General features: G+C 37.4%; 2 protein-coding genes and 1 long non-coding RNA gene across 6 annotated transcripts; 2 read left to right on the top strand and 1 right to left on the bottom strand.

Moving 5' to 3' along the window:
- Positions 1-15,460: 15,460 nt before the first annotated feature.
- On the bottom strand, positions 15,461-40,499 carry LOC139315435 (translocating chain-associated membrane protein 1-like 1). Of its 3 annotated transcripts, XM_070941717.1 has the most exons (11): positions 40,261-40,499; positions 36,084-36,144; positions 35,536-35,654; positions 30,724-30,840; positions 30,572-30,630; positions 24,548-24,632; positions 24,134-24,204; positions 23,430-23,534; positions 21,665-21,808; positions 20,577-20,734; positions 15,461-19,234 (listed from the first exon to the last, which is right to left on the bottom strand). In XM_070941717.1, exons 1-11 carry the CDS (start codon positions 40,378-40,380, stop codon positions 19,161-19,163), a joined length of 1,113 nt encoding a protein of 370 aa, XP_070797818.1. In that variant the 5' UTR covers positions 40,381-40,499; the 3' UTR covers positions 15,461-19,160. The 3 variants fall into 3 exon arrangements, with proteins under 3 accessions (XP_070797818.1, XP_070797820.1, XP_070797819.1); XM_070941719.1 differs by lacking the exon at positions 36,084-36,144 and having other exon boundaries at positions 40,261-40,303; XM_070941718.1 differs by lacking the exon at positions 20,577-20,734 and having other exon boundaries at positions 19,185-19,234.
- A 305-nt stretch (positions 40,500-40,804) lies between these two features.
- LOC139314412 (uncharacterized) lies at positions 40,805-50,213 on the top strand. Its single transcript, XR_011600183.1, has 3 exons — positions 40,805-40,887; positions 44,730-44,802; positions 50,187-50,213. It is a non-coding gene; the product is annotated as an uncharacterized lncRNA (long non-coding RNA).
- A 10,934-nt stretch (positions 50,214-61,147) lies between these two features.
- Positions 61,148-139,927, top strand: ZMYND8 (zinc finger MYND-type containing 8). Of its 2 annotated transcripts, XM_070941715.1 has the most exons (22): positions 61,148-61,212; positions 78,635-78,705; positions 86,140-86,288; positions 97,679-97,897; positions 99,269-99,382; positions 102,893-102,985; positions 104,066-104,153; positions 105,539-105,594; positions 106,554-106,631; positions 108,473-108,588; positions 109,796-110,277; positions 114,048-114,188; positions 114,702-114,854; positions 115,388-115,885; positions 123,032-123,424; positions 124,801-124,991; positions 127,268-127,348; positions 129,479-129,557; positions 130,210-130,449; positions 130,549-130,706; positions 132,166-132,255; positions 138,595-139,927. In XM_070941715.1, the coding sequence occupies exons 1-22, from the start codon at positions 61,199-61,201 to the stop codon at positions 138,694-138,696; spliced, it is 3,606 nt and encodes a 1,201-aa protein (XP_070797816.1). In that variant the 5' UTR covers positions 61,148-61,198; the 3' UTR covers positions 138,697-139,927. The 2 variants fall into 2 exon arrangements, with proteins under 2 accessions (XP_070797816.1, XP_070797817.1); XM_070941716.1 differs by lacking the exon at positions 132,166-132,255.
- The last annotated feature ends 1,311 nt before the right edge of the window (positions 139,928-141,238 follow it).

The following is a 141,238-nucleotide window of genomic DNA, read 5'->3' as shown; positions in this document are numbered from 1 at the left end:
TCAGCCATTCTCACGACATGCCCCAGCCAGCTTAGATGTCGCTGTTTCAATAGTGTATACATGCTAGAAATTCCAGCACGTTCCAAGACTGCGCTATTTGGAACTTTTCCTGCCAGGTGATGCAATTTGTCGGAGACAGCACATATGAAAGGTGTTCAACTTTCTCTCCTGCCGTGCGTAGAGGGTCCAAGACTCACTGCAGTACAAGAGTGTGCTCATGACGCAGGTTCTATAGACCTGGATCTTTGCACATAGATTACAGTTTCAAATATTCCCAGCCAGAAGGCATCAGGTTGGAAAAGTATGAAAGCCCATCAGCAGATTTCATCATTGGCCATGGATTTCATAATTTTTTAGAAACCCTCTGAACTGTTACTCTTCAAATCCAGGAGTTCAGCTAAGAATTACCAGTCATCACAGCCAAAAGTGTAGGAACTATGGATGGACAAAAATTTGAGGAGAATCATGATGCAGATCCCAACTTCTTGTACTTTTCCCCTCACAGTCAAGTTTATTTTCTGCTGAAATAATGACAGGTCCTTGTTCTCTCTAAAGAGATTGATTAGATTCTTCAAATTCTTATATTGATACATTCTATATTCACCATCCTAAATATACTTACTAACCAATTGCATGCAATAAACATCAATACAAATTGATAAGAAACAAATGTATGCTAAAACCCATTCCCCATTTGTATTTCAGCATACTAGCTTTGAAAAAAAATAAAAAGACTTTACCTGGGGTGCGATGAATTAAGGCTCCTTAATGTTACTGTCTTAATACACATGTTAAGTGAGTCACACCTGATTTTATGACCTTTTTACCACTGTTAAGCAAATCACTGCAGCTGTTAAGTGAATCTGGCTTCCCCCCTTGACTTTGTCAGAAACCAGTTGGGAAAGTTGCAACTGGCATTCACATAACCCTGGGATGCTGCAGCTATTGTACATATATGTTGGTTGCCTGAATTTTGATCACATGACTGTGGTGATGCTTTGATAGTCGTAAGTGCAGGAACTGGTTGTAAGTAACATTTTTCAATGCCATTGTAATTTTGAATTGTTGCTTAAACGAATGGTTGTTAAATCAAGGACTATCTGTATCAAGAAAAACAATTGGGGAGGGGGCATTCAACTAAAGTATCCTGGAGAGAGTGCTGGTTAACAAAAAAATAAAAGGTAATTTAAGGGAACATGACCGAAATTTATAAATATGTAAATGGAGAGAAGAATTGCATTCTAATCAAATATGATATTGCAATCTGAGATAACAGATAAGATTGCACCCATCCAGGTCCACTTACATAAGCAAAATGGACTAACAGATTTATTTTACTTCTAATGCTGAAGGTAGCACAGTAGTCTTGACTGCACCTAAAAATAGAAGGTTAGTTTAGGGGATGTAAGACAAACCATGTGGCATGTTTCAGACTGGAAAGCAGTCTCAGGGTAAACCTCTCCAGGAGCTGCTTTTACTGACAGTATTTATTGACTGAGGCAGTTACTTCTCTCCACTTAATGGCTGATGTCCAGGAAGCATCTCCTGATCTTTAAAAACCAAAAAGATATAGATTCAGATTTGGTAACACTAAAAATAAACACACTGTAACTAAGAGGAATTAATTAGTCATGACTCATTTGATTTCAACCAGCTTACCCAGGATATGCCTGCATTTGGATCAAACCGTTTGGCCTTAACAAAAGGAACAAGGAAGAAAATGTTGCAGAGAGAAAAGCTACAACAGTTCCTGGGTTTTATAAGTCATGTTAAGCCCCCATACATTTACAAACCACAACTGGGAAAATTTGCACAATGTATTAAGCGAAAACTAGAAAAACCAATTTTGTCCTTAGAATACATAGGAATCTAGTCTATTTACAAGAGATAAATCAGGAGGAATTGGGGATATGGCTTTGCTGCCACAAGCACCAAAGGATATGCTGTTTGGTCAATCACAGTTGTTCTGTATCAATATATCAGTCAAGGAAAAAGCTCTAAGACGCCTCCAGTTTTGCATTGCCACAATATACAAAAAGATGTTGAGACTCTAGAAAGAGTCAGAGAAGAGCAACAAAGATGATTGGGGGCTGCAGGCGAAAACATATGAAGACTGGTTGCAGGAAATGGGTATGTCTAGTTTAATGAAAAGAAGGACTAGGGGTGACATGACAGCAGCGTTCCAATATTTGAAAGGCTTCCACAAAGGAGGAATCAACCTATTTTCCAAAGCACCTGAAGGCAGGACATGAAGCAATGGATGGAAACCAATGGTGGGTTGCTCCCGGTTCAGACCAGTTCTATAGAACCGATAGTAAAACCGGCGAGAGGCTCTGCCCACCAACCCCAACGTCATCAGAGAGCTTCTGATGTCACCAGAACCGCACACGCGCACGTGAGCAAAGCCAGTGTGCGCACGGGGCCTTGTTGCAAACTGGTAGTAAAGGTAGGTAGAACCCACCCCTGATGGAAACTAATAAAGGAGAGAACAACCTAGAACTAAGGACATATTTCCTGACAGAACAATTAATCAGTGGAATGGGTTGCCTTCAGAAGTTGCGGGTGCTCCAACACTGAAGATGTTTAAGAAGAGATTGGACAACCAATCTCTGGAATGGTATATGGTCTGCTGCTTGAGCAGGGGGTTAGACTAGAAGACCTCCAAGGTTCCTTCCAACTCTGTTATTCTGTTAATATAGTCCTCCAGTTTACCTTCTAGCAAATGTTGGAGTACTGCAAAGGATAAGGAGCTATTATCCATTGGTGGAGTCCTCTTCAAGAGATTTGGAGATATGAAAAACGTTTTCAGGAAATATTTTGTAGTATATATCAGTATCCCCAGCACATGTTCTGAAGAAGATATATTACATTTTAAAGCCCTTGGCACAGAATCATAGAGTTGGAGGTTGTGGGAGTGAGCCCTTGAGGGCCCAGAGTCCAACTCTCTGCTCAGTGCAGAAAACCGAATCAAGATATTCCACACCAATAGCTATCCACTTTTTGCTTCAACACTTCCAGGAAAGGGGAGTCCACTGTCACCCTGAGTAATTAGTTCCACTTTAATTGGTTTTCTTTCCCCTAACTTCTAATCAGAAGTTTCCTATGGTACCTGTAATTTACATTTTTTTATCCATCAAACAAAAATTACACATTCAAACAAATAAAATAAGAAAATCAAAATGTGACAGGGATGATAGGCGTGCCAGTGCACTTACGCATGCCCCTTTATGGATCTCTTAAATATGGAGTGAGGTCCACAGAAGTGAAGTTAGCATTAAAACTCTGAAAGTTAATGGCTGAGACAATTGTTCATCATTCCATGTGCTAGATTGTGGTATGAGAGACAATATTTCCTGAATTTCATCTGTGTAACATCCAATTAGGTACATAAAAAAATAACTATCATCTCCAGCTTGTTGTCTTTTCTCAAGACTAACCATACTTCATTGTTTCTTCATAGGGATGTTTCCAATGCCCTGATTATTTTTCTTGCCCTCTGAACCTGTTCCAATTTGTCTGAATGCTTAATGTGTGAAACTAATAACTAAACACAATACTTGAGATGATGTCTCACCAGAGCATAACAGAGTGAAATGATTGTTTTTCATGATTTGGAAATTACGATTAGGTTGAAACTGCATTTGCCTTTTTTGCAATCACATCACTCACTGTATCAAACAGTAGTTTTCAGATTATTTCCCTGCACTTATATCTGTGCATTTGATTTTTGTTTCTTAAATTAAGAACTTTGCATTTGACACTGTTAAATATAATTCTGCTATTTGTAACCCCTTTACTGAGCTTTATTTCTGACTGCAACCGTATTAGCTAATTTCTCCAGCTCTTCATCCAAATGAATGAAAATACTGAAGAGCAGAGGCCCAAGAAATAATTATTTGATGTGCTATTTGATACCTCTCTCCAATTTGGTGAGGAAAAATTACTGAGCATTCCCTTAGTGTAAATTTTGAACTAGTGATATTTCTACCTAATTGCCAAGTTATGTAGCCACTTCTTAACTAGCTTGCTAATGAGCCTATCAGTGAATACTGTTTCAACTGTTTGAACTCAAGATATATATATATATATATACTATAATTGCAGCATCCCCCAATTCTGCTAAGAAACTTACCCAGGCAAAATATATTAATCTGAAAAGATTTGTTCTTGACCAACCCTATGCTGATTTCACATTGTTTTCAAATACTTACAGACTGATCTATTTATGACCTTCTCTAGAATCTTCCCAGGTACTAATGTCAGATGGACAATTCCTTCTTCCTCTTTTGGAAGGTACGGATAACATTTGCTTTCTTCAGCCATGTAAAACTTAATCAGATCTCCAGGATTTAAAAAACAATGCCTAAGGGTTTGGTCATTAGAAAGCTCCTTTGCTAAAACGTTAGAATCTTAGAGATTTAAACTAATTCATAATGAAGAGATATTCTCCATCTGTGCTGCTATCATTGTCAAGCTTAAGTCCTGCACTTTCAACTTGCTCTTCATAGTTTCCTGGTGGATCCCAGTGCTTTATGCTGGAGGAGCTGAACCAAAATAAGAGATGAATAGCTCTATCATTTCATTAATTAATTATGCTGCCCATCTTACTATTCAGAGTGACTCTGAGCAGCTTGCAATGTTATAGAAGCGTAAACATAAAATCATTTATAGCATTAACATTTGCAACAATTAAATAAAGGATAAAAAGAGTTTACTTCAGAATTACCTTGAGGTAAGATGGGTGGCCTATAAATTTTTATAAATAAATAATAACCAACAACATGGATGGTTCAGGGGTAGGCTTTGGTCTCTCACTCAATCAACCACTTCCAACGTAGTGTGTCTCCATCAGAACCCTAAGTCAACTGTCAGAGCCATATTTTAAGGCCCTTCCAGAAGACCAGAAGGGTGGAGGCAAATCTCATCTCTGATGACAAGATGTTCCAGAGGGTAGAGGTCATAGCAGAAAAAGCTCTTCTCCTTGACCTCCACTTGTTGACATTCCTTTGAAAATGAGGTCCATAGAAGGCCCTTTCTGCTGGTATGATATGAGTGGAGCAGACCAATCCCATTGGAGCTATTTCTTTTTGTTATTATTGTCTTTTGGCATTTAGTCTACTAAATAGTGTTTTCAATTTAAACACTACCAAAAGAAAAACTTTTATTATTCCTAGCATCCTTTCATAATCTAAGTTCATTATCAACATTTATTTTCCTGACATTAACCCCACAATTCTGGGCTGCTTGTATTTTTTTTCTTTGTGACTTGTTCTTCTTCCCATTGCCTCTATATGTGTCCTTTTTTGTTTCAGATCTTCATTAATATTTTTTTTGTAGCTACACTGGTTTCTTTTGTTCCTCATTGCAATCATTTGCATTTGTGCTTTTAATACCTCTTTCCTTAGGAACTGTCACTCTTCTTTAACTTTTCACATTAGCTTCTTTTACAATAAGATCCTATGTCTAATTTTTCTGAGTTTATTAAAAATCCACTTTCCTATAGTCCAAGATAAATGCTTGACTATACACAGTTTTAATTTTTTCTTAAAATCTAAACATCCAGTATCAGATGGATAGTTTCTTTCATTGTTTCTGCTACTTCCACTTCCTTAAATAAATATTCACTATTTATCAGGAAAGGCACCTGGTTCCCTAAACAAAGCACCAGCTTCCACCATTAGCTCTACTTCCAGTATGCTTTTCACTGCTTACTGATAATTGCAGGTGTATTTAACCATTATAAAAACGTTAAAATCAATAGAATTAGATAACTATAGTCACAATGTTCCCACAATCACATGATCACATTACGACATTGCAGTGTCCTATGGACACATCAAGCAAAGTCAGCAGAAAAACCAGCAGTAGGTTGCAAATAGTGATGTGATATTGCACTTAACAATGGTATGCGATTCACTCAACAATGGCAACTGAAAGAAAAATGTGGAATTTCTGTTGCTAAATGGAGTGGTGACATGACATCTCATTCAACAACTATATCATTTACTGTTGGAAACTACATTCCCAATTACTGTCATTAAGTGAGAATTATCTTGTATAGCCTTTTTAAAGTATTATGAAACATTGTATTCCAACTTAATATTGGGAGCTGCAGTTTTAGTGTCCTTTCAGTTATCACCTTTTAAATCACCATACATGTGGAGGTGATATTTTCATAGATGCTCTCAGAAGACACAAGCTGGGAGCATCATATGGTTGTCTTGATTTTCTTTTGTTCCTTATTGCAATCATTTGCATTTGTGCTTTTAATACCTCTTTGGTATTTGGTAATACAAACCAAATACAAACTCTTTGGTAATACAAAACCTTGGTCAGTTTTCAACTCATTGTTCAGCAACTGATCAGAAACACGAAGCAAGGATTTTCTACCCCACCTATTAAGGTCCACTGGAGATATCCTTCTGAAGATCTTCACTGTTCTTTTTTTTCCATCCTGAACATTATAAGTTCTAGACAAACCTCAGTAATTCACTGCTCCCCTCTTATCTAATAAAGTGTCATTCCTGTCCACCATGAAGGCTAATTCACAAACATTATAGTCATACAATCCCATTCTCATAGATTACAGTACAGTATAGCATCTTCGGATTTTTTAGGTTGGTGCCTTAACCACAATACCAAACTGGCTCTCTTATAACTCCTCATATACAAAAACACTTCACTCCAGCTTCCCACGGCAGATTCTCTACTCTTATAGACATTGTAGGAAGAGAGCCGGCGTTCATTTATACTAGGAAAACATCAAAAGGAATCGGATAGTACCTTTTCCCTCCAACACATTTTATTCAAAGGCATCCATTCCCCCCCCCCAAAAAAACCTTCATAAAATCTTTAGCCTTTGAATAAAATGTGCCAGTAGGAAAAAGAGCTACCACTGTCCTGGTTTTTCTTCTTCGTCTATCCTTGTGCATCTCTGTTATTACGAATTGAATTTAAGAGTGAAAACTATTAGCCCAGGATTGTTGATGGAGCTCTCAATACCTATTTCTTATCTCTCTGCAACCGTCCCAATAGGAGAGAAGAAAGAGGTGTGTGTGTGTGTGTGTGTGTGTGTCCTTTTCTCTTCCCGTTTACAGAATTCAGGATGATTAGCAAGAAGAAGGAAGAATAATAATATAACACTCTGCCCTAGTCCTAATACCAACGCTTTCTGACAGGAAACGAAGGGTGGAGCGGATTCCGTTTTATCTTTAAGCCTTGCTCCGCCTCTCTCCCCTCGGTTACCATGGCAATCCCCAAAGTGGAAAGGGAGGCGGAGAGTTGCGATCGCGGTTCTCCTTCTCGAGGCTCCATCGCGGTCGTTTGGAACCCAGCTCCTTTCGGGTAGAGCGCGGTCCCTGCCTTCCCCCAAGGTCGGGTCCGTAATGACCACCTGCAGCTGGAAAGGGAGCTGCTTGGGTTTGTGTGCGGGGAAAGAATAAGTCAGTTAAACGCAGTAGAGTATAGCCTTTATTATTGTCATTGTACATCATATATGTACAATCTGAGGACCCAGATTGTTGGGGGTAATATGCTGACTCTGTAAACCGCTTGAGAGGGCTGGAAAACACTGTGAAGCGGTATATAAGTGCTATTGCTAAATATATACAACGAAACTGGTTACCAGTACCTGGGCCGGGGAGACCCATAGTAGGAATAGTGGATTAATGGAATAAGCCATGGTTTGAATAATCATGATTAAGCATGTAGTCTCTTCTGAACCTGTTCCAATTCCAGTGTGCATTCCTTTAAGTTCATGGTCCTGAAATTCTAATTAAAGTCAGACTTGTGGGATAAATGGAATAAGGGCTCCATTAAAGCAGAATGAAACCACTTTTGTTTGCACTCACCTTCATTGATTTTAATATCTCATCTATGTGCCTTGGATCAAAAAGGCAAATGCTATAACATTTCTTCTACAAAAACTCTGTAAGATCACTTAGGGAAAAAGATAGTGACCATCCCCAGGGCACTAAGTGAGTTTCCATGACTGGGTTATGTGATCAATTTTTGCAACCTTCTGACAAGCAAAGTCAATGGGGAAGCCAGGTTCACTTAATAACCATGTTACTAACTTAATAACTGCAGTGATTCACTTAACCAATATGGCAAGAAAGGTCGTAAAATGAGGCAGAACTCACTTAACAACTTCTCATTTAGCAACATACATTTTAGGCTCAGTTGTCATAATTCAAGAATTACCCGTATTGCAGGTCATAGTTTGCAGATCATAGTTTGATTTGGTGTGTTGTATGAACATAACTTTAGTCAAACAGGGAATCTAGAGCTCATGGGAAATTGCTCTTTAAGACTTTTAGCTATATGTAATAATTGAACTACCTTTCCATTCTATTTTAAAACTAAATTATAGGCCATGAGTTCCTTGTAATGGCTTCATTTTTCTCTCATTACCAAAATTAGTTGTGTGTGAGTCAATGTCTTTGGCTATTTCCAGTTCTGAAACCAGTTCCAACCAATTCTAGATTGTGCAGTTTACTAATGTTTAAATTCTTTTTATAGTTCTGTCTTTTTCCTGAAATAATCTTTTTCTGTTTTTGATCAGCTTTGTTTCAGCACTTCACTATGACCTTAGTTTTCAGCCCAGTCATGGGTTCTATACAATATTTTTTAATTTCTGTTCTTTGGTGATACCCTTGCTTCTATGTTCAACTTTTAAATCTTTAAAAGCTATGTTTATTCAAAATGCTTTGTGACCTTTTTTAGGGCAGAAATAGGCAATATTTTTGGTTTTCAGGCTTATTTGGAAGTTTGAGAGTAAGTTACGATGTCTTATGGCTGCTGGGGATTCTTTTTTTCATAAACAATGAAAAGGGCAGTTACAAAACAACAGTTTGCTAGATGTTGTTTCCTGGTTTCTTTTTGTTTTTTTGATATTTTTTACATTTCCCACCCTCCCATTGGCAGTCAGGTTGGCACAATTTCAAACAAAGCAATAAACTGAAACTATTGATAGTTTTATTTCCTAAAACTACTTGTGGGACTTCTGTAAGAGTCAGAGGCATTGTTGTATAAATACTGTAAGGTTTGCTTTGCAGCATGCCAGCTTCTCATTTAGGAAATAATCGTATACAATAACTAAAGTAATGAACAGCAGCTTGATGGGATAATAGAAATGTCACAGGTATTACATTGATCACTTGCATAAAGGTAACAACCATTTTTTTCCTCTGCAAGAGGAAGAAATGTATAATCTGTACTGTTTCTAAATATGTGAAATAAATTTATCTGCTTTTTGAGCCTGAGTTTTTGCATGAGCAAGTTATTGTTAGTTATTTATGAGTCTAAATAATTATTCTCTATTTTGCTGAAAAACTATGTATGTATGTATGTATGTATGTATGTCTCTTTAGCCAGGTTCTACCTACGTAAACCAAGATATTATGCAGCCCTAGTTCAGTGAAATCACAATTCACTAGTTTCTGGGCTTTTTTTCTTTTTCTGGCAGCCGGCAGACCCTTTGCTGCCCATTGGGAGACTAAGATAGATCTATTTCGGCCTTATAAGGCCTCATCAGTTAGCCACACCCTCATATCATGTATAGATCTATCTGTGGCTAACTGATGAGGCCTTATAAGGCCGAAATAGATCTATCTTAGTCTCCCAATGGGCAGCAAAGGGTCTGCTGGCTGCCAGAAAAAGAAGAAAAGCCCAGAAACTAGTGAATTGTGATTTCACTGAACTAGGGCTGCATAATATCTTGGTTTACATAGGTAGAACCTGGCTAAAGAGACATACACATAAAACCTTCGAAAAAGAAACACACACACGCACACGCACACACACACACACACACACATACACACACATATATATGAAAGACCATGAGTTCAGATCCATCCTTAGCTAAAAAAGTCAGCTGGGTGACTTTGGGCCAATCATACTCTTTCAGCCCAACCCATCTCACAGGGTTATGGGGAAAATAGGAGGAGGAGATATTAGATATGTCCACCACCTTGAGTTATTTGAAAAAATGATAAAGTTGGGATACAAATAAGTAACAAAGAAAGAAATATGTAAATAAAATTAGCTAATCACTTCCCAAGTTAGCATTGTAGTAGCTATTTCTCAAATCAGTTGAACAATTCATAAATTGAGCTATATTTATGAAAAGCATCCCTTGTTCCATTAGCTGTCCTTACAGATATATACATTTGTATATATAGGGAATATTCACTAGCAACTTGTATCAGTAGAGCCTTGATAGTACAGTGGTCTAAGCACCCTGTTATTAACACAGCTGCCTGCAATTTACTGCTGGTTCGAATCTCTCCAAGGCTCAAGGTTGACTCAGCCTTCCATCCTTTCTAAGGTAGGTGAAATGAGGACCCAGTTTGTGGGGGCAATAAGCTGACTTTGTATAAATATACAAAAGTATGAAGGCTATTGCTTAACGCATTGTAAGCCGCCCTGAGTCTCCGGAGAAGGGCGGCATATAAATCAAATTTAAAAAAAAATCAGTATTGATTTCCCCCTAAGATTAAAATATAGCTTGAGAGGTGAAATTTGAATCTGAACAGAATTGTGCAGTATAAACTCTCCCTAGCATGAAAGCTACAGACCAAATTGAGCCCTTTCTCATTTCAAAAACCTGCATTGCTTGTTAAAAAAAAAAAAATCCACAAGGACTTTGGATATGCTTAAAATTTCCATCTATAAACCAGTATCCTTGTGGCTCCATATAAGTATATATTTTATCACTATATAAGTAGGATGACAAATTGAATCCTATGGGCTATATCTCTACTTTTTTTAATATTTTCCATAGCTTTTCTTTATGTAATGATCATAACTTTTACATTTTTAAAAGCCAGAATTTAATCATCTAAAAAGTACACCATTAAGAGTTATCACTAGTTTCTTGGAAGTACCACAACAACAGACTTACCAGTTTGCTTGAATCTAAGAATTTAGACTCAAGGCTTTGAGACATGCATACGGATTAAACTGTTAAAACACTTTTAAGGAGAAAGAAAGAATGAAAGCTGACTGTGATTATATAAACATATTTTTCTTCATAAGCAAGGAAAGTTAACCTTTCCACACTTTCAAAAATTATTTACATATTTTTTAATAACCCAAATGCTCATTAGTGTTGTCGGTTGTTGGTTGAGATGATGAGATCTGTCTTTTTAAGAGTAATTATATGCCAGAATTTTGAGGCCAAATGAAATAATTATAGCTGTTCATTGCTTTTGAGATAAGAGGTCAAAAACAAAGTCAGCAATAAAAAAAACGGGTGGGATGTTTGTTACTATCTATTGCAGGCATCATTTATAACTTAATTTGGAAAAACAGTGAGCCAGGTGAACATTAATGACAGCTATTGAGTTACTAAGCTGCATAAATACTGTTAGATATTGAAATATATTTCTATTAGCACCTAGAAATAAATGACTATTGATCCAGATTCCAGGTTGAAAATAACTGTCTGAATTGTGCTACTCAACATCTTCTGGGTTTTGTTAAGAGTTAAAGCAAGATATAGGGCCCTGAGAGGGGCACACTCATAAGAGGTAAGAATATCTCATCTGTCACATCTGTCTCTTGGCTCCTGTAGGCCTGGTTTTTAGCACAGTTTTAGTAATATTTTAATCCTGGTTCATTTTAACCTTTTAATTATTTTTTACTTGTTTCTATAATTTGTAAGCTGCCAGAATCACTTTGTAGGGGCGATAGGTGGCATAAAAATTTAATAAATAAGTAAAATTAAAAATATGGCACTTCTAAAACAGCCTCTAATGTCTACACTGTAATCCAGTGTTTTACAACTTTGGTAATTCTTAAGATACATGGACTTCCAACTGCTAGCTGGGGAATTCTGGGAGTTGAGGTCCATGTATTTTAAAGTTGCCAAGTTGAGAAACACTGATCTAATCAAAAATTTGAAAAAAATCTGCCATGTTTTGATAATTAGTACTACATTACAAACACTAGACTTCAATTTTCTGTTTGGAAAGGCCAATGTTACTTTTAATATTTCTTGGATGAAGTTCCCAGATATTAATATAGTATCAATATGAACCAAATTGTGGAATCTTCTGAAAATTCTACAAAAAATATTTTAGTATTTGATGCCATAACCCCTTATTTATTTGGCATTAAATAAACAGAACTAATAGTTTATTACCTAAAAAGCCTTTCTTATGTAATACCCATCACCTTGGTTCACTTGTGGTTGGTTGCCTTCCAGGACCTCTGCAGGTTAGCACAACTAATTTGTATGGTCTTGTATGATCTTTAATTCCAGTACATGGGAAAAGCTTCAAAAAACAAATATTGACAAATATTTTTGTTCCCTAATTTAGAAAAGGCATTTGGATACTTTAAAGCAGGGGTGTCAGACTCATGTCATGGTGGCATTATATGATGTATCGGGGTTCTAAAAATTTTTACTACCTGTTCTGTGGGCGTGGCTTATTTTGTGGGCGTGGTTTGATGGTCATGTGGCAATTCTTTAGGATTTAGCAGAGGTACTGTTGTACCAGGCTTTTAACTGCTTGCAGAGCTGTACCGGTCTACCCATTTGTTCTTGGAGTGTTCCAGTCTACTCATTTGTTTTTGGAGGTACCGGTCTACCCATTTGTTTTTGGAGGCACCGGTCTACCCATTTGTTTTTTGAGCGGACTGGTCTACCACCACACTGCCTTTTAATACTGATCAGCTGTAGGGCGGCCCTTTGAAGCCTCGCAGCAAGAGTTTAAACAGTTTTTTTCCTTCTAGCCGATCAGCTGGGACTCAGGAGGCAGCAAATAGATTGGGGGCGGGGCCAAATAAAAGGTAAGAATAACGCAGGGGGAGGGCTGGAGGGCCCAGCTCCCGAACAAAGAGAACCAGTTAGGTGATGTCATATCGTCACTGCTACCGGCTCGGCCAAACCGGGAGGAACCCATCACTGATCGGGACTTTTTTCCTCTTTGCTAAACCGGCCGTGGCCGTGGCAGCACGTGACACACAATAATTTTTATATTATCTTCATGTTGTTTCCTTAAATCATACTGATTTTTATGTTTGTAAAATTTCTGACACAGAATCCCTCTTTTTCTCTATGTGGACAATGCAGCAGGCATCTTCCATACTCCCATTGGACTTAGAAGGGACATAAAGGAAAAGAAATAAGCTGACTCTAATTTACCAAAAATCTAAAATTTTTGTATTCATAAGAAAGCCAAAGCAATACAGATAGATAATAAATGAAATAAAAATGAACAGGTGTGTACTGTTAAATATTTGGGAGAGTACATTTTCATATACAGATTTGAAAAGGCTCCCAGGAATACATATCCCTAACAGATTCAAAATTATCAGTGTTTTTAAGAGATTCCTTTACATCAAAGTAAGAGAATTAATATTTCAGCATTAAAATTGTTTGAAGCTAAAACACTTGCTCAGAGTCTATTCAGAGCCCAGGTAAGGTCTACTGGCTGAAGATTGCATCCTCATGATATTAGAAATAGAGGATTTTGTTTGAGGCTGTCTTTTATTTACCTTTCAAGTTCTGTAAAAAGGAAGCAATAATGCTAAAAAAAAAAAAGCTAGATTGGACATATATTTAGTGCAGATCTAAGAACCCCCTTGTAGACAATTCAGCATCTGTCAGGGGGTTCAGTCTTGGTAAGCATGTTTTATGGGGTAACTCTTGGAACCAGTGAAGTTTGAAATGCTATGCATTCTACTTCTTAATCCTTGGTGTGTCATGAAAATAACAAGACACATCTCCAAGCCTGTTTAAACCCTCTTCACAAATTCAGTTCATAAATTCACCTAAAATGATACCGTAATTTACTTTTCTAAATGCAGTTCATTTTGTGAATTTATATGATTCAAAGCATAGGAATTTGTGATTTAAATGTTACCAAAATAAAGCAACGTGAACGTAATATTCGAACAAACAATTATGGAACACAAAACATTTTGTTCCACAGGGAAAGGTCATCTTCTGGGCACATTACCAAGCAAATGACAGCTTTATCATTTCACACTAGTTGCAACGCTTTACAATTAAATAACTTCACTCTCTAAAAATGCATCAAGAAAATATGCTAAAACAATATGGCTTTTTCCCCCCTGGAAGTTTTATAAAAATTCAATATGCATTTAAGCAGAAACTGATGCCATAAGTATAGGCAGCTCTACCCATGAATTATAAGAGATTATAAAAAGTAACACACCATTAACATTTCTAACAATACTCTTAATTATTGTATGGTCAGTAATTACAATGGTTAAAGGAGGATAACTGTACTATTAACAAGAGAGCTTATTTATATTGAGAATGAATCTTATTTCTCCATGGCTCAGGGAGGGTAGATGGCCATTCAAGCAAGACATGAACATCACAAATGCCTATGAGGTTGGATTGGAATGGCTAGTATATTTTGTTCTTAAGTTATATCTGTTTTTAAAATATACACTGCTCTGAAAGTTAGTTTGATTGAAGAGATAATTAGCCTGGATGAATGAAAAATACTTAGGCAGTTGACCATATATTCAATGTTGGTTGTAGATTGTTTTTTTCTCTAAGTAAGAGAAAAATAGAGCTTGATTTCTCAGTAATCACATTAAGGATCACATTGGTAAATATATCTACAAATATGAAATCAGAGGAAAAAAATAAATTTGCTAGATTTTAGTATGAAACTCTTAAATACATTTATTGTAGAAATTGACTTCTCAATGTGAGTTCAATATTCTAGGCATCATTTCATTTGGTGCACAGCAAGTTCCAGACTTCAACTAATATTTTTAGATTCAATTTAAAGAGGCTTCTATATAAATGCTAACATATACCGGTTTATAACCTTATTAATAGCAACAGTACTTAGACTTGTATATAGCTCCATAGTGCTTTACATCACTCTCTTGAGCGGTGTAAGCATATTGCTCCTGACAATCTGGGTCCTTCTTTTAGCAACTTCAGATGGATGGAAGGGTGAGTCAACCTTGAGCTGTCAGGATCAAACTCCTGGCTGTGGGCAGAGTTAGCCTGCAATACTGCATTCTAACCACTGTGCTACAATCAGAACTCCAATCTTGAGTGCAATTTCAATATACTTTTCTTCCATATAATCCAAGCAGTGTGTTGAGTTTAGACTAATTTTGTTACAACTTGAGATCACATCTGAGATTTTGGAATGCTCTAATGAATAGCAGACTTATAATAGAAAAAATGTAGAGAACAGCATTAGATCTTGGCTACAAATGCTTGTAGTAAAGGCACAAAGGTTACTGTGACATGGAAATGTAGACAATATCTGGTACTGTTTAAACTTCAAGTCTTGGTTCTTAAGAGTTTCAGCTCCTAAATATATATAGACACACAACTAATTAACTCATATATATTATCATATCAATTGATTTTAAATTATTATCTTGTCTGTTAGAAATAGCAAATTTTCTATTTTTTTATACTCCAGTATTTGGAAAAATTATTTAGAACATATTAAAACAATCTTAAGGCACAGGCCCATCTTTTATTTAATATTTGATAGTACATAAAACATCCATCTGTGCAATCAGTGCAATGACACAGGACAATATGATACTCCATTTATATTCCTCCCATGCTGCTAAAGAAATTCTTCTATCCAATTCAAAGAAACAAGGTGTAACACACATACACGCACACACAAACCCATATACAAAATGTTTGCATTTCAAGGATATTTTAGATAACATACATTTTAAAATACTTGAGCTTAATTTTCTAGAATTTAAAAAAGGGAATCAAATTTCTAAAGTGTACAGGGATAGAAGAGATTGTAGGCTAAGTTAAACATTTAATTTTCATGGCAATACAGTTGTTGAACTATGATCTATAAGGATGTAGTTCCAGCCACAGAACAAATTGACTCCATGTATTAAAAGGCCACATATATTTCCTAAAATAACTGATAAATCTTATAGTATTCTGCTTTGAGAGGGAAAGGAGTTTTCCATTTTTTTAAATTTGAAATTAGTAACATAAAACACTTTACATGAACACAAGTGTTCATGATTACAATGAAGATATAACCAGTGTCCTATTCGGAACAAGTCCAGAAGCACATAGATGGTGACTAGAGAAAGCAACATCTTACAAGAAGTACAGTGAAAATTAATCAGAAGGCTTTCTCTTTTTTTCGCAGAACAGCTCAGAAGATTAAGGTTCTATCAAATGAAGTGAATATATAAATAAATTTCCATCAAAATCATTAAAAATACTCATTTCTACAGCAAAATGGGTATTATGAGGTCAGCAGATAAAATCTTAAAACAAATTCGCACACAGAAGAGGACAAATGAAGAAAAAGGAATCAAATCTGGAATAGCATTTTGCATGAAAATTTTTAAGTGATATAAAAAAATATCCTCCCATTTCACAAAATAAAAGAACAATTTCATCTCATATAGTAATATCTAAATACATGTGACTGAATTGATTGAATGGTACTGAGAAATTTTAAAAAATGTAAGCCACTTGTTTCTCACAGGAACTTGGTCAGGAGGCAAGGCGAGGTAATTTTACAATGGACTGTGAGGCAACTATCTTGACTTCCAAATCAATTATAAACATTTTTGTCAGAACCAGAGAACCACTTTTAATTCATTAGTACTTTAAGTGTCAAATATTATTAACAAGTATGTCAAATCTTAAAAAACAATAGCGTTATAATTAAGATATTATTTAGAATGGGGAATGTAACAGACATTCAGTCTGTGTCCATATAAAACACATCTTTGGCACCTCTGCTATTTGTGCTCCCAGTGAGGAATCTATTAATATTACATTGTTAAATGTTTATGGTACATATAGTTATCTAAAAAACCAAAAAACCAAATCTCATGCCTAGAATACCCCGATTGCAATGTTAAGGCAATTCATTTTCTCTATGGCAATGTAACCGTGCTGGCTTTAGTTAGCAATCCAAAAATCTGAAAGTGCTAGGAAAGAGAAAACCACTCTACATATAGCATGAGCTGGAAATATGCAAGTCGTCATATTTTTGAATTGCAGCCCCCAAAATCTTTCCCTTCCCTTCCTATCCCTAATTTAACTGAGTAGAATTTACTTACATTACAGCAATGCCTGCCAAAATGAATATCAGATTAATACGATATATAACGAATATTTCAGTAGTACATAGACTGAACTGCTACATCAGCCTTCTCTGATCTGATGACCTACAAATATTTAAGACTATATTCTCTCACATCCCCAGTTGATAGGGATGCTGAGAGTACTCCCAAAGATTCTAGTCTGTTGGTGAAGATTTCTCTATGATCTTTACAGCAGCCTTTCCACAAAAGGCATCTGTCAGGTATTTTGGAACTATAACGCTCAAGATATCCCAGCTACCATAATAATAATAAATAAATAAAGTTGGTAGAAATTCTGGAAACCAGTCTTAGCTCATAGGGATAATGCCAGGTTAATAATAGCCACTTGTAGAATTCATTTAGGTTTAAGCAACTATCAGAGTTTTAAGAAATTCAAACAAGGATAGAAAAATAATCTACATGGCCTTTATTCTTTGATTGAGGGCTGGTGCTACAAGATTTACAAACAGACAAGGTTCTAATTGTTTAATTGTGAATTATAAAATAGCCATGGAGTTTGAACTCTAGTTTCAGAATTGCAGACTAATCCACATTAACTAAATAAAGACTACTACTCCAGTTTTGAACAGATAATCTGAGAAAGCAGAAGAAAAAATCCTTAAATAGACATTTGAAAAAGTATGACTTTTAGATCTAGAAGTCTATATTCATAATACAAAAAATCGTGAACTCAATTCTATGAATCCAGTAGAACTTCAAACATTATTTTCTAACAGTAGGTCCAGTAAATCATGTGACATGACATATAGGTATTTAAAAAATCCACTCTGAATGGTTTCCATATCAGATTGCAAAGTCTACAGGAATAATAAAAGACATTTCAAAAAACCTGTATAGTTTTGAATTCCAACCAATTGTTTATCTCAAGTACAAATCATTTTTCCAAAAGAAGGAAGAAAACCTGGTTTGCTTCAGATGTTCTGGACTTTAACTACTGTCACCCTCAACTAGCATGGTTAGTTCTGGAAGGCACCAGTTGGCCTACCCTTTTGAAAGAATTATAACAGGAGATTTTGGCACAGTCAAAAATGTCCTGTTACTTAGTAAGTATGTACACTTAAACTATTACAATAAGCATTCAAGGAAAGCTATTATTCGGTAATAAAAGCTTTTGGTATGATGCAGGATCAGACCAAATGGCAAAATTATATTGCAGGGCCTGGTCTTTTTAACATTGTTTTCTGACAAAAATGCAGGATTCATGAATGTCTTTTTAGTATCTAATGCTACAACCTGACATCATTTCACACTAGGAAAATAATTTCAAAATGTTTTTCTGTTCAGCATATTAAAGATTAATTATATAACAGTTTCATGGATCTCTAAATAAACCAGCACTTTTTAGCACCATATTGAAGAAGCATGTAGTTTCAAATCTTTTTTTACAAATACTTCAGAATCCACTAATATAAAACCAGCTTTTGGAATTAAAAAGGGTTCCATTCTTCACAATTAAGCATTTAAATTACTACATGATGGGAATTGTTTGAAAGCACATCATTGGATAGGTTAAACTGACAATTTTTCAAATTACAGTATTAACTGATGTTCTAATGACAATTCAAACATTACCTTTAACCAAGTGGAGGGGTAATAAAAAAATAATTTGCCTTCTAACCTAAAAAGGAATTGCAAGCACTTTAATAAGGTGTATAGGAAATTTAGAAAAAAAATTGCAAAATAAATCTAACTTTAATTCTAAAACTACATTTTATAAAATGAAAAAAGTTCCAAATAAAAGACAACTCTGGTTTATTAGATTCCCCCATGCTGCTCTATTAATATTGCAGCATTGTAATTAGAGGTCAGACTATAATAAAATATTCTATTTTCAAGATGATTGTATTAAATAAATGATTTTAAAATAATATTTTCATCATAAGTTTGTTTTGATGAACATATACTTAAAAATATATTATTTTAATCAATGTCCTTTAGCCCAAATAGCCAAATAGAGTTGTTCTATGGTCAGTGTAATGCAGAATTTCTATTTAAGGTGAGAAAGTCTTCAATTAAATCAGTGTCCTTTTTATCTGTGCTTTTCACAAAAATTTTGATCTTCTTTTCCGAGGTGATACGCCCTCTTCAGACTTTATTGTTCCATTTATGAAGTTAGCTATAATATGAAAAAAAAGAGATAAACAGTACATTAGGATTTGGGATGGGTGACATTAATAGTTATACATGTAATAAACAATTTTTAATTTCAGAAGTATTTAGCAAAGTGAACATATTTAACACATACAACATATTTAAGTTAGGAATGCTAATACATTTTGTGAATTATATCAATGTTTTTTGTAGAGAGAATTGCTTCTACTTCATCTTGCTTCTATAACCTACTGTACACAAGGAGTAGAGTGAAGTCAGTCTTTTTATGTAATATTGGATAAGGTGTGGGCAATAATTAACAGGATGCGGGCTACACATTTCTCTTACCTGAGGTAACAGAAAACATAACTAATGGAAATGGAGATCATTTGCAGAACTGGGTTGTTTTGCAATGACAAAATAAGACCTTATAGTGGGAAAAGTTGTGTGGGGTTGGAGAGGCTCAATGATAGTCTTAGACGAGGGGTTAGGCAAGATTAGTAAATTAGTTTGTATTTTAAAAAGTTTATCTTTTTAAAACTGTGTGTTATGTGTTGAACTTAATTTCATTTTAGCACCTTTAGTAACATTTTTTTAAAAATTCTGGAGTTAACCAATTTTTAAATTTTATTTTATTTATTTATTAAATTTATTCAATGTCAATCTTGCTATCATGCAGTTCTGATGAGATGAGATCTTCTAGTTAATCCAGTAATCCCCTCCAGGATGACCAATGGTCTTTTAGCACCTATTTCCACTTGGCTGAAATACTGACTCCCGAAGTTTTTGTTTGGCTTCACTTTCTGTATTTAGCTCGTAGTGAGATGAGGACTTCCTCTTCCATTCTCTAATGGTTTCCCAAAGGGCTAGTGCAGATTTGAGTGCTTGGCAGCTGGTGGGTGCTCATAAGTGTTGCAGCATTCCATGCAGCATGATCATCATTTGTGTGCTTTACAATCATCTTGTGACTAGCAGAGTCAATTGAGAAGGCAGCAGTAAAGTTGCAAGTCACAATTAGATCTTGCTTAATGACTGCGGATGAGTAGCTTGACAAATGTGGTGAAAGTGAGGTCATAAACCTGTTGCAGCCATATGATATCTTACTATTACATTACTTAGTAGCAGACCTGTCAGTCCCAAATGTGGTTGTTAAACAATGACTATCTGTAAATAAATGTTTTATTTTGTATTATATAAAAATCATGTCAGCTTTTGGTCATTTAGAGGTAACAGTAACATTCTATGCCATAAGTCTCCATCCAATGTTAAACAAGAAAATCAAGTGGTGTTATTTAACTAGCAACTGTCACTCTAGTAATGTACATTTGTGGTTTTGATACTGGTATAAATGTGAGGGCTATACTTACATCTGCAGGACTCTTTTTTTGTAGACTTAATTTTTGTGTTTGTTTTTTTCTTAGGAATTTGATTCTGTGCATGTTCTCTCCATTTCTTTAACTGGAAATTGATGAATTTCCACATCATCCAAGCCTGAGTCAAACAAATTGCAGCCAGACAGCTAATTCTAATTAGTTTAACATAAAACAGAGTTTTATAGTTAGAATAATAGTGTTATGATGATTTTTGAGATCCTCTCTAAAGATGGACCATTCAAAAAATAAAAGTTACACATACAATCCAAATGCTTTCTTATCAGTAGGCTAGCACATACCATATGTCTTTAAATAGTAGACATTCCTAAATAATATAGGTTTAACATCATGACTATTAGATATAATAGTTGAAAACTGAATTTCTGCATCAATATTGTTCCAATTTGCATGTGCTGTATCCAGTAGCTGAAAATTTCTTTTCCAATAAGCATTTTGACAATTAGATTATTTTATTTATAAAACTCTGTTGAACAGCTGGCATATGAATATATGTATTTGAATGCATTTGAAAAACAATTTGGTCTAGAGATTAAAGTACCAGGTTAAAAACCAAGGAGGCTTTGAATTTTAATTCTGACTTAGGCACAAAGCCAGTTAGATGATTTTGAATCAGCCACTCTCTATCAGCCTTAGGAGGAAGGCAATGGCAAGCTACTTCTGAAAATGTTGCCAAGAAAACCGTAGAAACTGCAGTTAGACTGCTCTCAGGAATCAACACTGATTGGAAGGCATCCTTCCTGCCCTCAAAAATGGTATGTATTGGAAAAATAGAAGCTAGCTATTAACTTTACAGAGGTACCTTGCTTGTTATTAGGGCAGACAAAGGGCTGATGTTTCATATGTTACAAAGAATACAGTAATTTGTTTAATATGACCAACATTATAAGGATAGATTGCAGAAAAGTTTCTGAGTTAGGTTTACATGTTATCTACCAAAATAAATGGTAGTTTAAATAGTAATAAGAATAAAGAAAGACTATTTTTCCTAGCCACAATTTTCTATTTTTGGATCTATGGACGTAAAGAATATTCTAAAATAGCGATTCCAGAAAAACATATACCTAATTGTGAGTATATTGAAGTTTCCTTCTGCTACAGAAAAGCCAGGATTTTCTGCTTTTGTGAGGCCAAATCCAAAGGTGAGAACTGACAAAGTCAGGGTCAAAAGACGAGCCATTACAAATAAAAGTGCCCAAAGGGTAAATCTGAAAAGAAAAATGATAATTATTTCACTATCAGTTGCTTTATGTCACTAAATATGAGCACAGCTGTCTCATGGGCTATGATCAATAAAAAAAAACTTAAGACTTTTGCTAGATATTGTATGAGCATATCCATGACATCCTAGATCGGGATTCCTTGTGCACAGTCACTCATGCCCTCGTCACCTCTTGCCTGGACTATGGCAATGCTCTCTACATGAGGCTCCCCTTGAGCACCCGGAGACTTCAGCTGGTCCAGAATGCGGCCGCGCGGGTAGTTACGGGAGCTGCATGGCGCTCCCACATAACACCTCTCCTGTGTGAGCTGCACTGGCTCCCAGTGGTCTTCCGGGTGCGCTTCAAGGTGTTGGTTATCACCTTTAAAGCGCTCCATGGCATAGGACCTGGATACCTTCGAGACCATCTGCTGCCACCAACGACCTCCCACCGACCAGTGCGCTCCCCCAGAGAGGGCGTCCTCAGGGTGCCATCGGCCAAGCAATGTAGACTGGTGGCCCCCAGGGGGAGGGCCTTCTCTGTGAGGGCACCTGCCCTCTAGAATCAACTGCCCCCAGAGATATGAAGAATTCAAGACCTCGGTGCCTTCCGCCGTGCCCTGAAGACCTTACTTTTTCAGCAAGCCGGGCTGGCTTAATGCTTTTTAAATGTTTTTGATATGTTTTGTTATTGTTTTTTTAACTTGGGGCCAAACTTATATATATCTTTTTGAATTGTTTTTAATGTTTGTATTTATGTTTTTTACTCTGGCTATACACCGCCCTGAGTCCTCTGGGAGAAGGGCGGTCTATAAATTTTATAATAAATAAATAAATAAAATCAGGCATTATAACGGAAAACATTACTTTTGAAAATAGTAACTATCTCATAGAATAAAAATCAAAGAGGAAAGAAAATCACTTTAAAGGCATAAGACAAATAGTGATTCAAATCTTAATTTTAATTGAACAAAAGCACTCTTAATAATCAAACATGTTTTTAGCTAATGAGAAATCTAGGTCGGTGAAGAATTTCTGCAAAATCAGTATGCTTGTATGAAGTTTTCAGGAAGGCCAAGCGCTTTTTAAACAAAATTTTAAAAATCAAAAGGAAAAGGAAAATCTCTTCATTTTTGTTATTCTATGTTTTGAATTTTGGGATTGCGTATTATACTGGAAACTACAACTACTTTTTTTTAAAAAAATCCCACTGGCATAGGAATATGCGCACTGAAAAGGTCTTACATTAGCAAAACAATGCTTATTAGTGAAATAATAAAAATGATTAAGTAGTTAATACATAATTGTTCAACAGGGAATTAAGCTAAGTTTGGAGAAAAAAACTAGAAATTCCACTGAAAGGGAAGTGTGGATGATAGGTAGAGATCAGTTTTATTATTTGTGGAAAGTCATGATCTTTCTTGGTGATACACGAAAAGCAAGACCTTTAAGATCAATGTTAAACAAGACAAATTTTTCAAGTAACCTGGTTCTAAAATGTTTTTCATTTTTGCAAAAATAGTAAAAGAAATAATAACGCACAGGCAGACAAGAACTAAGAAAACTGTAAAAAAGGAAACTAAATTAATTATCTGACAGTAACAGGAAAATTTAAAAAACAAGATTACCCTTTCTGTTTATTCTCATCACTGAAGTAGAAAAGACGTGAAGCGTGAAAAATGAGTTCTACAAGATAATGAGGTACCAGCAAAATTAGACCCAAGCGCTGAAGGCTGAAACGGTAAAAATAAATATTTCATTCTGAGTATTATTCATTCATTAACAAAGTTCAACAACAATGAATTAGGTTTAATGTATCTTACATATCAGACAGAGGATTAGTTGTGTTATTAGGATGAGCATTCTATGGTTTTTAAAGCCATGATCAAATCTGATAGCAGATTAACTATGACACAAAAATATTAAATGCTTTTTCTTAATAGAATATAATATTGACAAATAGCTAGTTTTCAAGTTACGACTGCAATTGAAACCAGAATTTTGGTTGCTAAGTAAGGTGGTTGTTAAGTGAGTCACACCCAATTTTACAATCTTTTTTTGCCATTGTTGTTAAGCAAATCTGATTGCCAATTGCCCAAATTTTGATCACATGATTGTGGGGTTGCTGTGACAGTCATAAGTGTGAGGATCAGTTATCAGTCACTGTTTTGAACATTGTTGTAACTCTGAATGTTCACTAAGCTAATGGTCACTAAGCTTATGGTTGTAAGTTGAGGACTACTGGTAATATATTGAACAGTATTTTGGACATTATAAAAGGCAATCCTTGATGGAGGTCTAGAAACATGATAAATAATAAATAAATGCTTACTTCAAGATATAGGCACCAGATATGTGGGCAGTATAAAGACAAATATAGTGCAACTGTCTTGGAATATCTTCCTAGAAATATGAAATGGAAAAGACATGTTACAAAAATAAAAGCAAACATTTTAATATGAATTGTGTTAGTTTTCCTTTTCTCTATGGTTTGCATTATAATAATTTGTTTTTCAAAAGCACTATTAACAAGGACATGCATAAATTGAAAGCCACAATAATTTATTGCATTACATTCCCTTCCCAACAATATTTTCCTGTATAGTATGAATCTCTTACCAAATTGAGGGAAGTACTTTTCTCTCCATTATTATTTCTTCTCCTTATTTAGAATATCATCCTATATTGTTATAAATGAAAGTAAATAAAAGAAATATAATGCCTGAATTAAAGTTACAATTTATACCTTTCTAATCTTTTGGAAGTACAGTTCTGGAAGTGCATGGAGCCAATAGGCAATTTGGCAAATATAGAAGAATTTAACCTGAAAACTAAAAAGAAAAGTATATATATCAAAGATGTATACATAGCATTCAATAATTATCCTTGCCATTCAAATCATGAGAATTAGAAGTCATGAACCCACTTTTGTTTAGGTAGGCCAAAATTGTTGGCTGTAGTTGAAACTTACACATAAATTTTAATACATAAATATACATGCCAAAGGGGCCTATGCTGGATGTTATCAATGAAGATCTTGGTTTAAAGGAAGGCTGACTGAAAATTAAATCAAGTCAAGTATATGATTAATAATTTAATCAAATTTTAAATGAATACATATTACATTATTATATAAAACTATAATGAATCTATATTCAGATAATCTTAAATGTTTTAAGATTAAAGCAAGGAATTCATATTAAAGGAAGTGAAACTAAAATAATTTAAATTATTGGAACCCTAAACCTTACCCTTTTGAAGAGTTGTCTAAACTGAAAGAAAATATGATTGAGGAAGATGACAATGAAAAGGCAAGATTAAATGGTAATGTAAGGAAGAAATGGACGTTGGCTTACCTGAACGTCCTTTTTCGTTGCGCTGCGTGTCAATTCATGCGTGGGCTTTCATCGTCTGCCTGCCAGGGACTAAGCGTGGTATCTCTTTAAATATGCTGAGACCATGCCTCCTCTGACCCTTGGGTCCTCAGTTGTTTCGCGAAGGCGTCATCTACCAACTTGTCCTGGGAAGGAAGCACAAAAAAACTCTCCCCTGCCCGAAGTCCAGGCAGCCTGAAGGGCGGGATGAATTGACACGCAGTGCAACGAAAAAGAATGTTCAGGTAAGCCAACGTCCATTTTTCATTGCACTGCTCAGTCAATTCATGCGTGGGATATACCCAAGCCAGAGATCTCAATGGGGGGGAGGCTGACTGGGCCCACCACCAAAATCAGAATGGACCTTCTGCAAGACTCGATGCCCAAAGGACGCCTCTGCCGCGGCATAGCTGTCCAGCCTATAATGTCTGACAAACGACGTCAAAGAGGTCCAAGTAGCTGCCCTACATATGTCCAGCACCGATGCCTGGGTGGACCAGGCTGCCGATGTAGCCGCACTCCTTGTAGAGTGAGCCCACACTCTACCTGGAACTGTCCTGCCTCTGGAACTATAAATCAGAGATACATGCTTTAATCCAACAGGCCACCGTCCTAGAAGAGACCTTCTTACCCAGTGAAGAAGGTGAAAAGAAACTAATAGCGCCTCCGTTTTATGGAATGAAGCCGTTCTTGCGATACACCTCCGGAGCGCTCTTACATCCAACATATGCCATTGAACCTCCAACCTATGCCTGGGGGAAGGACAAAAGTCCGGCAAAACTATCTCCTGGGCCCTATGGAAGCTGGAATTCACTTTTGGCATGAACGAAGGACAACCGTATTAGGCTTAAAGATACACAAGTCCTGTCTGATTGACAAAGCAGCCAGCTCTGACACCCTCCTGGCCAATGTAACCGACAGGAGAAAGGCCACCTTAAGGGATAGAAGTCTGAGGCTGACTGACGCTAGAGGTTCAAACGGGGAAGTTGTAAGGGCCTGAAGGACCAACAACAAATCCCAAGTGGGATATCTATGGATAGTTGGTGGTCTGATATTAGTGCCCTCCTGCAAAAACCCCTTAATCCTCAGGTCGTGCGCTAAAGGGTGAGAAACTTCCTTGGTTAAAACAGTCGACAAAGCTGCAACCTGTCTTCGCAAGGTTGAAGGAGCTCATCCCTTGTCAAGGCCATCCTGCAGAAAGGTCAAAACGTCTGAAATGGAAGCTGACGTTGGGTCCACATGGTGGAGCGAGCACCAAATACAAAAGATCCTCCATGATGCCTCGTAAATTCTTGTAATGGACAGCCGCCTGGCAGCCTGGATGGTGCGAATCACCTTCCCCGGAACATTATCTTTCCTCAGGAGGATCCTCTCAAGTGCCACTTGGTTAATTGCAGCCATCGGGGGTCTGGATGTAATACGGCCCCCTGGCTGAGAGAGATCCAGTCCTGAGGAATCCTCCAGGGGTGTGACACACCCCTTGGAAGACACACCCATTGCTGATGGCCCCCGAGGTCCACCATCTGAGGGAAGCCCGTACCTTGTGCGGCAACGTTACCATGGAATGCGACGTGATGCGGCCTGCCCATTGTGCCGGTAGAAGGAACCACTGGAGCTGGCGTGAATGTCTGTGTGCCCAGGGCACTATTGAGATACAGGAAGCGACAAGTCGAGCAATATTACCTGTCTCTGTGCTAAGACTCGGTGCACCAGAGCCCTGATGTCCTGCTGTCTCTCGTGTAACAGGAAGACTTGTCCCTTTACAGAATCGATCAACGCCCTGAGATGAGTAATGCACGTCGTTGGCTGCAGATGATTCTTTATCCAATTGATGGAGAAGCCATGAAGAGTGATGATGTTGCACACAGTCTGGAGCTCTTGCTGAGCCTGGTGATGAGACTGAGATTGGAGCAATATATTGTCTAGGTAACATAAAACCCTTATCGGAACTAGTCGAATCATGGCTGCCACCGCTGCAAGCAGCTTGGTGAAGGTCCGTGGGGCCGATGAGAGGACGAACGGCATGGCCCGATATTGATAATGCCTGCCGGCATAGGCCCGATATTGATAATGCCTGCCACCAATCTGCGGTGGTCCGGGTGTATGGGCACATGTAAGTATGCCTCTTGCAGATCTAGTGACGTCATAACATTTCCCTTTCTCACACAACCTAAAATGGTCCTGAGGGACTGCATCTTGAACCTTTTGTATTGTATGTATTTGTTGACAAATTTGAGGTTCAAGATGCCCCTCCAGCCCCCTGAGGATTTGGGTACTAGAAACAGTATTGAATAAACCTCTTCTGTCCTGCAGGAACAGGTTCTATTGCCCCTATATCCAACAAATGTTGTATCTCCCTGGACAACTGCTGACGTTTCTCTAACTGTCTGGATATTGGACAGGGAATGAAACAGTCGGGGGGTCTGGTCCTGAATTCTAAGGTGAGCCCCAGCCTCACCGTCTGAAGAATCCAATCCTCGGACGTAGATGCCTCCCATTGCTGGACGAATTGACTGAGATGTCCGGCAATGGGAGGCGGAGGAAGTGAGTCACTTGCCTCGCTTGACGGGTCTGCAACCCGCACCCCTATAAGGTCTCCTGGAAGAGGGTTGATATCTACCTCTGTCCCGAAATGGTTGTCTATCAGAGGGTCTGTCAAATCCGTGGGTGTAAGGCCTATTAAAGTAGGACCCACTGGGTCCTGAGTCCTGGCGAAAGGGCTGCCTCTGAGGGTATGGAGTGAACCTGCGGTCCGGTCTCCGATAAGACACCGGCAGCACCTTCCTTTTATCTTTCCCTTCTACAAGTATAGGCTCCAAAGCTGCCCCAAATAAGTCAGATCCTTTATAGGGAGCTGACGCCAACTTTCATTTTGATTTTAAATCAGCCTGCCAAGGGCGCAGCCAAAGGAGTCTTCTAAATGTTACCGTAGAAGCCATTGCCCTAGTAGCAAATTTCGCAGCATCTAGAGATGCGTCTGCCGAATACTCGGCAGCCGCCACCATTTTATTAATATCCTGTTGGACATATATCGTCTGGAGGAAGGCACTCTCGTTAATTGTTTTAGCCAAATGAGATTGGCACGATTAAAAAACGATGCCGACATAGCGACCTTCACCGCCCAGGCAGCCGCCTGGTGGATTTTTTTGAAAGAAAACCTCCGCCCGCCTAGCCTCAGTTCTTAACACTTCCACGTCATTGGACAAAACAGTGGAAGAGGTCAGGCTGACAACCAGAGTATCTACTGTGGGAAGAGTCAATAACTCGTCTAAGACAGGATCAACACAGTAAATTTTTTTATCGTGTCCCGTGGGCGCCGAAAGGGCTCCCAGGTGGTCCCATTGCCTCTTAATGACCTCGGAAAACAATTCCGGGCATGGTATGAAATCTTGGTCTGGGGTGGGAACAGCGTATAACTCATTCTGAGGCTTTAACGTCCCAGTTTCCTGATCTTGTGGATTCGTTAGGGAACCCATATTGGTTGCCATTTTTGCTTTACGCAGCAATGTTTTAAAAACAGATGGCCGGAAGAGGTAGCGAAAGCCGGCTTATCTGGCAGAACTCCCTTGTCCTCCGAAAATTTAGGGTCCTCTGGATCCCCTTCAGGCTGCCAGGAGTCTTCGCTACTGGGTGATTCCTGCTGGGTGACAGGTAATGGTCTAGGTATGGGCTGAGCAGAATGAAACTGACAGCCAGTCACAGTGGATAGCATCTGCACCTGTTGGCTAAAGCCCGAATCTATAGCCTGGGCCAAGGCATTAGTCAGTAATGACTGAAAATCAAATGGCTGGGCAAGAACCTGCCCTTCTCCCACACGGAGCCCAGCAGCCGTGGGGGTAAAGGTAGCTTCAGGTGGCAACCTACCCCAGGCTGTGATGCCTGTGCTCCCCTCAGGGCATCTTGACCTGCATCCAAAACCCCTTGTTGTGGCAAGTCTGAGCTAGAATGAGCTCAGGCTAAACCCGTCTGAGACAAAATTTCCTCTTCTCCTGAATGAGGAGAAACAGGAGCAACTGTTGTTTGGGTCTTTTTTTTTTTTGAGCCCTATCAAACTGTCTTTCTAGGGCATTATGCCTTTTCTGGGCATCCCTGTCCTCAGTGGTAGGCCGGGTGTAATAACCCCTGGCTCCTTTCTAGCTGAAGGTGCAGAGGTCTTAGACCTTGATTTCGAGGTCTTTTTAGCCCTGGGAGGGGTCTGAGGCTGGTCAATGTCTGAAGAAAATTCCTGGTCAGCCATAGTAGAGCAAATCAGAATTACAGAAATCCTCTGGCAATAGTCAGTGCACCAGTGGAACTAAGGTCCAGAAAAATTTTGGCGGCAAAACTAACGTCCAATAATGTCCTCAGAAGCATAAAATGGAGTTACAAAATCTCCCTCAGCCAGACACCCGCTCCAATACAAAGGGTCTCTGATCTTTACCTTCCTCTGCAACCTTTAATAAGTGGCCAAGATTTGTAATCCCCTCATGCCGCTCTGTGCCTCAAACCTGCCGTTGAAAATGGCACAAAACCGATTCTCGGCTTTTCGCGCTCTTCTGCGGTTCCTCAAACGACATCCGAAGTTCTTGCTCGTTACGGCCACTCCAATCGAGTTCAAAGGCTCTGGAGCCAAAGGCTCTCCTAGCGCCGACAGGGAGGTAAGCAACTCCTCGGAGTTTGTCTCGGTATTCGAGCAGGGACTCCGGGGCCGCCTTGCACTAAATGGAGCCCAAAATGGCAGCCGCAGTTATTCCGGCGTACTGGTAACCAACGCACTCGTCGGCGGCCAAATAAGCGGCTCAAGGCCATCTGGAGCTGCCCAGCCGGATCAGACTCCGATTGCTGCAAAGATTAGAGGAGCGGGGGTAGTGTTCTGGGGCCCCAGTATCACTCACCCATCACTAGCAGTGAGGAACAGCTGCAGCCGCAGGCTGTTCCAACACGAATCTTCGGCTCCAACTAATAAATTTTCAAAAACCAAACAAAAATAAAAAAACCTGAAATCTAACTAATTTCACTCACTAACTGCTACAGCAGTGAAAAACAAGTCCCTACAGTAAGACTGAGCGAAATAACTGAGGACCCAAGGGTCAGAGGAGGCATGGTCTCAGCATATTTAAAGATACTACACTCAGTCCCTGGCAGGCAGACGACGAAAGCCCACGCATGAATTGACTGAGCAGCGCAATGGAAAATACTACTAATTAACACTTTGTAGAATTCACTGTCTAAAAACATTCATATCCTAATATAAATGTTTTAAAAATAGTTCCTTGACAATGGGTTCATAGATCTGTCCATGTTCCATCTTTAATATTCAGGCGCCTGGGAATTAATAACCTAAATATGTTTGTTAATTTGAACAAGGAAGCAAAATGCCTAGCACAAATAAAAGAACAAAATTAAAAAAAGCTTACAACATATGAGAATGAGGGTAATCCTTCCATAACAAAGTTGGATTTGTTGTAAATTCTTCCTAAGGAGAAAAATATAAGGTTAAAAGTTTTGATATATTTTAGGCAAATATTCATTTAAATTAATTTCCAAAAAGATAATTTGACTTACTTACTGCAGACAAAATACTTGCTCCCCACACAAACGAAAACAAGTAGAAAAAGGCTAGTTGTCCTGACTCATTGAATTTGCTATGTTTTGTTTTTGACAAGTGGAGACGTCTATTAATTTTCTAGGGAAGAAAATAACACCAGAAGTATTAATTTAATCACGTTCAATTTTTTTCTAGTGAATCTGTTAGCCTCCCCAAGAAGAATGTTAGATTATCTCTAGTCCAGCATCTATATTCCAATACTACAAAATGCTAACCTAGACTTTTCCCTTCATTTCTCTTATTAGATAAGTGAACATTAAAGTGTGACCCACATATTTTAATAGTTGACAGACCAGCTCTTTGATAGTTACTGCTTAAGTGTTAGAAAAACAATCTACGTATAAAGTAAATCAGAGCCTTGGTGGTACAGGGGTTTAAAGCACCCTGTTATTAAGCTTATTAAGACCAGCTGCCTGCAATTACTGCAGGGTTCGAATCTCGCCAAGGCTCAAGGTTGACTCAGCCTTCCATCCTTTCTAAGGTAGGTGAAATGAGGACCCAGTTGTGGGGGCAATAAGCTGACTTTGTATAAATATACAAAAGGATGAAGGCTATTGCTGAGCACATTGTAAGCCGCCCTGAGTCTTCGGAGAAGGGCGGCATATGAATCAAATTTAAAAAAAAAAAAAAAAAAAAATCACCATTCTTTGTGCCACACGGGCATTTGAGTTTCACAGTCCAATCTAGAACCCCAGACTATATTCAGTGACCCAAATGACTATGTCTTGGATCTTAACTGAGACATCGGTTTTGTATCTCTATACTATGCTTTCACATCATCTTTCTTAGTGGATCACATTTTGCATGCTGGAACACACCAGTCTCTGAAGCACAATCTGAAATTAGTTTTAATCTTAGTTTGTGCGTGTTCGTATAAGCATATTTTCTACTTCCGAATATTTTCAGCTGGGATGTGGCAAAGGAAGGGAAGGAGATGATAGTGCAAGTTTGGAATGCAATTTTACTATATATCTGCATATCATAAATTGAGATATATATCTCTAAACCAAATCTACTGACCAATACAAAACAAATGTAAGGCAACTGTTGCTTTTGTTCTAGAGTAGAGGATAGAAAGACAAGACAGAAAGTGAAGTTTCTAAGGAGTCTTTCAGTGGTTTATTTATGACTAAGTTTCTGATTGTATACTGCAATGCAGCGTCACAGAATAAACACTGTAATTTTATCCTAGGTAGAAAGATATGAATCATGTCCAAATTTTTATATTAAACTCATTGCTTGAGGTTTTGTTTTCCATAATTGGACAATGGCTGTTTTTCAGCCATGCCATGTTTTAATAACAATGATTAAAAATAACAAATACAATGTTAACACTTTAACATATAGGACTCACACTTTTTATATTTAAAATAACTTATTTTATATTTAAAATAAAAACAGCAACAAAAAAGAAAAAAGAAACAAAGCAGTTTAAGATTTTAAAATAATATTTAATAGAGAAATGATATTACATTTATCAACAGACTGCCAAGTTAAACTTAAATATTGACTTACTGAAGAAATAAAGAATCCATTCATTGATGGATATAATTTGTATTCATTTCACAAGAAATTCATAATGTGGTTTATAATTTTTTAATGAAGTTGTCACAGAAATCGTATTATTCCATAATCCAGTATAATTTGATTAGGGATTCAACATGTTGAAAGCTGCCCATCTTGCCCACATGCCCATTTTCAGAGAGGAACCACTTATTAAGTTCTGGTCCAAAATTTGGGAAAGGTTCAAATTCTCAATTACTATCCAAAATATAAACTGACATGGACTATGTGATATATTTAGACTACTGTGTTTTTTGGACTATAAGACACACTGGTGTATAAGAAGCACCAAGATTTTGAAGAGGTAAGTAAAAAAATAAAGGTTTTTGCCCTCCCCAGCCCCAGGAGTACTCTGCCGGCCTCCCAAACCCTCTTCACACCCCGTTTTTGTGAAAAAACGGGTCCATTTTTCACAAAAATGAGACGAGCAGGGCAGGGCTTCAGGCAGCCAAAAATGGCTGTATTCGGTGTATAAGACGCACCAACATTTCCACCCTCTTTTAGGGCGGAAAAAAGTGTGTCTTATACTCCAAAAAATACGATAATTATAAAGCCATGATATTCAACGCTATAAATATAGTAAAAAACTGGCCAAATAAAATTCCAGGTAACAATATTGTAATACGTGTAGCCCAGGAGTGAAATGTAAAATTTGTTACTACCGGTTCTGTGGGCGTGGCTTGGTGGTGGTGGGGTAATGTGATTGGGTGGATGTGGCCAACTTTAAAAAAAAAAAAAAAAACTTTTCAAAGCATTTTTTCTAATGCGCCATCACTGACTATTGGGGGCGAGTCATTGCCCCCCACGGAGAGGGCTCGCAACTTGGGTGTCCTCCTGGACTCACGGCTGTCTTTAGAAGAGCATATGACGGCCGTGGCCAGGGGGACTTTTTATCAGGTCCGCCTGATTCGCCAGTTGCGTCCCTTTCTGGATCGGGACTCGTTAAATACGGTCACTCATGCTCTTGTTACTTCCCGCTTGGACTACTGCAATGCTCTCTACATGGGGCTCCCCTTGAGGAGCACCCGGAGGCTCCAGCTGGTCCAGAATGCGGCCGCGCGGGTGGTTATGGGAGCGACGTGGCGCTCCCATGTGACCCCCCTCCTGCGCGAGCTGCACTGGCTCCCGGTGGTCTTCCGGGTGCGCTTCAAGGTTTTGGTTACCACCTTTAGAGCGCTCCATGGCATCGGACCGGGGTATCTACGAGACCGCCTTCTGCTACCAATAGCCTCTCACCGACCAGTACGCTCCCATAGAGAGGGGCTCCTCAGGGTGCCGTCGGCCAAACAGTGTCGACTGGCGGCCCCCAGGGGGAGAGCCTTCTCTGTGGGGGCACCTACCATCTGGAACGAGCTCCCCCTAGAGATACGGAAGATCCCGGACCTGCGCACGTTTCGCCGTGCTCTCAAAACTTTTCTATTTCAGCAAGCTGGCCTGGCCTAACTCCCCTCTTTTAAATTCTTAAATTTTTGAATTCGTGATTTTATAAATTGGGTGTTTTAATCTGTGTTTCGGCCGAAATATTTAATAATTTTAAGGGATTTTTAATATTTGTATTGTCTGTATTTTATCTTGGCTGTTCACCGCCCTGAGTCCTTCGGGAGTAGGGCGGTATAGAAATTTGATTAATAAATAAATAAATAAATAAATAAATAAATAATGCTTTGAAAAGCCTCTGCCGATCAGGCAACTCAGCTGGGATTGTCAGAGAGGCTTTTTAAAAAATGCTTGGAAAAGCCTGATGATCAGGCAACTCAGCTGGGATCGTCAGAGAGGCTTTTTAAAAAATGCTTTGAAAAGCCTCTGATGATCCCAGCTGAGCCGCACGATCATCAGAGGCTTTTTTTTTTTAAATCATTTTTTCGTCGGAAGTGGTTGTAGGAAAAATGCTTTTAAAAGTATATATATATAAAAAGCCTCTGATGATCGTGCGGCTCAGCTGGGCATGGTTGGGGGGGGCACGCAGGGATTTTTGCTACCGGTTCTCCGAACCACCCGCCGCTATCGCTACTGGATCGAGTGATCCGGTTCGAACTGGAAGCATTTCACCCGATGTAGCCATAAAAGATACAATTTCATTATGTTCAAAGGCATACCTCTTGGTTCTTGTATTTTCTTACTTTTTAAACATTTTAGGTTTTATTTTAAAAAATATAGGAAGCTAGCAGTATTTAAAGTAGGGAATCAAGATCATGTAGGTCTCTTAGCCACTATCAGCAAATAAAACGAGGAAAGTATGTCTATTGGTTCCAAAAAGCGAAAGTGGCTTTCAAAATTTACCAGAAGACAAAAAAGTAGAGATGTTGCCCTATTTATTTATTTATTTATTTATTTATTTATTTATTTATTCATTCATTCATTCATTCATTCATTCATTCATTCGATTTATATGCCACCCTTTTCCGGAGACTCAGGGCAGCTTACAATGCGTTAAGCAATATTGCCTGCCATTAATACTATATCTGTTCCCAAAGCAAAAGCTAAAGTAATAATGGCAGGCAATATTCTTGATAGGTAAATATAAAGGGCAACATCTTTACTTTTTTACCTTCTGGTAAATTTTGAATGCCACTTTGTAAAAATTTACATAACATGCTTTCAAAATTCACACCAGCCATTTACTTTTATGAAAAAAAAAACATAATCCAGGCCAATTAATTAATAATCTGCAGGTAAACTGTTCATTCTAAAGAAATACTCTTCCGTAATGTAGATACATGGTTGATAATGAAAAAAACATGGGAGATGGTTATTAGATTTTACTAAACTTCTACAAATATAAATTATGAAATTTTTGTCCTACCTTTATTTTACATAATTCAAGGCCCCGTTACATAATGCTCACACTTCTATTCTTTTCTACAACCATTACCCTGTGTGCCAAGTTTAACTGAAGGTAAGGGATTTGTCCAAAGTTACTCAGCCAGCTTTCATGCCTAAGAGAGGACTAGATCTTATGATATCTCAATTTTCAGTCCAGTACTGTAACTACTGTACCAAAAGGGATCTTATATCTTTCATATCCAATAGTAGAGCATATTATATAATAAATGTATCTTGAAGAACTTGGAATTGCTGAGCACATTGTAAGCCGCCCTGAGTCTCCGGAGAAGGGCGGCATATAAATCAAATTTAAAAAAAAATAAAAAAAATAAAAAAAAATTGAATTGATTTCACATATTCCCATTTATCTAATAATTTTAAACTTACATCTAGTATATATTCCTGAATCACTGCATGCAGAATAATGGCTATAAGCATGTAGAAGATGATGGTGGCCATGTCTTTTGGACCATACTCATAGAAATGAACTGGGTCAGATCCATCATCTGAAATGCACAATATCTTACTATTAATAGCAGTAAAGGCTATATTTAGAATCTTATTATACATTAGGAGAACATGCAGAAAACAAATTTTCAACAGCGTTACTTACATCTTGCAATAAATTCTGCTTTAAAATCTATAAGGTCATCTTGTATGTCCTTTAATATGTTTTTATGATGTATTCATTATTTGGAAAAAAACAGCACAACAGAATTTTGTAATAATAATGCAGAGAATCAAGCTATACAGCATTTAGAAAAAAATATATAAGACTGCAACCCTACGGGTAACCTGGCACATCTACACATGCACATATGTACACATTTGGAGGTGAATAATCTAAGAGAGTATCTGAGTAAACATATAGAAGACTGTATTGAAAAATATTTTTAAAAATGAAAACCATAGAACAAATTATATTTTATATTTACCTATGTTGTATGTAACATTGTATTGTACAGTTATAAACATGATGGCATATTTGGATGTAACCTAAAATTTAAAACAGAGAAAAATACGTTATCAAGTTCCATGCTGTACACTTTTTCTGAAGTTGCTATTAAAATTTATATTTATTATGATTGTTGCAACTATTTAATTTTCATTGTTGTAGAATTCCTCCCAGTAGTGACATTTTTATAGCCTAACAAAACTGCCAATTTAAGAACTGAGTAAGACTGGAGAGATGACCCTATTGACTACTGAAGTATCAGATCTGAGACACAGGTTTTGAAAACTTTGAAAAGTATAGTTATCAAGGCTAATAATACAAATTGTTGCATTTTGTCCCTTGTTTATTGATTAATCAAGCAATCATACTGAATCACAATATAGTATTTCTATAATAAAATATAATATAAAAGAAATATGTATCAGGAAACACATACAACATATCAGGACACACAAAAGCTGTTCAGTAAAATATTCAAATAAGATAATCACCTTGACAATTAACTTCAAACTGATCTAGGTAAGAAGTTCTCTGATGAATGACTTTAGCTATAAATCTGGCAGTCTTTCTGACTGCCAATCCATGTGTATCTTGAAAGAAGGCAGCCTGTTGATGGGATCTGAGTAAGCTATCCTGTTGATTAGTGGTTCTAAATGCTGCCCCTTGGCTGAGGTATATAGCTGGCAATCAAATACAGTATGTGTGATATTTTAATGTACTTAATGGAATTGCCTAGGTTTTACAATAGAATTCAGGAGCTCAAATCTCTTTGGTTGAGGCTGTTCTTTGGCCTTATGTCAGGAATACTTTTGGGTATTTGTCCAGTTGGAATGCCTTTTATTCTAGGCCAACCATTTTAAAGGATTTGATGTTAGAAGTGTCTCTATGTCAACCTAAGCACCATATACAAGCCCTCTGTTTGAAAGTGTCCTTGGTTTGATGGCTGCCCATTTGTTCAGTGACCAAAGTTAGAACAGTGCTGAACAAAATGGTAGTTATAGCGGGTCTTTGAAATTATGGTCATTGCAATGCCGCCCCTCTCTCTGCCCTTTTGCTGACCTGCACTCTGCCACCCTATACCTCTGCTGCACCCACCAACTTTCAACTTCTCCACTGAGCTTCACACACATTCTGATTTGGAATTAATGAGAAATATTTAAGTCTTCTGTTGAATTATCTGGAAGTCACTTATCCTTAATCTCGACTGTTTCATTTTAGAGCCTTATATCCAGTTAATTCACAGGTATCAAAAGGATCCTTATTTCTTTTCAGAATAACATTTGGTGTGCCCATGTGTACATGCAAATCAATCATGTAACACAATACTATTGGCTAATAAGTAGAAAAAAGAACTAAAAGATCAAACAACACATTGTGTGTATATACATAGAGTAAATAAAAATGCAAAGGTTGTGAGCCACCCAGAGTTCTGGTTCTAAGATGAGTTCTAAGATACACCCATCATCTTATAAATGAATAAAATTAAAAATTAAAATATAAAACAAGATTTTCTCATTCCCAAATGGTAGTAATGGGAAAAAGAACCAATTAAGGCAGTTATTTGCAATCCTTCTACCTGAATGCTTTTTGCTACTATTGTTCACACTATTTTTCTGCACAGCTTGCAGAATGCTTTGAGGTATAGATCCTTCAGTGATGTTTTGAAATAAATGGCCCAGAAGCATTAGTTGCAATAAAGTTTCAACCAGTCTTTGTGACATGCCAATTATTCTTTTAATTAAAATAATTTTTTGATCACCTAGAAGGGCCAAGGTGATCAATGAGCAACAAAGGCGATGTCAATTGATACACTGTACTAAGTTCCATTTTGGGTAACCTAATTTTTATTGTGATGGAAACCAATACAGCAGGTATTAGAAGGTAATCATAAAGTAACTTTGGATCAATCATTCTCTTTACCCATGTTTATTATTGTGGGAATAAAGTAGTTCTCAAAATGTAGTCTTGAGAGTTCTGTAGATCTTCAGAGTCGAATAAATATTTTAAAATGACTCTTAATTCCCAGTAGTGTAAACATGAATAGATATCACGCACATAAGCCAAAGCTCCTCAATAATTTTTAAGAACATAAAGGGTCCTGAAACCAAAATGTTTTAAGAACTGCTTATCTAGATCAACCTCTTGTCAAATGTAGGAATTTATACCTTAGTGTTTCCTAACATAAATAAATGCAGGTTAATTTCCTGAATTTCTCAGCCAACATAGCCACTGCTGAGAATTCTGGAAAATTCATACAATTAATTAACTATGTCTGGATTGGGAAAGACTATTTTAGTTTCCGCTTATAAATGCCTAACAAAAGAAATTCTAACTAGCAAGCCAAGGCCACCTGTTTCACTGTTGGAAGAACTTAGGTCAGGAAATTCTTTCTAAAGTGTATCATAATCCTTTTCTTTTTATCAGAATCTTGCTTTACCTTCTATGTAGCAGCCAAGAGCCAGCATCTGAAAAGACTGCCAATCCCTGTTATAACTCTTCAAATATTTTACTAGGTTCTTCAATTGTATATTTATTTCGGTTCTTCCTAAACTAAGCTTAATTCCTTCAACAGAATGATCTCTGGATTTCTTAGCACCAATTTTACTTTAATACAGATACGGCCCAGTTTGCATTTTAAAGAAGAATATCAACAATATTACATAACTTAAAACCATGCAGTAAGTTTCAAATTAGTAGTGTAGGAAAGGGGAAACACGATTCAGGGAATGCCTCAAAGAGACATGGTTACATATATAAACCAAATTTATGGTATATTTATCTTCCTATTAAGTTTTCTATAAATCCTAGCATTGTTCAAGGCTTCACTTTTAATTAATCACTTATAACAGCCTTTTATTTAAAGAAACAAATTTATCACACTTGTGGCAGTCAGCCCATGTTTAATATTCAGACGTTAAACTTCTTCAGATTCCATTCTGTGGCTTGGTGACTCAGGAAGTGAATATCATTATGTAAATTTAGACACCCCTGAGACTTGACTGTTTATAAGATTATTATCAGCAAGACAAGAGACTGGGATTGTCATAAGGGATGCAACTGGGTAAGTACCCTGCATCTTGTATCTTGGTGTCAAAATTAGTCTCTTGCCAATGAAATGCGTAAGCAAAAAATAGTCCACTTAATTCTTAATATCAGCATTAACTCTCCTATACACCGTTGGGCGTAAGAGATTTATCTTGTTCCAAATAAATATGGTCAAACCCACCAAACGCAAAAGCTCTCCTGTGGAATTATCTACTACTACAGGTAGTATACTGGTAGCTATCAAAGCTACTAAGATCAGCAGTATGCCTAACGCTACTGCTTACTCATAAGGACCAAACCCCCAAAGCATCATCACTTAGTCCAGTAGGAGCAATATCACACTCTCTAGCCCGTTTTATGATACTTAATTTACAATCTACAAACTCCTCCTAAACCACCCACCCACCCCGTTTTGGGAAGTCATTCTTGCATCTTCTCCGGACACTTCAATTTTTATATGAAATTCAGAATCGTACTCTCCAGGGTTGAAAATCAGTAGCGGGACCGAATCTTAAGCCCCATCACCAGTTCCAAAGGGCAAGAAGTAGCAAGAAGAGGAAAGGGAGTGGGGGGGGGGGGAGAGAGACCACTTGTGCATCCCATTTCGTGTGATTTAGTACGCTATTAAAACGAGATCCACTTCCTTCTCTCTGGAATAACGAAAGACGTAACTATTTTTTTCTACAGATCTCGCTAATTGGTCCACGATATGTTATCCCCTCCCCGCTACTTTGAAAGCGGCTTGGCTGGCTTGCACGAGTTATCTCTTCTTCCGTGGGCCTGCCACTTGAATTCCCCTGCCCTTCGGTGGCGGAGGAGCGAGAGAAGCCAGCCAGGATGCCTAGTGGCTGTAGCTTAAAGAGACGTCGAGCAACAAGCATCACAACATACGTTCGCTCCTGCCTAGGTACGTCAGCACGTAAGAGGGGAGCGCGACCGTGAGAATGAGCAGCCTAAGGGGGGAAAAGAGTTAACAGGAGAGGAGGAAGCGCCAGAGCTCGAGAGAAGGGCGGGGCCGCACTTGAACCGGTGAAGGGAGGGGGGAGGAAAGGGGGCGTGCCTCGAGCCCTCGCGCTGCCGCTTCCTCCCCGGGCCCTGTATAGTAAGGATACCTCGAACATGAGCCCCAACAGGAGGCCCATGGCCAGGCAGGATACAGCATCCGCGTGGTTCTGGATAACGAACTCATGGCTCAAGACTGGCGGACTCTTGTTTTTCTTCCGCAGTCCCATAGCGGCAGGGGTTTCCGAGAGTGGGAAACTCCAAGGACCCAAGTTGAGGGTGAAGTACGGATGAAGAGCTGCAACTCCTCTACTCTCTCAACAATCCCTCGCTCTTCACCTCACGCCCAGTAAACACCAACGACTCTTGGTCCCTTCCCAACCCCCCGCCCCGTCCCGCCCCGGCGGTCTTATCCGCCCTGTTTTCCCACTCTTGGCCAATCAACGCGCGGGATAAAAGTGAGTGATAGGTTCAGCAGCTAATCGCCAGCCTTAAACCGGAGGCAAGCTTTCTAAGGGGCGGAGTTCCAAAGAGACTCTGAGGCTGGTCAACGGTCGAAACGGCGGCGGGGGAGGGGGGGAAAGAGAGGGTGCGTGTGAGTGGCGTAGATGACGGCCATTCAGAAGCCCCTAGAGGTGGGACCTACCGGGTTCCCGGAGCTTGCAGTTAATTTCTCTATGGCTGTAGTGGAAACAAGATCGTGCAAGTTCTGCCCTGGAGGAGAAAGAGTATCTCAGGTATTGAATTTTTATTTTTTGGTGAGGGGACTCCGTAGGTTTCTCGGATGTGCTATGTTGGCGTTACAAGAGGGAGAACTTCTTTCAAGAAAGATTTCTGGCCCCACTGGTGGGGTTGAGAGATGCTTTCTCAAAAGAACACTTTAGTGGGTGTGTTTGCACGATATCCTGAACTCTAAACAAGTCAATCCCATTTTAGTCTGATATATCGGATTAATCCTGCCCGTGTGGTTCCTTTATGGTTCAGCAGCGTCTGAATCTAAATGAATGAGGCTATGTAAGAGGAGGTGAAGTTAAATGCGATTGAATGCGCCTCCTGGTTCGAAGCAAATGCGTGTCTGGGGGAAAACTCATTTATTTTTTGAAAAAATTCACCCGACTCCATTTAAAAAAGCGAATCCTTCACGTAAGTAGCAAAGCATGGCCTTTGCTCTTGGGAAGGGGAGAGAATAAGCATATCTAACGACAGAGAAAGGGAAAAAAATACACTCGCTGACAAGATTGGAAAGACAAGCTTGCAAGCTAAGGAAATCACTGCTAGTGGGAGCAAGTTTAAGGTCCTATGTATATTTAAGATCACATGCTATTTTTATTTAAGTCTGGATTCCCCCCCCCATACACTTATAATTTGAAATAAAGTTTCTAATTGCTTTATTCATAAACATCCAAGAAAATTGTTAGTCATTTATTGAAACTTTCAGCCAATCTGAAGCTATGACCTGTTTGAGGAAACTCCAGTGCAACCATTCTCAATTCCAGAAATCAATGGAAATTGTTGGTCAGCATTTGTAACTTATTTTAGTACTATTTACTAACAAACCATATCCCCAGGTTTAGAACACTGAACTACATTCTAAACAAAAGAGCACTAAAACCAAATTTCAGCTTTGGTTATACTAGGAGGGGCCATCTTAGAGTAGAATAGAACAGAATAGAATTCTTTATTGGCCAAGTGTGATTGGACACACAAGGAATTTGTCTTGGTGCATATGCTCTCAATGTACATAAAAGAAAAGATGCATTCGTCAAGAATCATAAGGTACAACACTTCCAACACTTAATGATAGTCATAGGGAACAAATAAGCAATCAAATCACATTAGGAAACAGTCAATATAAATCTTAAGGATACCAGCAACAAGGTTACAGTCATATAGTCATAAGTGGGAGGAGATGGGTGATAGGAACGATGAGAAGATTAATAGTAATGCAGACTTAGTAATTAGTTTGACAGTGTGGAGGGAATTATTTGTTTAGCAGAATGATGGCATTAGGGAAAAAAAACTGTTCTTGTGTCTAGTTGTTCTTAGGCTGGCCTTCCAGACACATTTATGACAGTACCTACTTTTTTTGCAGTTAAAAATATTTCTGTTCTGGCCTGATGGCAGGTAGGGTAGCGGAAGACTTTGCTCCATCCCTTTTCTGTTTCTATAACAGTGGGGTTGGAGAAATTCCATTTTGTAGCAGCCCTAGCCTCCCATCTTCATATCTGAAGAATGGAAAAGGGTTTCAAAAGGTTCCCTAGGCTTCCAGCTCTCTCTAAACCCAGAAGAGAGCGCTATTTTGGAGGTAAATTACTTATACCTCCCTCCCTCGTGTCCTTTAGATTCTCCGTCATAACTCCACAGTGTTTTGTGCCATTTCAGATGATATTTGTGGCTTTCATAATATTACCTTGCTTAGTCTTGTGCAGATATGACTTCTATAGTTAGTTTATGGCTCATTATTTAAAAGAAACTCAGCCAATTGGGTAAATTCTGTAAATCATGGCTGTCATAACCACAAAATCACAGTTAATGAGCTTGCAATTAAAAAATAAAATTTTATGTACAAGAAAGTCAAGAAAGCAATAAGGATACAATTGCCAGGAGTTGAGCCTTACTTGAGGCCCTTTTTAGAGGTTTACTACTGTACAGATTTTTTTTTAACCTGTAAAGATGGGAAATGACCATCGAAGTAGGATTAAATTACAGGATCTTCTCTTGGATCAAATGGAGGGAAAGAGGCAATATGTGGTTGTTGGGGAAATAGGAGGAGGAAGATGTGTTGGTTATACTTGCTGCCTTGAGGTATTTGTAAAAAATAATAAAGGTGGGATACAAATAAATAAAAATAAATACGGAGCTAGTCTCTAATATCATCTTTGCTGCTTCTGTCTAGTAGCTCCTTCCAAGATTCCTTGGAGAAAATCCGAGGTTCAATTCTGTGGATATTAAAGCAAACAATGATCTAAGGTATTGATAAATAATACATTATACAGACTTGTGCTGAAGAGCTAGAGGTTTGTTGTCTCTTAGAATGGTAGGTAATATTTGGTTACTGTACAAAGTACAGGTAGTCCTCGACTTACAACAGTTCATTTAATGACCGTTCAAAGTTACAATAGCACTGAAAAAAAGTGACATGACCACATTTATTATCATTGCAGCATCCCCATGATCATGTGATTTACATTCAGATACTTGACAACTGGTTCATATTTATTATTACAGCATCCCTGGGTCATGTGATTTTGCAACCTTTTGACAAGCAAAGTCAATGGGGAAGCCAGATTCTCTTAACAACCATGGTATTAACTGCAGTGGTTCACTTAACAAATGTGGTAAGAAAAGTTGTAAAATGGGGCAAAACTCACTTAGCAAATTTATCACTTAGCAACATAAAGGTTGGGCTCAATTGTGATCATAAGTTGAGGACTACCTGTGCTCTAGAACATTCAACGTGCTTGAAAATAATATTATCTCAGCAATCTTTTATAAGTAGAATATAATGTTAGATTATTCCAATAATTCATCTGAAGTAGCTTGTCAGATCCCTAAGGGTGAAAACTGAGGAGAAACATCAGTGACCTGGGAACTGACTACAGTATAGAATTGTGGTGTACAATGCAAATCTATATGAGTCTATGCAGAAATAAACTTTTTTGAGTTAATAGGATTCACCCCAAGGGAGTACAGTAAATACAATATGCAGCCTTTTGGGTTACCTATTTATTTGTTCCATGTTGATTTCATTATGTTCATGCTTGTTGAATCTTGTTCTTTTACATCCATTTCTATATATATGAGGTATATGGACTATTATCTCTTTCATTGAAAATAAAAAGCTGAGAGAAGGGCTGGGGCATACGATTTAACTCTTGGCAATGATAGATTTTGGGTTCATTCTGCTTTGATTGACTTTACACATTATATAAGTATAAGTGCATTCTTTTGTATTTTCCAAAATGAATATAACCAAAGGAAAAGCATGGCAAGTAGAAGCAATTTAAGGATTACTAATTCATCAGTTAACCCATAAATAACATTGAAGGAGGATTAAACTGTGGCTTTTTATTGCTGTATCCCATCCAGAGTCACTATATGTGAATTGGGGGGCTATATAATTTGAATTATAAATAGGCATTTAATCAGATATTCTATTTAAAAAAAAAACCTGGACTATAGCCATCTTGCGAATTCATCTAAATGTGGGGGAAAAAAACATTGCAGCTTTTGGGCAAGCATTCAGCAGTATAAGTGGCATAAATATGTAAGATTCTTTACTCTTACATATTTATGCCACTTCTTTACTCTTTACTCTTGCTCACATACCTTTTTAAAATTAATTACAGTATAAACAAAAGAAATGAATGAAATCTACAAAAGGACAGAAGAAATTATATGCCATTTACTTTGCTTTTATTGCAAAGGGACAATTGCTGTGATTATTTTCTGTTCTAAAGATAATATTTCATTGTATGTCTCTTTAGCAATAGTTTTACCTATGTAAATGTTACTACATAAGATCATACAATAAAGAAAATTAGCTGAGTTTTGTTGATTTTCCTTTTTCTGTATCTAGAATCTAAAAACATACTTATCCAAGCTACTTTCCAGACGAAAAGAAAATTTTAGAACTTGGTTGTCATGATGGGGTAAGTACCACCACCCTAAAATAGCCAAAACTAAGTTATCAAAGGATCAAAGTATATCTTATTGTATATTTGTATTTATATATATATATATATATATATATATATATATATATATATATATATATATTAATACAAATATGTAATGTATACACACATATTAGTATAAAAATGGCTGAAACATTCACTTTCAAACACTGAATCTAGAAATTTATGTTAACTGCAAAATAGGTATAAATAAGGATAACAAGTTTGATACCCAAAATCAGAAGAATAGTTTACTAAACAGTTAAAGTGGCAATTGAAGGAAAAGATTGGCTTGTTTTTTACAATTTGCTCTTTGATTTACACGTAATGCTTTTCAATAGAATTACTGGATATGGACTATTAAAAAAAACAAGATGACTACTAAATAGCAGATTTTTTTTTTCTTCCTCTTGTTATCCTCTGGTGGTTATCTGGATTATTGCAAATCAAATCTGGTAGCTTTGTGACTGTTGTTTTGACCACAGTTTATATAGAGTGGCATTGTGGCAGTTCAAGGCCAGGTATTTAGCTCGATTTGCACCATATTTTGCTTAATAATTTCTTAATTTGCCATAACTTCTTAACTAAGTCAATCTGAATTCTTATAGATTACATTGATCTATCCTTGTGTTTTCTTGACATCAGTATTCTTGACAGCAAAATAGATTACCACTGTCTACTGCCCAATCTAATCAAAAGGCCCAGGATTTCCTGATAATCTCAAATGCAACTATCAACTATATCCAAATGCCCAGCTTTTCTATGATTTAGTTATTAGGGTCAGGTATTAGCTTGTGTTTCATTCAGGAGCTCAAGGTAACTTACAAAGTGATCCATATTCTTGTTTTTTCCTAAAAGAATAATCTTATGATGTAAGTTGGACTGAAAGGGAATCATAGGCCCTAAGTCATATTTGACGATGGAGTAGAATTTGGTTCTTCCCACTCTTAATGCAACACTACAACCAGTGTAGCACCTGTTAAAATCTTTTTGAAAAAGAGATTCTTCTGTTTTAAAGAATTACTTGATTTGGAGACTTAGTTAATTTCCAGCCAAAATAATACAAATAATATTACTGTACTGTTATTTAGTATCTTAGCTCTGAATTTTAACGAGGCAGTCTTGGAAAGGTAATTTCAGGATTATAGAGCTATCAGTTCCCAATTCTGATTTAAAAGCTTGGGTAAAGGTAAAGGTTTCCTCTGACCAGTTGTCTCCGACTCTAGGGATTAGTGCTTATCTCTGTTTCTTAACCAAGGGAGTGAACGTTGTCTAAAAACACTTCTGTGATCATGTGGTCAGCATGACTATACACTGAGGCACACAGAACACTTATTTTCCCACCAAAGTGATACCTATTTATCTACTCGCAATTGCCTGCTTTCAAACTGCTAGATGGACAGGAGCTGGGTAGGGCAAATAATGGGAGATCACCCCATCATGTGGCACTTAGATGTTGAACCTGGGCTGACAGCTTTCCAACTGACAAGCTCAGCATCTTTAACTGCTGAGCCATCAGGCCCCAAATCTTGGGAGGTGAGGCCTTGGCTAAACAATGCCCATGATCATTGGTTAATATTTTCCCCTGGAGCTAATAATTGCTTGGCAATTGTAAACCCCTGAAGCCATAACTTCTTAACTAAGATGTAATTTTCTTGAAATCAGTAAACCATAATAAATTTGCATAAGAAAATATGTCACCAGTTGAACATCTTTGACAATTCTGAATCTGTGCATCGGCAGATTCATATGTTTTATGGGTTTTTATAATTCAATAGAGAAATAGTGATTTGAAGTAAGATTTATACTTTTAACATTTAATAGCTATATTAGTTCATTTTTAAAAAGGCAGTTGTGCATATGGCTAATTTTTAAACTGTAAATCTTACAGTTTTCTAACATAATAAGATTTGTGAGGTCTTCAGCAAATCATATAATTAGATCAGTTTGTTACAAAGGCATCCTAAAAGCACTTTATTAGAAATCAGCTACATCAAGTTATGTTGGACTCCTTTGTTAGTAAAACGGCAGTGTTAAGATTGTATTCTTTCTCTTATTCTTATTAATCCTAACTTACCTTGAAAATGATCTGCATTACAGCAAGTATTCCTGCTCTAAGTCAATGGCAACCATAGCATTTACTGTTTGTGTTTGTCATGATGTAATTATAAACCCAAAACTCAAGTTAAAAAAGCAGGGACTTAAATAAGATATGAAACTAATTACATTAGGCTTAAAACGAAGTAAAGGTATGCTCCCTCACACATTACCTGGACACTATATCTAATTACCTCGCAAGAAGAAACTGTCAGGAGGCATCAGGTGTATTTGTTTTTAGACTTACAGTAGTCAGATAAATTCAAACCAGGCTTTAAAAATGAGAGAGAAAACAGCAGCTCATGAAATGTAACACTCTCAGTGGGTTAATTTTCAATTTACACTAGTTCATAGAAAAAAAAAATTACTAAGGCTGAATTAGTGGGTCCTTGCTTGTTTCTTCACTCAATTTTATACTTTCAAATTCTGTGATTAAAAATAGCTATGTAGTTTTAAGTTTTAAAGAATTGCAGTTGAAAACATTGTAACAAGCAGAGTAGACATAATATTTAGCAGTGAAGTCTTCCAAATAATTGTATTGCACTAGTTCTTTCTTACATACAGTATACTGTATGCCTTAAGATTGACAACACAAGAATTACAGGCTAATATAACTACTAGCCAGTACCAGTGACTGCACATTCTTTGTTTTCGTAAATTAATGGCAATATGTTGCCGTAGCAATTAAATATAAGTTTTCAGGATTACATTAATAATGTTTTAAACAGAAAACAAAAGAAAGCTATCAGGAAAGGAGACAGAACTTTCTCTTCCTGTCCTCCATGTTAAAAAAAAATGTCAGATTGAATTTGAGATAACTGGAATTTTGCATGTTTTATGTAGGATAGACTTGGAAGTTTAAAAAATACCTTGGTGAAAAAAGCCCCCTAGAAACACTTCTATATGTTGTCAGGCAAACTACATGAATATATTTATGGAACTGCTAGAAGTCAAGATTGATATTAAGGAAATGTTATATTATGATAGGAGTATAATGAGGTAATTTGGATTTCTCCTTAGGGATCTGATACCGGACCAATACTTTTTTTGTCTTCTTCTCATGTTTTAGCTATGTCTCTAGTTTTGCTGATTTTGAATTTTTGTGAATAAGTGCAAATATAGCAAATGTCAACACGTATTCAATGCCTATTCTAAGTGGTACACTTCAAAATAGTTCACCCTTTCTAGAAGTAGGATAAACTTTGCATAATTTGTATTAGGTCCATAGATGGCTTTCTCTTGAGGTATTCTCCACAGAACACAATTTTTAAAGTATTCTACAGAAGCCTGTTTCAAATGTTATTCCATTGCCTTTGCTCTTATTTAAACTTCCTTTGAATCCAAAGTGAAGAAACACTAGAGGGTGCTACATTTCTGTTAAAGGGAGGAAACCAAAGCAACTGCTAAAACTCTTAATACTCTCCTCATCTTTATGCCTACTTAGCTCCATGGATGAAATACTGGTTATCAAAGAGCATGAAAACTGAGGGTGACACTTAAATAACAACCATCTAATGCCTTTATTTTGGTATATATGTCCGTATGATAAAAGTGAGTTAACCTAGAATTTAATTGAAATTTAAGTACTGCAACCTAAAGGCCCATATACCAAGAGTGAGCATACAGATTCATAGAAATAATATTTAATTGATCAGAGTAGTATTTACTCCCAAATAAAAGTTTTCAATACTGCTATTATTTATTTTCAGGACAAGTAAAAGGTAATTTGATTTTATTTGCAACATTAATACTCATTAAGTATTTGTGCAAGAGAGAAAAAGGTTAATAATCAAAATTATACCCCACCTCATCCAATAACTCTGGAAAGGTTTGAAAGAAATAGAAACATGGGTTTTGTTACTCTGTTTGTTATCAAAAAAAAATTCTAAGTTCAGGGCTGAAATATTTCTGTCTATATAGTTAGAAATGTAAAAGACTATAAGGTGGCTTCATATAAAGTGGCCTAGCTTGGAATGTTTTTATGTATGTGAAAGTTGAGTAAAAGATACCATGTTTCTCCAAAAAGAAGGCTGGGTCTTATTTTGACCCCTGAAAAAATGGCTAGGCCTTCTTTTTGGAGGATTCTAATTATTGACTCACCTCGCAGCAGTGGCACTGACAGCCCCACCCAGCAGGAACCTGCTGCTGGCCCACTTCTTCTGTGTCAACTTGCCACCACTCACACGCTTGGCCCTGCCTCTGTTTTGTCTTCAGATGCCTGCCGAAAGGCAACTGCAGCCAATAACAGAACTCTGGATCGATCCGGAGCTCCGTTATCAGCTGCAAATGCCTTCTGGCAGGCATCTGAAGGTGAAACAGGCCTGGGCAATGCGTGCAAGTGGCCGCAGAAGGCGAAGCAGTTGTCGGGGTGTGCAAGGCCTGGTAAGTAAGGCAGCTTCACCACCCACCCCCATTCCCACCCTAACTCATTTTTTACCTGTGTGCCTTGCCCCACCCTCTGTACCCAGGGGTGGGTGGGGTCTTAATTAGGGCTAATTTTGTGAGTGGGGCTTAATTTGATCACATGCGCTCAAAAATGTGATAGGGCTTCTTTTCAAGGTGGGTCGTCTTTTTGGAGAAACACGGTACCATGATTTTCTTTTATTTCTTTAAAGGTCAATCAGTCAAAATTGCTTCTTCTGACAACGCTAATTTCTATGGAACAAGCATTAAAATACAATATTCCGCCATAAGGAGCGCTGGGAATTTAAAGTAAATATCTACTTCACTGTCGGTTGTAGGACCAGAAAAGTACAAAACTTGAGAATATGGTTTTGCAATTAGTGCTTACAAAGAGACCAAAATCTGATTACAGCAACAAAGCTGTTTCAAGCAAAATACAGAGTATTTAAATGACTTTCTTTCCATAATACTTCAAAGGGTCTCCCAATCTTTTGCTGAGCAGGCTAAGGAGAGGAGGAAGAAATTGCTAAAAATGTATCCCCCACTGTTGAATGGAGCAAAATCCCTGCTTGATGTAAAATACTTCCATCAGAGGAGGGACAACAACTGGATGTAATCCCAAAGTTTTACCATTAAATTTCCTTTTCACCTATAAAGAATCCCTCCATGAATTTATCTGGGGAGAACTAAGTCTGCAAATAAGCTCTATAAGACATACACAGTCAAAACCAGTATGTGTGTTTACAAGGAATAAAGTATAAATCAAGTTAAGTTGGTTGCATTTATATAAGAGACCTGATAATAACTTAATGTGTTGATATGTGAGACAATTGATACAAAATTTCTTTTTGCTAATATAGGTTGATTGGTTTTAGAAGAGACAGCAGAAGTTTTCTATTAACAGAACAACTATGTCATATGGATATTGCAAACTGCAAACATGAGGATGATACAAGAATCTGTGATAGGGGTGACATATGAATTATAGGAAATAAACAATTAAAAACTCAATGATATGTGCTTATAGCAAGTAGAAGATTATTTTGAAAATAGAAAATTATTTTGTCAATATTAAAAATAAGTCTTTTTACTTTGAATCAAGGGCAAACCATATATGCAGAAGCAGCTGCAGATTAATGTCTTTGAAATTGATTGTGTCCCCTTAAGAAGCAATGCTGTAATGTGGGCAATTTTTAAGTAGGCTATATAGAACATTTTTGCCTGCTGCTTTCCCTCACAACCTCTCCTGAAGAAAAGGAATTGGGAGGAAGAGATGGTGAAGGAGAAACAATAGAAGAGGAAAGGATTTGATGTTATAGTCTCAATTTGTAATCATTCCTTCTCATGCAGTCACTGTACAATCTCTTAACGTTGTCTACTTTTACAGCACAGGTTATTGTAACAGTTTGACATCCATTCACATAATATTAGATAATGCAAATAGTAAAACAGCTAGCTCTCATCACTGCTTATCCTCAAAGCAGCTTTAAATTGAATATAATATAATCCTGAGAATGCTGATAAAACTTCTATAATTGCTCACGTATGCATGCCTTCATACTTCTTGTCCCATCTGTACTTTATATATATACTTTAATAATGAAATAATTTATATAATTTTCAATTACCAATCCTAGCAAGATCAAAAGTATATACCACCCATTCCTAATCTGAGATATTTAAATACATGGAAGCTAGGTCCTTGATTTTCAGCAACAGCTATACCAGATGAGTAATTGTGGGGTTATTAAGCCTGTAGAGCATCTGGATATGCTTGTTAAAATTGCCAGTGTACAGTGCACCTGAAAAATCATGATTTATATTAAACATTTACATCAGAAAGAAAGTTTCTAAATTAACACTCTCCTTGAGGATGTATGTTTCTATGTGGGAATGCCATTAAAGAAGCTAATCCTAAATAAAACTGGTATAGTACAATCACATGCGAATGCAACTTAATGTCACAATATATTATTAGATAATGCAAAAATAGGAAGGAAGGAAATACCCAGAGCACTCCTTTAGAAAAAGCATTAGGTTTATTGTCTCAGCAAAGTAGGATGCTTGAGGTTTAACTAGTGTCATAATAAAGGTTGATGAAATTCTGTGGCAAAGTACTGTGTGTTACTACAATTTATAGCATGACAGATAATGGTCCAGTAGGAATCTATGTATTACACCGTGTTTCCCCAAAAATAAGACCCTGTCTTATATTTTTTTGAACCTGAAATAAGCGCTTGCCCTTATTGCTATGTGCTCAAAAGCCGGATTGGGCTTATTATCAGGGGAAGCCTTATTTTGGGGGAAACAGGGTAGTTCATTTGAGTTTTGAAGGTGGCATGATTCAATTAGTTTTGAAATTTAAAATGACAAATTTGATTTGAACTGATTTGAAGCACAATGAAATATTTGTCTATTGATATCTTGTCTAGGCTTGGGAACTAAAGATCAGATTAGTTAACATTTGTTTGGTAGCCATTCAGAGAACACCAGAGCTCTAGACTAAACTTGAAAGTTAAAAACATAAAAAGAAATCTGGAAGCAGTGGCAAACCACTTCTTTACTGCAGCTAAGAAAACTTCCTGAATACAGTATGTTGATGAAGTCACCAAGAGTCAAGCTCAATTTAAAGGAAGCTTTATATTTATATAATACACTGCCCACCAGACTTTACATCAAAAATTTCACTATTGTGAAATAGTGTTGAATTAATACAGAAAATGTCATATGTAAAAATAAAACTTTTTAAAAACTACATCTTTACTATAGATTGAGTGAAGTGCATTACATTCGTGTACTCATTTTTCTGGGTCAGCAGGCTTGTTGGTAAGCCTCAAGTATAAGTTACTGGTAGTCCTCAACTTACAACCACAATTGAGGTTGTAATTTTTGTTGCTAAGTATGACATTTACTAAGTGAATTTTGCCCTATTTTACGATCTTCCTTGCCACAGCTGTTAAGTGAATCACTGCAATTGTTAAATGGTTGTTAAGTGACTCTGGCCTTCCCATTGACTTTGCTTGTCAGAAGGTTGCAAAAGGTGATCATATGATCCCCAGGACACTGCAAAGGTCATAAATGCGAGTCAGTTACTAAGTGTCTGAATTTTGATTACATAACCATGGGGATGTTGCAACAGTTGTGTGAAAACAATCATAAGTCACTTTTTTCAGTGCTGTTGTAACTTCGAACCGTCAGTAAATAAACTGTTGTAAGTCAAGGATTACCTGTATAATGGTTATCACTACTGCATGTATAATATGCAAGATATCATGACATAGGGAGAGAGCTGTGTTGGTTTGTAGTGACAAAAAATTGAGTCTAGTAGCATCTTTTCCAACTATTGATATTTTTGAAGGCATAAGACTTTGCGATATAGCTCCCTTCATGAGATGCATGAGAAACGGGGGAAAAACATATTTTACTGAGTGCCATACCTTAATCAACCCTTCGTTGTACAATTTCAGTTTCTACATTGATTATTTTATCAGCCATCGTCAAATGTGAAACTTGAGTCTTTTTTCAGAAATATTTTTAATGCTTTTTCTGTGCAAGATATATTTTTTTCTAATTGTATGTTTATATGGTTGGTCCTTATCAGTTTATAAGTGAAATATGGTAATTTAAAATTATATACCGGTAGTACCACAGTTTCTGTATATTTAGGAAAACATCTAAGATTCATTTACATTTGTAAATTAAAAATCTGGAAGAAGTCTGCTTAACAACAAACAGATTCTTGGGAGTAAATGCATGCATGTATTTGTGTACGTATAATATGAAAGATGCCTTCTCCATGCTGGAGAAAAGCCTTAATATGGCTGACTTCATGTCACCATAGCTTATTCAACTAACCATTGTTTAAAAATCTTGACTTAGCAGGATACATATAGCATTGTTATCTTTCACACAGGAAAAGTTGATGCATCTGGTACTGGTTAGCATAGCAGGCCAGAATTTGGGAGGATTTTTTTTTTCAATATGTCTTTTACCTTCATTCTCCAAAGCTGTTCCTTGTTTCCTGGCTCTTACTCCAGGTTGGATGATTAAAGATTTGAATAAGTGCTGCACTTTCAGAGCAAGGGGTAGACAATTTGTAGGCCCTCAAAATTGTTGGCTTTAGCCACTGGATCCTATTTTGACCCAGTTTTCTCAGGCCTAAAATTTAACACAAGTCAAAAAAAAAAAGATTCCTATCCACCAAACTCGGAGAAAGAATAGAAAATTCTGGTCCTGTCCATACGTACAGAATTATCATTCCACATACTTTCTCTTTTGTTCCTCCAAAACTGCTAAGTAGCCTCCAGATTGCCAAAGGAAGATCCTCCTATCATGGCTAGTGAGAAAAATATGACATTTTGTGCAGATGTGATTTGTGTTGCTTTATTCTTCTATTACAATATTGGAATATTAACTCAGATAATTGATCACCGGTCAAATGAGATAGCGGTTGTCCAGAGAAGGGACAACCTTCTCTGATGAAATATGTGTGGCAGTCTAAGCATACAAATGCCCAGACTTACATACTTGGGTGAAATATTAGGATTCAAGTACACAGTGATGGCATTTACATCTTGACATCATTGTAGATTGCTGCAGTTACTACTAAATTATGCGCATGGAAAAATATCTTCATATTCAGCTGTGTAATTATCTTAATGCTTATGTTGAATTTGGACTACTAGAAGAATTCTGGGATATACTTATTTAAAATGTAGATAATAAAATATAAAATCTTCATTATTATAAGTTTGTATTGTCCTTGCTTCCTGCCTCCCAAGAAGAAAATACTTTTTGTTCCTGCATAAGGTCAAGAGAGAGCAAATTAAGAAACGTTGCTATACCTTTCCTTCCAAAAATGATACACTATAGCAGGGGTGTCAAACTCAAGGCCCAGGGGCTGGATCTGGCCCACTGGGTGCTAAGATCTGGCCCATGGGGCCACCCTAGAAACAGCAAAGGACTGGCCCGCTTCGCTGGCAGAGGGTGGCAGGAGACACTTGCAGCTGAAAACGGAGCTCTGGAGACCGTTTTCACTGGCAGAGCGCTTGGATCACCGCAGACACCCCCGACACGAGTGAGTCAGTCAAGCTGGCCACACCCACCCCAGCCCCCAAGATCAAACACAATCCCGATGCGGCCCTCAATGAAATCGAGTTTGGCAATCCTGCACTATAGTATCAGAATTTTGTAACTAAGAATTAGTGCCTGAGTTTGTTTTCTTTGTCTCCTTTGGCATGATTTTTTAAATAGTAAGTTTTTAAATGAAAAAAAAAAAGCTGCTGTGGGATTGAAAAAGTAGTATTCATTTAGTAGTAAACGAGTTATCCTTTTTACTGCTACGTACAAACAAGACTGATGTTATTTCTCAAGGTGATTGACTTATGTGAAGGCTTCTTGGCATTCTTACTTTGTTTATTCATTGTTGCTCTCTTGCTTTTGAGCCTGGATTGATATAGTATCCTTTATTATTTATTCTTTTATCATTTCAATTACATTCAATTTTGTATCCATGTCTTTGCTTTGCTTAGAAATTTTACCGCAAAACATAACCTTTTAGAAACAAAAAAGACTGATAGTATATATAATATCTTTTTGATTTCCCTGATACAAACCTTCAGAAAGTCACTGTAATGTCTGAGAATGTTACTTTTCAAGAAATACATCTTCCCACCTGCATGCTTTAAAATTACTGTTTTTTCATTGTGCAAATTAATTATGTCTTGAAGGTAACATATACCAATGTATAGTTTTTCCAGTCTTTCAGTATAACTTGATGTTTTTCTCTTACTGATTAGTTTTTGAAATACTGTTTTTTGTCTGTCAACATTGGATGCATATTGTGTTCCCTTCTTTCAGAAACATTCTTCATGTGTTCCATCTGGTGTAGTGAACCATCTGCAGCAATTTTCTTGCTATTCTGTAGAATACAAATTTGAACTGTCAAATTTTATGTAACCTTTTTTCCTCTTGATATTTTGTGTTCTGTTTATTGTGCAATTCTTTCGGTTCTGTCTCAGTGTAGCTTAGCCATTATGGTTCTGTCTTTTGAGCCAAGGCCACCATTTCTTTAATATTTATTTTTATGTGTCAGAGAGTAAATGTTATAGGAGGGGATTTCTGATTTGCAATGCTGGGTCTTAAATCACACTTAGATAATTGATGCTTGCTAACTCTAAATTCAGTAAAAAAAAAAAAAAAAAGACTATTTGCATATCCCTAAATTAAATTGCTGAAATGAAGAAAGCAGGACTGGTTCTTATATTAAGAAGACTATGAGCTGAATTAGACCTCATAAACTGATCAAATTATTGAACCAATAAGTCGTAAGTGTGTATATTTTGTGTTCAACTGTGGGTTGGTGGAGCTCAGAATTTTAATATAGCAGGAATAGACTATGCCATTATCAAAAGCATGTGTTTTATAAATGTTATTCCATCTTAATATTATGTAGTAGGTGTTGTATTTGAAACTCTCCTTAAAGAGAACAATTGGAAAAGTTTCTAGTTTCTTTATAAAGTTGTGATTGGTATTGTCCTCTTTTTTTTATATTCCCCCATACTTACCTTTCACTATTCTATTTATTTAGACAGCTGCTGATTAACATCTCTTACTTTAGTCTATTTCTGCCTTCCGGTTCTCCCTATTTCATTGTTTTTCCTCTCCTTTTTACTCCTCTCCCCACCTAAACAACCACACCCCGGAAAAGCAATTGGCTCAGCCTGCAGTAGGCCATGCATTTTAATTGCCTTTTATTACAGGATAAGAGACTTCATTCACTGATTGCAGCAGGGGTTTCTTTCAGCTGCTTTAGTCTGTAGCTTGAACATTTGCTTGCTCTCAGCAACATAAATTTTTCCAATAAAATGGTACTTTCCTTTCCTTTTACTTTTCATTCTTTGAGGCATGCAAGATAATTCCAGATTAGGAAGATCAAGCTCCAAGATTCCTTTCAGCACTTTATTTTTATTAATACTTAAATAACATGTTTACCATAGCAAGATAATTTTCCTTACGTTCAAAACAATTCAGATTACCTAAGAGAAGCTCCAATTACTCTGTTTTGCCCATACTTCAGATCCTTTACTTTTAGTTCAATAAACCATTTTGTTGATTTAAAGAGCAGAACTCTGAGGCCTGATCTCTAGTTATTGCTGCTATTAAATTACTGTCTGATATATGACCAAATCCTCTCTCCAGGGACTGAGTGTGTCACTTTGGCTGAATGCCCAGTCACCATCAGTGCTGTTACAGTCCCAGAGCCAAGACATGTTTCCCACAGAGAATCAACTAGATTTTAGTTGTATTTGTTTGGGAGTGCTGTTCTTGATATGAACAGTATGGAAATAGAATCACTAGCACAATAAAATCCAGCTAGTTTCAACAATGGAATAATTCAATAATTATTCACACATTCATGCTAAATCATGATTTGCTGTAGTTTGTTGATTAAGCCACATGGTCACTCAGGTTTCTGTATTAAACTTAGTTAAGCCATATTGTAGTTTGGATTACCATCAGACCCAGAACATAGAATAGAATAGAATTCTTTATTGGCCAAGTGTGATTGGACACACAAGGAATTTGTTTTAGGTGTATATGCTCTCAGTGTACATAAGGAGAATAAAATACATTCATCAAGAATAAAAAGATACAACACTTAGCGATAGTCAAGGTTACTAATAAGCTATCAAATCGTACTAGGAAACAAAAACAATAGGAACTTGTGACTAAAGAGGGTTATTTTAAATGCAATTTCTACCCATGGTTTGTACAAAGTAACCATGGTTTGGTCACTCTTCTCAAATAAATAACAGTTTAAGAAGGTGAAAGAATGACTGCAGACAGAACCACTTCTGCCACAGTGCCCCAGCTGCTCCTATTTTGCTTCCCCCCCCCTCATGGGCGAACAGGAGTTTATTTTCGAAACAAAGGAAATGGTGAAAGGATTTCCTTCCCTCACTCTGAGTTTGGTGGCCCCCAATCCAATTGGGGCCCTGCAGGCTTTTATAGGTTGTTGTTTTTTTTTTGAAAGAAAAAAACTCTCAGCATTTCAATCAGAAAGGATACCCATTCACTGGAAGATATTTTGATAGTAATGTGAATGTTGGCAATTGTTGCTTGCAATTATCTCCATTCAATTACAAATTACATATTTACAGTATTCCATTATTTCCCCATAAGAATTAAATTATTATGGATATCATTTAAAAAAATTTAAGGATGCTTTCATTTTTGTAAATTTACTGGGTTTTTTAATATAAACATAGAGAGGAGATGGATTATTTAACCAGTGATTAAATTTTATAAATTTGATTATAAGCTCCACCGTTATAGCTCTATGTGATTCTTCTAATCATGCAAGAGTAGAAACAACCAAATGAATTGTCTTCTATTTATCTGGGATAAGGCGCATCTCTTCATTACAGTGCAGGATTTTGTTAAAAGGTATCATTCTGCTCACATGCTCTGAGTATTATACCTAGCTTTATATTTCTTTGCTTTGTGGAGTTGAAATTCTTTTCTCTTTTTCATAAGCGTCATTTTTCAGAGTGCTCTGCCTTTTTATTTTTACCTTTTTAAAGTGTCATGTATTACCAGTACAAGTCCAGCATGAAATGGTACTGGAGTATTTCTAAGCTGTACAATTTGTTTAATATACTGGAAAACTGAAACGCATTTCTTCACTCCTTCCTGTTACTCCCTGGGGTGGTGCAATAATGTATCATAGTTCTCTGTGCTCTCATCTCATTGCCCACCATTAAATTCTTTTTATAGTTGCCTATTTATAGGAATATTGTCTTAAATCTGTGTTTGCAGCCTCTCTTATAGGAATGGTTCAGTTATCCCTAAGCTTCCCCCAACAGACTAGTATACACATGCACTAAAAAGTAGTAATTTGAAAGGAAAGCAGCTCTGTGTGGCAAGTTGACAATGGAATAAGATTATACACATAAAGTTGTTTGGACCATGATTTACACGATTCCAGTCTACTTCATTGCCAGTAGACTCAGGAAGAGTGGATGGGTAGGGTTTCATTTCTTCATGCAGCAAACTACATGTTCAAACAGCCTGGGGAAAGGAAAAACTGGAGTTCTGCCATTTGGACTGGCAAGTAATCAATCTTGGGGGAGGGGGCCAGTAATATAATTTAATGATGAAATTCAGAGATCTGGATTCAAATTCCTTCTGAGGCATGAAAGCAAGTTAGTATCTATCTGTTTTGGAAAAAAACTTCTCTTAAAAATCAATATAAAATCATGAATAATTTCCTAAAGCCTTTTAATCATTTTTTTCCTACATCATGCTGGTAAAACAGGAACGAATCTTTTGATAACAAAAAATAAAGAGGATTTTAATCTGTATTGTTATTTTAAGTACTGGATTAGCATGTGATTATTCTAAGATTACTTAGCATATATGGTGTCAGTATGGGGATGCCATTAGACATGGAAGAAGACATGAAAGTGGACATATATTTCAAACATACTAGATTATTTCAGTTTAAAATATGCAATGTGTTAGAAGCTGTAATATATGAAGCTATTGGTGTTGATTTTAACTCTCAGAAACAAAATATCAGAATTTAGATCATGTGCTTTATTATTCAGCAGTTTGTGCCATTGAATAACATTTCATTGATAAACAGCATTACAGCTTGATTCCTCTGTTTTGCCTTTGGTGTTGCAATTGTAGCAGGTTTTTGTTTGTTTGTTTACTGAGATGAACTTTGTGACATTAACACAAGTAGTTTATTATTTGGGCCATTTCTATTATACTCATCAGACAATAGATGGGATTCCATGAATTTGCCTTCTGTTTTTCTCATGCTTTTGGTCTGTACCTACTCTGTTTTATTATGAACAACTTCTTCCTGCTGCATTTCAAAAGGAGAACAAAAAGTGTGAAAATGCTAGTCTCTGACTGGAATTTGAAAAATGAAATTTCTTAGCAGAAAGTACAGCAAAATTTTGTATGAAATTAGCATTGTGTTTAATGTATGTATATTAGCTGAAAAACTGCTTTGACAGAGAACATCCAGCTTAATAGTATGAAAATTTATCTGCAAAGTCTGAAGATGATTGTGATTTCAGGGAATGAAACACACACACACACACACACACACACACACACACCCCTTTTATTATTTCTTTGCATTGGATTATGAGGACTCTATCCAAGGTTTGCTTCTATGTGTATGAACTTTCAGCATACCACTTGCTGTAGAAATTTACAGTAGACTAAATTTAGAGTAATTTATCTAGCTTTTATTGTTGTTATAAACAAGAATTTTAGAAAGGCATTAAGAACCTTATTTTGGTTGGTAGCCTTACTGATTTCAAGGCCCAGTCTTAACTGGATCCTTCCCTCTGTTGTTATATATTACAGTTTAGTTTCATAAAAATACAGATGTAAGGAGGAAGAAGTGTTAGATATGTTTGAGTTATTTCTAAAAATAATAAATAAATATTATTTATTGGGATATAAATAAATATCCATTTGGGACATTCACTCAGAACTTTACTTTTTCATACCGTTTGTGGCCAACTTTGCTTTCAGTCTGTTTCTTCATCTATATATTGCTGTTCACATTTTGTTACCATGCACTTCTACGTACATTATAATTTTAATTGCCTTTATAGTTTTTCTTTACATATATTTGTAAATATAGCCAAAAGTCAACACAAATGTACATGTTTTTCCCCCCTGAAGCTTAGCAGTGTATCCCATGGCCTGTGGTAAATAAGCTGAAATACGAGGTGCTTGAGAGAACTAAAATATCTCGATGTTTCTCTTTGCTTAAGAAATGGCCACAGTTCAAAATTACCTTCCTTCCTTCTTTTCTCTTATCTTCGTTTAACAACTAGATGAAATTTGCTAACTTTACATTATACTTCATTGTTCTTCCCTGTGTGAAAAGAGCTCTGGTATTTTTCCACACACTGAAAACCGGCTTTTCATAAGGCCTGTTCTTAAAAAGAGCTGAGTGTGATAGGGTTAATGGTTATAAAGCTGCAGCAGACTAAGAAGCAGGCGAGATTGTTGTTTAACTGGCAACTTCAGAAGACTAAAGGATAAGGGAAATTTGTGAAAACATCAGATACCATGTTACCGAAAAATAACTATTTTCTGCAAAATGTAGCTATTTCCTGCATCTATTCTCTTAGGAAGACAGCACTGCAAGTGATTAGGGAAAGAGTTCCCATTTCAATTCAGTGCATACGTGAGGGGGTTAAAATCCACAGTGTGAATTCTCACAGTTCACCAATCTTATAAATGTATTTGTAAGAATCAAATGTGCGTTTTGAGAAACACAGATCTTAGATAACTATAGCACATAACTGCATGCATTGTGCTGCATATGTGTATTGTTTCAAAACATTTTTCACTTACTATCGGGAGATTCTTGTTTTCTTTCTGAATTGCTTCTAGAGGACAGCTTTTGTGACCTGAGAAATCCTGCAGGTTATTAAAGCTTCAAGCAAAAGCAACAGATGTGGTTTGAGAGAGTCGTTTAGTCAGCCACTTGATGTTCACTTTGTTCTGTCTGAAAATCTGTTTTCTGCAAGGAATTTGTGTACGGATGGCTTTCTTTTTAAGTTTCTTTTGCTAAAACAGGCCTAGTTTAGCCTGTGTCTTCTCTGTGCACAGGATGGCTCCTGCTTGCCAGAGCTGCACAAAGATAATCGCTCAGGAAGTGTTTCAGCCAATCCCCTGAAGCTTTACATTCAGATTTTCCAAAGTAGCCAATCCAGGATTAGCTTTTATTAGGGAGACAGATCATCAAGCTGAAGTGCCAAGCCCTTTCTGTCTGAGTACTGAGAGCCTGTCCTCCATGTTTTATAAGTATTGACATAACACTGTGTTAACAATGCATCCACAGAGGTAAGCTTTACTTTTTTACATTTTTTTCTCTGAAACCTATGAGTTGTGGCTTAACAGTGTGATTCTCTGTGATCTGTTGCGCAAAACTCACCCCACAGCACTTTATTAAGTTGAAAATGTTTAAAATTGCTTTCTTGGGTCACATGGTTTAGTAGCCATTAGCCATAGTTTTATTTTACAGACTGGCAAAACGTTTGCATACATATTCTTCACAAGGGGATGGTGGTTTTAGAGTTTTTCAAGGTACTGCTCTTCCAAAGCAGCTTTCTGTGTCTGAGCAGTTTGCCTGCACTATTGTCTGTTGTGTCACATGCCTGCTGAAGAGAAAATGGAAGCTAGGGAGCAGATGCATTTAACTGCCCTACAGGGAGACAAGCAGGGATAATGGCAGACAGCAGAACAGGCAAGTTTACCTTTTCAAACAGTAAAAATAAGAGCTAATCTAAGTTACCCTTGATAAAATATAGGATTTTTAGCCACTGAACCTGCAATAAATAGTGATAATGGCAGATTGCAGATACTGGGCCTAAGTAGTGGAGTGCTGTTGCATCATGTTTTTGTGCAGTTTTACATTAACTTAAAATGGATACTTTTTCTTACAGGAGGATTGTAGAAGCAGGGTGTGTGTATTTTTCTGGGAGAAGTATATTCCTTTAAAACTGTCTCTTTAAAAATGATTTTTCTTACTGTAGGTTTCAGAAATAGTTACCGTCTAGGTCTGAAACTATCAGACATAGCTATGCATCTGTTTCAGTTCCTTATCTGTTTAAACACATCACTTTTTTGAACTGTTATCTACCTTTTCTGTAATACAAAAAACCTAATGGACTTCTTAACTGCTTTTTTTTCTTTTGCAATGTAACAGGCTGAGTTCTCTGAGGTGGAGTGATAAAAAATCATGTGTGGTTCATGAGAGTATTACATGTTCATTTTTTTCTCTTCTTTTGGGGCTTTTCTGGTTTTTGGCATGATGCTACGTAATTATTTCAAAAATTTCCTTTTGGTCAATCCCAAATCTGCCAGCTTGTTGTATCTTATTTATTGGGGAAAATGAGATGATTGCTTGAATGTTTGGTAAGTAAACTTGTCTGCTATTCTCTGTTCAATTTAAGTAGTTTTTAATCTTTTGCTTTTAACAGAATAAATGTAATACATCCAGGGGATTTTTTTCTTTTTTGCTAATTAACTAAACTAAATGTTACTGTTTTTTTTTTTCAAAATTCTATTAAAAACTGTGTGCCAATTTGAATTTGAATTTTTTCACAATATTCTGTTATACTTGAAATATAAACTTCCTGTTTTCTTCTGAGAACAACATTCTGCTTATTCTTTGTTCACAGAGGCTCTTAATTAATGCATTTGCAGATTAAAGCCCAATTCATACTTCCTCTGGCTTTTGAGTGATGAATGTGCTAGTTTTCAGCAAAGTAATCTTATTACATTGTTATATGGTTATCCTTCAGTTACCCTATGCTTTTTTTATTACCTTATATAATCCAGCATGACATTTAGTTTTAGAATCACTTCAGTTACTGATGTTTAAATTCTAAAACTAAGGTATTTTATATGCATGTCTCATCTAACAGTTTTGCAGTAAACATTTTCTCACAACATTGCAGATTGTGCTGTATATTCAATTTGTGTACCATTTTGTAGCAATCCAGCTTGTGCTCTGGCACAAATAAGTCTTGAGAAATAATTCCTTGTCACAGCTTATTCAGGGGTATCATGGACTTGATAAACTATCCCTTTTGCTATTGTCTTTATCCCAGGTTTGTGGCTGGTTTTAAAGTGAATCCTTCAAATCATTTAAAATGCCTAATCACTGTATTTCCTCTCCCCTCCCCCTGCAATCTGTTTCTGGAGGAGTTACTTACCCAGTTTTTCTCTGTTATAGAACTGATTAGTATATATAAATGGTACCAAGATATAGCTAAGAAATACATTTTACTGCTTTGGTTGTCAAAATTGTGGCCAGACATACAGTATTTGCAGACGTGTATTACACATTAGCAGCTGGGTGTGGAATCTTAACATTAGAAAATACTGTCTTATGAAGAAACAGGAGAAAAGTGAGCTGAACTCAGAATGCTTGAATTAAAATGGCTCCCTTAGGTTTTGTTGAAGAAAGATGTGTCTCAAGATCTGCATCTCCAGAGCTATTGCTGACAAAGAAAAGCCTATTTGCATGGACTATCCTTGTGCACATAATGAAACACAGCATCATAAATTCCCCGAAGTTCACTCCTTTAAATTATTTGAATGCTAATTCTTTCTTAGTTCACAAAATATAAATGTCTGCATTGCAGCAAGATGTTTGAGGCAAGGAGAGACAGCAGTGTTGTTCCCGGATCAGCCCAATCATGTTGCTCTGTTGAAAGCCTGACCAATAAAAACAGAATAGGTTAAAGATTGACAGATATTATAGCAAGGCTGAGAAAGGCCTTCCAGAAATTTCTCCCATCTTTGTTCCATTTTAAGTACAGTATAGAAACTGAGCCAAGCTCAGATATTCCATAATTTGTATGCTTTTACCAAATGCCTTAATCACATTTGATTTCTTATGGTATGTCACATTTAAGAATGGTATGCAAAGAATCACACTCTGCTTTAAGCAACATGATGCAGGTTTCCTTTACCAAGAGTGACTATATAATTAGATGAACACTTACTCTCCTGTCCTAACAGAATTGAACTAGAACATTTGAATATTGATTGTAATTTCACTGAATAACACAGCTGAAATAGGCTCCTTTGAAATAACTATTTTGGCACAATATTCCTTTTTATTTTTTTGGTCAGCATAAATTCAATTTACTGCTATGATTTAGCCCTTAGTCTCTTTTTAAATTAAATATTCCAATAACATAGCACAGATAGCAACATTTATACTCATTAAAACAAAAGTGAGTTAAAATGCACATGCCTTTCAATCTGTGTGTAGATTATTTGAGAACCAAATAGAAATGGGTAAAATAACTTGCATTTCTAGAAAGTTTTTCACAGTATTTAGCCACTCTTGAAAAGGAAACAGTGCTGTGACCTTCAAAACAAATATCCTACTCTCTCCCTCCCTCCCTCCCTCATATGAGTGTTTGCGAGACACACACACACACACACACACACACACACACACACACACACTCTGTTGATTTTGGAAGAACGTTTTAGAAGATTCTGACACATTTTCACTACAAATACTGTTTGTAAATTTAGCGTCATTTTGTATAATCTTTTTTTTACACATCAGTTCTCTCTTTAGTGTAAGATAACCCAGGTTGCAGTGTTTGGTGTACACAGACACTTGTGTGTGTGTTTGTGTGTATGCATGCATGTTGTATTGTGTAGAAATAAAATCTTGTTAACACCTACCATTCAATATAATTTTTTTACCTCTTCAATAAAGGGACTACATTTGTTTTATACTTGGTAAGAAATTCAACTTATTGTAAAGCAGGTGCCACCTTGTAGGCATGTAAGTAAGTAGTAAATAGTCAGTGCCCTGGAGTATGTTGGGCGAAGAGTGACAGATTACAATCCTACATAGCATCTCAGCATTATGGGACAGTTTAGTAGTATCAATTATAATAGGTAATCAGATTGGCCATTGGGAGTGAGGGATTCAGAATTTTATCTCTTCTACAGGCTGTGCTACATACCACAGATTTTAATATCTTTTGCTACAGACTATGAACAATATTAAGAACCAACCCTAGGAATTACAATATTTCATACATTTATTTAAAACATGAAGCTTTAAGGTAATATTTATGAAACTAGCTAAGAATTGGTTACAAAGCTAGAAGATTTGTTAAACAAGCTATATTTTGGTATTGTGCAATTCCTTTCTGTGAAAACATTTGATTTAAACACTCCACTTTCTCCAGGGATTGAAGTGTTGCTATTTTGTTAGCCAAGTGTTGATACATAATTGCCTGATGAATTCTAATGTTTCTGAACATTATTGTACATTTCATATATTTAAAAAACGGATGACTTAAATTTATCATATAGCATTTAGTTCCGTTTACTTTCACCAGATTAGTAGTTATTTTTAATCTTAAAATACATTAGGCTTTGCAGGGTAACTGGAAGAAGAATCAGTTCTTAGAATCTAAGGATTTCCTTAATAAATTAGTCTTGGGCATTTTAGTTTATTATTTGGAGATATTTTATCATCATGTAATGTTTTCTTTTTGCTATTTAACTGTTTTAAAAATCTTACTGCTTAAAAAAAGGTCATAGTTATTGAATAAATTGCTACCATTTTAGCCTCTGTATAGGAATGAGGCAATGCAGTGCTGTCAGACGCCATTTTAAGAATCCTGCATAAATAGCATAGCTACCGATGAGTAAGAGACTGTTATAGGTGAGTGCTTATACACAGATGCTCTTTATTCAGTTATGACAAGCAAAATAATATCGCAATTTTATGAAATGCAGTTTTAAACATTTTATTATATGCTTGCTACTTGTACTGTAGAAGCATCAGTTATTTTGAAGATAAAATTGAAGAGTAGGTCTTACAGTGTTGAGTGTTGTTTTTATTTAAAAAAGATTTTGCCCAAATGTATTTGTCTTTGATAATAAGTTATTTCATTACGGAAACTACATAATGGCCAGTATTGTCTGGTTGTTTTCTATCATTAGATTTCTTATCTAAATGTCAAGTGTGGTAGTTCATTTACAACTTTTCCTCTTTATAGATAGGTTATGTAAAAGCATAGGTGTTTCTTCATTTATCCATATGTTAAGTACTGTAATGATGTTGTAGTAAAGAGTAGTCCTTAACATACAGTATTTTATTTGTGAAAAATGCATTGTTTTTTAAAAAAAGCAAACCACAATTCCTTACCAATAAATAATATTTTAGTTATGTAAAATATACACTAGAAACATTTTTGATAGTTGGGTTCATTTGTATCATTCAGTACTTAGATGTCATCTGAAATAGGGTATGGCAAACTTTTATTTAGCAAAGCTCTAAAGTCTTTGTGCAAAAATTTGTTTCATTCTTAAGATATGAGGCTTTGGAGGTTTTTTTTTTACTGTACTTGATAAATTCAGAGATAAGTTTGAGGGTGAATATAATTTCAAGTCACTTCATATTGTATTTGGCAAAGGTTTACTAATATAAACATTTATATCTGCTGTCTCAAGAAAATAATACAGTATCAGAAAACAAAGTAAATGTTCTTTGTTATAATATATGTATTATAGGTATTGTCTACCAGATTTAATAGCATATATGTACAATCCCAAACAATTACTTTCTTAACTGCATTTTAAAAGAAACTGTAAAAAGATTATTACAATGAATTGGAAGAAAAACTATTCTATGTAGGAGATATCAAGATGCTGCACTTTGATCCTTTAATCCTTGTTGTCTTTTAATATTTACTTTTGCTAAGTAAAGGTATTGCAAATAATATTAAAGTGCAGCTGTTTGGGAAATGTTTCTTTGCCTCATTATCTTTTAGGGACATTTAAACAGATTATAAATAAATTGTGGTGGGATGGAAAGCACACACCTGAAATCTAGTGAATCTAGAAATAAAAAGTTATCCTAAAATACTAATCTCCTGCATGGATATCCTGAATATCCATCTTTCATTGCCATCAGCGAAAGTATTAAGCAGCTCAGTATATAGTTTGGTAGTTTAGGCAGAAACAACAGTTTTATTGAATTTATGACATTCTTCAAAAATAAAATAACAGTTATATTTTCCAATTTTTTCTGATATTTCAAAATATTTTCACATTGTTTCTAAATTTAAAATCTTTATATTTATCGAGTTTTCTAAGAAAATTATTTTGATCTATAAAATAAACCTTAATTACAGAATTTCCCATTGACAGCTTCATACAGGACACAGGAAAGCAGCTTTATATCCTTGTGGAACTCCTTTATTGCATATCAAAGCTCAACACAATGCTTTTAGGTTTGAATTTTGCTTTTCCTCAATCTCAGGTCCTGTACCAGATGCCTGAAAGTTTGAGGGTCTTCTGCAGTATCCTAGCACTGCACACTTCTGGAGAGAGAGAGCTTTGGATGTTGTTCCTGGAACCTGTTGGAGCCATTGTCCCAGCTTTGGAGTCACTTTGACCTTTACTTTCCACGTCCTTTTTAGTTCCTCCGTTAGGCCCTGATACTTCTCTAGCTTTTCATACTTTTTCTTCCTAATATTGCTGTTACTTGGCAGTTCTGCTGCTGCTGCTTCTTTCTACCATGCTGTCTAGTTGATTGCCTGGTACCTGCCTGGATCTGTCCATCTGGATTTGGAAGTCCCACAGGAACGTAGTCCTCTTATTCTCCACACCTTCTGTGGAATCTCCCATCTGACTTCTAGTTCACACACTGTACATATGTTCCTATATACAATGTCAGCTACTTGGTTATGCCGTTTCAGTATATGCTGTTCCTGCCTGTATCTTATAAACAACCTCTATGTGTTGGACTGTCTTTGAGGCTTCTCTGTACAGTCTACAGCTTTGATTCAGTTTTGTGTGGTAGATCTCTGCTTCAATGGATCTGGTGCTTAATGCCTGTTCTTGGGCTGCTATGATCAGTGCCTTAGCATCTTTCAGTCCAACCCAGTCCAGGGTTTCCTAATGTTGGCTACCTCAGCTGTCTGAGCTACATGCAATGCAAGGTCTTGTCTTGTCTTCCCATGGCACTTTTCTGCTTGATCTTCCTCCCATGTCTGCTGCTGTTGCAGACATTCTCTCAGCAACTCATCTTCTGGCTGATGTGCAATTTCTGGCAGGTGGAAACCTCCACACATTGTAGGAGGTTGTGAGTCTTCACATCAGCATCCATGTCTCCCTTTGACCAGCTCACTGTATAGGCAGGGTATCTGAAAGCTCGTAGGGCAATAGGGCATGCGTGTTGATGGTGTGGATCTTATTCTTCCCATTGACTGACTCTTCAGGAATTGTTTATCCTTGTTGGTACTTGAATGTTGCTGTCTTCTTTGTGACTGTGGGATACCAAGGTACTTGAAGCTACCAGCAGGCCACATAATGTTTGCTATGTGGCCTGCTGATAGTTTCATCCCATCAGCCTTAATTCCATTGCCTCTTTTGTATACCATCTGGTTACAATTCTTCAATCCAAATGACATCCCAGTGTCCCCACTGACACAGACGAGTTGATGTCTTATTCACTCTTAGCATACAGCAGGGGTGTCAGACTCCTGGCCTGCAGGCTGGATGTGTCACACGCTGGCCATGGCCACACCCAGTTTAGCGAAAGGGGGAAAAGTCACAATGTCACGTGATACCGCCGTGATGATGCGAGTTTGACACCCCTGGCATACAGCTTGAAATCAACCTGCCAGGACCTTCCATGTTGTGAGGTAGGTTATTTGAATAGTAGTGTTTGCTTACAAGGTTCTTTCATTAACAGCACTGTTTTTCTTTGTGTTTGCCAGTTTGGGTGGGAATCCTGCTGCTAGCAGCTGATTCATCTGTACTGCTAGGCATTCATGCAGTGCTGTTGCAGTTTGTTTAATAAGGGTTTATCATGTCCAGGCCAGGTACTATCCTACTCTTTGTTTTTGACTTGCTGTTGGATATCTGCCACTATGATGGTGATTGGTTCCTGTTCTAGGAGAGTACTGTGGTCTGTCTCAGGTCTTCCAGCTACTTTGCACTGTTACTATGTGTCTTCTCTTTTTCCCATATATTCTTCTAATACTATTCAGTTTCTCTTGGGTTGTTACTGTTTTGTAACACTGCAGTTGGGAGTTCAACTTGGAAGGTTCTTTGGAGAACAGGGCATTTATCTTCTTAACCTCTGGTTCTCTAGTGTGTCTCCTGCTGTGAGCCTTTGTTTAGCAATCTCTCTGGCTTCAGATAGGGTCAGGACCTTCTATTTTTTTCAGTAGCAAGGCTTGTCCTTAATCTTTACACCATTCTTTAGTAGTTCTACCAGCTGACTAACTTCTCTCCAAGTTGCCCTGATTTTAATCTTCAATCTCATTTTCCAGGGGGATTATGCTCTGCTGTTCTTCTGGTTGTGTAACCAAACATCTCCCCAGGATTATAGCAACTCTAGCATATATCAGTTCATTGCATTGGTTTATAGTGGTAGTAAGGATTGTTGTGAGGGTTCTACTGGCATCTTCAGGCGTACTTTCTGATGGTACATTGCTGATGAGCCCAGGTAATTGGTCTTGAGTGTTGATTGTAGCTAGTTTATTCATTGTCTTATGCCATAACCAGCTGCTTTGCTCTGTAATTGAGGGAGTGGCAGTGATGTTCCAACTTCAGCTTTTGGCTGCATATCCAGTTGTTCTTCCAGGTCTTCTTGAGTCTGGGATATAATGTGTAGTTTGCTTATCTCTAGTGGTGAGAGCAGCTTCCTGTTTAATAGAAGAGAATATTTGTAGCTCAGGGTTGAACTGTGAGTCCTTGGTGCTCTTTGATTGTTTTCTTACAGCTGTCTCATTACCAAACTAGGTAACATCAGTGCTGGTAGAGAGTGAGAGAGTTTGCTCTCATATTTATAGGTATCCTTGACTTACAACCATTTGTTTAGTGAACATTTGAAGTTACAATGGCACTGAAAAAAGTGACTTCTTACATGTTTGGTTGTTGCAGCATCCCGATGTGATTAAAATTCAGGCACTTGGCAACTAGCATGTATTTATTTTATTATTTATTTATTTATTAAATTTTTATACCGCCCGCACCGGGGCGGTGAACAGCCAAGATTAAAAAAACATATAATATAAACATTAAAATACAGTTAAAAGAAAATTAAATCCAAAATGGCTCTCCAATTTAAAACGCCTTACCCATAACCCTATAATTAAAACAAATTTAAAATTGCCACATGTAAAAGGGGGAAGATTTAGGCCAGGCCGGCTTGATGAAATAGATGAGTTGCACTGTCCTTGAGTCATGTGATCACGATTTGTGATCTTCCAGCAAGCAATTAGTCAAAAGGGAAGCCAAGTTTGTTTAATGACCACATGACTCATTTAACAACTGCAGTGATTTGCTTAACAATTGTGGCAAAAAAGGTCTTGAAATGGGTTACAACTCACTTAGTAGTGGAAATTTTGGTCTTAATTGTCATAAGTTTAGGACTGTCTAGTGGCTTGCCCTGTCAGTGTTGGTGGAAGTGTTTTGGTAGTTCCTTAATTGGGCTGTTGTTTACTGTTAGCTTGTTTAGCAGTTGGGGTATTGTTTGCTTCATGATTGTTGGTCTAATGTTAATTTTGGTGTTCATTTCTGCTCCTCTGGTGTTGATTGCTGGTAAGGAAATGGTTTAGCCTTTTTTGTTTTCTTTTTTGTTTTTTTATTGTCTTTTTTGAATGGCATGTTTGTTGTTTATCTCTATGTGCTTGTTGATGGCCAATTTGGCTGAGTGCCAGGCTTCTAGGAATTCTCTAGCATTTTTTGGACTTGGCTTGGTCTAGGTCTAGGATGCTCATAGTTTTCTAGTTAAAACTATATTTAAGTCTGTCCATGTGTTGTGACATTAAGGAGTTTTCATCATGTCTTCTGACTGCTAGTTGGTGTTCCTGCATGTGTTATGCTAGTTTCTGCTTGTTTGTCCTACATAATGGCTGTTGCATTCCTTACACTGTATGTTGTAGATGATTTCCGGTTTTTGTTCTGGGGCTGCTAAGACTTTTGTTTTACTTGGGATATTTTGGAGGGCTTTAATTGATTTGCATACTATGGTGATGCCATGTGGTTGTAATAGTCAGTTGGTGGTTTCTGAGTGGGTTTTAATATATGGCAGTGTTATCTTTTTCACAGCTTGCATTGGTTGTGCTATATTGAATTGATTGGTCAGGTACAATTTGATAAAAGTTAGGTGGTTATTTTCTCGGAAGACGTTGTGCAGATGATCTATTTTTTTTCCTGATGTTCAGGGTTCCTGCAGTAGTGAAGCACCTGATTGATATGGCTAGTTTTACTATAGACTTGTGTTTCTAATTTGCCATCACTGACTCTGCTGATGAGGATATCCAGGAAGGGTAGTGTATTGTTGTTTTCGTCTTCCTTTGTGAATTTCCATTCCTTTGAAGATGATGTTGATAGTTTTGTGTGTGTTCTCTAGTTAGTTCTTCTATTATGACAAAGATGTTATCTGCATACCAGATCCATACTTTAGGTTGTATGTATGGGAGTGCTATTGATTTCATGCATTGCATTATGGTCTTTGCTATTAGTCCTGAAAGTGGTGATCCCATGGATGTTTCTTTTATTTTTGGATATAGTTGTCCATCGAACTGAAAGTGCGTAGTTAGGCAAAGATTGATAAGATCCATGATTCTGGGTATTTAAATCTTGATATATTTGGTTAGGTCTGTTGTGTTGTGTAGTAGTGCTATTATGGATTCTTTGGGTAATTCTGTGTCTATGGATGTAAAAAGTACTGTGACATCAAGTGAGACTCTGATTTCATCTTTATCTATTGTCACATCTTTAATTCTTTGGAGACACAACATTGGTGATCATTTGCTTCCCTCTGTGAGGTATCCAGACTTTTTGGTTAATTCTTTGGTGATGTTGTAGGTTGGGGTCCATGATAATGATACATTTGGACGAAGAGATGCATCTGGCTTGTGCATTTTGGGGCATCCATGAAAGCATGGGAAGAGAGGTTCACTACTTTTCCTCTGCCGCTGGTCATTGGTGATTTTACCTTCCTTGGTGAGGTTGCTGAGAATTCTCTTAATCCAGTTCTCTATAGTTTTTGCATTGGATTTGTGTTCACTTGGATGTTTCTTTGTCTTCTACTAATCCTTTAATTTTTTGTATAAATTATGATCTGTCCATGATAACAATGTGTCAACCTTTGCTGCTGGTAGGATGAAGAATAGTTTTTTCGGTAGTTTGTTTTGTTCTCATCTTCTGGTCTGTGATATGATAATTTGTCTAATTCTTTCTTGGGTCTCTATGGAAAACCTATTAACACTGACAAGGCAAGCCACTAGAATATAAAATGACAGCAAATCCCATTCCTTATAGCACTAATGATGTTACCAAGTTTGGTAATAAAATATCTGCAAGAAAACAATGAAACTTAGAGAGCACCAAGGACCCCAAGGCTTCCTCTTCACTATGTTGAAGAGTTGAGTAACTAGCTGTTTCTGAATTAGTATGGATATGAGTCTTCTGTTGATCCATAATTCCCTCATATATTTCAAATATCCCCTACAATTAGGTTTACTGTTGTAGTAGCATTTCATCACTTCTGAGTTTTTTTTGTCTCTTTCATGTATGATTTGTTCCAGTAGCCCATTTATCGTTATTGTTCTAAGTTCCCCAGCATTTGATACAGACCTTGTTAATTTGGTCGATGTCTAATTGTGGTTCTTAGTCCATGTCACTCTCATATTCTCCATAGTGGTGGAGACAGCAGCCAGGAATGAACTCGTCTGTTCAGTTTAAAGGACTGAATCTGTCAGAGTTGTTAAGTCCCGCCCTTGTTGCTAGGGGCTCCCAGCTTTGACTCAGTCCTTCAGATTGGACGGACGTGTCAAGAGCTTTCTCCCCCATTCCTGGATGTTTTCTGCTGAATTAGTTCTCAACTTTACCTTTCTGATCTTCTACTGTGAGTTAGCATTTGACATCAGCATTGTCGGAATTTGAATTTCCCTGTCGGCTAGAGCTTCGGCTCTGGCCGTTGACAGGGGCCTCTCCACTGTCTGCAGAGGCTATAATTAAAACTCTGCTAGTGGACCCGTTGAACTGCAGGCATTCCGGGATTCCTGTGGTGGAGTCAAGCGCTCCCGAAGACAGCTGAGAGTCGGATAGTGGATAGTAGGCAGGTAAGCATTAGGGAACCTTTGCCAAAAGACCAGACAGGATTCAAAGGAGGTACACTATCCATACCTCCCCTCCAAAAAAACAAAACAAAACATATATTGGAGAGTCTGATAAGCCATTTGCACTTCCTTGGCTCTAGTCAACTTATTTACCAAATATAAGACAGATGTGAAACCAATTCTGGTCCTGCATTCATTTGGTTCTATTATGAAACGTTTGTTTTGATAGTTGAAAATGACATGTATTATCTCTTAAAAAGAGTTGAACGGCTCTTTTTGAAACATAAGAATTTCATAATTTTGAACATTGTAGGAGGTAAAAGGAACAGATTAAGGCAGAAATAAATTTTTCTATCTAATTATATCAGTCCCCCTCTCCAAAGCACACTTACTATTTTAAAGAAATATTTAGATATATCAGAAATTAATTTAGAACATATCACGCACTTCGTAAAAGAATGCTAGTAGATAGCTTCTGTACCCAAGAAGTTTGGAGGCCCATACAAACTAGTAATCTGTTAAAAAGTAGATTATAGAAGGCAAAAAAAGTTTCTTTTTCCATGAATTTGTATTAGACTGATAGTGTTTATAATTTAACATACTCATGAACAATCTCATAATTGTTTAAAAATGCAAATAAAACTATGTTATGTGGGATGATAAAATGTGAAACAAACTGTACTTTGTAGAAGAATCCTGAGTGTTGCTTTGATTGCAGAATACCAAGTGAGGTAATAATGAGTTCAGTTGTAAAATGGTATGCTCTAAGCCAGCAATCCCCAACCTTTTTGGCATCACAGACTGGTTTCATGGAAGACGGCGGAAGGATGGTTTCAGTTTTGCTTGCTTGTCTGCTGCTCATCTCCACTTGTGTGGCTTGGTTCCTAACCGGCCATAGGGTTGGGGACCTCTGCTCTAAGCAAAGTAATTCTAATACAGTGTATAATACCATTCAGTCATTTTTATACTATTTGTAAAAAATTGGGGGCTATAATAGATAGTTTATTAGCAGTATTGGTTAAATATGTTATAACATTAAAACCATATTAGAAAGGGTAATGAAAATAGAACCATATTTGTCCTTGGTGTTATATTGGGAGTTTGTTTGGAGTTTCAGAATTATGGTCCCCAGAATTATAGAAAGCGTCTCTTCTCTTAACCATTGTTTTATTTTTGTTCAGAAATAAGTTTTGTGTAAATGTCCTGGTTATGATAGCTTCTCCATTACATATGAAGGGGAAATGGAACATCTTAAAAGTGGGAAAATAATAATTTATGAAGCCATAGGCAGAGGAACAGCTTGACTTCAAAAGTTGTGGGAGCTTCATTACTGGAGGCTTTCAAGAAGAGGTTGGACTGCCATTTGTCAGAAATGGTGTAGGGCAGGGGTGTCAAACTTGATTTCATTGAGGGCTGCATCAGGGTTGTTAGACCTCAGAGGGCTGGGGTGGGTGTGGCTGCGGTGGGTGTGGGTGTGGCCAGCTTAATGTCACTTGGGGGTGCCTTTGGCAGCCCAAGTACTCTGCAAGCAAAAACGGGCTGCCGAGCTCTGTTTCTGGCTGCGATGGCCTCCTGCAACCCTGTCAGCAAAAAGAGAGCCCAGAACGGCCGCACACAGCCCTTGTGCGCTCCGTTTTCAGCTGCGATGACCTCCTGCACCCTCTGCCAGGGAAAACGGAATTCGGGAGGGCTGCATGTGGGCCTCACAAGCTCTTTTCCCTGGCAGAGACACCGCGGGCTGATGCTTTGCTATTTCCAGGGTGGCCTCATGGGCCAAATCTAAGCATCCCACAGGCCAGATTCGGCCCCCAGGCCTTGAATTTGACACCCCTGGTGTAGGGTCTTCTGCTTGGGTGGTGGGTTGGACTAGATCAAGGGTCACCAACCTTTTGGACCTCAGGGACCACTAAATTCATAATTTTAAATCACGCGGACCACGAATATGATCTGCCTAATGACCTGCTGGGTGAGCATGGCTAGGTGGTCATGTGACTGGATGGGCGTGGCCAACTCCTCACCTGCCCGCCCGGGCTTCTTAGGGCCCCAACAGGAAGCAGTTGTTCGAGCTAAGCAGCCATCACAAGAAAGAGTTGGCAAAACAGCTCCGTTCAAATTGGATCTGACCGAGAAGGAGGCTCAGCAGAAGTACCTCACTGAGGACAATGAGCATAGGCTTTCCAAGCAGAGGGAAGACCTGCAGTAGTGCAAGGCCAGGTGCCAGCGCCTGGAGGCTCAGCAGGCTGAGATGGTCAACCAGTTCCAGGCCATGATGCAGTCCCACTGGAACAAGGCCCTCTGGCTCTTTACCACCAGCGGTGCTTTCCTCCAGCCTTCACCCAAAGCCCCGCACCATGAGGCCAAAGCAGACCCCAAATTGGAATTTCTGCCCCTCTCTGACTCCCACAAAAAGACCTCGAAGGGGGAGACTCTCTGCAGCAACACAAACGTTCATTGCACATATCAGTTCCAGGGGCTGTAGTTTGAGGACCCCTGATTTAATGCAATATTAAAAATGCAAATAATTTTTCTGTGGACCACCAAAATTTTCTTGCGGACCACCAGTGATCCACAGACCACTAGTTGGTGACCACTGGACTAGATGACCTATAAGGTCCCTTCCAACTCTGTTAATCTGTTATTTGAGCTTCCAAGAAACATTCAGCTTACTGATTCTGAGTAGAGAATTCTAGTTTTTTTTTTAATTAAATGCACAAATTAGTTTTTATGACATGATTTTTTTAATATACCTGCTATGTGCTACTTCTGTGTTTTTAATCACTTTACTGTGTAAATGTTTCTGTTCATGACATTTAGACAGCTTTATCAGGCACATAGACATTTTCCAATTATATTTTCTAATACTTGAGCTTCCCCAAACCTTCAATATCAATTAATAATTGATATTTCTAGCAATTTCTTTTAAGTTTAAATCATCTGGAAAGCAAGTTGCTAAAGGTTAAATTTTCTTTTTTATTTGGTTTTCAACTTAGAATTTATAGATTTTTACACTATAAATAGTGTAGATGAATGGATGACACCAGATGACTGGAGAAGAGCAGAAGTTGTCTCTATCTTCAAAAAAGAGGTAAAGGAAGATCTAGCAAGTATAACAAAGCTGTCAGTCTAACATCAATACCTCACATCGATACCTGATGTGAAGCTTCAAAACATAAGAAATCAATCTGTAAGCATCATAAAAACTATTAGTTAATAACATGGAACCCAGCATGGGTTTGTCAAGAGAAATCTTGGCAATTCCAAAAATTCAGCAAAGTGTTTGAAAAAATATCTGATGACATACTGATTAGCAAGGTACTGTACTGAAGTGTGGACTGGATGGAATGAGCGGAAAAATAACTGGCTCTGAAACAATACTCAAAGAGTGCTTCTCAAAGGTCATCACCGAGAGATACTAATTGGCGTACTGCAAGGAACAGTTCTTGGTCCTCTGTTGTTAAATATTTTCATTAAGAGGCAGAGAGAATACTTTTCAGACTTGCAAAAGATCTAATTTGGGAAGAATAGCCAATACCCTAAACGATTTCAAAACCATCTTGATAATTTTGCAAGTAACAATGAAATTTAAGATATAGGTGCAAAATTTGCTTAAGGATGCAAAAATCAAATGCTCAGGTATAAGAAGGGGAAACCTGACAGGAAATAACTATTCTATTATGCTAGGTTTTTGTTAGTCCCTGTCTCAAATATTGTATCTTGTTGTTTATATGAGATGTTAAAAAAGATTCAGAGAACTTGAAACAAGTTTACAAAAGGGCAGTGAAGATTATCAGGGGACTAGAAATTAAATGTGAAATGTGATTGAATGAGCTGAGTGTGTTTAGCCTTCAAAAAGATAGATGATTTGGGGAATTGGATAATCATCAAATAGCTGAAAGGATGTCACATAGAAAAAGGTTTTTTTCATTCCATAATGCACGACACACAGAATTTACAGAAATTACATAGAATTTTATAGAAGTTACAGGAAAATAGATTCTGGCTGAATATTAGGAAAAGTTTTGTAGCAGTAATAATTTGATACTAGCTATGCAGCTAATACCCATACATTAAAACCTCTGCCCTTAATTTAGGATGGGATGTTTAATTTCAATTCTTGTACCAAGCAAGGGTTTGAACTTGTTGGCCTAAATGGTTCCTTCCAGTACTAGAATTCTATGATTCTAATGAAGGAAGGAAATTATATGTTTCTCAGAATAATGTTGCAGGATCCAATCTCAGTTGGTCACTGCCAAGGAGTTTAGTCGCTACGCTGGAGCCCATCCTCAGAGAACTCTCTATACCAAAATGTGTGCTTTGGGCTATTTTATGTGTTGCATTTATGTTGTGCCTGGTTGTGTGTGACTTTTTAGTTATTGATTGAGTGTTGATGACTGACTATTAAGTCTTTGGCCATTGTTTCCCTGTGCTGCTGAGTCCTTGGCTCCTAAGGATCTGATAAGTGGGTTGTAAATATGATTCTAAATTTAAACATCTTTGGGCAGTACTTTTATGTCAATTTAAACATTAAAAGCAGTGACCATAGAATTTCAATGTTGTCCTTGAATTATATAAAAAGTTATCTAGAGTTTGGACTGAATGTTTATTGATGTTCAAGATAGTAAAACTAAAAGCAGATTGCAAAAAGCTCCAAAAGATATCTTCTGACTGGGTAAATGTGTTTCAGAATAACTATCCGAAAGTCACCCAGCCAGCTCTGGTATGGGCAACATTACCATTTCTCTGGAATCCTGCCCTTATAAATGAGCACATCTGATTTCAACTTCAATGTACTACCTATTATGCTATTTAATATTTACTTATTCAAAGTAGGTACAGACCATTTCCTGAAAATGTTATCAGCACAGTGATAGTATTGATCTCATCACCTTCCCTAGAGTAATGATAATGGTAGCCAATATGTATCTTTTAAAAAGGGAAATTAGACAAGTTTATCAAGCTATATGTTAAGTTTTTGGAAAATGTGTGTATTAATACTTTCATTGTTTTTCTGTCTCTAGTTAAGAATTAACCAGAGCTTTTCAGTGAGCTTTTCTTTTTAAGCATTTCTTTTTGCTTTACTGTGAAAAAAAAAAGTAAATTACAGGCTTGTCCTTTGAAGGAAAATGTTACTTCCACAATTATAAATTGTACGTCACTGAAAGCAACACAAGGAAAGCTGAATCATGATACAATATTTATTGTTTTGTCTTCTCCCAAAGATGCTTCTTCAAGAGGTAACTGGACTTTCTGGTTTTTTTTCTTTGAAGACGTTTTGCTTCTGATCCAAGAAGCTTCTTCAGCTCTCACTGGATGGTGGGGAATGAAAGGCTTTAGACTCCTTGCAGACAGCTGGTCATTTGCATTCTTTTAGCGAGTTGTTAAGGCCACTGGAAGCTTTTCTGTGTCCTTTCCCCACCATCCAGTCAGAGCTGAAGAAGCTTCTTGGATGATAAGTGAAACGTCTTCAAAGAAAAAAACCAGAAAGTCCAGTTGCCTCTTGAAAAAGTATCTTTGGAACAACCATGACTTGGATGACTGAGAATCTCCATAGACATGTTTTGTCTTCTCTTTCATTTTAAAACTGTAATGAATATAAATATGTGAACATCAAAATCTCTCTATTCTTACAGCTTGGCTGAAGAAGAAATAAAAGCAGAGCAGGACGTAGTGGAAGGGATGGATATCTCCACTCGATCCAAAGGTTTGTAAAAACATATTCTAAGCATAAATTTCTAAGCATAAGAGTGCGGTAAAGCACTATGGAGTGGTATATAAGCCTATATATTGCTGTTGCTGTATTTTTAAAAGCTTTATTTTGCCTTTCCTTATTGATTTCCTGAAACACACTGTCCCTTAAGTCACATTTGAGTAGATACATACCATTAACTATGGTTCACAAACATACTAATTCACAATACTTTGTATATTATTTTCCATGGTGTACTTTTGGTCAGGTCGTATCTTGCTATAACTGCTTCAGTTCTCTTGTTATAATTCTTTTCCCCCTATCCCTAGAGTAGCTTAACCTATGCAAATCTGTTGCCTTCTTGTGTTTTGTATTATAACTCCCATTATGCTTACTAAGAATATTGGAGATTGTAGTCCAATATATCTGGAGATCACCAAAAACATATTGCCAGAAACATGTATTTCTCTATCTTCAAGTCATGTAGAAAAAATTCCTCACTTCTTTGTGATGTATGTTTTTTAATGCAGAATCTTTAGAGTGTTCTAGAGCTGAATTGTATTTTGATGAACCTAGAAACTCACAGGTGTGTTCCTAGGGCTTAACCATAATTCTCTTCAGTTCTTTTTTTATTGCTGTTGAAATAGCATTTAGGAATATTTTCTCTTCCTGAAGAAAACATGTTGCTAAATGTTATTATTAATTGTAGTTTTCTGGACAGGGGTTAAATTTCTGTTTGAACAGTTCTTGTTCAGTTATCCATCTCTGACGTGCACTTTGGCAATTTATGGCTATGAAGGCTGTTCTCCATAAGTAATGAAACTGTAGAAATAAGTTACCATCATCAGATAACCACATATTTTGTTTTTGTGTCTGAGAGACATTTAATTGATTCATTTCTTCATTGCCAGAACTTTACAGAGTTAGTGTGTCATAACAGATCTTTCAACTTAAGCACCCTAACAGCAGGCACTTTGTGTGTCTTATTCAGCAGCATTGGAACTAGCAAATGCCTCTGCAAATTGAGGGTTAATTTGCAATACCATTCATCAATAAGGACATTGTTTTAAATGCTTTCTGAGTCAATCACACTTACAGCACCATCCATTGCAATATCATCAACAGTAGTTTGGACTTTTGTAAATTCTTCTCTATTCATCCCTGTGACCAGGATTCTACTTAGGAACTATTTAAGGAAACCCAACACACTCTCAAAATTCTGGCTCCACCTTTAACAGAGAGAAAAAGAAGTTCATGAAGAGGAGAAAGTGTATCAGTTGACCGTTTTGGCTCCATCTGCTGGCAAATTGCTTTCTAACCATAGATAAATCTTTAATAGGATTTGGGGCACACATTATAGTAGTATCAGAGCTCCGCTTTGCTTTTTCGAAGACTTTGAATCTTTTGTCTAATACGGATCTATAAGTAGACCTTGACTCATGACCATTTTTTGAAGTTTGAAGATGGTTGGAAAAAGCCTGCCCTCAAAGTTACAACCATTGTACCACCCCTGTGGTCACATGATTACAATTCAGGTGTTTGGCAACTGGCTCACATTTATGATGGTTGCAGTAGCTTGTCATATGATCATAATTTGTGGTTTCCCAACCAAATTCACATAACAAATGTGTGATTTGCTTAACCGCCATGTGATTTGCTCATTGACCATGTAAAATGGTTGTAAAAATGGGGTCCAGTCAAGTTGTAAGATGAGGACTATATGTATTTCCATTTTGAAGTTCTGATTGGATTAATCAGTCATTAGCTTCATAATGCTTTGGTTATCCACTAATTTAATTTCTAACCTACATTGACCTAGAAAATGTATTGGCAGTTTCCAAATTCTCAGAATCAACTTTTCTTTACAAAAGGGTACTCTGTTTATCCATGCTTTTTTTTCTCTGTACTTTATAGTATGCCATCTCAATACAGTTCTGAGAGCTGAAGTTCTTATTGTTAAGAAAGTCTGAGCTTGGAATTCTTGTGAAGCAGAATGGCATATCTTCTCTAAATTTGTGCTCACTTGAACAATTTAATATCTCAAGATTCCTAGTTACTGACTTTCAATTAATATTGTCTATTTTCAAAGTTTATTTCTATATTCCCATTAAAAGTATTATTTTCAGTTACTGCAGTATAACATACAATAAATATCTGCCTTGAATTTACTCACATTCAGCTCTTGTTTCTTCTGTTTTTTTCTTCTGCCTTCTGTTTGGTTATAATACAGGTATAATACACTTAATGATACTAATTGGGATCAGAAACTCTTGTTAACAGACATGATCATTAATCAAAAGAAAACATATTACTACAGTCCTGGTTCTAGTCAGTGAGGACTGTGTGGATCTTTATGGAAGAACCTCACATGACCAGAACTTGCAACTTTCCTATTGATGTTGCTTGTTAGAAGCTGGCACAGAAGGTTGCAAATCGCAACCATGATACTACATTAATGGATTTAATGCATATGGTTCATATCTATATTTGAAGAAGAGAAGACATCTCCCTCAGTTGTTCATAGTCATTGATGATCACCCTTTGTTAGTTTTCCTTCCTAGATTGAAGGTCAAAGCTTTACAGATAGCATTTGCAGAACATAATCCATATTATTAACTTACTTCCAGTCTTTTGGTGGTTCATTATATATTGTGAATAGAAAATTAGAAGACTTAAAAGAGTTAATTTCTGCTGGTTAGATAATGAAATATGCTTATTGTCATGCTGTATTTTTAAAAATGGGGAAAATGGCTGCTGTAACTGTTCCCTAAGGCAAACGATAAAGTTTTCACAATAACTGTAAGGTAGGCCATAATTATTATTGTGGGAAGGAGAGCTATTGCTAAGAACTAGTTGCATGGTTACAGCTATTTTCTAACTTCATATGCAGTTTCTTAAATCTCAGTGTTTGGTCAACCACATTCAGTTTCTAAATTACAGAATCAAAGAGCATAAATTAAAAATGAAAGAAATAAAAAAAATATAGTGTAGCCAAAAGAGAGAAGAAGGATGTAATAGGTATAAATGAATTGGTAGAGTTTGGGAGATTGATGTAATGAATACATATACAGAAATGTAAGAAAGCTAAGTTGTGGATGTCTGAATGTAGGAATCTCTGTTGGAGTGACTCTCCCAGTTTAGGAACCACAAGCACTCCTACCGTGACTAGGACCACTTAGGCCTTTACTTTCCACATCTTTTCTAGTTCCTCCTTCAGGCCCTGATTCTTCTCCAGTTTCTCATACTCTTTCTTCCTGATGTTGCTGTCACTTGACACTGTTACATCTATCACCACTGTTGTCTTCTGATTCTTGTCTACTACTATGATGTCTGTTGATGGATCAGTATCTGCCTGTCCATCTGGAAATGGAAACCTCACAGGATTGTTAACCCTTTTATTCTCCGTGACCTTCTCTGGAATCTCCCATCTGGACTTCGAGGGTCTAGTCCAGTGGTCCCCAACCTTTTTATCGCCGCGGACCAATCAGTCTTTGATAATTTTACCGTGGCCCGCTGAGCGCGCGCAGGGGTGGGGACTTTGGTCCACACGTGCGTACCTGCGCGGGGCTCTCTTCCCTGGAGCCTTTGCGCACGGCCCAGGAGCTTTTGCGCACGGCCCAGGAGCTTTTGCGCACGGCCCAGGAGCCTTTGCGCTGCAGCGTTCATGTCCCCCGGCCGCTGCGCGGCCCGGTGCCAGGTACTCCACGGCCCGGCACCGGTCCGCGGACCGGGGGTTGGGGACTACTGGTCTAGTCCATACCCTGTGCTGAAGTTTCTACATACAATGCTGGCTCCTAGATTTTGCCATTCAGTCTATATTGTTCCTGCTTGCATCTTACACCTTGCCACTATGTGATTAGATTCCTTTGAGTCCTCTCTGCATTATCTGCACCTCAAGTCCTGTCTCTTTTGGTCGAACCCTGTTTTATGGATCTGGTGCTTAGTGCCCAGTCTCGTGCTGCTATAAACAAGTGTTGTCTTTTTGTCCAGGGCTTTTCAGCTACTAGTAGACTTGTCAATGTTAACCACCTCAGTGACTTGCAAAGTTATGTCCTCTGAAGGATTTTGCCTTGCCATGGCACTTCCTCTTCTTGATATTCCTCCCATGTCTACTGCTGCCTCAGACATTCTCATTTTGGGTGCCATCTTACTGATATACTCCTGGATGCTTTGGATTTCATCCCAGTGGTTTTGACACTCACCAGACCCCTCATGCCCCCCTTTCTGGCTGGTGTCCATTCTTTGGGTGTTGGATTTGGGATGGAAGCCTCTGCACATTGTGAGGAACTTCTTAAAATAAGTAGGATTCACCTCCTGCTTTTGGTCAGCTCAAGTTAAACCATTTTTATATCCACTTGTCTAACTACCATAGTGAGGAAAGATAAAATGATAATTCAGTCATCAGAATCAAAAATAATTTATCTTCCTCTCCCCCCAAATCTATGCTGATGGCTTGCTTGAATTTGGTAGACGCTTGGAGGTTTGGGCTTTGTTGTCATTTGTTTTTCCTTGTGATCGTTATACAGCATTATTTTTAGCTGTTTGTGGAGTCTTTAGGATGCATTTAAAAATGTAAAAAAGACTTTGCTGGTTAAGTTAGTAATCTTAGAATAGTATGTATGTATGTATGTATGTATGTATGTATGTATGTATGTATGTATATATTTACTCTCTATTCATGCTATTGTGCACATTTGATGTAAGCCACTTTGCTGCAGGAGCATACTTGAACTTAATTGGATTTTTTTTGTCTGTTTGCTGCAGTTTTTGTTTTGCACTTCAAATGTTAAGAGTTACTTTGCTGATCTTGGCTGTGTGTACGGCTCATGAATAATTTTTTGTTCTGTGCTATATACTGTGTACTGTAAATAATGTAAGGTAATTTCATTCAAAATGTCAATGCTGAGAGCCAGGCAGAGAGGAGTGTTTTGGTATGTTTCCAAGATTTTTCTTTCCTTTTGCTAATTGATTCCTCTACACAAACAGAAAGAAACTGCTGTTATTTTTCCTTTTTTTACTTGTTGGTAGAAACCAGCCATGGTGGAAGGAATGTAATCTGTAGTTGAATCTTTACACATGTAAAGAGATAATCCATGTTCTGACTGTCTGCAAGATTAGATGGACAACAAGCAAATTAGAAACTGAAGTTTTGTTTTAAAACATAGTTTTAAAGTAGCCCCTAGTACAGTGTTGGTGAACCTTTTTGGTACCATGTGCTGAAATGGAAACACACGTGCCGGAAGCTGGAAGAGCAAATGATCTTCCAGTTTCCGGTGCGCGCATGCGTATTGGCCACCTAGTCGTCCGGTTTCTGGCGTGCATACCTGCATGAAGACCAGCTGTCCAGTGCGCATGCACTGGTTCCACCTGGCCTTTTGGGGATCCTCACACCTCCCTGCCCGCCCCCCCCTACCTGCCCCCTTGGTCCCCTTTGTGGTGGTGGGTCATCCTCACCGATGACCCAATTCTGCAGCCCTGGACAGGGAGAGAATGTTGGGCGGGGAATGCTGCCTCCCTCTGCTGGAAAGCTGGAGCCCCTCCCTGACCTTGGAGAGAAGGGACATCAGCGTTCCTGGGGCTCCGATTGGGGGGGCAAGCAGGTGGGAGAACTTCACCCAACTCTGATCAGGATGAAGTGCCCCTGCCAGCCCACCACCCAGAACAAGCCAGTGCAGCCTCCCCCTTCCCGGCCGCTTCCCGGCCGGCGAGCCTCTTACCCTTCGGCGGCGCCTTTCTGCTTTCTGGCCGGCACGCCTATTACTCCTCGGCGGCGTCTCCATACATGAGGAACTGTGCTCTCCAGCTTGCCTCCCCAATGGCGGCTCCTCCTTTTCCTCCTGGCTGCTCCAGCATCCCGGCTGGAAGCGGCAGGGCGAGAACCACCACCGCCCCCTCGCCCCTCGCAGCGGCAGGAGCAGCAGGTGGGGCAGCCGGCCACCCAACCAGCAAACACTATCCCATGCACCTTAGCCGGCCAGGTGCTCCGGACTGCGAATGGTGTCGATGTTGTAGGCTGGAGGACTGGGGCCATGCAAGAAGCCCGCTTGAGTGGGGAGGGAGGGAAGCCCTGGCCCGCCCATCCTGGCTGGCAGCTCTGTTCCCCTTGCTCTTCTGGATTCTGATGCGCCGGCCACCTGGTCTTCATGTGCGCAGGAGTGCTAGAAACCAAAAGAGCAGCTGCCAAATGCGCATGCATGCGCTGGGAAGATGATCTTCTCGTTTCTGGTATGTGCATGTGCACCGGCCAGCTGGTCTTCATGCGCACATGTGCAAACACCGGGTGGCTGCTCTTTCGGTTTCTGGTGCTCCCAGGTGTGTGAAAACCAGCTGGCTGGTGCCCCGGAACCCAGAAGAGCAGGGCCCAGGTAGACTAACTGGAATTAATTTTGTATATTCTGCCATGGAAGAGGTGATTAATTGAACAGGTTGTGTCTTGTGTGCCAGATGAATGCAGTTTATGTGTCCTCATAATCCTTTCAATTAAGATACTATCCAGATCAAATTATTTTTTAGTTGAAAGAAAACTAATGGGAAGTCTACCACATCTGGACTCTTTAAAAATGGAATAATTGTTACATAGCCGCCACCAGTTAGATTTTCTAATCTAACTTAACTGAATTAAGTTATTTTAGTCATGTGAACCTGCCCTTAGCTATTCAATTAAAATAGAAACTGATGTTCTATAACACATACACACACACACACACACACACACACACACACACACACACATCATGTTTATAGTTAAACAAGGAATGTGCCTGTTTTTGCTTCTGATTCCTCCCCAATTGCTATAGCTTTTATAGTGCTACTGGGGTGGTTCACCTAAGGCATGGGTGTCAAACTCGCCGCATCATGTTGCCATCACATGTCATTTCATGACAGTTTTCCCATTTGCGGAGCTGGGGTTGGCATGGCCTGTGCATGGCGCAGCCGGCCCGTGAGCTGCCAGTTTGACACCCATCACATAAGGTTTTCTCTCTCATCCACACTCAGGAGGTACACCTTTCCTGATCTCAGTTAACCAATGAATGTAGCTTTAAACCAACTTATTTCACAGCATGTCTACATTCTCTGTTTAATTTTGACTGTACATTTCATGTATCCTGAATTTAGGCTTTAAGTCAGTGCTGATCAGCTGGTTAGTCATATTAGTTGGAGAAGCAGTCAGTAGATATAGATGGATATATTTTATGATTAACATAAACATAGAAATATACAATGTGAGTTGATGTGATAACTGACATAAATGCACACTACTGAAAAATTTGCGTGTGAATATGAAAATTAAGATTTCTGGGCATGCTTTATATTGGCAGTAGAATGTCTCTAGAACACTTGTTTTTATATCAGTGGCAAAACTAAAATGCTTTTTTAAAAAAAGTTGTGCAAGTGTAATAATATCCTATGATTTTTCAGTATTGTAATTCTTTAATCCTTTTTAAAAAGATCCTGGCTCTGCTGAACGTACAGCTCAAAAAAGGAAGTTTCCAAGTCCACCACACTCTTCTAATGGTCATTCCCCTGAAGATTCATCAACAAGCCCAATTAAAAAGAAAAAGAAACCTGGCTTATTGAACAGCAATAATAAAGAACAGGTAATAGAAGTCGTGGCTATGAAGCAATGTTGCATGTTGTAAATGAAATTGTGATACTATCTAAATGCTCCAGTTTGTCTGATTATTTATTTATTTATTTTATTTTATTTTATTTTATTAAATTTTTATACCGCCCTTCTCCTGCTGGACTCAGGGTGGTGAACAGCCAAGAATAAAAACGTCACATATAAAATTTAAATTTTTTAAAAGAATTAAACAAATTTTGGCCCAATAAATTTAAAACACCCCAACTAAAATCAATTTACAGTTAAAAATATCTAAAAAATATCTAAGAGGGGATTACTCCAGCCCAGCTTGATGAAATAAAAAAGTTTTAAGGGCATGGTGAAAAGCACGGAGATCTGGTATCCTACGTATCTCCGGGGGCAGGTCGTTCCAGAGGGCAGGTGCTGCCACAGAGAAGGCCTTCCCTCTGGGGGTCACCAGCCGACATTGTCGGGCCGACGGCACCCTGAAGAGTCCCTCTCTGTGGGAGCGTACTGGCCGGTGGGAGGCTAGCGGTGGCAGAAGGCAGTCCCGTAAGTACCCAGGCCCTAAGCCATGGAGCGCTTTAAAGGTGGTAACCAACACCTTGAAGCACACCCGGAAGACCACCGGAAGCCAATGCAGCTCGCGCAGGAGGGGTGTCACATGGGAGCGCCCCATCGCTCCCATAATCCCCCGTGCAGCCGCATTCTGCACCAGTTGGAGCCTCCAGGTGCTCCTCAAGGGGAGCCCCATGTAGAGAGCATTACAGTAGTCCAGGCGGGAAGTGACGAGTGCCTGAGTGACCATGCGTAAGGAGTTCCGATCCAGAAAGGGACGCAACTGGCGAATCAGGCGAACCTGATAAAAAGCCCCCCTGGTCATGGCCGTCATATGTTCTTCTAAAGAGAGCCGTGCGTCCAGGAGGACGCCCAAGTTGCGAGCCCTCTCCGTGGGGGCCAGTAACTCGCCCCCAATAGCCAGCGATGGCACCAGCTGGCTCTATTGGGACGCCGGAAGCCACAGCCACTCGGTCTTGGAAGGGTTGAGTCGGAGTCTGTTTCTCCCCATCCAGACCCGCACGGCCTCTAGGCACCGGGACATCACTTCAAGGGCATTATTGGGATGGCCTGGGGTGGAGATGTATAGCTGAGTATCATCAGCGTACTGATGGAACTCCACCCCAAAACCACGGATGGACTCGCCCAGCGGCTTCACATAAATGTTGAACAGGAGAGGTGAGAGGACTGACCCCTGCAGCTCCTCACAAACAAGGCACCTCGGGGTCGACCTCTGCCCTCCTGACTGCGACCGGTCAGAGAGATAGGAGAACCACTGTAAAATGGTGCCCCCCCACCCCCAACCCCTCCAGTCGGCGCAGCATGATACCATGGTCGATGATATCAAAACCCATTGAGAGATCTAACAGTACTAGGATAGAAGAACAACCCCTATCCCGAGCCCTCCAGAGACCAGCCTGAAGCCGGACTGGAGCGGATCTAGATAGACAGCTTCATCCAGGTACTGCGGAAGCTGTAGTGCCACCACACTCACAACAACCTTCGCCACAAAGCAAAGGTTGGAGACTGGACGGTAGTTAACCAAAACAGCCGGATCCAGAGAGGGCTTCTTGAGGAGGGGCCTCACCACCACCTCTTTCAAGGCGGAAGGCAAGACACCCTCACTCAAAGAAGCATTAATAATCCCCTGGAGCCAGCCTCGCGTAACCTCCCGGGAGGCCAGCACCAACCAGGAGGGACACGGGTCCAATAAACATGTGGTTGCGTTCAGCCGTCCCAGAATCCTGTCCACGTCCTCGGGAGCGACAGGGTCGAACTCCTCCCAAATGACATTCTCAAGACCTGCCTCCATCATCCCGCCTGTATCCACCCAGTCAGAGACGAAGCCTTCCCGAATCTGATTGATTTTATCAAATGTTTTATAGCAAATGTTCTTTGACAGTCATGTTTAAGAGGAAAATTGCTGCTTGATTTCTAACTTTTTGTTCAGCTAAGATTTTTTTTTTTTGGTAAAAATAAATAAATTATTGAAGAAGCAACTTCTGATAGTAAACAATACATATATATTTATACACATACATATACGTACAGACAGATAGATGGAATACACACAGGTGGCCTGTTTTTGGCTGGCAGAGCAGGGGTGAAATGCTCCTGGTTCAGACTGGCTCAGGCGAGTAGGTAGTGATGGCGGTGGGCAGTTCGGAGAACCGGTAGCAAAAATCCCTGCCCCCGACCCCATGCCCAGCTGAGCCGCGCGATCATCAGAGGCTTTTTTTCTTTTACATGCCTCTGACGAGCCAAGCTCTGACGATCCCAGCTGAGTTGCCTGCCGATCAGGCAACTCAGCTGGGATCGTCAGAGCTTTTTGAAAGCATTTTTTAACATGGTTTTACATGTAAAAAATGGTTTTAAAAGTAAAAAAAAAAAAAATTGGCCACGCCCACCCAGTCACATTACCCCCCACCACCACCAAGCCACGTCCACAGAACCGGTAGTAACAAATTTTAGATTTCACCACTGCGGCAGAGTGCTGCTGGAGGCCGGGGAGGCCGAAAACGGGCCATGCGGGGGCCTCATTGGGCCTCCGTACGTTCTGTTTTTGGCCCACAGAGTGCTGCAGGAGGTCATAGAGGCTGAAAACACAGTGCTGCAGGAGGCGTCTGTCCATCTCCTCCCTGCCCCCCATCCCCCCGCCAGCCTGTGGAGAACTACAATGCTGATGTGGCCCTCGAAAAAATCCAGTTTGACACACTGGTGTAAGTGCTATTGCTGCTATTTATTCTGAATATCACTTGCTTTGATGCATAAGAATAACATCCATTTTGGACTAGTAGCTGCACACAGGGTCTTTTCTGTCCCTCCAATTCCCATCCTAAGTCAGTAAACCAAAAACAGTTCTAGTATATAGTAGAAAGCCAGATTCAAAAAATAGTAAAGCAAGCACTTTACTATGCTTTAGAGAAGCCCACATTTGTCTTTGTACCTGCTTTAATAATTATTTATTAATTTTTTATGCTACCCATCGCCCCTACAAAATAACTCTTAATTATTATTCAACTTAGAATTCTCAGAATTAATGGCCAGATTCCCACTATCAAAGCTTTCATGCCACATTCTAAGAGAGCAATCACCATTAAGGATGCTCTACCAAGAAGCTTTTCTATGGCAGTATGATTTATGGCAAACATTGTGTGGAAGTAAAATCTAAAAATGTATAATGTAAAATCTGCTAACTACCACTTGAAGAAATACGTTAATCTAAAGAATAATTATATTTTGTTATTATCTGTAGTAATGTTCTACAGTGCTCTTTGAGTTACTACATTTTATATTTATAATAATCAGTGCATTCAATATATAACACAGTTACTTTGTTAAGCTTAGCAAGGGGATTCAGTGAGATATAAGAATTGCTGATAATTGCTAATTACTCAGCCAAATAGTTCCAGGCTAATCAGTCAACCTTGGACAGAGTTCTGCATTATCCTATTCTAAATTGTCAATTATTTAAGTTGAAAGAAAATATTAGAACAGAATTTTCAGAATAATGGAACGGAATTTCCATAGCAATAACTGTATTGCATTGATAAAAGTTGATTTATAAAAATCAGGTTTATTAAGCAATGTTTGTGTATACAGTAATATATTCACCGCTGGTTTATATTTAATGGTTAATTATTAGAAGAGTTTGTGCTCTACCACTTTGATTGCTGTGTCATAAAACAAGGTTGGGGAATGTAGAGTCCTTTAAATCTTGATGAACTCCAGTTTTCATAAATCCTAGTTACTATAATCAATAGCAAGATATGAAGAGGTTTAGTCCAAAAACTTTTATACATAAATTATGTATAAATTATTAGTATAAATGTCATATGAGTATTGTAATTGTTGTTTATGGTTCATGATCTAGCCATGATGCTTGATAAAGCTTGCTAAAATGCTTATTTATTTGACTTTCAGGCTGTCTCAGTTGCCATAGAAACCCTAAGCAACAGACTGTAATGCAATAAAGGTTTATGTACAATGTGTACAATCACCATGGCACAATCCAACCACAATAAAAATAAATACATTAGAATTAAGCAGCAATTAAAATTATATAAAAGGAAAAAATTAGTATATACATGAAAAATATATAATCAAAATGAAAATACTGTACAATTATAAAATCTTAAAATCTATCTGCCATCTAGCTTTATTAATAAGATTTAAAAACAGCCCTACTGCCATTTTCAACATCAGCTCTTGGCGACCACCACTAATCAGACTGCTTCATTGAATAAATTGGATTTTCAAATCCTCCTTAAAAGCATTAAAATTAAGTTAATAGAAATTAAAACAGTCTGGCAATAACAGTAAAAACATTATCCCACATTAGGGCTAATACAGTAGTTTTGCAGTTTATAAGACAAGTTGGCTAAAATCAGTATCAAAACTGGGAGATTACAAATTACTCTGCCCCTGAATCTGCTGAAAAAGTCAGGTAGTTATATTAAGATTGGATCTGTGAGGACTTTAGGAGGAATGCTATTGCATATGGTAGGGTTTTTTTTTTATAAACTTATCACTCTAATGGCCCAGATAGTGTACAAAATAAAGTAATACAGAAGTTCAATAAGCTCAATAAATTCAAAGTTCAATATACTTCAACACACATTAACCATAACTATCAAGAATGTATGTGCAGTATTCATTCTGGTTAGCATTAGGGTCATTGCTGGAAAATGAAAATAATCAATGGTTTTGCAAAAATGCAAATATAGATTTTTAATTTAAACTCCACTCAAGATTTTTACATTTTTGCAATCCGATTAACTAAGGATACTATTTTATTCTGAATTAGTTAATGAAGCCATTCTGAAGTTGTATACTTGTTATAGTAGAACTAATATTAAAAGAGATCTTTGGGCAAGACAACTGAACTAGTTGGGTGCCCTAGTAGAAAAAGTGAGCACCATTGTTGGACCATCTGTAATGTTTTTAAGGCTGTGGATCAACAAATAACTGTTATAGGACCAGATGGACTCAAGGGCTAGAACTTCCATCTTAGAACTATACAGACACCTAGCTTAAGAGGTCAGAGTGTGTTTGATACATTATGTGTCACTTCTTGAGAACACCATAAAGCATCTGCAATTTTTCCAAGGTTTTGTGGCTGGCCTCCATAACTTAGCTTACCCTGGAAAATGTACATTTGGTTTAACATATTTCCAACAGGTGGTACTTGCACTTTCATTCATGCACCAAAAGATATTTTGTTTTTCAAATCCAAATCTCTGCACAGGTCCACTTTATTTCTTTGATGTATCCTCAGAAAATCTGACAAATATCCCAATGCTGAGAAATGCAAAATGTTCCTTCCCCTGCCTGCTGTCATGCCCCGGGTGGACTAGTGATGCTGTTTCTGCTCGGGAACAAGCATCAGTGTCTCCACCATGAAATCTAACGATTACAATGATGCTCTGCCCGTATGATTTTGTATGTGGATCCATATATAGTGATGTATATCTTCCATGTAGAGCCAAAAGTATTAGTGTCCCTCAACTTTTCCCCAAAATGTCTGCCATATGAACTAAAGATAGGTAGATGTCCAAATGTTTCAACTAAGTCTACACTCCTGTGCGCCATCATGTCCCTACTTACTTTTATTTCTCTTTCTAAGATAGCCTGGAACTTTGTAACCTTTTTGCATAAGATTTCTTTGGGTCTATAATTTTAGTTATATTTTTCATCAATTATAGCTTTACAGCTTTTTTGAGATCCAATAATTGCAACTCCTTACATGATACTATGTATGGCACCATACATTTGTAAAAAAAAGTCTATTTGTCAGTTTTATTTATCTTCAGATTGAATTTTTCCCAGTTACAGAAAAGGTGCCTTCTCTTATTTTCATTAGATAAATTTAAGGGATTGGCAGGGCATAGAAGAGACTTTTTAAAAAAAGATTAAAAAAACAAGTTGGCCATGTTATAGGCATTAACAGTACTGATTTAATGTTTAAAGGTAATCAAGTTTACTATTTGAATTGCACCCTCAAGCATTTTTAAGCCAGTATGACTCTTCATATGAGCAGATGATATGATCTCAATAAAATGTTTCAGTTAACTCTCTGGCTGCTGGATTTTGCATCACCTGAAATTTCTGGACACTTTTCAGTGGTAATTTCTAGAGCATATAGAAAGGTAATTTAAGGATATCAGTTACAATGTCCACATCTAATATATTTTCAGTGAAGATAACATGAGCATACTTCCAGAGGATAATAGTCATTTATTTTGAAATGAAATATAAAATAATAATGTTGAACAGATTTCCCAAGGTTCATTTTAAACTTAATCCAGTATAATTTTAGGTATTGGGATTGTAGCAATTTAAACAATCATGTTATTTATTACATGATTACATTGCGTTAAAAAGACTGGAAGTATGTAAGAGATGTTGGATATTGTTTCTATCTTGTTTTCTTACTTGAAAAACGGAATATGTCAAATCTCAGGTGTGATCTTTTTATTTTGCTGAAGATAATATGAATGAGGAACCCTCTAAAGACTAATTAGAAGTTTCTTCTAATTGGAGTTGTGGGACCATTTTATTTTACTGCTGCTTGATCAATGCTTCTATCAACATTTTATCAGTTTTCTATTCTACACTGCTAGTTATTTTGCAGTGCATTTTTACACGTTCTTCTACCATATTTTGGAATGCCATGTTATAAAAATAATAATAGTCTAAAGTCATAGATGTAAGATTATTTTTGTTAGGATTCTATTTTATTGTATTATATCCTAAAAGCTTTATTAATCTTAATGTGCACATTTTCTGCTTGTTTATAATTCACTTATATAATCATTAAAAGGATTTCATGTGCTAATGAAATGAAATGATAGTGGGAGGTTGGAATATATCCTCACTCAAATTCAAATATCTTTATAAACTGGCCAGTCTTTAAGCAGCTTTTACGTTAAAAAAGAGAAATAGTTTAATACATCCATTTGTTATGTCGTGGGGGGAACAATGGGACAATAAAACAGCATATCAAATTAAAAGTTGTGCGCAATTCTGTGACTTAAGATATTTGGCCACCTGATATGTGAGTGTGAGCCTATTATCCTTTAAAAAGTAATTCTGGTAGTCCTCAACTTATGACCATAATGGAAGCTGCCCATTATGATCATAAATTGTGATGGTTGTAAAACAGGTCATCATGTGACTGATGCCCCTTTTTTGTGGCAGTTATTGAGCAAATGTCATTGTCATTAAGCAAGCCAGTTCACCATGGGGCTTCCCTCCTCCCCCCAAAAACCAATTTTTGGCAAAAATGTAAAGCACAGTCACATGACACCAGGATGCTGCAAGTGGCCATAAATGCTACTGAAAATGAGAGACTGAGTAACCAGTCAGCCATAAAGAAGTTATAGATTAAAGCCAGGACTTTGAAATGTAGCTGGAGTCTTATTGGATGCTAATGCAGGGCCTGCTATTTCTGAGATGCAGATAAAAAACCTGAGGTCCAGAATTTCAAATCTCTTGTCAACCTTTTGTGACTATGAATGCAAGGTTCCCATTGGCAATTAATAGGAGTTAGATTATCCAGGAGCTTATTTAGATTTATTACATATTAGCAAGATAAAAAGTATCTTTTTATAGCAAGATAAAAAATAACACCACATTTTCAAACAGTGAGCCAATTACGTCCCCACTGATTCTGATACCTGTTATCTAGTTTAAAAATATGAGAGATATTTTTCCCAGCACACTCTTCACAATTAATTTTCAAGCAGCTTCATGTTTTTTCTGCAACAAATTCATAATTATTTAAAGAAATCCTTTAAAGAAACATAAGTTACTATATATTGTGGATGGAACTTGATTTCCTTTGACAGAAAAAATATTGCTTGTAGTTAGAGTGGGTTTTTTTTTTTTTGTACTCTTACATTGCAGCCACTTAATTGCTGTTAACTGTTCAAATTATCATGGGCTGAAGCAATTTTTAAATTAAATTTTAGGTGTCTGATATAAACTGTACCAGTAGTTAAGAACAGAATCTCAGTAACACTGCAGCAGAATAATTTAATATAATAATAGAATGTTCAATAAATGTGAGCAGAATACTTTGGCAAAGATTAGTCTCTTCATAAGTAATGGTTTGCCCTAATTTCTTGATTGGATTATAAAATAATTGAAATTGAAGAGATTATTAAGCAGGTATTTGGGCTATGTCCATTAGTATATAGCATGTGCAAAAAAAGAAAGATATTTTTAAAAATGGTTTTAATACACTTGGAGGAGATTCTCTTACATAGTTGAAAGCACAAATAAGACACTGAAAAGAAAGGAATGACCAAAAGGAATGACCAAATGGGTATTGAAAAGTATAGATACATTAGAAGATTAGCTGATGCTTGAGATAAACTGTTTTTGGTGAATGTAATCCTTTTCTATTCCCTCTTTCCTTTTTTTTCCTTTCCTGTTATTCTCTTGGCCTCATTTCTGCCCAATTCTATTCCCACTTTTCCTTTCCTTCTCAGGTGCAGATACCCTTTCCACCAACTCCTTATTCTGTATTAATTTTATGCCTTTAATTTGTTTTAATGTATTTTGGGAAGAAGAGAATTTTGTCAGAAAAACATGAACAGAGCCCTCTCAGTTGCTAGTTCAGTCACTTATGTGTTGTCTCCTCCTGGCTAATTAAGTCCATGTGGGAAGGACATGTGGGTCTGGGCAGTAGTTATTTCCTCAAGAAAGGAAGTGATCCTATCAGCTCTTAAAGAGGCAGTGGGCCCCCTCCTCACTTGACCCAAATTGTTTGCACAGTTTTCGTCTGGTCTCCAATGTTCTCTTTCTAGGAAGGTGGTGGAGAGAGAGGTCACATAACGTCTTCAGAGAACCCTGAATGAAACAGATTATCTAGACCCCTTTCAGTTGGGGTTCACAGCGGGATTTGGGACTGAGAAGGCATTGATAGTACTCATAGATGATCTCTAGCAGGAGCGAGATGGAGGTAGTGCATCCATCTCAGTGGTGTTCCATACCATTGATCATGATATCTTTCTGGGCTGGTTTCAGGAATTGGAAGGTGGATGGCACTGTATTGTGCTGGTTCTCCTCCTTCCTCAGGATTCTGCCTCAGGGTACTGTTGTCTTTCCCCTTCTATTTAGATTTACATGAGGCTGCTGGTTGAGGTGACACAATGGTTTGGGATGAGTTATCAATATGCTGATGATACCCAACTTTGTATCTCTACCCCAGGCCCTTTGAGTGATGCTGTGGATGTCCTATCCCAGTATCCGGAGGCTTTAGGGGACTGGATAGGTCATATGAACTCTGACTCAACTCGGGCAAAATGGAGTGGCTGCGAATATTGGGACAAAGAGACAATATTCTTCTATGTTTAGTTCTGGATGGGATTACACTACCTGAGACTAACCCAGTGTGCAATATGGTGTCTTCATGAACTCACGGGTCCTGCTCAAAGAGCAGGTGGCAGGCGTGGCTAGGAGAGCCTTTGCACACCCATATCTGGACCAGGAGGCCCTGCTCACAGTAATTTATGCCCTTGTAACCTCTCGTTTAGATTACTGTAATATACTCTACATGGGGCTGTTCCTGAAGAGCATTGGGAATCTTCATCTAGTGCAGAATATGGCTGCGTAGGTAGTAAATGGTGCCAGATGTACACCCCACGTAACACCATTTCTGCCTGAGCTGCATTGATTACTGATGTGATTCCAGGTGCAATTCAAAGTGGTGGTTGTCATGTATAAAGTCTTACATGGCTTGGGACTGGAGTACCTCTTTTTCCAAGGGTCTCTGTTCAACCCGATTTAGCAGAATGGGCATGCTGCAAATTCCGTCAACCAAAGGGTGTCAACTGGTGAGGAAAAGAAGACAAGCTATTTACACAGTGGCCCCTGCTCTATGGAACATCCTTCCTTCAGCTATTAGTCCCAACCCTATTTGCCTTTTGTAAGGCTAGAAAAACCTGATCCAAAGTGTGTACATCTAGAGATTTAGACAATGGTTCAAGACACAGCTGCATACAATGTTCACACTTGGACTCCCAGACAGAGTAACTGTTAGAGTAGTTATGGAAGGGATTGTAAGTAAAATGTATATTTGAGGGGACAGTCTTACAAATTACGTTGGGCTATTAACTTGGCTGAATGTTAATTACCATAGATAGTTAATAGGAAGTAAGTGATATTGTAGCGATTCTTCCATTGTTTCTTAAAACAAAACAAACTTCTCAATACAGTAGTATTTAATATAATTATGTTCTCGTAACAGAACTAATTCAAAATATAGTTTGTGCCTTAAAAAGAAGCCAATGTATCATTATTACGTGCTTATGAGATATGTTAGCAATTTATCTAATTGTGCACTTCCTTTGGTACAAGAGTTTTAAGTATAAAACATGCTAGATAAATCACAGCTTCATTGATTTCTGTAATAGAGGTTGTTAGGTTTAAAACATTACATAATTATGCATACTATTTGGGAAAACAGTTGTATTTTCCCATCAATAAAATAGCAAAGATATCTATGTCACTTCCTTTGTATATCTTATTCACACACACACACACGCACACACAAACCAAAAAGTGCAGCCTGGACCTTATATATTTGTAAGATTGGGTTCTCAGATAAGGAGGCTGGAGATGGTTGGGCAGACAGACAGCTGAAAGTTATTCCTGTTAACCTTGAAAAGAATCGCTTGCCAGTTCACAGGAAAAAAATTAGAAAGAATTAAGAAAGTCTCTTTCCTAATGTATTATGGGATAAATCAGTTCTCAGAGGGAAATAGTTCAGTTTCAATATTCTTGTAATTAGCTTTAGTCTCAGTAAATATTTTAAAAGAAGATTCATTGTGAACCATGCTTTGAAATAATTATTTCTGGATTGAGTCAGCTGTTAGAAAGCCCAACACCTTTTTTTTCAGCTCTGTCTCAATCCATCTACAACCCCTGACTCCACCTTTTTCCAGTGGCCGCTTTTCACATTGAGAAGAAATTTAATTATATGCATGTTTCAGTTATAGAAGTTTGTGATCCAGAACAATTCTATATAGCATAAAGAATAAAACCCTCGTCACCTATCCCTAAATAGTGATTGTTTTTTTTTAATGCCACATAATTACTAAGCAAATGAATAATGGTTTATGTAGTTTGCCTCTAGTTGAAGATCCAATGCATCTGATTTGGAAAAATTATATTTACTTTAGTAAATATAAGCTCTGTTTTCAAATGCTTGGTGTGCTGAATGAGAGATTGGAACAGCTTAAATATTAGGTGGGGGCTGGTTGGTCATATTTGCTTATTTTAATTTTAAAATACAAATTTGTTTTGAAACCAAACCTGTCTTTCTTGCCTACATTTCAGTCAGAACTAAGACATGGTCCGTTTTACTATATGAAGCAGCCACTCACCACAGACCCTGTTGATGTTGTACCGCAGGATGGACGGAATGATTTCTATTGCTGGGTTTGTCATCGGGAAGGCCAAGTCCTCTGCTGTGAACTCTGCCCTCGGGTTTATCATGCTAAGTGTCTGAAACTGACAGCGGAGCCAGAGGGGGATTGGTTTTGCCCAGAATGTGAGGTATGAGGCCCATATTTGTTTCCCTGCTCCTAATTTCTCACTTTGTAGAAAATTGTTCTCTTGCCATTGACTTTGACTGTGTAGTCATGTCTTGAAAAGATAGGTTAATGTAAATAATCATACAAATTAAGGCCTTTACCATATTTAGCAGTTTTATGTTTTGATACGATGTTGGTTTTTTATTTACAATTTATTTTGTAGGCTCATTGGATTTGCTTTGTCAGATATAATGGAGAAAGGCAAGATGTGAATGAGAAAACAGAGGATACTAAGATTACATGCTATCATGATAAAATGTTTTACTGTGGCATTTTCCTAATTTTATTTTGAAATTATTCATTTTGTGTATTAAGTATTCTTTGTATAGTGTGAAAACGTTTCAGAACAAAGCAGTTTCCAGAAATTTAAAATACCATTTAAAAGACAAGTTGAAATCATTGTGTCTGTAAGATTATTTGTATAAGGAAAGTGAATAGAGAATAACATAATAGATTTTTCTCAAAACATGCTAGATATGACTAATAATTTGCCTCATACAAAATCTGCTAATTGTTACCACGATCCTTAAAAAGAAATAGGATTATTTTAGAAAAAGTGTATTTATAATTCGTATTCATAGACTGTTTGAATTTTTATGCTATGGGACCTGTGTCAAAGGATTGATATTGCCACTCAAGCTTTTATTTGTACTGTATATATAGGAAACTATGCTATCTTACTTTAAATTCTGTTTTATAACTATTGTATTTATTTTGTACTTCTACTTGCCAATGAAAAATTCTAGACCATGGGCATGCTTAAGAAAGAAAGCTAGATTGGGACAATAAGTTGATTAGATCCAAAGTTGGTCACTCTTAGAAAATTCATTGAAATTAGTGAGATTTAAGGAGGCAGTAGTTCCAATGATTTCAACACAATCAAATCTAGATTCAGGCTATGCATTTCAGTATGTATAGTTCGTTGCCTTATGGGCCTTTAAAATCAATTAGGAAAATAAGTGAAACCTGCTTCCAGTCATGCTAGATTTGTAATGGATCATCCCTGTAGTTTTAGTGACAAGAATAAACAAGTAGCTTGCCACTGCTTGATTTCCCAGTCTGTTTTATAGCCCTAAGTTTTCCTAGTGGTCTGCCATCCAAATACTAACTCGATGGGACCCTACTTAGCTTTTTGATATTGGTCAGACGCATCCATGTACCTGGACAAAAACATCTACGCTCCCCCCTGGAGAAATAGCATGGTATTTTCATGAACATGGATATCTGTGGTATTCATAATTCCACATAATGTAAAATAATTTCAGTGCTTGTTTTTGCATGTGAAAATTGTGAATTATTGAGAATTTTCAGTGTTTTTGATTTTTATTTTTAGAAAATTACTGTAGCAGAATGCATAGAAACACAAAGTAAAGCTATGACAATGCTCACTATTGAACAGCTATCCTACTTGCTCAAGTTTGCACTACAAAAAATGAAACAGCCAGGGGTAAGAAGATATGTGTTGATATTTGACTGTACTTATTGCTTGTTTGAAAATAAATTGTCTTTAGATTTCTAATTACACAGTATGTGTTAATATTGTAGTGTCTGGTATGGGCAGACTCTGTGTGTGTGTGTGTGTGTGTGTGTGTGTGTGTGTGTTCTATCTATCTATCTATCTATCTATCTATCTATCTATCTATCTATCTATCTATCTATCTTTTACTTTACTTTTACTTTTATTAGATTTCTATACTGCCCTTCTCCCGAAGGACTCAGGGCGGTGTACAGCCATATTAAAACACATAAAATTTACAAAATTTAAAAACCATTAAAATCAAATATACAAAAATTTGGCCCACAAATTAAAAACTAACATACACCCATTAAAATTCATATTCATGTTAGGCCAGCGCGGCTTGTTGAAACAAGAGAGTCTTCAGGGCGTGGCAAAAGGTGCGCAGGTCGGGGATCATACGCACATCTAGGGGCAGCTCATTCCAGTCCACTCATTCTGGTGCCCCCACAGAGAAGGCTCTCCCCCTGGGTGCTGCCAGTTGACATTGTTTGGCCGACGGCACCCTGAGGAGCCCCTCTCTGTGAGAGCATATTGGCCGGTGGGAGGCTGTCGATGGCAGAAGGTGGTCTCGTATATACCCCAGTCCTAAGCCATGGAGCGCTTTAAAGGTGGTAACCAACACCTTGAATCACACTCGGAAGACCACTGGGAGCCAGTGCAGCTCGCGCAGGAGCGGTGTTATGTGGGAGCGCCATGCAGCTCCCGCAATTACCTGTGCGGCTGCATTCTGGACCAGTTGGAGCCTCCGAGTGCTCTTCAAGGGGAGCCCCATGTAGTTGCAGTAGTCCAGACGGGACGGGACGAGGGCACGAGTGACCATGTGCAGGGCATCCCGGTCCAGAAAGGGACGCAACTGGCGTATCAGGCGAACCTGATAAAAAGCTCCCCTGGCCACGGCCGTCATATGCTCTTCCAAAGACAGCCGTGCATCCAGGAGAGCACCCAAGTTGTGAGCCCTCTCTGAGGGGGCCAGGATCTCACCCCCAATAGTCAGCGATGGAACCAGCTGACTATACCGGGACACCGGGAACCACAGCCACTCGGTCTTGAAAGGATTTGCCTGTTCCTCCCCATTCAGGTCCGCACGGCCTCCAGGCACCAGGACATCACGTCAAGGGCATCATTGGGATGCTCCGGGGTGGAGATGTACAGCTGAGTGTCATCAGCGTACTGATGGAGCTTCACCCCAAAACCACGGATGATCTCGCCCAGCGGCTTCACATAAATGTTGAACAGAAGGGGCGAGAGGACCGACCCTTGCGGCACCCCACAAACAAGGCACCTCGAGGTCGACCTCTGTCCCCCTGCACACAAACTGCGTACGGTCGGAGAGGAATGAGAACCACCACAACACGGTGCCCCCCACTCCCAACCCCTCCAATCGTCGCAGCATGATACCATGGTCGATGGTATCAAAAGCCGCTCAGAGGTCTAATAGGACCAGGACAGAGGATCAACCTCTGTCCCGAGCCCTCCAGAGATCATCAACCAATGCGACCAATGCCGTTTCCATGCTGTACCCCGGCTTGAAGCCCGACTGGAACGGGTCTAGATAGTCAGCTTCATCCAGGTACTGGGGAAGTTGTCGCGCCACCACACTCTCAATAACCTTCGCAACAAAGCGAAGGTTGGAGACTGGACGATAGTTCGCTAATATAGCCGGGTCCAGGGAAGGCTTCTTGAGGAGGGGCTTCACCACCGCCTCTTTCAAAGAGGGGGGGAAGAAACCCTCACTCAAAGAAGCATTAATAATCCCCTGGAGCCAGCCTCGTGTAACCGCCTGGGAGGCCAACACCAACCAGGAGGGACACGGGTCCAATAAACATGTGGCAGGGCTAAGCCTACCCAGAATCCTGTCCACGTCCTCGGGAGTCACAGGGTCAAACCCCTCCCAGATAACATTCTCAAGATCCACCTCCGTCACCCCATCCGAATCTACCCAATCAGAGTCCAAGCCTTCCCGAATCTGAGTGACTTTGTCATGCAGGAATTGCACAAAATCCTCAGCCCTGCCCTGTAAGGGGTCTTCTCTCGCTCCCAGATGAAGGAGGGAGTGGGTCACCCTAAACAGAGCTGCTGGGCGGTTCTCTGCAGACCCAATAAGAGCGGAAAAATAATTAGATTTTGTCACTTTTATCGCCACTAGGTAGATCTTAATATGAGACCTCACCAGTGTTCGGTCAGATTCGGAGCGGCTGGCCCTCCAATCGCTCTCCAGGCGTCTTTTCCGGCGCTTCATCTCTCTCAGCTCCTCGGAGAACCAGGGAGCCAGCTGAGATCGGCACCGGGTCAGAGGCCGCAAAGGCATGACGCAGTCCAGAGTTCCAGTGGCCGCCCTATCCCAGGCGGCCACCAATTCTTCAGTCGCACCATGAGCCAGTGCCTCAGGGAATGGCCCAAGCTCTGTCAGGAACCTGTCAGGGTCCATCAGGCACCTGGGACGGAACCATCTAATCGGCTCCATCTCCCTGCAGCGAGGGGTAGCGGTTTGAAAGTCCAGGCAAAGGAGAGAGTGATCAGACCATGACAAGGATTTGATGACTAAATCCCCTATTTCCAGATCACTCTGCCACTGACCAGAGACAAAAATCAGATCCAGAGTGTGTCCCCCCATGTGATAGGGTCATGAACTGAGTCAGGTCCAAGGCCATCATGGAAGCCATGAACTCCCGAGCCGCCATAGACTATCTATCTATCTATCTATCTATCTATCTATCTATCTATCTATCTATCTATCTATCTAATCTGGTTGCCCATCTCATCAAGGCAATTCTAGGCAGCTTACAGTTATTCAGTAAAAATATCATATAAACCTTAAAAAATAAATAAATACCATAAATTTAAATTTCACTTTTGAAGAGGAAGAGCATTGTTAGATCTGCTGTGCGTTTTAATGTTTATTTTTATTTAATGTTTATTAATGTTTTAATAAAAACACTTAAGTATAGGCTTGGGGGAGTCTCTAAATATGAATGTGTTAAAAGTTAAATTAACACATATACGTATGTTTGTTATACATATATGAACATATGACAATTATAGGGAGTTGTCAACCATAATTAGGACAGCAACATGGTCATGATCATGTGACTTTGAGATGCTGCAACAGTCATAAGTCTGAGGACTGGTCTTGAAAACTTAACTTTCAGCACTTTTGTAATTTTGAACTGGGCAATTGTAAAAAGAAATCTACCTGTACAGTATGTTGTTCTTTGACCATGAATGTGCAGTGAATGCCAATGATTATAATACATGAAGTCTGGTTTTCAAGCTTTTACAGGATCAAATTTAAACAATTGATTCTTGCTCAGTTTGATTGATTAACCAGATTGCAAACATAATCACCCTGGTTTTGACACGCTATTTGTTTTTAATCATTATACTTGTTTTTAATAGGATTTGTATTGTAACTGTAATTTTTTGTGTTTATTGAAACAGACAGAGCCATTTCAAAAGCCAGTTTCACTGGATCAGCATCCAGATTATGCAGAATACATCTTTCATCCAATGGACCTTTGTACATTAGAAAAGGTTGGTAGACAGGAAGGAGATTATTTCGCTATATATTAGATCATTTTAATTTTTTTCCAATTGGTTGATGTGATAAATATCTCTCTCAAATGTATGAAGTTCATTAAGAAATCCATTAAGTGAAAATACGGAGTTGGAAGGGATTTTAGCTTACTGGTCATTTAATCCCACCCCCCTGAAGGTTCCATTTGGACATCTCTGACTAATGACCATCAAGCCTCTGATGAGGATCTCTTCCAAAGGGGACTCACCACTTCCTGTAACAACTTGTTCCATTGGTTGACAGATCATAGAGACAAAAAGATTCCTTTGACATCTAGCCTCAATCTCCTTTCTTATATTAATCCATTGGTTCTGGTCCTGCCCTCTGGAGCAATAGAGAATGTCCACTTCTTGCTGTATGTGACAGCCTTCTTAATTATTGTCACGTGTCCCCATAGTTGTCTCTTTTGCAGGACAAATGTTCCCAGAAACTTTAACATAGAGCCAGTTAGTTGTTTAGTTTTAGTTAACTTTTATCTAAGAGCCTTCTGCTTTTATTTCATTTCTGAGTTTTGGAAATAAGGGCATGCAAAGTTTCTGACAGAGTGGGAAAGGCAAAGAGTGAGATGTTAGTTCTCTAATTTAATTTAACTACAGAGGGCATTCAAATATCTGTTTTTTAGAATCAATTTTGAGGCTAGCTTCAAATGTGATTTTTTATTTTATTTTAAAGGACATAATTTAAAAATATAAAGTACCTGATTCTTTTTTTCAAGTGTATTATGGTGCTCTGTCCCATGATACAAAGTAGATTTTCATATATAAAAAAAGAAATGACAATAATAATACTTGTTTCAAAATTCCTATAATTTGGTCAAACTTCAGTAATTATATTTAATACGCTTATAATATCTAACATCTTTTTGATAACTCATTCCTGAATCTACTGTTTACTTCCAGTTGATGATTATTCTAATTTTAATCTTTCCATTCATTTATTTGGAATAAAAGTATTAAGAAAATATGATATAGTAGATAGCTTCTGGATTTAGATATTATTTCCTCATTTTAATACAATGTTTATATTATCCTTTTCAGAATGTTAAAAAGAAGATGTATGGTTGCACTGAAGCCTTTCTGGCTGATGCCAAATGGATTTTGCACAATTGCATTATTTACAATGGGGGTACGTATATGCGTATTTCCTTCAAGTTACAGGTAGTCCTCGCTTAATGACCCCAATTGGGACCAATAACTCCATTGGGAAGTGATGTGGTCATTAAGGGAGATGTCACATCAACCTGATAAACTTGCGACTTTACTTCTGTTGTCATTAAGTGAGATATTGCGTGACCATAACTTGTCATTTTACTGCTGACTTCTTTGTTGATTCTGCTCATCAGAATTTGGCTGTGAAATCCACAAATATTAATTTTGTAACCCTAGGGACGCTGTAAAGCCCATAAGCGCGAGGACCAATTGTAATGTTATTTATTCAGCACTGCTCTAACTTTGAATAGTCATTAAACAAGGCAGTCAATAAGCAAGGAAAACCTGTAATTAATTTTTATACAATAAATTGAAGTAAATGGCCCAAAGATTCCAAGTAGAAAGAACACAAACCTTTTCAAAAATGTATTAATGAAAATGGTATGAGTTTTCCATTGTTCCTCTAGTGTCGTTCGCCCCCCCCGAAAGGCGTTTGCGATGCAAATCTTTCCCAAGTCAGTCTGTTTTTTCAACATCATAAAATCTGCTATCAATAGAAGGAAACATGTTGAATACAGCCCTAAATGACTCAAAGAATAAATTTATCCTTTCTCCATAGTTGAGGGGAAGATTATCCAGGAATGGGTTGTAACTCTGCTTCTCTGTCTGAAGACCAAGTCATCTTTTTTGGCCACACCTCCTTTGACTGGTTCCTTCCCAGTTAGACTCGGTCTTCTGTCGAAATAGAGACTGAGAATTTGGAGTTCTAAACATCATTCTTGGATTTTCTTCTAATTGTAAATGTAAGAATTTTTTTAGATAAGATGGGACCGTAAATATTTAATATTTTTAGCTGAGATTCTATAAACAGGTCTTTGAAAGTAGCTTTTTTCACATTGAGGTTTTATATTGAGATTAATTGTGTGTGTTATATATTAATGTATAAACTGTGAAATATTTTAGATCTCCTTTACAATAATGCTATAATTTGAAAATCTAAATAAATAATATCAGGTGTGATATATCTAAGATATGTTCATTTGTCTTTTAAATTGGGTCAAAAAGGTGCATTTAAATTGATTTCTCTGGGAATGTTACAAGGTAACACTAAAGAAAACATTACCTAATAATGATAAATTCAGTAAGAATGAATTTGTGAATGTTGTGGCTCTTTACATCTGGGTTTATGAATGACTTACTTTTATGACTTGCCATTTCTACTGGCTATATTCAAGATTTGTATTTAATTAATTTTGCCTTTTGAAACATGCATGTCAAACTATATGTTTGCACCCTAGATTCATAATACAAATAATAAGTATGTTTTGTAACAGATTTAATTAGATTTACCTGTTTCCTCAGGAAATCACAAATTGACACAAACAGCAAAAGTCATAATTAAAATCTGTGAACATGAGGTATGTATTTCCAAGTTAGCATTTATTTTTACTATACCAATTTAACTAACAATTTTATGTAATGCTAGGAAAACTTAGAAATCATAGTTTTAGTATTTACATAATATAAAATGAAGTAGAATTTCAAAATTTCAGGAATTGAATAATCTATATTCCAGTTTTTAGATTGCAGTCCTCTTCTCATGTATCTATACATAAAATATGTATTTCTGCATAGACATATATGGAATTCCTGTGCCTATTAAGCATATAGACTAATTGTTGTCATAAACATCAAGTTACAATTTCAGATTAAATATAAATCAGACTATAAATTATTTTCAGTAACTTGGCTATTTTATAGCATTATTCAAATATATTAAGTTTATAAAAAAATCTGTTTTGAAAAATATGGATCTAGATTTGGCATTGCCAAGTTGAAAACACCTTTGAAAGTATTAAGATAATAGGTTATGTCCAAAGTTCATTGACTTTTTCCATATGTAGTGGAAGTGCAGCTTTCTTCCTTCTTCACTCCTCCAAAATAATCCTAAACAGATTGTGTTGATAAATATTGTTCCATCAACAGATAAAGGCAAATTGTATGCCATACAGAAACATAAAAAGTCTGAGGATCTTATAAAAACTCAACATGCCAACATCCTATAAATTTATTGCTTAAATTAAGTTTTTCTTATGCAAAACTATGACTGTTGCTATCAAGCACAATGTTTTCAGACTTTCCATTTATTTATATATAGTCATTGTTTACTGTATAGTAAAAGACTGATGTTGAATCTTGTGAAGCAGCAAAAATTAGTATGCATACATTCCTGAATGCACAGCAGGACAAAATAATTATTTGGGGTAGAAAATTATAAATGACTGCCATGTTACTCTTGATTGCAGGATAGAATAGAATTGTAAATGCATTTAATCTCATGCTCCAACTCCATAATAGTTCATTTTTGTTTTTACAGATGAATGAAATTGAAGTATGTCCAGAATGTTATTTAGCTGCTTGCCAAAAACGAGAAAATTGGTTTTGTGAACCTTGTGTAAGTAAAAAAGGAAGGAGGGGGTTGTTAAATGATAAATAGCATATATAGAAGCACAGTGGATTTCATTTTTATACATATTGTTTTAAATGAAGGTTCTTCTGTTTGTGCTCAAAACCCACACACTGCCGCTGATAATTAATAGAAATTGAATAGTTAGTTTTTTCTTCATTCTAGTATCAAGAAAAAATATAAGTGATCTAGATTTGGCTAATATTTCCAAATCTTAAAATCAGTTGGCACTATTATTCCGGCTTACATACTAGAATCACAACTCAGCTCTGAGGCAAAGCTTTTTCCATTGTTTCATCCCTGCTTTGTCACCTGTAGTGAAATGACATTAAACCCTCAAAGCATTCAAATATATTTTTTTTGAAACTTTTGAAATCTACAATCAGCTTTTTTTTTTTTAAATCAAATCTCAGAAGCCCTTACTTTTTTCTATAAAGTATCACATTTATGCTGTAAAGCCTGTCATTTATATGTTTTTAGCCTGCCTGGAGTTCTTGAGATTTGGAGAATATACAACAAGTCCCTGTGTTAAGAACACTCCCGTTAAAGGACAAGCCATAGTTAAGAACAGAGCCCATTGCATCAAACTCCAAGTTAAACATATAATGATTAAAGTTAAATGATTCATTACTCAGTACTACTTATACAGCATTATACAATAATACCGTTCCAGCTTCTATTCAAATTTGATTTAAAAACAGGCATTGGAAACAGAACCTTGTTCTTAAACTGGGGACTGCTTGTTTAGTAGTGGAACTGTTTGGGAATGATACGCATCATGATGTGACATATGCATATGTACACACATTTTAAGTAGCAATAGCAGAAGTTTTATTTCTTTTGTGCTTACAACTAGCACAGTATAGATGTGGAATTAAGAAAAACTGAAACAGTAACACATTACAGTTAATCCTCACATCATGATATAAAATATGGTGCCTTTAAACTCAAAAAATCCATAACAGATTTTGTTATTCTTATTTTATTGTTATAAACTATAAATTATATCTATGTGTGATAGACTACATTACATTCTATATGTTGCAAAATCCTAAAATAACTTAAGTATATACTTACGTTCATGTGATCCATTTAACCTCAAAATGACAGGAGGGAAGTTCAAAAGTAATATTAGAAAATATTACTTCACAGAAAGAGTAATGGAAGCTTGGAACCAACTTCCAGCCGAGGTAGTGGGTTAATCATTAGTAATTGAATTTGAACATGCTTGTGATAAACACATGTCCATTATCCAGCAAATTTAAAAATAAAATAAATTTTAAAATAATTTTAATAATTTTAATTAATTTATTAATTAAAACAAAAAGGCAGGCTTAGACCTTTTTCTGCTAACAGTTTTCTATGTTTCTGTGAAAACAGAGAGCTATATAAAAGCATTATTTGCACCACCCAAATGTAAGCATTTTCCTGAGCATATTCCCCTGCAATAGTAATATTCTGATTTTTAAAATTAAAATTATGAATATTGTATTTTGAGGATGGAGTATCTCTACGGATTAGTTTAAATTGATTTGATACTTGAATTATTGTTTTGAAGTTATCTCTGAATATTCAGAATGAGGCACAAATTCACTGGCAACTTGTTGCTACAGAGAAAACAGGTTTTAAAAGAAGACAAAAATTGTTTTAATAAGATGGGAAAACTCTCAAAGCTATACAAAGAATGACTTCATTTAAAGTTGTAAATTTGAGACATTTTTACAATCTCAGTCATATAAAAACTATTGTCTTGCATGTCAGCAGTTAGAAAATAATGCATGGCTTAAAATAGTTTTCTCACCATGTGGTCACTATGCACTTTCCTCTAGAGCAATCCACACCCATTGGTTTGGGCTAAACTCAAGGGTTTCCCATTCTGGCCGGCTAAAGCACTGAGAGATAAAGATGGTCAAGTTGATGCTCGTTTCTTTGGTCAACATGACAGGTGGGAATTAATCAAAAGATGATGGAATAATTCAGATCATTCCTTTTTAGTGAATGATTAGGTGGTAGCTGCATTAGTTAAAATGTTAATATTCTGCAAATAGTGATTTTTTGTACAGAATATAAGAAGTACATTGGGATAACTCATTTTTAAAAAATCTAAAAAGATAACATAATTTTGTCCACTGAATTGATACATTTAGTCAATTTTAGTAACCGATGTTTACATGTTACCAACCATGACAGAATTATGAATTAGAAGGTCCATTGTAGTTAGGATTTGTAAAAGGAATTTTTCTTCAGAAATGGTCATGGTGGACCATTAACTTGAGTGCTGTAAAAAGGAGGAATTTTCAGGGCTGGCTACATAAAAGCTCTAAACCTCAGTGTAAATCATGAGGGAAGGATTTATCCCACATGGTTTGAAAGATTTGATATTTGTTCAAGTGACAGAAAAAGCCTCTTTGTTCACTGCTATCATTTCTGTGATACAATTACAGGATTTCTAACTATTTCTAGTATTCTTTACTTAACAGGAAACTTTATGTATACATAGACTTCATGAAGAGAGCCAATTAAAATATGGGCTTTTATTTTTATGAAGAAAGTAATTGTTTTTCTGGATTTTGACTAGTATCCTCAAATATGTAGAAATGTTTATATTTATTATAGGGAAGCCTTCTTTAACTGTTGGTCAGCATGAGGCCACCAAATGTAACAGTAGAAAGAATTATTCATATATACTAATAGTATTTGGTTGATCAACTTAGACCTAGGAAATCATCACATATGTAGAATGCACTAAATGATAATTTAAACAAATTTGCTAAATGATTTACTGTGCAACAAGAGAGTAACTGAAGTTGACGGTTATTTCTTTGTTATTGTATCATGTTCAGTTTAAGAAATTTGAATTGTAATATATAGTCTTCTTTTGCATATCATCTGGTATTTTTAGGTTGGATTTTGAATTTCCTTAATTGATTTTTAATGAATTGTTTTCAAAGCTGTATTTCTAGAACTATTACTTTTTTCTGGGGACTGATTAAATAGACCTTTCAGTTTACAAGTAATTGCTAAAGTTTCTACCTTAAGCATGTATCAAACATCCATAAAAAGTGTAACAATTGCCTTTAACAGTGTTTAGAATGAAATAGAAATTAGATACCATACCATTTATATGGTTTCTTTTACTGTCTTATTTGCAGGGCCTGGGTTCCAGTAAATAATTGCTACCTCATGTCTAAAGAAATTCCTTTTTCCGTGAAAAAGACTAAAAGCATATTCAACAGTGCAATGCAAGAGATGGAGGTTTATGTGGAGAACATTCGTAGAAAGTTTGGTGTATTTAATTATGCACCTTTCCGGACACCATATACTCCCAACAATCAGTACCAAATGTTGATAGACCCTTCAAATCCTGGGGCTGGAACTGCTAAAACAGATAAACAAGAGAAAATCAAACTTAACTTTGATATGACAGCATCACCCAAGATTTTAATGAGTAAACCTATGCTAAGCAGCAGTACTGGACGAAGAATTTCCCTAACAGACATGCCACGTTCACCAATGAGTACAAATTCATCAGTACACACTGGATCTGATGTTGAACAGGATGGAGAGAAAAAAGCAACCTCTAGCCACTTTAGTGCAAGTGAAGAATCCATGGACTTTATTGATAAAAGTACAGGTAAGAGTACAGAAACAAAATTGCTACATCAATTGGTGGTTGAACTTTAACATCAACCAGTGCATGGAATTTCATAAAACTGGAAGGAAAGTTTGTCTAATGCTTTATAGGATATATTACTACCAGTAGACTCAGGTGCAGCAGTATTCCTAAAGCTTCTATCCAATGTTCTTGGGACCAATTATAAGAGTAAGGTAGAGGAGTAAAGTTTGTCTTCCACATTAATAACGGTAAATTGTGGTAGATCAGTCGCCTGGGAAGAATTTAAATTATAATGTAGGGAAGAGCCATGGGTTATTGAACAAAAGGTATCACAGTAGAGGGGCGTCATGAAGGAAGAGGAGCATGATGTGGTTATTTGGTTCAAGCAAACTAGTACATAGAAAAATGCTTTATAGTCTTCAGGGTTAATTGGACTCTCACTCCCATTAGTATCCTTTGCACTCAACAATTTTTCAGCAAGGTGTCTGCTTAGTGCCCTGAAGATTTATATCATATTACATCATTGTGGATCACACCCCTAATTTAAAAGAATTTAGTAGTCTAAGATAAAAATTAATTTCCGGTTGTCCTCAGCTGCTAAATTATAATGAAACAGAATCAGAGTTTAGAGAATACTGAAATGATAAGTACATAATAATAGGGATTGGATTTCAAAATATTTCATGCCATTCTTACAGTTTTTTGTACATTTTTCTTGGAGTATAGGAAAAAAGTACTTACCTTTCAGAAACAAGATCTGACTTACAGTCAAGGGCAAAAATATTAAGATAATACAAAACAATCAAGTTAATTTATTGTTTCAGGAATATTTATGTCAGCAGCACTATATTTAATATTTTTTATGTTTTTGGAAATTTGGGCCACAGATAAATGAAATAATCTGATCTTGAAGAAACTCAGAATTTGCTTTCTTTTTTAAAACTGATGCTTGCCAAATGTTAGCATTAAGCAGAATAATCTATTATAAACCAACTATAATTATTATAATCCATTTGGAAAACTCAGCTATTCTATACCAAGCATTATCCTCAACATACTAATCTGCACCTAATTCCTTAGGTGAATGACAAATAATATCAGAAGACTACCTACATGTTGATGTACGGCTGTTTCTGATATAGAGCAAAGAAGTAAATGTTACTTCATTTGGATCCAGTCTGGATAACTTTGAATTTGATATTTTTCTTTAAGTAATTGTTTTTGTTCTGCTATTTAGCAATTTACCTATGGAAAGTACATTTAAAACATTTTAGAGTAATTTTTAAAAAATTGTTATGCATTCTTGTTTTAATGACACTTTTTAAAATAGAACTGAACAAAATAAATTGTGCCTTATTTATTTGAACAATGACTTTGAGGTTCTAAATTGTACTTTACTAATGTTTTCTGAGGTTTTCGCGGGTGTTTGTATGTAGGTCTTTGGTTATTCGGTTTGCACGAAGCCGAGAACACCAGCCTAAAGATGACGAATGAGACTTCGTCGAAACGTTGCCAAGAAACCTCCAATTTTACGCGGGAGAAAACCCGAATAACCAAAGACAGACAGACATACATACATACATACATACATACATACATACATACATACATATATATATACACACACAAACTAGTCATCAAAATCTTAAGAGGATTGAATATCTCACCTAATTTTGAACTTCTGTTCTCATTTCATTTATATTTCTTGGATATTTTATGGAAAGAAAATAAAAATATTAGAAATATATGCAGTACTTATGTATATTCAAATATTCCTAGTTTAAGAGTTTGTAGTGTATGTTCTCTTGTGAAAAAAAATTGATCGGCCACTTTCCACAAGCAGGATTTTTTGGGTCTGTCATTCTATACTTCATGGCTTTTGCTTATGGCTGCCTGGGCCGTTCTTATTAGCTTGTCTTTTCTCACCTATTGCCTTCAGATAGATTTTTCAAAGTATTCTTGTTATTCTGTAGACCTGATCATTCTCCTGGTCTGTCAGAGTTTGTTGCAAAAAACAAATCCAGAAGCACACACAGATAAATAGATGCAGCAGGATTCATTAACTTCTTTATATACATAATAATATATGAAGTAAGTTTACAATACCAACAGCAGATTCAGTTTCATTTCAGCTCAGATCAGCAGACAAGTTCACACACACACACACACACACACACACACACACACACTGGTTTCAGTTTCTCTTTACAGACTCAGAAGCTACAGACTAAGACACACAGTGGCTTGAGTCTCTCTCAGCTCCCAATTGGCTGACTTAGTTGCTATGTCTATTCATTGGCTGACCTTGTTACCATGTCTTCCCAGTCATGAATATTCTGACATGGTCTCTATTGATAACTTTTTCATTATTTCACATTGACCATTATTTAGCCACAAAGGTTTGTATTAACCACTTTAAGTTGCATTAGAAAAAATGATGTGAAAACAAAAGATTACTCATGGCTTTGCTTTTAAAGACTAAACAGCATATTGAAATGTATTTTATAACATAAATCTTATCCTAGGCTTCTTGCTTAGCTTGATACCAAAAGGGGAAGTTAGAATATGATTTATTTTTGCTAATCATTATATCTGAACTGTCTTAATTAATGAGTAATTAAGTGGCAGCATATAAATGTTCTTGGATGATCCCTCAAAAGCTAGACATAATCTGACCTTAAATGCCACTTGATGAAAGAACATCAGGAAATACCAGGACTAGGTTAGATTGGATATTGAAAAATCCCTGAAGATAGCAGTGACAAACTACAACTACTTTGCTACCAAAGAAACTACATGAGCCATAGTGGCACAGTGGTTAGAGTACAGTACTGTAGACTACTTCTGCTGAATGACGGCTGCCTGCATATTTGGCAGTTCAAATCTCACCAGGCTCAAGGTTGACTCAGCCTTCCATCCTTCTGAGGTGGGTAAAATGGGGACCCAAAATTGTTGGGGGCAATATGCTGACTCTGCAAACCACTTAGAGAGGGCTGTCAAGCACTGTAAAAGCGGTATATTAGTCTAGGTGCTATTGCTACATAGACATAGAACAGAAGTCATCCAGAATTGAACATACCTCAAGGGAGTCTTTTTGCTTTGAATGTTTTTTTCAGAAAAATTAACCATTAAATGTGGTTAATTATTAAATATGGTTCATATTTAATAAATAATTAAATGTGAAATTTACTACAAGAAAAATTTGAAATTTAAATAGCTATAAAAAAGAAAGAATTCTAAAATTGAATATTCCTGTTCTAAAATGAAAGAGTTAGCAAATTCATATTTTATATAATTCTTGATTTATAAAAGCATTCCACCTATGTTCAGTTTCCCCTGAATATTGGTTAAATCAATTTTAAAAGGTGATAAGAGTTAGAGAGAGTGGTTAGAAATGCATGTTTCATTGGGAGTCTTGAGGAAATTTCTCACTACTTTTGAACCTTGCTTCTTATTTCTTTTCTGTATAGTGCCTCAGTGAGGACCTGTTGTTGCTGTGAGAAGACATTAGACCATTTAATTTTGACTCCATGGCCAACATACAAAAGAACTACATTTGCATGTTCCTTATCTATGTTTTTTTTAATTGATTTTGCATAGGTACCTTATTGATCATTTCCCACATGCGAGAAAGTGTTTGTTCTGTTTCAAAAGCAATTTGTGACACCGTGTAGGGTATTACTGTTCAAAAAGTAAGGGGAAACAGGAGTTATAAAGAGGGGTTTGACCTTTATCTCTGCCTAAATAACCTCGGCATATATTTGAAATTTACTTTATGTGTTTTTCAGCTTCTCCAGCACCAACAAGGACAGGCCAAACAGGAAGCTTGTCGGGTAGTCCCAAACCTTTCTCTCCTCAACCATCAACTCCTACAGCTGCAAAGCAAGAAAGAACATCTACTCCAGGCAGCATTCTTAATCTTAATCTTGGTAAAATAACATTGTCCATAATGGATATGAGATTTACATATGATAGTGGTGATTAGAGGGCGCACCTGCTTGCAACTGCTGATACTAAATTTTGGATTAATATTCTCTTGGTTTTCAGCCTAAATGCAATAGGTACAGCTGAAAAAATTGATCAGTTTTACTTAAATATGATGGATGATTTTATGTGAGAGCACTGATTGAAGATTGGACCGACTATATTATAACAGTATATGGAACTTTTGTATCAACTTAGCCAAGGATCGTTTGTGTCCTTATTCAGGGTATTTATTCACTGGCATAAGGAATGTTCAGAGTGTTGACTAGGTACAATCTTATACATAATTAAATACATAATTCTTATCTTCTTCTGTCCTGTCCTAAAATAAGCTATTGTAAGTTTCTAATCCAATATTTGCAGTAGTAATCATTAATAATAGTTAATGAATGTAATTAAATTTGTGTTTGTTTAAAATTCAGTTACTTAATGGAAATATTTGTCACTTAATATTCTAGATCGTAGTAAAGCTGAAATGGATCTGAAAGAGTTGAGTGAATCAGTCCAGCAGCAATCTACTCCTGTGCCACTGATTTCACCAAAACGACAAATTCGCAGCAGATTCCAGTTGAATCTGGACAAAACAATAGAGAGTTGTAAAGCACAACTAGGTATGTGTGTGCATTTGATATGATTAATTATATAGCCACTGAATACATTCTTTTTGTCAATACTTCATAAATATCATGTGATGATACAGTATTGGCTCTGTATCCAAAGAAACAAGGATTCAGAGCCCTTCGTGTTCTGATTTTTGAACAAGCAAATGCTACTTCCATACAGTATTAAAGAAGGATTTTCTTTCACAGGATTTTGTAAGATTTGAAATCGGTGGGTTGCTATTGCTTATTAGTATTATTTTGATTGATTATTATTTGATTGCTTATTAGTAATCTATGACTATCACTAAGTGTTGTATCTTATGATTCTTGAATGTTTTTTTTTCCTTTTATGTACACTGAGAGCATATGCACCAAAGACAAATTCCTTGTGTGTCCAATCACACTTGGCCAATAAAGAATTCTATTTATTCTATGATTAGATATGTTATATGCATGTTCACTGATTCACATGACTTTATTTTTAAAGTATAAGCTATTGGAAATAAATGGGGGTAAAAAAATTGTTTCTTTTTTATGATTAGGAATCAATGAAATATCAGAAGATGTTGCAGTAGAGCATAGCGACTCAGAGGATTCTGAAAAGTCAGACTCCAGTGATAGTGAATATATCAGTGATGACGAACAGAAATCCAAAAATGATCTGGAAGAAGAAGAAAAAGAAGGCATAAGAAATGATAAAGAACCTTTAGTTGTGAAAAAAAAACTAAAGCCACCGACTCCAACAGAAGAAAAAGAGGAAATTAAAAGTACAAGCTCAGAAGTGGAGAAAATAAATAGCCCTGCCAAAGAGAAGGCAAATGTAGACTCTGATAAAGAGCTTTCAGAAAAGGGGAAAAGTTTGTCACATCCCACAAAGGAAAAACTGAAAACTAAAGAAGAGACAGACTCACCAACAGTGCATCTCGGACTAGATTCTGATTCAGAAAATGAGCTGGTTATTGACTTAGGTGAAGACCAGTGTGGCCGTGAGGGACGAAAAAACAAAAAAGAAGCCAAGGAATCTCCTCCTAAACAAGAAGGTAGGATACTTCAACATTTTTTCTTGATCATGAAAATACTGAATACCACTTTCAGAGCTGTCCTGAAAGCCCTTCATGAAATATTTTTTTATATTTCTAAACTGATGAAAACAATTCATTTAAAAATGGAGCTATTACGTTGTTCTACCTTTCTGCAACCAAAACTATATGACTTTTACATAAAAGAAACTTTTATATAGTAGGAAAACTCAAGATAATCCAAAGATGTCTTCAGGTGCAAAAATACTCAAGGAATATAAAAAAAAACTACTCCAGAAAATCAGTACAAGTAGTGCTCCATTTGTTCAGTGACTGTTCAAAGTTATGATGGTACTGAAAAAAATGGTCACCACGATGTAAAAAAGATGTGGAGACTCTAGAAAGAGTTCAGAGAAGAGCAACAAAGATGATTGGGGGACTGGATGCTAAAACATATGAAGAACGGTTGCAGAAACTGGGTACGTCTAGTTTAACAAAAAAGAAGGACTAGGGGAGACATGATAGCAGTGTTCTAATATCTCAGGGGCTGCCATAAAGAAGAGGGAGTCAAGCTATTCTCCAAAGAACCTGAGGGTAGGACAAGAAGCAATGGGTGGAAACTAATCAAGGAGAGAAGCAACTTAGAACTAAGGAGAAATTTCCTGACAGTTAGAACAATTAGTCAGTGGAACAACTTGCCTCCAGAAGTTGTGAATGCTCCAACGCTGGAATTTTTAAGAGGATGTTGGATAACCATTTGTCTGAAGTGGTGTAGGGTTTCCTGCCTAAGTAGGGGGTTGGACTAGAAGACCTCCAAGGTCCCTTCCAACTCTGTTATTCTATTCTATTCTAAAATGGACTTCCAGCCAATTGCCACCTTCATGGTCACATGATAAAAACTCAGGCCAGCCAGCCTACATTTATGGCTGCCCCTTATCACCTAGCTCTTCCTTGTCATCTTTGCCTGCCTTCCCTTCACTGGTCTAGCCATCCCAGTCATGCATGGGACTCTTGGGACTTGCCATACTGTGGCTCTGGGGTTACTTGCACCCTGACCCATTATTGCTACGTTTGTGCTGTGCCTCACACACCCAACCCCCTCATACCTTGGCGAACTGCACCCTCCTCTTTCTGGCAACAGCCATGCCCTGCCACATCTTGCCAGCCAACTCTATCCCAATCCCACAGTGCATGTGCCTTGCTGACCATTCACACATTTTCCTCTAGTCACTTTGTGCTCACATGGTATGTTGTCTGCCAACCTTGCACCCATTGCTTCCTTCACCTAAGCAGCAGCCACCCATGCCTTGCCAGCCACCTGCATACCTTACCTTAGTTCCACTGCACTCGCACTGCACACTCTCCATCAGTCCTGCTGTCCGTGCATTGCATCTTGCCAGCAACTTGTGCACCCATCCATACCTCACCAGGCACCCATGCACCCTCCCTCACTGGGCTGCAGCCACTTAGCTGCCTACCCACCTCCTTATAAACCATCTGGCACTTGCAACTTCTTGCCAGTTTCCCCATTGACTTTGCTTTTTGGAAGCTGGCAGGAAGTTACAAGGAGGCTCTCACTTAACAATATGTAATCCTCAATGTAAAAACAGCAGTGGGAACTTCCACGCTGTTGTTACAGAATTTGCTATCACTTATAAATGTGGTCATTATGTTGCACTTTACAACTACACAACTTAGCAATGTAAATTCCAATTCTAGTTACTGTAGTTAACTATGGACTATCTGTAGGAAAAGGAAAAGAAAAAAGCACGAGAGAGGAGAATAATGTGAAAATGGAAATAGTATAGGCCAGTGATGGCAAACCTTTTTGCCATCATGTGCCGGGGGGGTGCAGGCACCCATGCCCACACCCATAATTCTATGCGCATGCACGTGTGACCCCCCCAACACTCCCCTCGCTCCTAGCCCATGATGGCCCGGTAGGCCTGCTTTTCTCTGTCACCAGGCTCCAGAATCTTTCTAGGAGTCTGGGGAGGGCGAAAACGGCCTTCCCCACACACCTCCGGGGGCCAACTTCCAGTGGGACCGGAAGACCCATTTTTTGCTATCCCCAGGCTACAGAGTCTTTCTAGGAGTCTGGGAGGGCGAAAACAGCCTCCCTCTCCCCCCCCACCCCCGAGGCCCTCCAGAGGGCGAAAATATGCCCATTTGCCAACTTCCGGTCCCACGGGCCATTTTTGCCCTTCCCAGACTCTTAGAAAGGCTCTGGAGAAAAGTGGGCCTTCCCGACCACTCCCTGAGGCTCTCCGGAGGCAGGAAATAGCCTGTTTCCCTACTTCTGGTGGACTCAGAAGGCCCAAAAGTGCACGCTGGAGCTGAGCTTGCGTGCCCACCGATATGGCTACGTGTGCCACCTGTGGCACGCGTGCCATAGGTTCACCATCACGGGTATAGGCCAATTGGGTGAAGTGGTGTAAAAAACCTAATTGTACTGTCGTAGTCAACAAATGGATATGATTAAGAAACTACAAACTGTTCCTCCAGTGGCTTGTTTAGGGTGTTATTAAAATAAGTGACTCTGGCTCATTTTTTAGAATGAGTCAGGAAAAGAAGCTGGATTCATTAAACCAAATATATGGAGAGGGTAAAGGAAATAAGTTACATCAGTTGCACAATATTACAATACAGTAGTGAGATTAGGTCAATTTGGATTCCCAGTCAGAAAAAAAATCCCATACTTCTCAATTGACATTCTCATGGCTAAAAAATTACTTAGAAAACCAACAAACTGGAAAGGGTCCAAACAATCATTTTATGAATTCAGAGCTAGCAGGTTACAGCCAATTACTGGTCTCTTGCCCAGTAATGACAAGAGCAAGAACCACAAAGCTGCACAGATGTTACATAATAAAGTAATCAAGGATAGTTTGTGTGCACAGAAATCCTAAATAAAGAACTGCTTTATAACTAACTTTTAAAGAAAACTGCCACAAGCACAGGGTATCTGTCATGATTTCAAAACATTTCAAACACATTCTTGGAAATATAACATAGCATTTCTTTGAAAAGTCTTTGAAATTGAGTTGAGGTTCTAATTGTTATTCTATCAAGCTGATCCTGCTTTTACAGTAGGAAGAGTTAAAGAAGTATGGCAATATATATCCTTGATTCTTGCCTCCTCTCAAGGCATGAACTCTGGTCAATTATCTCCTGACTGGCACAATACGTGAGAGGTACAGAAAAGTACACTTAAAGAAACATACAACAGTGCTATTCCTAAAATAAGTAACTATACATATTGATTCAAAGTTCTTATTCCAACCCACCACAGCCACAAATGTCAGTTCTGATTAAATCCACTTTTTAGTTCAGAAATATTTTTTTAAAGAATTGAAAGGAGAGGTTAATGGAATGGGATCTTCTAAGCTTTTGATTCTCTTTAAACAAGATTGCAAGGAAGAAATCTATTTGCTTGGAGATTGGTAGGAGAGTCCATGGAGTCAATTCATGCAATTTGAACATGTAGAGTGTCAGGCCTAGAAGCCATTCTTTTCATTGGATCTTCAGGCCTGCCACATTTACTACTGTGGGAAATTGGGAGGGGGGATTATATGGAGCCTGGGTGATATATAGTCATAATAACATTCCTTTCTCAGAAAGTCAAGGACATCTTGCCCTGCACCTGGACGGCTGGAACTGGGAGACATCTCCAGTTGGCACAGTGTTGGCATTGGACCATGTAATGGACATCTGGGTGTTGGGCAGGGACTTGAACTTTCCTTTGGGTGGGGAAAACCTGGAAGCTTTCAGATTCGAGTTTTCCCAGATGCGCCAATATGACATCTAATAAAATGGGACTTTGAGGAAACTCAAGCCTCGGAGTTTTCTTTTGTTGGGGGTGTTACTTGGAACCCTGAGTTCAAACTAGCTACTTTATTATTCTGTATACCAATTTCACAGGAATCTTCCCAGTCTAGCAGATTTTCCTGGGAAAGACTAGATAAGGCTCAAAGGCATTCAGGGCGTGTATCTGTGTGTGTGAGTCAGACCTTGCCTCTTGTGTTTACATAAGGAATCCACACTTGTGATAGTGATTTGGCATATGCTAGCAGGGAATTCTGACTGTTCTATTCCAAATAATGTCAAGGAAGTATTGATTGTGTTTTATAAATTACCTACCGTAAGTAGAGGAAAATAGAATTGGAAGATTGTTCATGATTATCCTTCAGCTATGCTCATTTTTCTAAGACATTTTTGAAATTACGTTTTTCTCTTAAAATCTAAGCAGCATATTATAATTGGTGTAGTGGTTGGCCTAGAAACCAGAAGATTGTGAGTTCTAGTCCTGCCTTAAGCACGAAAAACTGGATGAGTGACTTTGGGCCAGTCATTCTCTCTCAGTCCAACCCATCTCATCAGATTGTTATTGTAGGGAAAAGAAGGATGTTTGCCACCTTGAGTTAATTATAAAAAACTAATAAAGGTAGGTTAAAAAATATTTTAAGAATTGCACTTCCTTTTTATTCAGCCATATCACACTACTGATTTATACTCAGTTTGTGATTAAGTACCTATATTGTCTATTCTGCATTCAATTTCTTTTCCTAAGTGAAAAACCTCAAATTTATTTCAAGTTTAGCTCACATGTGTAACCTGTAACTTTTATGGTTATTTTAAAGTTCTGAAGATATTAGAAGATATTATCCATGTTACCTTCCATAAGAATTTTCATCTGCAGAAAATATCCTAGCATTTATATCTTAATTATTGTTTCAGAGGGAAACATTCAAAAGATCCAGGAGTCATTCCTTAGGAAAATTAAAAATTAAGAAAAGAATAGATATATGAACCTCTGCTCAGAGATACAAATGAAACAAAACTGATAGTATATATAGAATAGATATATGTGTCTTATGCAAAATATGAATGCTAATACAGCTAAGGGTTTAAAGAGTTCCCATATCGCTTGATGAATGCAGTTGGGACCAGCAACTTTGTTAGTAAGTGACACATTTGTTTAGTGAGACATATGACCATGACGGACTTGCAGCCTGGTTTACGCCTTGGTCGTTAAGCAATTTACTCATACTTGTTAAGCGAGACATCACGTGATGCAACTTATGTTTTTACTGCCTACTTCATTGACTGCTTGTCAGAAGCTGACTGTGAAATTTGTAAACGATGACCACAAGACATGACAACTTTTGTAAATGCCCACCAATTGTAAAGCACCCAAATTTCAATTACATAACCTTGGGGACTCTGCAACAGTCATTGAGTGTGAGTTCCAGTTGTAAAGTTACTTTTGCAGTGCCATTGGAACTTCAAACAGTCACTAAACAGGGCAGTCATTAAGTCAGAATAATTTATACATATTATGCAAGGGTGATTCAGAAACATCTATTTCATGATTCTTTAATAAAAGATTAATAGATCTTATTAATTTGTGTGTTACCTGCTCCTAATGATCCTTTATTTGGGCTAAAGCAGCTATTGTTTCTTACCCAATTTTCCTTATTTAAATATTATCCAAAATTTGATATTTTTACTTAGTTTATATGGGTACATTACACAGGCAATCCTCAACTTATTTATTTAATTTAGTGACCATTCAAAGTTACAACGGCACTGAAAAAGTGTCACATGACCATTTTTCACATGACCATTGCAGCATTCACATGATCAAAATGCAAGTGGTTCATATTTATGATGGTTGCAGTGTTCTCGGGTCATGTAATCAGCTTTTGTAACCTTGTAACAAGCAGAGTCAATGGGGAATCCAGATTTACTTTACAACCATGTTACTAACTTAACAAACACAATGATTCACTTAGCTGGCAAGAAAAGTCAAAAATGGGGCAAACTCGTTTAACAAATGTTTTCACGTAGCATCATAAATTGTGGGCATCATAATTGTGTAACTCGAGGACTACATGTAAAAGATACATAGTATTATGTCAATTTGGACAAGAATCTTTGGAAGAGTAAAGAGTAAACCTCTGGTCTCAGTCACCGACCCAGATTGGATTTTGCTGTCAGGGTTCCAAATAATACACCCATAGAAAATAGAATTCTGAGGCAGGCAAATTCCTCAAAGAACAGTTTTATTGGATACATCATATTGGCAAGACTGGTGAAAGCCGACTATAAAAGTTCCCGTGGCTTTCACCTAATTAAAAGTAAACATTTCTCCCTTCCCCCAAGTCACTGGTCACGCTGTCCAATCCAGGAGCTGGCCGGTTGCTTGGTTACTTCACTCCTCTGGCCAGCCACCTGTGAGAATGTCCTTGGGTTCCCACAGGAAAGCTTTATTGTTTTGGCTACAAAACCCCATCTAACTATTTTCCCCCCCTCCCTCCCTCAGCTATGTTCACCTCAGAGTTGACACTTGCAGCAATATCCTGGGTCATATATATTTGCCTTCATTCATAATATTTCTTCCCCTTGAGGGCCAATTCATGCTATGTAAACCGAATGATTGCAATTAAATCAAAATTATTGCAGCTCAAGTGGATCATTGTCTTACATGCCATCCAGAAATCTTTAAATTTCTCTGAAAATCCTGCTTATCTGGATCTTGCTTAAAATAAGTGGACTCAGTGTTGTAAATATGATCATTCTGAGTGTAAATTAAAATGTAATAGCTTTGAAACTACTATTCTGTGGTAGTATGTCCCTGCTGGTATCACTATATTAGTGATACCAACTGGGACATCTGTACTGGTGAAGGGATGTATAAAGGAGTTTAATATTTCATTTGGTAGTTTGTTCCTGAAACTTATTATCCTGGGAAAGCAAACTTTGAAAATGCCTTGATTTCAGTTTTACTGTTTCAAAATCTGAAGGAAGATTTCAGGCTCTGATACCATGGATGAATATAAATCCCTGACAAAGGATATTACAAACAGGACATATGTATAATACAAAATGACAGGAGAGTTCAAGAGTGAAATGCCAAAAGTTCAAAAAGTTTAAACTCTCGAAGCAAATTATATACAGTATTTATTTTCATTTAATCATACTTGCAGGTGAAACTATTTTTTGCAAACCCTTGTAAATTTCTTTCTAAATCTAAAACAGTAGACTTTTCACTTGATAACAAAGAATCAAATGCTTGGTAATCTAAGTTTTATCATATTCCCTTATAACACTGAATTTCCAATAAAACTTTGTTCTTGTTTTTTTTTTTTTTTTAAACCTGATTAGCTACAGTTAAAACCCCAGTTCCTTCAAGTGTCAACAGTCAGCCTCCAGTTGAAACTCAGGTGCTTACTCGATCAGCATCCCAGACACCCCCAGCTGGTGTTACAGCTACAACAAGTGCTGCTTCTGCTGTCAACACTCCAGCGGCAGCTACTGGCAGTCCCGTAAAAAAACAGAGACCTCTCCTACCAAAGGAAACCGTCCCAGCAGTGCAGCGGGTAGTGTGGAATTCTTCAAACAAATTTCAGACTTCTTCCCAGAAATGGCATATGCAGAAGGTACAAAGGCAGCAACAGCAACAGCAGCAGCAACAGCAGCAGCAAAATCAGCAGCAGCAGCAGCAGCAGCCTCAGTCTTCCCAAGGAACAAGATACCAGACAAGACAGGCAGTGAAAGGTATTGCCCACCTTTCCTAATGTCTGCTCATTGCAATACGTTCACAGTAGTTGTGCTCAGACCTCAGATATGAATTGCACAAAAATGAGGAGATCATCAAACATTCCACCACTATATATAGTAAGAAACCTTTCAGTTGGAATATGAATTGTCCAGTCCTTTTATCGATGATTTAATTAACCAAGTGGATTTAATATAAAAATAATATAAGAACACAGGTTATTATGATAATAACACTGTAGTTAGTGATAAGTTGAATCTAAATCAGGGGTGTCAAACTCGTCACGTGACGTATTGTGACTTTTCTTCCCTTTGCTAAACTCGGCATGACCAGCTCGTGATGCATCCAGCCCGCAGGCCACAAGTTTGACACCCCTGATCTAGATAGACCATCCTGTAAAAGGAAAACCTCCCCTCAAATATGAAAGTTTTTTGAAACCAGCAGATGCTTTCCTTATGCAGGATGAAGCGGTTATTTTCGCTGACGATCCTTTCTTCACAAGTGATTACTGAGCCCTTCACAGCTACATTGGGGGGTGGAGGGAAATTGCAGGAGAAAGAAAAAATTGGATCTATCTCCTTTTTTTTTTTTTTTTAATTTGATTTATATGCCGCCCTTCTCTGGAGACTCAGGGCGGCTTACAGTGCCTTACAATCTTTGATTGTGGACTGAACTCTCTTTAAATAAATCTCTTGAGTTCATATCGTATATTAAGGAACAGTTATGATTGTATTTATACCAGCAGTCTTTCAGATATTTTGAATATTTATGATATATTAGTATATATTATGACATATAGTATATAATAAAACAAATTGACTTAAATCTACCTAATATTGTCTGTATTTTGTTTTAAGAAATTTAAATATTGCAATCTTTGGAACTACCACTTCTTTTTTTCCATTACCACTTTGGTTTTACACTCAAATCTTTTAAATGATTTTGTAATGTTCTAGTTCAGGGGTATCAAACTGGCGGCCCATGAGCTGCATGCGTTACACGCAGGCCACACCCACCCCAGCTCCGTGAAGGGGAAAAACATCACGATACGTCACATGATGGCAACATGACGCCGTGTGTTTGACACCCAAGTTCTAGTTGGTCCTAATAAGCATAATGCCTTATTAATTGGTGAATACCTACAGGGCATTTTACAGCTGATAAAATCAGCATCTGTACTCTTATGTTCCTGCCCTTATCTTAAGGCTGGTTTTACCTGTTAATAACATCATTCACAGATTAAATAGTATTATAGTTCTAGTAACAAGACTGAAAAACTACCAAATAATATTTATTTCAGAAGTGACCTCTTTTTAATTTTCTAAATGCCTTGAAATATATAGTAACTCATTTTCAGATTTGTTTTGTCTTCTAGCTGTACAGCAAAAAGAAATTACTCAGAGTACTTCAACGTCAACTATCACCCTGGTTACAAGCACTCAGCCTGTTTCTATAGTAACCAGTTCTGGATCAGCAAATACACTTTCATCTTCAGTTAATACAGACTTGCCAATAGCAACAGCTTCAGCAGATGTGGCTGCAGATATTGCTAAGTATACTAGTAAAGTAAGCTTTTTAAAAAAGTGTTATTTAATGCTTGATTTCAGTTAATGCAATTTTAACATGTACGGAGGGTTCATCATTCCTTTGTTATTTTCACCATTCTCGTGGATAGGATTAACATTTGAGCTCACAGAAGAACGTAGCAGCAACATTTTAAGTTATCTCCCTAATGCATAACCAGAAGATGTGTAATTTTTTTTTTACTTGTTCTGTGTTTTTTGGATAAGAATAGAAGGGGAATATTAGCCAAAATATTGTGGGTTGACACCAATACTTTTTTTTCTGAAAAACCTGGCCAACCTTCTTTAGGCTGAGAAACTAAACAGGGTTAGGTACAATTAGTACTTGGATTGGAGATAGCAGGGGTGTAGGCTATACGAAAAAATTACCAGACAAAGAAGGGATTCCATATTGTTGTTGAAAATAACTATATGGACACATCTGTAAAGTCACCAGGAGTCAAAGTTGTTTTGAATAAATCCTTATTCTCCCTATAAAATCTACCTCTGTGCTACATGTGTGTGTTTCTGTGTGTGTGTGTGACATTAGATAACAAAGATCCATATAACTACATAACAGTGGACAGGGCCAGTCATGGCAGGCCTGCTTCAATGGTTCATTTGCCTAGAGCAGACACAGATCCTTTCTATTCCCCCTCCATCTCATTTACTTAATATGCATGCACACACACACACATTCACTCATCTTAGCTCACCTTCTCTGCCAGCGCATACTTACCCCTCCGAGACAAATAATCTGTTATGGTGAGAATTTAAACTGGTCCCCATAGTGCTTAGTGGAACTATGTCAAATTTTCCTTGATTATGCCCTTCCTAAGAACATGCTAATTTGAATGTTCAAGGCTAGTTCTAAGTCTTACTGCAGAACTGATAGGTAGTCTTTCATAGAGTTTAGATTATAGCATTGAGGACAAAAGGTTTAGAATGCAAAGTGAACAATAACCCTCAAGTTATCTAGGTTCTTCACTTGAAGAGCAAGGCAAAGTCAAATAATGTTTTAGTCTTCCCTCTGATCTGGGTTTTATATATATATATATATATATATATATATATATATATATATATATATGTATGTATGTATGTATGTATGTATGTATGTATGTATGTATGTATATATATGTATATATATATATATGTATATATGTATATATATATGTATATATATATGTATATATATATGTATATATGTATGCGATATTTTTGCAATCAGGGTTTTTTTCCTATGTTGAAAGATGTTAAAATGGCCATGGTGGGATGAAATCTCTATTCATCGCTTTCAGGCCTGACAGACATTTTATGTTGTTTCTTCTGAGACTTATGGGAGACTGGGATAGCACTATTTCGGCCTTCTTGGACCTCTTCAGCCAGACACACCCATATTTTATGGGTGACCTCTACAGGGAGGAGTCATAAAATATGGGTGTGTCTGGCTGAAGAGGTCCAAGAAGGCCGAAATAGTGCTATCCCAGTCTCCCATAAGTCTCAGAAGAAACAACATAAAATGTCTGTCAGGCCTGAAAGCGATGAATAGAGATTTCATCCCACCATGGCCATTTTAACATCTTTCAACATAGGAAAAAACCCTGATTGCAAAAATATCGCACATTTATACCTATGAATTAAAAGAAATAAGTATATATGTATATGTATATATGTATATATATTGATATAAATGGCATGATACCCATATTTTAAAGCAAGCAAAGAGATTATAGGGTCTATTTTTTGCCAAGTCTCCTCTATAGTTTTTTGAACAAAAGTTAAGGCGCAATGCCAGATGGTTTCCTATGGAATACATTGCTAGGTAGCTGCTGGAGATAGAGCTGCTGCTTTTGTTTGTCAAGTGAAAGCAATGGTAAGCTTGGAAGTGGGAGGATCCTGTTTACATTAATACCATGTTTCCCCAAAAATAAGACCCTGTCTTATATTTTTTTGAACCCTGAATTAAGCGCTTGGCCTTATTGCCATGCACTCAAAAAGCCCAATTGGGCTTATTATCAGAGGATGTCTTATTTTGGGGGGAACAGGGTACTTGTGCTTTAAATTTGGGGATGGGAATACATTCATTGCTCTTCATCAGGCTCAGTTGCTTGGAAGTAACATTTAACTCTGGAATGGCAAATGAATGTAAAGTATGAAAACTACAACACTCATTTTATATTCCAATATAATCCTTTTCATCATATCTGGTGTAAACAAAACTGAAGGAGCTCTTCCCAGTAAATAAATGTTTAATTCTGTATTTTTTTTTTTAAACAGATGATGGATGCTATAAAAGGAACAATGACTGAAATATATAATGACCTTTCAAAAAATACTACTGGAAGCACAATTGCTGAGGTTCGTATTCTTTACTGTCTGCCTAGGGCTGTCCTTGAAAGCCACCTAGAAGCTACAACTGATCAAGAAGGCAGTGGCTAGTGTGCCACTTACTATTCCTATGTGATACTCCTACTATCAGAACTGCTATATTATTAGTTACTTTCCACATTCAGTTCAAAGTCCTGGATGTCACTTATAAAACCCTACATGACTTGTGACCTCAATGTCTTTGGAACCACTATTCCCAATGGTTTCTGCTCATCCAATTAGATCTGGACTCTCTTTGGGCACCTCTGAAAGGGTTGTCCCCTCTTCTTTAGAACAGCATTACCCATCCTCCTCCCTGACATTAGACTGGCTCTCTCCCTGTTAGCTGTCTGGAAAGCTGTTAAAATCTGGTTAAAGTGTGGAATTGTGATAAATGGCAGTATACCCTGCTATGGTATGTGTTTGGAGTTTCATATTCCCCTAGCATGAAGTGTGTGGTAATTCTTATGCTTTTGTTGCTTATTTTATTCTCTTACTCGATTGGGTTTTCCAAGCTGCTCTTTGGAGCTGCATTTAAGCTATAGTTAAAAATCTTACCTTTAAAATATAATATTTGTGTTAAATCAGGAGTATATACCTATTGCTTGAGGACCATTGACAATTCCTAAAAGTCTTGATTATAATCTCTAGACACTCTTCAAAAATTAGTATCAATACAATTTTAATGTGACAGAAAGGGAGATATTTAAATATATGGGGAGCAGTCATATTAATTGAATAGTCCATGTGGGTACTTGACTGGCTTCCTCCACTTTGGAATGCAGGCTTGGCACATAACTAGTTATTTTATCTGATTTTACAGAGAACTGTCCTTAACCATTCACAAAATTCAGTTCAAAATACTACAGCCTAGCTAGTAAGTTCAGCCTAGTTTGTGCGTATAAAACCTCTGCTGCAGGAACTACACTGGCCTCCTCCTGCAATTGAATCTGTTGGTAGCAAACTTTAAAGCACTTTGTAGTTTAAGGAAACTCCCTACTTCAAATAGAATGCATCCATCCAATGAAATCCAAAAAGAAGGCCTTGCTGAGCAGTTGCTACTCTGACTGTGACTGTTACTCCTTGGGGAAGTCTCCCCCACCCCCCCAAATAAATTACCCTCAGAGTTATAGCTTGTCCTGTTTTACTAACATTTTGGAGAGCCATGAAGACCTGGAATGGAAGGCTTATAACTGCTCCTGAAAAAAATAGTGTTATATATGTTTTCAGGAATATTGCAGATTATATGTTCTTTTGTTTTTTTCACCTTAAATATTGAAATCTTGTAAACCATTCAGAGTAATCTAGGCTGGAGCCCTGAAAGATTGAGGAATAACATAACAGCCAAGTATGAAATTAATGAAAGTTGTACGACCCTATTTCAAATCTTTTGTTTCTGTCTCTGCTCTTATGTCAACTCTTGAAATTATTAATTGGATGCTGTGTGCCTGAGAGAGCACAGTAAAATGAAGAATTTATGTCATATGGCTGAGACTTTCTAAGCTAAAAGTAACAATATAATAACACTACTTCATGATAGATACAGCAAACTCAGTTTTTAAAGATTTTTCTAGTACCTCTACCAGAAAAAGTAGTAAAGCTTAGCCTATTGCACAAATTATCCAAGATCCAGTTAACATTTGGAAATACTTAATTCACCATATCATTATATCGGATTGTGTGTACTGAATACAATACAATACAACTTTGTGTTGTGAGGGATAGTATTTACTATAAGGCAGGAGAAACAAGTATATGTCTTTGGGAAGAGCTTTATTCCACTTTTTGACTCATGCACATTTGCCCTCCTTTCTCTCTATTCCACTAGGAGAAAGAATAGGTGCCATTATTTATTTTGCCCAATTCATAGAAAGAATGTTTATTCTGATCTTATTAACAACACCAAGATATTTTTCCATGAAAGTGATTAGTTTCTAAATAAAGATTGTCATTCATGCAATTGGATTTCCTTTCATGGCCTCTCTCCCTCCCTCTTCCCTATGCACCCAGATCTGATTTAAAGAGTCCCCCCTCAGAAACAAATGTGGGGATAGAGGAGAAAGAAAGCTTTCATTCTATTTTGACTGACACTCCTGTTGTTATTGTTTTTTAATATTTCAGATTCGTCGTCTGAGAATTGAAATTGAAAAGCTTCAGTGGTTACATCAGCAAGAGCTCTCAGAAATGAAACATAATCTGGGTATAAAAACAACATTATTTTTGTTAAATATTTTCGTGATTCATGGCCCGGCATATAAAGAAACATCTGTGCTGATCTGTTTTTCATATAAATAATCAATTATAGAAGTCTAGCTCAGTTGTCACAGTATGTCATCATGATAGTTAATAAACCTTCTAAATTGATTGGTAATTATTTCTTGAATGTCTTAAGATCTTATACAATAAGATTACATACATAAGTATACACATTATCAGAGGTGGTATTCAGCAGGTTCTGACCAGTTCTGGAGAACTGGTAGTGGAAATTTTGAGTAGTTCGGAGAACCGGTAAATACCACTTCTGACTGGCCCCGCCCCCATCTATTCTCTGCCTCCCAAGTCCCAGCTGATCAGGAGGAAATGGGGATTTTGCAGTAACTTTCCCCTGGAGTGGGGAGAAAATGGAGATTTTACAGTATCCTTCCCCTGCCACGCCCACCAAGCCACATCCACAGAACCGGTAGTAAAAAAAAAAAATACCCCACCACTGCACATTATAGTGTAAATTTGTCTGCCTTTATTGTAATAAATCAGTATGTTTTGATTTCCCTTAAGGTAGCTTACCATTATTACTTAACAGATAGGCCATTTAGATTAGTTGTTAGATTACATGCTGTTCATCTGTTACCTAGAACTCACAATGGCTGAAATGCGACAAAGCTTAGAGCAAGAAAGAGATCGTTTAATTGCTGAAGTGAAGAAACAACTGGAATTGGAAAAGCAACAAGCTGTGGATGAGACCAAAAAGAAGCAGTGGTGTGCCAACTGCAAAAAAGAGGCCATCTTTTACTGTTGTTGGAATACCAGCTATTGTGACTATCCTTGTCAACAAGCTCATTGGCCAGAACATATGAAGTCTTGTACACAATCAGGTAATGGGCTAGTGTTTCTACAGTTACACTGTTTATCTTTCAATCTATTTGTGAATGAATCTCACCTCCATTTTTAAACTCCCTTGGTTTTTATTTTAGCTACTGCAACCCAGCAAGAGACAGAGAGTGAAGTTAGTTCAGAAACATTAAACAAAGCATCCCAACCTGGTTCCAGTGCACAGCCTGCACCTACAGAAGCAACCAGTGCTCCAAAAGAAAAAGAGGCAGCTGTGGAAAAAAGCAAGGAAAGTGTTACAGTAAGTATGTCCTTCCTTGGTGCATCCTCGCTTTAAGGTTTATTTTTAAAAGCTGTACAAAGCAATAAAGGAGATTTTATTTTATTTTATTGAGGGCTGGTGAAATACCTTTGTCTTTATTTTCACCATTTCAGAGATAGCTCTTAAGGATCCAGGATGTATCTAATGTTGTATGTGCTACCTTTTTTTTTTTTTATCATGGCATTATGTTATAAATTCTCATGTGATTTTGCCCTGTTCCCACCCACTTGGGATGTAGTGATTGCTCAGGCTCATCACAAATATCCCTCAGACTTCTCTTATTTTGAAATACACACACACACACTCACTCACACACACACACTCTCACACACACACGTGTTCTGTCAAATGCTGAAAGCTGAGTTTTGAAAACATTACCCACATCTTTATCTAATTCAGTATCCTTACTCTTCTGCAGAATAACATATACTAGAATTGTTAATCATATATAGATAACTATTGTTGTTCTTTATCTTGTATGGTCAAATATGGGTCCTGGCTTTCTTTTTAAAGCAACACTAGCAGTTACAATAACATTTTATTAACAAGTACATTTCGATTTCTATCCATTCCTATATGTCCCTGTTAGTTTTTCTTAAAGCACAATAGTACATTCTGTTGAAAAAAATGAAACTCTTTTATCGTGACATTTTATATCAGCTACACCTCAAGAAGTCAGTATCTGTTACAAAACTATATAATTTAATTGCCTTGCTTTATTCTAAGGAAAAGAGTCATAGGTCTTATGCATTCTAGAGACAAAGAAAGGATGGCCCAGTGCATATTTAGAATTAAAGACACTAAAAAATACTATATTTCTTAACAAGAAATTGCTAAATAGTTACCTTACTTGTAATTGTACTGTGCTCTCTGTGATAAGTTTTTTATCATGAAATATTTTTCTTTGGAAATCTCAAATTGCATTCACATAATTGTTATATCTGTTTGAAACATCAAATTGTATGCATTGCTCACTTTCATATTTTAAATTTTGCTTTTATTTATAAAAATGTAACCTGTGAATTCATTAAAATGTAGGGTGTTTTTTTTTAAGCCAAGCACTGACATATTTATGGGTTAAATCCAGAGTTTGGTTTCACAAATGGGGGATATTTTGTGAGCAAGTTTCACTAAGAACCAAAAGATGGATAGAAGGTAAATTTTAGCTACTTCCCATCTATTGCAATACCTAGCACTATGTCTCATGCTTCAGGAAGATTTCTCAACTCTTCCTTGTCCCCCATAGCAGATTGATGGGGTTTTTGATACAGCAGAGAGGAGGAACCTGTAAAAATCATTTCCCCTCTTCCCCCAGCAGTCAGAGGCAGTCCTTCCATTTAGGAAAGGCAAGATCTAAATCCAAAACCATGTTAATAAATAGGTGGCATTGACATAAAAACTGAACCTTTCACTCTGGTTACCTGTGCTGTCTCTGCAGATAGCAACAGGTGTGACAAGCAGCCAGCCTATAAAGTTGGTCCAGGTACCGCAGACCACTACCTATATACCAACTACTCAACCCACAATTGTAAGTACTGTTTTTGACATTGAAACAGCTCATTTATTTTGGAGGGAGGATGGGTTTTCTCCTGTGTTACCACAATATGAATTCACTGGTCTTAATTCAATTTGCTGTGCAAAATGCTTTATTTTGCTATACATTGCCATTTCTTTTACATCGTACATTGTCATCTAGGACAATCAAAGATTCAAGTTTTATTTATTGATTTAAAATTCTATATTGCTATTATAGTTTCTGAAGCAGTTTAGGGAAAGCTATGCTATTCTTCAGCTGTTGTGTTTTTGCTTTTTTTATTTCAAAATTGCATTAAATTTAGGAATTGTCATGTGCTCTAATTAATTGGTTGACTAAGAAGCATCAGGGACCAGTAGTGAGTAATGGACATGGTGGTAAGGGTTTTGTCAAGAGGGCTAGTATTTTGATGGTGGTAGAGAATAAGAAAGTAGAAGTCAATATGTCACTAGATAGAAAGTGAAATTAGCAGTTAGTTTCTTTTGCTAGCTAATCCAATAACTTAGTTTTCTCAGTGAATTGTTTCAGTTCCACATAGAATTCACCCTTGCTTCTTTTCTGTGGCACATAAATAAACAACAGAATTGGAAACATTTCATGATTTGATCATAGATGAGAGCTGACCTGGCTTGTATAACAAACCTAGTTGGATGAGGCAAGAGGACCTGTTTCAGTAATTAAGCAGGCTAGAGGAAGTTAGACGGAGAGGAAATATGGCTGTGTGTAACAACCAGCTCATTAAGTAATTCACTGATTTATTTATATACTTTCTCAATTAAGTAAGTCTAGGTGGCTTATAGGATTCTAGGTTCTAGGAGACTTCCACATCTATTTCAGCCTGGACTGTCTGGTATGACTCAAGAATTCATAGTAGCAGTGACATTTATGACATTGGATCTTAGAGGCAAAGATCTGCTGGCTTACTCACTTGGTCTTTTATTCTGGCTGAAAGAATGATTCATGGGTGAATTCCCATTGTCATGAATGGACCACTGCCTGGTTAAGATAGGACTTGCAATCACTCTCCATCTGTGCAGGGGTGGAGGACAAATTCAGCTTGCTTTTCCAAACAGTTTCTTGAATCTGCTGGTTTTTCCAGGAGTCATAACATTGTTTTAGAATAGATTCTGCAGGCAATTCAGACAATGCTTCATTGAGTTCTAGAATTGGGAATTTACTAGAGTGGTAGACACAACTGCATAAATACCACCTTTCTTGTTTTAAAATCTTCCTCATGGTATGTAGTCCATGGAAGAGCACTGTGGAATGAAGGAGAAAGTAAGATGGGTAGAACACTAATGACAGACAGTTCATTATAACACCAATAAGGCACAGCATGGGGGTCATTTTAGAGTCTGTCCTATGGCAATTTATACAGAAGGAAGTGATACTTTGTTTCATGACCATATCTAAATATTCTTCTATAGTTGTTTAAACTTGTGGGACAATTAACATTCATTAACATTAATGAATGTTAATTTTAATTAATACTAATTAATTAACCCTCAGTCTCTGAATTTGGAATTGGAACTTTCCATAGCTTTCTGTGATACATTGGATGTCAGTTATTTTCTAGGTATAGTACAAAGTGTTACATATTATTTGAATGCCTTACATGGATTGATCCTAGGTCACATGAGAGAATACTTTCTCCTACAAGATTTCCACCATCTAAGATAACCAATGCTTCCCACTAGCCACTAAAATTGCGCATTGGATTTTACCATAGATTAATGTCTTAAATATTCTGGATATTTTAAATTGTTAATAGTTTTTTTTATATACCCAAGAAACTTGGTCAGTCAGTGGTTTAGAAAATAAACAGAGATAGAATAGAATATTTTGAAATTTCCTTATTGATATGGGCAGTGATGCTCTTAGTTTAAGATTAGGCTAGGTTTACAATTTGGTTTGTGCTCCATCTAGTATCAGGGAAAGTGTTGGAAAGTGTCAGAGTTTTATGATGTAGACTGTTTTGCATTTCGAGGGCATTGATGGTAAGGACAAAACAAGTATTTTAAGACTTGGAAGCCTCCAGTTCTCCGGAAGTTAAAAATATTTTAGTCCTGTCAGAGAACAAATATAACAAAGTTTTCCTTTTAATCTGTTCTTAATCTATGTATTATGTATTTATGTGTTTTTACTTGGCTGTACACCACCCTGAGTCCCTAGGGAGAAGGGTGGTATATAAATCTGAAGTAAAATAAATAAAATAAAATAAATATGCTATTAGATTCCACATTCATCCTAGACCCATGTGTGCCACAGGTGGCACGCGGAGCCATATCTGCAGGCACACGAGCCATTGCCCTAGCTCAGCGCATGTGTGCGCGGGCCAGCTGATTTCTCGGCTGGCCCCGCTCACACCACCCCTCCCCCCCCAGGAGACTCCATGTGGCCTGTTTTGGATGCCAGGTAGGAACAGGGCTCGCGTGGAGGCTCTGGGAGGACATTTTCGGCCTCTGGTGGGTGGAGAAGGCCATTTTCGCCCTCCCCAGACTTCAAGAGAGTCTCGAGCCTTGGGAGGGTGAAAAACAGGCCTTCAGGCTCACTGGAAGTCAGGAAATGAGCTATTTCTGGGCTCCAGAGGGCCTCCGGGGCAGGTGTGGAAGGCCGTTTTCTCCCTTCCCAGGCTCCAAGAAAGCCTCTGGAGCCTTGGGAGGTTGAAAAATGGGCCTACCGAGCCTACCAGAAGTCTGGAAATGGGCCGTTTTCGACCTCTGGAGGCTTTAGGGAGGCTTGCTACGCCCCAAACTGGGCGCGGGGGAGGGATTTCGTGCATGCATGCACGGGGGGATTGAATTATGGATGTGGGCATGCCCACACGCAACTCCTCCTGCTTTTGGTACATGATGGCCAAAAGGTTAGCCATCACTGTCCTAGAGGTTGCATATCATTGAATTATGTCTTTGTTCCATGCCCATCTTGGCAATAAGCATGAACCTCATTTAATTTTTTAAGCTGGTGCTTCTCTTCTCCCAAAATCTTTTAATCCTCATTAAAGGAATCCAGAGAGGCAATAAAATCTCTCAGGAACTATGGGGGTGGGAGTGGTGATGGCTGACAATTGGAAATATCCTGTGCTAAAAATTTTGTAATTTGACCTGCTTTATGCTACAATTGGAAAATGATAATATGCAGCATTCTTCAACTAAGGTCAGTGTTTGTACTATAGGTAGACCTAATTTACCAAACACAATTTCAACTGATTGCTAAGCCACACAGTCATTAAGTGTAATGTCCTGTGGCCATGCCAACTTATGGTCATTAAGTGTGATATCATGTAATTGTAACTTGCAGTTTCTTGGCGGCTTCTCCATTGACTTGCTTGTCGGAAGCTAAATGTGAAAGTTGTAATGGCAATCACATGACCACAGGATGCTGCAACCATCATAAATATACATTGGTTGTAAAGCATCCAAATTATGATCACATGAGCACAAGGACACTGCAGTGGCAGCAACTTCAAGGACTGGCTGTAACTCTCCTTTTTCAGCACTGATTGTGATAAGTTTGTAACTTACAATTAGTCAATAACTTACTATTGTTAGTAAGTGAGGACTACCTGTTCATGCTTACTTGTTTGTTTTCTTAACTCAGTGGTTGACCAGACTGACTGGGATACAGAATGCACTAATTCAGTCTAGCCAACTATATTTAGCCTACCATGTTATATAAACTCAGTCAAAATCATTTATTTAGCAGATGTGTTTTGCTGTGCATTGCTGGCCTTGTTTGACAACCAGGCCACCATTTTTCAATCATAAAATACTTATATTTAACAGTCAGGTTTGATTTTGGACTCTCCTTTACTTTGTGAATTGCAGTTTAGCTCATATGCTTGTGGTGCTGAAACCACAAGCTTCTGTCATAGCGTATCACATTCTTTCCATTATCTGCTTTTGTTGCAGATAGCAACAGGGCAACATAGCAGATAGCAACATAGCAAAGGACAGCTTTAAATAAGTGGAGGGCAATGCCTTTAAAATAAAAGGATTACCCTGATAAACTTCTTCATATCATAATATGATTTAGTAATTCCCAGTCTTTGAGAGGTTGTGGATGCATGTGATATTAAGTTAAAATGGAGCCCCAGATACCAAATCATATCATGATACAGGTCATCCTCAGGTTATAACCACTCATTAAATGACTGTTCAAACTTAACAATGTGCTGAACAAGTGGTAGTTTCTGACTGGTCTTTGGAGTTGTGGCCATTGCAGCATCCCCACAGTCAAATGGTCATGATCCAGGCACCCAGCTCACAATTATGCCATCACAATGAATCATAGTCAACTTGCTGACTTCCCACAAGCAAAGTCAAAGAGGAAGTCAGCAGAAAGCCAGAGGCTGCAGTCCTTGCTTAATGACCTGTGTGGTCTCAATGTCAGCAATTGTGATTACCGAAAAAGATGACACATGCCACGTGCTGTCATGCTTTACCACTGCATTTCTGAGCAACAGTATTCCAGTTCCCATTGCTGTCATAATCCGAAGACTGACTCTGTCCATATAAGAAAAGTTTTTGCTAGCATACCAGGGAAACAGTGCGACAGCCTCCAGCTTTTGCTCTCCTTTAGTGACCAAAGTTTCTTTAAGGAAGGAAAGGAAAGGATCAGGAGTGCAGGTGTGATTGATTATTGGTGAGAACTGTACTTTCTAAGAGCACCTCAACTGTAAATAAAATAATTTGGTAGAGGGACCTTGGCTGACATCAACATGCATCTCACTGGTAGCTCCAAATGTGCAGCATATACATTTACTCTCATGTATGTCATCGTAATATTGATATTCATATGCTCCATGGCATGCCCAAATTCATGAATTCTTTTTCTTTAGATACTAAAAATGTTTTATTGTATTAGTTTATTGTATGCTCCTAGAATAATGGAATGCATATTGAGTTTGCTAATGAACTTACTGGGTGGGCTCATCTACCATTGTACTTTTCAGAATGAATATATATATATATGCCTGTTTCAAAGCCTGAATCTGAAATATTTACATATTTTACATATTTACATATCTCTACTGTACCCTATTCTTGCTGCTGGTAGAAATTTATATAAACTCTACTCTTTTAATCCAGTTCTACCAGCAGCAGAAATAGAGTACAGTAGAGATATGTAAATATTTCAGATTCAGGCTTTGAAACAGGCGGATCCATTTTTAGTTAAAATGAAACATTTTTGTGATGGTAAGAACAGTCCAACACCTTGTTTTAATTTCAAAACTTCAAGCTAGAAAAGTTTTGTTTTTGAAATATTTGGTACTTCTCTGAAAGACATCTTTGAGAGGCGACAAAGAATAAACAATAGTTCTAGTAATGTGTGTGCATACATACACGCACACACACACATATAGTGCATTCAGAAAGTATTCAGACCTCCTTCACTTTTGTCAATTTTGTTATGCTGCAGCCTCATTCTACAGTTGTTGAAAATCATTTTTCCCCTCATAATGACAAAATGAAAACAGAATTTTAGAAATGTCTATAAATTTATTAAAAAGAAAAAAACTGAAATATCACATTGGCATAAGTACTCAGACTCTTCACTCAGTACTTTCTTGAAGCACCTTTGGCTTCAATTGCAGCCCCAAGTCTTTTTGGGTATGACATGACAAGCTTTGCATACCTGGCTTGGGGGATATACTGCCATTCTACCTTGCGAATCCTCTTAAACTCAGTCAGATAGGATGGCAACCGTCGCAGGAGAGCCATTTTCAGGTCCCTCCAGCGATGTTCAATAGGGTTCAAGTTGGGGCTCTGGCTGAGCCACTCTAGAACATTCACAGAGTTGTCCCTAAGCCACTCCTGTGTTGTCTTGGCTGTGTGACTTCAGTCAGGTGTAAAAACATGTCAGCAACAATGTAGAGAAATGGGAGTCACCTGAGCTAAATTTTAAGTGTTGTTGCAAAGGGTCTGGATACTTATGCCATTTCAGTTTTTTCTTTTTAATAAATTTACGGACATAAAATTCTGTTTTCACTTTGTTATTATGGGGTACTGAATGTAATTACTGAGGTATTCATTGTTCCTCGCTAAAAGTCAGCATATTGATATCTTCAAAACATTAAACACCTACTCTATTGTGTCATTTATTGTTAATGAATTACTTGCAAATATATTGAAAAATATGTATTTGCAGGCTTGAGAATGCATATTGTGGAACCAAACACTAGTGTAAAAAAATACTCTGTCTTGTATCATTACAGAAGTAGTTTACAATGGTGATGTGCAATGAAGTCTTTGATGATAGCCTATTTGAACTTTTTGCATGACACAGTTCTTCATTTCTGAGACGATGTATCTTTTTGCTTTAAATCTGCAGACCATTCCGGTAGTAGTAAGTCCTACAGCTGGGACCATGGCAATGAGAACAGGAGTTCAGTACGTTCAAACGACAATGCCTGTCCAAGTACGAAGAGTCTAACTGTTAACAAACGAGACCAGGCAACTGTTGGAATAATAATAATCTCTTCATTAGAAATGTGAAAAAATGCCTACAGTTTTTTGGATTAACCTCAAAGGTTGAGACTTTTACCTTTGTACATGTGTACAAAGCAGTTAACTACACTACATTAATGTAAAGCATTAGTGTTGGCTTTAAAAAGCCGGAGGACTGGTAAAATTGATGGTAAATCTATACTGTTGTAAATTATGTACAATTTGTGGATGACGTTAAGAGTGCCATCCCTTTTTTATATTTGTACTGACTTTAGCACATGTTGGAAATTTGTGAAGGAACGACTAAATCAGGCTTGCCACAAATGTCATCAAGAGGAATGATCTTCTGGGAATGACAGTTGCACATAGAAACCATTCTTCCTCTTTAGAATTTAAAGAAGAAAAGAGCTGAAGTACTTGGCTTGTATTTGGAAAAGAAGACAATGCCTTGTGTATGCAACTGAAATTAGTGCTGGCGATTAAAAAAAAATAATTTTCAATCTTTGGGTCTCAAGTACATTAAACAGCAAATTTTGTGTAGCGTATTTAATGTGAGAGAGAATGTTTACAAAAAATAAAGTTTTGTTAATACTAAGGAAAAGGAAGCAAGAACCTTAATAGCAGTTGGCAATACAGTAATCAAATATTTTGGACACAAGTGGATCTGGGAGATATCCTTCGTACTGGGTTTATACACACATACACATCCATACAAGATTTTTTGGAGGACTTTGGAAAAAGGGAACACAAGAACAAGAAATGGCCAGGTCACTTGGAAAAATGAGCAAAAGACATTGATGCTGGGCTAGAGCATGTATTATGGGATTTTTTTTTATGTTTTTATGTGAGCATGAAGCAGTACAGTATGAGAGAGAAAGTAATCCATGAAAACACTGTCTGTTACACTTATACTGTAGTATCATTTTGTATGTTGTGTAAACAAAGCATTGAACAAAGCAAGATGATGTATGTATATGAGCAAATTTAATTGTATGATATCATTCCAGTACATTTTGCTGTACATTTTAGTCATAATTGATTTCTCCCATTGTTTATAAAGAATGCAGTCTGTACAGTCTCCAGCTAGTATGCACATTAGAGGAAAGAAAACAAAATGAACAGGAAAAACAAATCAAGAGCAGACTATTTGTGAATTGCAGTTGTGTCAAAGATAGCCTAGCTGGCCTTATTTGTGAAGCATAATTGCTTTTAGCATATGGAAGTATTTTTTCACATTTTCTTTGTATAAAATTTGTATTAAACTAAATATCTTTTTTGCTTATTGTGTTTCTTTATGACTAAAACAGGTGGCACACACGAAACTACAGGGCTTCCATTTTTGTCTGGGTTATTTTTAAATCAAACATAATACTAGATTTCCATTTTGTTTGTGAAAGGCTGGAACACTTACATGTATCTTTCAAACCTCACTTTGTTGCATTTGTATTCCCATCTTAGCTTCTAAATTAACTATTCTCAGATGGTTAGTGTGAAGTACCCCCAAAGCACTATATCCTCCTCCTCATACTATATTAAATACAGGAACCTATTTTATTAAAGAAAATATTTAAATTTTTTGTTTGTTTGTTTGCAAATGCTGTAATATTTTTTTTTTTTAAACTACTCAGAAACAGGAATGATTGGTGCACTATTGGTATAGCTGAAGGTTAGGGACAGATCACAGAGAAAGTCTACGTGATTGCTAAGAGTCAGCACTGACTTGACACATTAAATTAGTTAAGAAACAAAAGGTGAGAAATTTACTATATTTCAGCTGTTTCCAAATATTGTAGGGAGAAATAGAAGTTGGCATTTCACTAGAAGAGTTTCAGTTTCAAAATGGAAGTCACTAACTATACCCAATGAGATGAAATTTAAAGAAAACGATGTCAAAATGTCAAAGTGAAGCTCATTTAGTAATACAGGGGTATTACTGTTTCCTTAACTAACAACCTACTAATAGCAGTCTACTTTACCTTAAGCTCAGGTTTTATCATGTTTGTCATGTTCACCGTGTTATCATTCACACAGTGTATATTCTGTGTGGAATTTTTACTTAGACAAACCACCCGGAGGCAGTACATGACTAGTTTTATCCTATATTGGGACTCATCAAATTTTTGCTGCCAGATCTTCATCATGAAGTATACTTGTGAATTCCTAATTCCCCATACTCTTTAATGATTCCTAGAGTCACAACTGCAATTTTGATGATCTAGAAGTCAATTATAATAACCTCATGCTGAGCGACCTGGATTTTGCTTTTATTTCTTCTCACCCCATGGCAAAAGCCCCTCCTGTATAATTCCATTAACACAGTAGCACCATTGGTGGAAATTAAATTGCTCAATTTTATCAGTATGGGATAAATTTAGATCATGTTGTTTAGCATAACTGAGATGGAAGGGAAAATAACCTAAAAGTTATCCAACGGGGAAAAATGGGACAATTTTAGTTTTTCGCTCTTGGTGAATTGATAGTACCTAGTTTTCAAGAAGGAAGAATAGTTTTAGGAAAGCAAAAGACAA

This window comes from Pituophis catenifer, unplaced genomic scaffold (assembly GCF_029215685.1).
Source record: "Pituophis catenifer annectens isolate HBS135680 unplaced genomic scaffold, rPitCat1.0.hap2 SCAF_3, whole genome shotgun sequence".
Lineage (NCBI taxonomy): Eukaryota > Metazoa > Chordata > Lepidosauria > Squamata > Colubridae > Pituophis > Pituophis catenifer.
This window is presented reverse-complemented; position numbering and strand designations above follow the sequence as displayed.

Coding starts and splice junctions, on each gene's coding strand:
- ZMYND8 (XM_070941715.1), top strand. Junction 78,706..86,139: donor TATCTCCACTCGATCCAAAG/GTTTGTAAAAAC, acceptor CTTTTTAAAAAG/ATCCTGGCTCTGCTGAACGT. Junction 114,189..114,701: donor CATTCTTAATCTTAATCTTG/GTAAAATAACAT, acceptor TTAATATTCTAG/ATCGTAGTAAAGCTGAAATG.
- LOC139315435 (XM_070941717.1), bottom strand. CDS start 40,380: ATGGGACTGCGGAAGAAAAACAAGAGTCCGCCAGTCTTGAGCCATGAG. Junction 35,655..36,083: donor CAATGTTACATACAACATAG/GTAAATATAAAA, acceptor TGTGCATTTCAG/ATGATGGATCTGACCCAGTT. Junction 21,809..23,429: donor GATGAGAATAAACAGAAAGG/GTAATCTTGTTT, acceptor TTTTCTTTTCAG/ATTTACCCTTTGGGCACTTT.